Raw genomic sequence first — 144,179 nt, 5'->3', positions numbered from 1 at the left:
AATATGTATTCATAATTTTCCTTACCTCTCAATATGTCATTCAAAGAAAGATCGATGTATTTCCCATTTAAACATCAGAAGATCGAGAATTTTTCACCGCATTCGCTAGAAAAGATGGCGCATGAAAATAACAGCTGGGGGGTTACTGCGCATGCGAAATGTATGATTGTTCGTGCATTCGTGTATATCAACCCTTGTACCACGAACGATTGTTAGCTCCAATGAAGCGACCAGGGGGGCAACGAAGCCTGTGCTCAGAGGAGTCTTATCGCGGTCGTAAGGGCAACCCTCTACCGAAGTTACAACCCCAAACAACATTTCTAACTCAAGTTATCATCTGGAAACTAAGCTACCCGGACAGACGGACGCACTGACATACGGACGGACGGACACCCTAGGTGATGACAATACCCCTCGAGCCTCTCGGCTGAGGGATAAAAATCATCATGATAATATCTACAGATTGATGAATGCCAACCTTTCTGTTGTACCCAACCATCCATACCTTGGAGTTGAAATTCAAAAAGATTTGTCATGGTCTCTTCACATCCATCAAATAGCAAGCAGAGCTAATACAACACTTGGTTTTGTGAGCCCATGCCTCCAACACTGCAGAACAGTCAGCAGGGTCACTATGCTTTACCGCTCCATCCATGAAGAAATTGCCCTTAACATCCCTTATTACATCACCCCAGAAGAACGACCACAAAGAAATAGACATAATCAGCGCTACGCTTCCTTGCAATGCCGCACACAAGCGTACCACAAAAGTTTGTTCCCAAAGACGATTGAAAACTGAAACGAGCTCCCAAATGATCTTATTCATCAAACATCATCGTCCCAATGTAAATATCCCTAGGAAAACATCTTGCATCACAACCTTACTTTCACGCTTGCACGGCACCAACGAGAAGTCAAACTGCATGATGATGCCTAGCGGCGATATCCAGTCAACTTTCTGAAATTCTGTCATCACATTCTTAAATTTGTTAGAAAGTGTAATGTCATGATTCAACCATCCTTTTTTACCAGACTACCTCTCAAACTGAATTGACATTGCATGACTGGACATGGCGTCGCGTTATCATCACCTGGGGGTACAAAGACTCAGGGTCAATAGAACAGAGGATCAAGCAGAGGATATGAACCAAAAACTTTTCAATTCATTCAAGGATAACTAAGGCTACACCATGGAACAAAAGAGGAATCAAACCAAGGTCAAAGCCCATGCAGAACATAAACTTGCTACTTACTTTATCATCAATGGTGTCAATCTTAGTCAGCACAACTCCGTCAATCAGTGGAGGTTGATCCATGTCTCAATGGTGTGCTCGATTGATTGCCTGGTCCACTGCTTCGTTACCACCCAAATAACTCCCCAACTAAGAGAACTAACTCAGACTGGTTGATTTCAATCAGCTGTTTGAGCAAAAATAACAAAACAGGAATAACAGTTAATCATAAGGAAATGAAACATTTTCTATCTTTGTGCAGTTCTCTCTTGAAAGCAATAAATTGTATTCTGTTTTCTACATCGTGTTTCTACAGTGGAAGCTACGGCAACAGTTGAAAATAAGTTACAACGAGTTGCAATACGACAGCTGTTTCTTGCAGCGTGTTCTTGAAAGCGTGTTTGGCAATTAAACCGTGTAATTTGTGATTTTTTTTTTAATTTCATTTCAACCAGCAAACTAGTGCTCAAAATCTAAACAAGGATGCTTAATAACTAACCTAATGAGGTTTTGGCTCTATGAATGCTCTTTATTTCGAGAAAAATGAACAAACATAAACACAATATTCTGAATCTCAAATGCCAAAGTTGCCGAGTCATATTTTGAATTGCGCCCTCTCAGGACACATTCCCCAAATCAGCATTGGGACATGATTCTCATTCAGCCGGTTTCACATATTTGTGGATGCTCCAATTGAAAACCAAGAACAAACTGAACTGTTATACACTGCCCAGTTAAGTTAGGAATATATGTCTATGTAGAACAAAGGTTCACGAAATTAACTCCCTTCCAGTACAATCAATGATTATGTTAAAAAAATGTATCTTTAATAGTGTGATAAATTTCAGTAAACATTCTATGTGCGCAAAAAAGTTATTTCTGATTTGATGACATCATCAGTCAAAAGCCGTAAGGCAAAGTAAAAAAAAAAAAAAGTTTCTCGTCTCTGCCCGCTTCCTTTTTGGAGGCCGCCTGGATTTTTTTTATTATTTTTTATTTTTTGAAAAATGCAGTAAAAACACTGAAAAAGTCCACAAATTCATCGGAAAATAAATACTTGCGAAATATGTGAGTCGAAGTTTTCAGTATACACTCTGTCAGTCACTTTGTACACCACATAATATTGACGTGTGATCGCTACCCCTGTGACAGTGCGAGCATGGCGAGTTCACAACAACTCACCCACTTGGTTCCCAGACCAAAAGATTCTGACTACTCCTGATGAATCTACGCGCCCATGGAGTCGAGGCTGAGACGTGAGCGTCAGGAATAATTGTCAGGTCTAGGGAACCAGACTACGTACATGTATGTCTATTGATAGTTTTAGACTACAGTCGTTTGAAAATTCAACCGGAATCTGTCTGCCGTACTGTATGCGGTAAATGATGACTTCAAAGCCAGAATGCAACCGGTATGAGACTAGCTCACGCTGGAGCATGTGTTTAAAGAATTCGCTACGGCGAGCCGCTGACAGCGGCACATACAAATTGTACAGGTCGTACGGAGAGCCGCTGGCAGCGGCTCGGTTGCGTCGCAATGAATAAACATGGTATCCCCATAACGTGGGCCTTATCTACATAATTTATATCGTATAACCTCTGGCCCTAGTTTGAGCCGCTGCCAGCGGCTATCCATCTGGCCGGGGTGCGCTTGTTGTTATTGTGAGCAGTTTGTTTACGGAGATACATTCAAAGATGGTGGCGCCCACATCGACGCTCGGCGGAATTTTCAGCTTTTAATTACGTCCAGTTGGGACGAAAAAGGTAAATTAAATTCCGTAGCAAAAGAGTTAAAGAATTCGCTCGCGACTTTTGGCGGTTAAAGCAAATGCATCTAAAACTGTTCTTGGTAGACCAATACAACTCTAAAGGACACTGTAAATATGTCCAGTTCTCTTGTCCAACTTGTCTTTCATTTTAAAAGTGTCTTTGAAAAGTGGAAACACCAACAGTTGCAGGAATTTTAAAATGGTGGCCATCTTGAAAAAAATAAAAAATAAAAAATAAAAAGCCCCTCTTCCTCCTATTTTTCAAAAACCCGGACGAGAAACTTTTTTTTTTTTTACTCGGCCTAAGTGAATACTGATAAAGTTCGGAGAGGATGCATTTTCATTGTGAAGTGAAAAAAACGTATGAAAATATGGGAAAAATAATTGTTTGTATTAATAACACCTAACTTCCGATTTGATGGCGTCACAGCATTCGAGTTATCCAAACGTGAACATTGTAATGGATATCATTACTTGGACTACGAAGATATGACAGGGATCAAATGATAGAATTAAATTAAAAATATGATCCTTTTCAAATTCTAAAATTAAAGAAAGAAAACTCTATTTGATGTGCCGCTAGGGGGCGCCCTTTCGGATGATGACGTCATCACACTTTTTTTGTGTCTGGTATTCCTCACTTTCATAATATGTGTGTAGTAAAATGCTTCCACTTTTGACTTGCATTCGGTTTTTATTGCACTTCCGGTAACAGCGGAAGTGAAGGTCAAGCGGTTTTGTGTCTGGAACAAGAAATGTTTCTCACGGCATAGTCTACAACCTCACGAAAAAACGAACACGATACTCTATGTAATTCAAAAGATACAGCGCAAACTATTTTGTCAGAATTTGCCCTGAAATTGCTTGTAACTTGCTACTTGATGACGTCATGATGACGTAACAAAATTTAGAACATCTTCGTAACATGGTACAAGTTCACACTAGGTTTCCGGATCATCCTGTGACGAAAATGCCCCCAAATCCCACTTTTTACTTAAGTTTTATTACTCTAAATCTTACATATATCCTCCTAGAGATCTGGCATTTTTGTCTAGAAAATTCCTGTTGTCTTTTCAGGTACTACTTTTAGGTAGTTTTGAGTATTTTCCTGCCGAAATTCTGTGTGTACACTCACGTGTTTGTTTACACATGTCAGCTGTGCTATAAATAGCGTGATGGTAAAATCCAACATGGCTGCCATTTGAGCAGCGCTTAAAACGTTTCTGATTGGCTGAAAGTTCTAAAATTATTTCTAGCAAACTGAGACTTCTAAAAAGTAATTTATATTATTAGAACGTTTTACTAAATAATTATGTAGCTTCTTTAGATGTGAAGTTGTCTAATTTGAATCAACTTTGAAAGTTGGGCAAGTTTTGATGACTTTTCTGTCAGATTTCGTCTGGTAAGTCACAGCCTCGACTCCATGGGCGCGTGCGCGTTCCTTCACTAACCCCTGGCTGTGATGTACACATAAATGATGCTGACTGGCTTTTCAGAGAGTACTGCGCGTGCATTTCGAAGATTGATACATTCAATACAAATCTTTGCTAAATAACGCAATGTCCAAACCTTATGTTTGAAAGGATGGATTCTTTAAAATCACAATATTTAACATTTTAAAGATGGCGTCGGCACGTCAAACGGAAAAACTTCTGCCTAATTACCGTATAATGTGCCATATTTTGATAAATTTAAATTACACAATTCCAGGGGTTAAGATCGCGCAAGGCATGATGGGAAGCAACATGGCGCAGAAAGATCTCGTACCCATGGGAACAAGGTTGGGTAAGTCAGTGACTGTCTCATGATTATTCATATCTGTGACATCACTGAATTTTCTTCAATGAACTTAAAGGGAATATACATCATTTGCTTTTGCTGTAATTTTCAGAAATGAATGGAATTGGGGGGTTTGGAAATATATAGCAAATATAGTTACACTGACCTTTTGAGGTTTTGGGTTCAAAAATGCAATAAAACCCAAGAAAAACAATCATTTTTCTGTAGTCTGGTTCCCTGACTCCATATAAGAAGAAACAGAGCAGTTTACATACATTGGGTAATTGTAAGGTCAGAGAACCAGTCTAGCTGGCTTGTACCCGTTCATAGGTGTGTAATTGATTGCAAACAAGTGCGATGGTCAATTGGGGCCAGTATTTGGAAAAAAAACAGTTTTTTTCCAACGCTGGTCGGCCGACCAGCGTTTGAAATTGATACAAGAATACCGCTTTTCTTGAAAATGACAGTATACCAGGTGCCATGATTTTACAGGATGCTTTACACTGTCATACACTTACAGTCCAGCAAGGTATTTCAAAATGATTTGGTAGTTTTATTTTTTGATGTTTGCAAATGTTGTATTTTCCCTTTAAGGTTTGTTTACATTCATTCACTACTTGTAAAAGTGAGCATTTGGGGGATTCTGTATAATTTATTCACATGTTTACAACAGATTTACTGTAAGGAATGTCTTGAAGATTAATTTAAGCCTTTTTGTGTGATATTTTGCTGTATAATTTTTGGACAAATTGAGGGGAAACTATCGCTATGTGAATTCAGTATACTGTGATTTTTACAAAATGGGCGTGCCTATTTACTAGCGCGTACTTTTGATTTTCGCGCTGGGCCAATAGGGTATAAATAGGGCAGGTTTTGTTCATTCTGGGTACGGTTCTTTGATGGGTGTTGGTCTACTGCTAGCTGCGAACTCTACTGCTGATCTCTAACTGTATTTACACATAGTGCTTTGGCCAGTTTGGGGAGCTGAGATACTTAGAGAATATGTCATCTTTACAACTTGAGTTGGGGGAGCCAACTTGATGAAATTGGGGAGCTGAGCTGAGCTGGGGAGCAAAGTTTTGGGGAGCAAAGTTTTGGGGAGAAAAACTTTGGAGAGCCAGAGTCGGAGAGCGGATATCTAGACAGTTAGTAACTGTGATTTACATCAGTTGTAGCTGATATCTTTAATTATTAAGACTCTGACAGGAGTCAGGGGATCTTGAGATCAGGCTGGAGTCAGGCTGCTGAGTCGGATTTCATCGAGGAATATCAAGAGAGGCCTGGGGCCTATTAGATTTTATTGCCCGACCACTCAATTAGAACACATTTGAGGGGGGGGGGGGGGGGAATCACAGAAATTAAAAAAAATGTGTCACTTGACACATGTTTGGAAATTGATAGAATGCAAAAAGGTTGTCACCCATTTGTGCATTCCCAAAAATGTGTCACATGACACATCTTTGGAAATGATCTTTTCTTTTCTTCAAATTGACAGCATGTCAGAAAGTTGTCAACCATTCGTGGATAACAAACTAAATACAAAAATTAGAACATATGGGGGGGATTTACAGAAATTTCCATTGACACAATGGGGAAGGGGGCCAGATTCACAGAATTTTCCTTAATAACTCCTATGAACATCTATGGAAATTAACAGCATGCAAGGTTTGGACCCACTCGTGGATTCCCAAATTGCAAGCCAAGTACAAATTAGAAGCATGGGGGAGGAGCCAATTCACAGAAATTTTCAAAAATGTGTCACTTGACACGCAAGAAGGTATGCGAGAAGGTTGTCATTCATTTGTGGCTTCCCAAATTGTAACAACGCATTGGGGGATTTACAAAAATTTCCAAAACTGTGTCACATGACAAATCTTTGGAAATGATCTTCTTTTGTTTTCTTCAAATTGAGAGCATGGCAGAAAGTTGTCAACCATTCGAGGATTCCCCAATTGCAAACTAAGTACAAATTGGAACGCATTCGGGAGGTGGCAGATTCACAGAAATTTCCAAAAATGTGTCACTTGACACATCTTTGGAAAGGATCTTATTTTGTTTTCTGCAAATTGCAAGCATGCCAGAAGGTTGTCAACCATTCGTGAATTAAGTACAAATTAGAACACATAGAGGAGTAAGAGGATTCACAGAAATTTCCAAAAATGTCTCACTTGACACACGTTTGGAAGCTGATAGCATGCGAGAAGGTTGTCACTCATTTGTAAATCCCCCGAATGCAAACCAAGTACAAATTAGAGCACACGGGGGGATTTACAGAAATTCCCAAAAATGTGTCGCTTGACACATTTTTTTGGGGGGGGCATTAGAACACATGGGGGGGGGGGGCAGATAAACAGAAATGTCCACAAATGTGCCTCTTGACACATGTTTGGAAATTGACGTCATGCAAGGTTGTCACTCATTCGTGGATCCCCCAATTGCAACCAATTACAAATTAGAATGCATGGGGGAAGGGCGGACTCACAGAAATTTCCAAAAATGTGTCACTTGACAAACGTTTGGAAATTGGCAGCATGTGAGAAGGTTGTCACCCATTTGTGCATTCCCCAATAGGTCTTGTAAAATGACGTCATTTCCTACAGACCAGCCGCGTGCATCAACATACTCAGCATCCAATTGCATAATGCGTATCGGCCGCGTCGAAATTCGAAAAACATTTCAAGCAATTAAGCGCACATGTTTGGAACATTTTCAACACTGCGCAATGCATGATATATTGCATAAAATACGCAGTAATAAACATCAACTTATTTAAAACACAAAAACGTGAGGTAAACATATGAGTTTTCACAGAAGATTTAAATACGGACAATGATGATGACTGGCGAATTTCAAGGGGTAGATTGTTCCAGAGTTTGGGAGCGGCACTTGAGAAAGACCGGTCTCCCCAAGAGTGATTGGTGCAGGGAACAGTAAGCTGTAGTGCTCCGGCCGAACGAAGACTACGTAACGGCTGATATTTCGAGACAATGTCTGTTATGTAGTCCGGTGAAGTTCCTTGTAGTGACTTGAAAGCGAGAAGGAGGATCTTGAAAGGCAATGTGATCAGCGATGGGGAGCCAGTGAAGGGACTTTAAGACGGGGGTGATATGAGTGGTGCGTCTGGATAAGGTGATGAGGCGAGCAGTGGCATTTTGGAGGCATTGAAGTTTGTTGATTTGGTGTTGTGGCAGGTTATACATGAGGGAATTACAAAAATCTAAGCGCGAAGTTATAAATGCATGGACGAGTTGCTCAGTGGCCGTACGATTTAGATACTTCTGCATAAAGCCAAGATTACGGAGATGAAATCTGACTGATTTTGACACTGCTGATATCTGATCAATGTGGGACATGTGGGGGTCGAAAGTGACACCTAGGTTGCGACACTTGCTGGAAGGGTGGATGTGGCAATCTCCAGTCCTAATGCTGGTGATATTGAACTTGGCGAGTTGTTATTTTGAGCCACACAGGATAAATTCAGACTTGTTGTCATTCAATTTGAGACTGTTTGTCATCATCCATGTCTTGATCTCATCAATGCAAGCCTCAAGATTCTGCAGGGCAGACACAGCATTGGGTTGAGATGGATTGAAGGATTGATACAGCTGTATGTCATCAGCATAGCAGTGATATTGAAGCTTGTGTTTCTGGATGATCTGGCCGAGTGGTAAAATGTAGATGGTGAATAACATGGGACCGCCAACAGATCCCTGAGGAACACCACAGTCAAGGGAGGTAGGGGCAGATAATACTCCATTGAAGTTAACAGACTGTTGCCGGTCTGCAAGGTATGAGTCAAACCACTGCAAGGCTGCATCGTGTACTCCCAAAGAGTGCAAGCGACTGATCAGGATGGCGTGATCTATGGTGTCAAATGCTGATGACAGATCGAGAAGCACAAGCGCCATTACTTTGCCAACATCCATCTGTCGTAGGATGTGGTCGCGGACAGATGAACAAGTAATGTTTCTACACTATGGTTCTGATGATTTGCAGATTGGCGACTATCCAATAGATCATTATTCTGTAAATGCATCGACAGCCTGGAGATAGCAACACGCTCAAGTAACTTTGAGATGTACGGCAAGTTGGAAACTGGGCGGTAGTTTTGGAGTTCTTTAACAATGCTGGACACACGTGGGCAACTTTGAAAACAGAAGGAACAACACTGCATTGCAGGCTGCGGTTGATAATCGTGGTGATGGCAGGAACGATGGATTCAGAACATTGCTTAAGAAGCCAGGTTGGTATAGGGTTCAAGTCACATGATTTGGCTGGGGATTTGAAGATGACAGTGCAAACCTCATCTTGAGAGGCGGAACAGAGACTGGTCATGCAGTGTCTCATCTTGAGAGGCAGAACGGAGACTGGTCCAAGTGTAGTTTGTGTTGGCGGGGTGGGGGTAGAAGTATCTGTATCTGGCACAAGGGGAGGTAGTGCATCACGAATCAAAGAAATCTTGGACGTGAAAAAAACGGCTGAAATGGTCAGCCAATGACTTGTCGGAATCGTACTTGTGGTAAAGAAGATTCCTTATTCCTATGGAGAAGCTTGTTGGTGGCAGGAAACAGTTGTTTTTGATCACCGGAACACTAGGAGACTATTTCTGAGTAATGGGTTCTTTTGGCCTTACGGATCAGCGAGATCACATGCTGGCATTGTTGGTGATGTAGTTGGCGGTCAATCTCGAGTGAGGATGCATGCCACCTGTGCTCAAGCTGTCTTCGTCTGTGCTTAGCTTGCAACACCTCATCAGTGAACCAACCGGTGTCGGGCCGAAAAGAAATGACGGAACTCGTACTCAGGCAGCAAAGTACTCATACTCGAATAGCAGTACTCGGGGGAAATGGTATAGCTTGACTTTATACACCATGGCCTTATTTTATCAATACTTTCAGTTTGAAATGGTTGACTGGCTTGTGGAGAAATCAACGTTTCCTGATTTTCCTCTGTGCACGTCCAGACAAACACAACAGCTAGCCGTGATTGGGTCTGCATATCGGTCTGACTGGGTCTGGGCCAATTATTACGCACAATCAACCATTTGCCATATGGCTGTATTCGGAATACAACTACTTGTACTCGTACTCGGAAGTAAAGTACTCGTACTCGGAAGTATAAGTACTCATACTGGGAGACCTGTTCTTGTACTCGGAGGTACAAGTACTCGTACTCGGTTACTTAAGTACTCAGGGATGTGATTGGGATGTGACAAAAAACCCTGAAAATGTTATGCACGAGTACAAACTCTGGCAAGCACGAAGCCATTACGGCGTGGGGTCCGGGGCCCGCTTAAAATTTTTGGATTTTAAATGCTCTGTGCCTGTGGTGCAATCTAAGCTTTTCTGGGCCATCATTTGAGCCAAAATATTTTGCCAATTTTGTTATTTCTTTTTTCACTTTTGTTGCATTTTGTTTCAGTTCATCACCATCATCATTGATTTGTCACTTATTTGTAATTATAAATACTCCATGGTGATTAATAATAACCATTGTAAAAGCATGAAGAAATAAATAAAACAAGATTATTCTACACAAATATTTGTTTTGCTTCATCCACAACTGAATGGAACATACCATCTTTGGAAGCACCAGACTAATCAGTCTCAATGATGATGTGCTTCGGGTGTTTCACATGGGATACGAGCAATTTCTTTCCACTCAACGCGTAGTTACATTATAATAGACATCGGGTCTTTCGGCGCCACGATTGCATTTTCAACATGGTACAACTTTGAAGGTGGATTCGTCATTTAGTTATGTAAAAAAATTACAGTAAATAATTGTTGATGATAACGTTGAGAAATAGACATCGGGAATAGGTGTACGTGTATACCTCCCAGCCCGGCACGGATGCCGGCCCGCGTCGCCACCGGCGAACTACGATCAAATGTATCTCGCTTGCAATTCAAAAAGCAACACACTTGTGTTCCGTCTAGCTTGCAAGAGCATGTCTCGAGTGCTAAAACTTGCCTTTGGGCAATAACTGATGATCGTTTTTGTCCTAAGAACAAACAGATCTCTTTTATGTACCAAACTTATCAGATTTGTATTTTCTGCAACGCGTAGTAACATCAAAACCCAACTTTCTTCATTAAAAAACGTTTTATGGACGGATCAATGACCTTCAGGGGTGTTTCAATTTTTTTCAGGGTTTTACATCTCAAATAAAGTCTTTACAAAATGATATGATGACGTGACGTTGAAGAATTCAAATTTAAACAAGGACATGTTTTGGACTACGTGAAAAAGTATAATTTGTAATTCAAAAGCGCGTGGAACTGCTGGCAAATTGTTCTTACTGAAACACACCCTTGACCAATGGGGGTGGTCCAAAGAGCAGTGCACAACGTGTGTTTGTCACGCACAGCACATAAACTGCATGTTCGTAGAGAATAAATCGTGTACATTCATATGAATCGCATTCAATAACGGTATATGCAGGGTACGTACAGGGTACGTATGATGGGATCGCGGTCGAGTCGAGTACTCAATGTTTGCAGGCTCATGTTTAATATCGGTGCCGGTATTTTTGTAAGGAGGTTCCCTCCTCCTTCCCTCCTTTTCTCTCACCTCCCCCTCTTTTTCCCCCTTCTCTTCCTTTTTTTTTTTTTGGACTCCAATTTGACGGGGGGCACGTGCTCCCGCGGCCCTCCCCTGGATCCGCGCCTGCTACATCAGGAGTCCCCCAGGGCACCGTACTAGGCCCTTTGATGTTTCTACTCTACATCAATGACATTGGTGACAACATTAGCAAAGACACCAAAATCAAGTTATCTGCTGATGACTGCCTACTATTCCGACGCATTGCTAACTTCAATGACCAACAACAACTCCAAAAAGATCTGGATAGCCTTGTGAGCTGGTCTCATCAATGGCAGATGTCATTTAAGCCACAGAAATGTCACACCCTACATATGACAAGAAGCAAAAATCATCATGATAATATCTACAGATTGATGAATGCCAACCTTTCTGTTGTACCCAACCATCCATACCTTGGAGTTGAAATTCAAAAACATTTGTCATGGTCTCTTCACATCAATCAAATAGCAAGCAGAGCTAATACAACACTTGGTTTTGTGAGCCTATGCCTCCAACACTGCAGAACAGTCAGCAGGGTCACTATGCTTTACCGCTCCATCTATGAAGAAATTGCCCTTAACATCCCTTATTACATCACCCCAGTAGAACGACCACAAAGAAATAGACATAATCAGCGCTACGCTTCCTTGCAATGCCGCACACAAGCGTACCACAAAAGTTTGTTCCCAAAGACAATTGAAGACTGAAACGAGCTCCCAAATGATCTTATTTATCAAACATCATCGTCCCAATTTAAGATATCCCTAGGAAAACATCTTTCATCACAACCTTAATTTCACGCTTGCATGGCACCGGCGTGAAGTCAAACTGCATGATGATGCCTAGCAGCGATATCCAGTCAACTTTCTGAAATTCTGTCATCACATTCTTAAATTTGTTAAAAAGTGTAATGTCACGATTCAACCATCCTTTTTTTACCAGACTACCTCTCAAACTGAATTGACATTGCATGACTGGACATGGCGTCGCGTTATCGTCACCTGGGGGTACAAAGACTCAGGGTCAATAGAACAGAGGATCAAGCAGAGGATATGAACCAAAAACTTTTCAATTCATTCAAGGATAACTAAGGCTACACCATGGAACAAAAGAGGAATCAAACCAAGGTCAAAGCCCATGCAGAACATAAACTTGCTACTTACTTTATCATCAATGGTGTCAATCTTAGTCAGCACTACTCCGTCAATCAGTGGAGGTTGATCCATGTCTCAATGGTGTGCTCGATTGATTGCCTGGTCCACTGCTTCGTTACCACCCAAATAACTCCCCAACCAAGAGAACTAACTCAGACTGGTTGATTTCAAGCAGCTGTTTGAGCAAAAATAACAAAACAGGAATAACAGTTAATCATAAGGAAACGTTTCTACATTGGAAGCTACGGCAACAGGTGAAAATAAGTTACGAGTTGCAATACGACAGCTGTTTCTTGCAGCGTGTTCTTGAAAGCATGTTTGGCAATTAAACCGTGTAATTTGTGAATTTTTTTTATTTCATTTCAACCAGCAAACTAGTGTTCATCTAAACAAGGATGCTTAATAACTAACCTGATGAAATTTTGGCTCTATGAATGCTCTATATTTTGAGAAAACTGAACAAACATAACCACAATATTCTGAATCTCAAATGCCAAAGTTGCCGAGTCATATTTTGAATTGGGCCCTCTCATGACACATTCCCCAAATCAGCATTTAGGACATGATTCTCATTCAGCCGGTTTCACCCATTTGTGGATTCTCCAACTGAAAACCAAGAACAAACTGAACTGTTATACACTGCCCAGTTAAGTTAGGAATATATGTCTATGTAGAACAAAGGTTCATGAAATTAACTCCCTTCCAGTTCAATCAATGATTATGTTAAAAAATGTATCTTTAATAGTGTGATAAATTTCAGTAAACATTCTATGTGCGCAAAAAAGTTATTTCTGATTTGATGACATCATCAGTCAAATGCGGTAGGTGAATATTGATAAAGTTCGGAGAGGATACATTTTCATTGTGAAGTGAAAATTACGTATGAAAATATGGGAAATATAATTGTTTGCATTAATAACACCTAACTTCCAGTTTGATGACGTCACAGCATTAGAGTTATCCAAACGTGAACATTGTAATGGATATCATTACTTGGACTACGAAGATATGACAAGGATCAAATGATAGAATTATATTAAACATATGATCCTTTTCAAATTCTAAAATTAAAGAAAGTAAACTCTATTTAATGTGCCGCTAGGGGGCGCCCTTTCAGATGATGACGTCATCACACTTTTTTTGTGTCTGGTATTCCTCACTTTCATAATATGTGTGTAGTAAAATGTTTCCGCTTTTGACTTTCCGCATTCGGTGAAGGTCATGCGGTTTTGTGTCCGGGAACAGGAACCGTTTTTCACGGCATAGTCTACAACCTCACGAAAAACAAACACGATACTCTATGTAGTTCAAAAGATACAGCGCAAACTATTTGGTCAGAATTTGCCCTGAAATTACTTGTAATTTGATACTTGATGACGTCATGATGACGTAACAAAATTTAGAACATCTTCGTAACATGGTACAAGCTCACACTAGGTTTCTGGATCATACTGTGACCAAAATGCCCCCAAATCCCACTTTTTACCTAAGTTTTATTACTCTAAATCTTACCTATATCCTCCTAGAGATCTGGCATTTTTGTCTAGAAAATTCCTGTTGTCTTTTCAGGTATTATTTCTAGGTAGTTTTGAGTATTTTCCTGCCGAAATTCTGTGTGTACACTCACGTGTTTGTTTACACATGTCAGCTGTGCTATAAATAGCGTGATGGTAAAATCCAATATGGCTGCCATTTGAGCAGCGCTTAAAACGTTTGTTATTGGCTGAAAGTTCTCAAATTATTTCTAGCAAACTGAGACTTCTAAAAAGTAATTTATATTATTAGTATGTTTTACTAAATAATTATGTAGCTTCTTTAGATGTGAAGTTGTCTAATTTGAATCAACTTTGAAAGTTGGGCAAGTCTTGATGACTTTTCTGTCAGATTTTATCTGGTAAGTCACAGCCTCGACTCCATGGGCGCATGCGTGTTCCTTCACTAACCCCTAACTAAGCTTATTTCGTGCGCATTTCGAAGATTGATACATTTAATACAAATCTTTGCTAAATAACGCAATGTCCAAACCTTATGTTTAAAAGGATGGATTCTTCAAAATCACAATTTTTAACATTTTAAAGATGGTGTCGGCACGTAAAACGGATAAACTGCAGCCTAATTACAATGTGCCATATTTTGATACATTTAAATTACACAATTCCAGGGGTTAAGATCGCGCAAGGCATGATGGGAAGCAACATGGCGCAGCAAGATCTCGTACCCATGGGAACAAGGTTGGGTAAGTCAGTGACTGTCTCATGATTATTCATATCTGTGACATCACTGAATTTTCTTCAATGAACTTAAGGTTTGTTTACATTCACTACTTGTAAAAGTGAGCATTTTGGGGATTCAGTATAATTTACTCGCATTTTTACAACAGATTTACTGTAAGGAATGTCTTGAAGATTATTTTAAGCCTTTTTGTGTGAAATTTTGCTGTATAATTTTGGAGAAATTTAGGGGAAACTATCACTATGTGAATTCAGTATACTGAGATTTTTACAAAATGGGCGTGGCCTATTTACTAGCGCGTACTTTTGATTTTCGCGCTGGGCCAATAGGGTATAAATAGGGCAGATTTTGTTCATTCTGGGTACGGTTCTTTGATGGGTGTTGGTCTACTGCTAGCTGCGAACTCTACTGCTGATCTCTAACTGTATTTACACATAGTGCTTTGGCCAGTTTGGGGAGCTGAGATCTTTACAACTTGAGTTGGGGGAGCCAACTTGATTAAATTGGGGTGCTGAGCTGAGCTGGGCAGCAAAGTTTTGGGAAGCAAAGTTTTGGGTTGCCAACTTTTGGGGAGCCAAATTTTGGGGAGCAAAGTTTTGGGGAGAAAAACTTTGGGGAGCCAGAGTCGGAGAGCGGATATCTAGACAGTTAGTAACTGTGATTTACATCAGTTGTAGCTGATATCTTTAATTATTAAGACTCTGACAGGAGTCAGGGGATCTTAAGATATATTTGGAGTCAGGCTGCTGAGTCGGATTTCAACGAGGAATATCAAGAGAGGCCTGGGGCCTAAGTGTATTTTATTGAGAAGATTTTATTGCCGGACCACTCAATTAGAACACATTTGGGGGGGGGGGGATCACAGAAATTTAAAAAAATGTATCACTTGACACATGTTTGGAAATTGATAGAATGCGAGAAGGTTGTCATTCATTTGTGCATTCCCAAGTTGCAAACCAAGTGCAATTAGAGTGCATGGGGAGGGGGGATTATAGAAATTTCTAAAAATGTGTCACATGACACATCTTTGGAAATGATCTTTTCTTTTCTTCAAATTGACAGCATGTCAGAAAGTTGCCAACCATTCGTGGATAACAAACTAAATACAAAAATTAGAACATATATGGGGGGATTTACAGAAATTTCCATTGACACAATGGGGAAGGGGGCCAGATTCACAGAATTTTCCTTAATAACTCCTATGGACATCTATGGAAATTAACAGCATGCAAGGTTTGGACCCATTCGTGGATTCCCAAATTGCAAGCCAAGTACAAATTAGAAGCATGGGGGAGGAGCCAATTCACAGAAATTTTCAAAAGTGTGTCACTTGACACGCAAGAAGGTATGCGAGAAGGTTGTCATTCATTTGTGGCTTCCCAAGTTGTAACAACGCATTGGGGGATTTACAAAAATTTCCAAAACTGTGTCACATGACAAATCTTTGGAAATGATCTGCTTTTGTTTTCTTCAAATTAAGAGCATGGCAGAAAGTTGTCAACCATTCGAGGATTCCCCAATTGCAAACTAAGTACCGGTACCAATTGGAACGCATTCGGGAGGTGGCAGATTCACAGAAATTTCCAAAAATGTGTCACTTGACACATCTTTGGAAAGGATCTTATTTTGTTTTCTGCAAATTGACAGCATGCCAGAAGGTTGTCAACCATTCGTGAATTAAGTACAAATTAGAACACATAGGGGAGTAGGAGGATTCAAAGAAATTTCCAAAAATGTGTCACTTGACACACGTTTGGAAACTGATAGCATGCGAGAAGGTTGTCACTCATTTGTAAATCCCCCGAATGCAAACCGAGTACAAATTAGAGCACATGGGGGGATTCACGGAAATTTCCAAAAATGTGTCGCTTGACACATTTTTTGGGGGGGGGCGGGGGATTAGAACACATGGGGGGGGGGCAGATAAACAGAAATTTCCACAAATGTGCCTCTTGACACATGTTTGGAAATTGACATCATGCAAGGTTGTCACTCATTCGTGGATCCCCAAATTGCAAACCAATTACAAATTAGAATGCATGGGGGGGGGGGGGGGGACGGATTTACAGAAATTTCCAAAAATGTGTCACTTGACAAACGTTTGGAAATTGGCAGCAGACGAGAAGGTTGTCACCCATTTGTGCATTCCCAATAGGTCTTGTTCAAGTGACGTCATTTCCTACAGACCAGCCGCGTGCATCAACATACTGAGCATCCAATTGCATAACGAGTATCGGCCGCATCGAAATTCGTAAAACATTTCAAGCAATAAGTGCACATGTTTGGAACATTTCAACACTGCGCAATACATGATATATTGCGTAAAATACGCAGTTACAGCTCTCCTACAGATTTGGACGTCATTGAGCAAGCCCTATAGCAAACCAAGTACAAATAGCAAAGCAGACATTTCCAAAAATGTTTCACTTGACACATGTTTGGAAATATTAATAATAATAATAATAATGAACATTTATAAGGCTCTGATATCCGCCAAGCAAGACGCTCAGGGCGCACAATACATACAAAACAATTACAGTATAAATTAAGTTAAATTTGAATAACAGAAATTAGTGACAGAAGTAATAAACATCAACTCATTTAAAAACAACACAAAAAAGTGAGGTAAACATATGAGTTTTCACAGAAGATTTAAATACAGACAATGATGATGACTGGCGAATTTCAAGGGGCAGATTGTTCCAGAGTTCGGGAGCGGTGATTGAGAAAGACCGGTTTCCCCAAGAGTGGTTGGTGCAGGGAACAGTAAAAGCTGTAGCGCTCCGGCCGAACGAAGACTACGTGACGGCTGATATTTCGTGATAATGTCCGTTATGTAGTCCGGTGAAGTTCCTTGTAGTGACTTGAAAGCGAGAAGGAGGATCTTGAAGGCAATGTGATCAGCGATGGGGAGCCAGTGAAGGGACTTTAAGACGGGGGTGATGTGAGTGGTGCGTCTGGATAAGGTGATGAGGCAAACAGTGGCATTTTGGAGGCGTTGAAGTTTGTTATCCGGGGGTGTGGCAGGTTATACATGAGTGAATTACAAACATCTAAGCGCAAAGTTATCAATGCATGGACTAGTTGCTCAGTGCCCGTACGATTTAGATACTTCCGAATGAAGACAAGATTACGGAGATGAAATCTGACTGATTTTGACACTGCTGATATCTGATCAATATGGGACATGTGAGGGTCGAAAGGGACACCTAGGTTGCGACACTTGTTGGAAGGATGGATGTGGCAATCTCCAGTCCTAATGTTGGTGATATTGAACTTGGCAAGTTGTTATTTTGAGCCACACAGGATAAATTCAGACTTGTTGTCATTCAATTTGAGACTGTTTGTCATCATCCATGTCTTGATCTCATCAATGCAAGCCTCAAGATTCTCCGGGGCAGACACAGCATTGGTTTGAGATGGATTGAAGGATTGATACAGCTGTATGTCATCAGCATAGCAGTGATATTGAAGGTTGTGTTTCTGGATGATCTGGTCGAGTGGTAAAATGTAGATGGTGAATAACATGGGGCCGCCAACAGATCCTTGAGGAACACCACAGTCAAGGGAGGTAGGGGCAGATAATACTCCATTGAAGTTAACAGACTGTTGCCGGTCTGCAAGGTATGAGTCAAACCACTGCAAGGCTGCATCGTGCACTCCCAAAGAGTGCAAGCGACTGATCAGGATGGCGTGATCTATGGTGTCAAATGCTGATGACAGATCGAGAAGCACAAGCGCCATTACTTTGCCAACATCCATCTGTCGTAGGATGTGGTCGCAGACAGATGAACAAGTAATGTTTCTACACTATGGTTCTGACGATATGGTATAGGGTCCAAGTCACATGATTTGGCTGGGGATTTGAAGATGACAGTGCGAATCTCATCTTGAGAGGCGAAACGGAGACTGGTCAGTGTAGTTTGTGTTGGCGGGGTGGGGGTAGAAGTATCTGTATCTGGCACAAGGGGAGGTAGTGCATCACGAATCAAAGAAATCTTGGACGTGAAAAAAATGCTAAAATGGTCAGCCAGTGACTTGTCAGAATCGTACTTGTGGTAAAGAAGATTCCTTATTCCTATGGAGAAGCTTGTTGGCGAGACAAAACAGTTGTTTTTGATCACCGGAACACTTGGAGACTATTTCTGAGTAATGGGTTCTTTTGGCCTTACGGATCAGCGAGATCACATGCTGGCATTGTTGGTGATGTAGTTGGCGGTCAATCTCGAGTGAGGATGCATGCCACCTGTGCTCAAGCTGTCTTCGTCTGTGCTTAGCTTGCAACACCTCATCAGTGTACCAACCGGTGTCGGGCTGAAAAGAAATGACGGAACTCATACTCAGGCAGCAAAGTACTCGTACTCGAATAGCAGTACTCGGGGGAAATGGTATAGCTTGACTTTATACACCATGGCCTTATTTTATCAATACTTTCAGTTTGAAATGGTTGACTGGCTTGTGGAGAAATCAAAGTTTCCTGATTTTCCTCTGTGCACGTCCAGACAAACACAACAGCTAGCCGTGATTGGGTCTCCATATCGGTCTGACTGGGTCTGGGCCAATTATTACGCACAATCAACCATTTGCCATATGGCTGTATTCGGAATACAACTACTTGTACTCGTACTCGGAAGTAAAGTACTCGTACTCGGAAGTATAAGTACTCATACTTGGAGACCTGTTCTTGTACTCGAAGGTACAAGTACTCATACTCGGTTACTTAAGTACTCAGGGATGTGATTGGGATGTGACAAAAAAACCTGAAAATGTCATGCACAAGTACAAACTCTGGCAAGCGCGAAGCCATTACGGCGTCAGCGGGCCCCGAAAAATGTTGGATTTTAGATGCTCTGTGGTGCAATCTAAGCCTTTCTGGGCCATCATTTGAGCCAAAATATTTTGCCAATTTTGTTATTTCTTTTTTCACTTTTGTTGCATTTTGTTTCAGTTCATCACCATCATCATTGATTTGTCACTTATTTGTAATTATAAATACTCCATGGTGATTAATAATAACCATTGTAAAAGTATGAAGAAATAAATAAAACAAGATTATTCTACACAAATAATTGTTTTGCTTCATCCACAACTGAATAGAACATACCATCTTTGGAAGCACCAGACTAATCAGTCTCAATGATGATGTGCTTCGGGTTTTTCACATGGGATACGAGCAATTTCTTTCCACTCAACGCGTAGTTGATAGTGTTGTTGCAAACATTGCAAAAAACCTTGACAGCGGTTGCTATTTTATCGAAACACTCTTGAAATTCATGCTGATGCCCGTCAATAATAACGGAGTCCCAAAACCATTCCCACCGGAACTTATTTTTCACTTCTTTATCAAGCTCTCGCACTGATTTATCTCCGTGCGACAATATCGACTTGTTGGGTGCAGCCATGTTGGAAGCATCCGTACACGCCGCGTACACAAACACTCGACACACATGAAACAACGTGCAAAATCCACACGATTGCCCTGTACTATAAGCTGTTGTGCACGCTGAGCAATATTAGTCTGTACACCTGACCAGCGCAACACGTGCATCTTGGGTACCGACACAGGAACTAGACCTAAATAATCACAACCTCGGACCCGAGCGAAAAATCACATGATCGCGCTAACGGCAACGCATGGTCTTCAACCTCGTTCTCGCATTGGTTATTCAATATGTGTATGCGTATCGATCAACGAAGTAATGCCCGTTAGTAAATTCAGATATTTCGACAAGCAAGACTCATTATGAATAATTAATTAGCACATTCTACCCCCCTATTTTCTCAACGGATTCACTTGATTCACGTTGGTGGACTTTTGAACCCCAAAAAAAACGGATTTCCGGAAAAAAAACGGAGAAATCACATCCCTGAGTACTCGGTAGTACTCGGTACTCAGAAAAAAGTACTCGACTACAACACTGGCAACACTGCATCGGGCTGACAGATGGTTGCCTTCAATCTCAGCGCACAAGAGATTCAAATCAATGCTGTGGAGGATGCGATGGATAACCATGTCTCACAGATACCACTGGTGCTGGAGGAACATCCAATTGTTACCAGCAGAAGGTGTGATCTACTAGTCACAAAAGATACCAGACGTCTTGGTGCGCAGAAAAACTGCTAGAGCCCCAAATGCACAGGAAAGGAAGGAAAAACTCCCTTAAAATGCTCCCAAACCAGATGATGTTACATATATTCTGGCTCACCATGTTGATCAGTATGTGCTAAAGTTCAACTTGACATGAAGACATGACTGGAAACACAGCTAAGAAAGAGGAAATCAGTACATTGGTGCAGAGCATGATGAGGAGCCGCCAGTTAGTAGCGCTGCACTCTATAACATTACTCAGATCAATACAACAATCAACAGCCACACAGTAGCCACAGCTGTTTGACAATACCAGCCACTTGCAGACAATACTTGATCTGGTCAATACAACAATCAACAGCCACACAGTAGCCACAGCTGTTTGACAATGCCTGCCACTTACAGACAATACTTTATCAGGTCAATACAACAATCAACAGCCACACAGTAGCCACAGCTGTTTGACAATACCAGCCACTTGCAGACAATACTTGATCTGGTCAATACAACAATCAACAGCCACACAGTAGCCACAGCTGTTTGACAATGCCTGCCACTTACAGACAATACTTTATCAGGTCAATACAACAATCAACAGCCACACAGTAGCCACAGCTGTTTGACAATACCAGGCACTTGCATACAATTCTTTATATGGTCAATACAACAATCAACAGCCACACAGTAGCCACAGCTGTTTGACAATGCCTGCCACTTGCATACAATACTTTATATGGTCAATACAACAATCAACAGCCACACAGTAGCCACAGTTGTTTGACAATGCCAGCCACTTGCAGACAATACTTTATCAGGTCAATACAACAATCAACAGCCACACAGTAGCCACAGCTGTTTGATAATACCAGCCACTTACCAATTGCTGACAATACCAATAGGCCCCCACCCAAAAAGTTCTGCTTCCAATTACATGGTATTTGAAAACAGGGTAATAGGTAGGGGTGTTTTTTTTGGAGGGGGGGATTTTTTGACAGGGATCATGTTTCAGTCAATACCAAACACCAACTGTGGACAGCACTTTGTCAAGTCAGTCCTTCTGATTTGAGGCGTGCGATCACACCCCCACACCATCGCACACCTAAAAGCTTCCCACGAAGTGTGAACAATTGCATGCCTGAATTTCCCTGGACCACAGATCACACACCTAGAAAATCACACACCTAGAAAAAATAAACACCTAGAAAAGTCCATTGTGTGCCTTTTTCCACACGCCTGTGATTTTCAAATCAGAAGGACTGTCAAGTCAAAAACAGTCAACAGCAATTTAGCACCCACAGCTGTTTAGACAGGGATCATGTTTCAAACAGTCAATACCAGCAACTTACTGACTATGACAGTACTTTAACGAGTCAATAACAGTCAGCAAATATTCATTATTAACAACTGTTCTACGGGTCACAGTTGGTCAAGTCATTCTCATGGCCAGTTACTTAAGCAGCCAAAACGGGTCAATAATGTAGTTCTATGCATAGAATTCCATCGGGTCAAAAAACGGTCACCTGACTGATTTTGACCCGAGTAACAGCATGGCTGAGTATGCATGTTTGCATCGGAGGGTTCTAATGGGCCAAGTACATAAGTTTATGGATGTTGCATATAAAGGTAAAAGATGCTTAGGACAAATTCAGTTTCTAATAGGCACTTCCAGTTACAATATTAAGGCATTTTACATTGTTGTCAAACGAGAATATCAGTTTTCAAAATGGCTTCAAATTTTATGATGTGATTAGGGTAATGTATAAACAGGGAGAGACATTTTGTGACAAATGTCCAGTCTGTATGTACGTTTAAATCCTCATTATAAAATATCAAATAATCCTCACAATGACTCTGAGTTTTCTAGGTTTTGACTGGGTTATCATTATTAAGAAATATCTGAAAGGTAGAGCAAGAGGTGGGGGGGGGGGGCCGAAAGAAATGTTCGAATTAACCCCGGAAAGCAGTGCCCCACTACCAGCACTCTTTATTTGTGGGAGAACATAGAAGAGCGCCAGATCACCCATTTTGGTTACTTGTTTCTGCTTATTATTTAGGTACATGTAACTAAAAACTAACCTCAAGAATCAGTAATGGGTAGCCCAGCAAGCAGGTCATCCGTTCATCTGTCGGTCCTCCTCCCTGCTTCCGGTTCCTCGGGTTTCTGTTTGATGAGGCTGTCGGAGCCCGGACAATGTCTTGAGGCAGGCTCATCCTTATCTCAGTAGAGCAATTCCCTCATCAGTCAGTGGTCCTCACTTTGCTGAAAGGATTCAAATAACGAAAGGAAACATTTGAATTATTGAGCTGTATTCGTGCCAGGGCTTGAAAGGGGAAAGAAAGCATTGAATTAACTCCACAAAGCAAAGCCCTGCTACCAGAACTCAATTGTCGACGAACATAATAACAGAGTCAGATCGCCCATTTAAATTTTTGTTATGTGACTTGATTGTTCCTGTTAAGAGGAGGCCTATACACAGCCTAAAAGCAGAACAGGAAGGGGACAGACCTCATTTATCCCAGGACAAACCAATAACACCAGTAAATAAAGATGTGCTTCAAACCATGTTACAAGGCTATGATGGCAATAAGTACAAATTCTCAATTCACGGTTTTACAATTGGTTTTTAGGTTTTACAGGCAATCAAAAATTTAGGACATCAACAAATTTAAAATCTGCTCTTCAAAATCCAAAAGTGGTTTCTGAAAAACTAGGGTTAGAACTTAGACAAGGTAGGCTCGCAGGGCCGTTCCAAGACTTGCCACTTGATAATTTGTGCGTTAGCTCGATTGGTTTAGTTCCTAAAAAACAGCCTGGTTCATTTTGAATAATTCATCATTTGTCTCATCCTAAACATGGTTCCGTAAACGATGGAATACCAGATTGCAACGCAACAGTCAAGTATGCGTCAACCGATGACGCAATATATATAAAGTGTTAACCATTTATTCTGGAATAGTCCATATTCTGGATGATTTCCTAATCATTTCAACATCTAATCAACAAGGTGTGCAGGATTTGGTCGGATTTCAAACACTGAGTAATAAGCTGGGTATTCCCCTTGCACCAGAGAAAACTGAAGGGCCTACAACCCGGCTAACATTTGCCAGGATCGAACTAGATACAATACGTAGCAATGGCCGCGCGGTTACCGCCGCACAAATTACAAAAAGCCATCGTTAAAATTATCAAAATCTATTATGTACACCATTTCATACTGACATTTCAAAGACATACACAATCAGTTTTTACTGAAATTTTCGAAATGAAAAGTATAGCATTTGCGAACGAGTGCAAAGCAAACTTTGAATACATATTTTGATAGGAAATCAAGCACTGTATATTTTGCATGGGGGGGGGGGTGTTAAAATACCACCTGAGGAATCATATTTCTTCATATACAGGTCTCTTTTTGTTTCTAAAATAAAACTCACCACAAGAATTCCAAAGAGCATTCACGGTAGTGGTCACAAGGCCGCAGGTTGACGGCTCTGGTCAAATTCGTAGCTCAGCACCTTGGGTCAAGGCATGGTCGATGACTCGGGCCAGTCCGTAGGACGACACCCCGGCGCAAGGCCGTGGGCCGACGACTCGAGCAAGTCCGTGGGACGACACCCCGGCGAAAGGCCGTGAGCCGATGGACGACTCGGGCCCGTTCCGGGGGCCGGCACCTCGGGAGTTTGCCGTGGGCCGCCGACTCGGGCCAATTCCGTGGGCCGCCACTTACTCGGAGCATGGCCGTTGGCTAAAGACTCGGGCCAATTCCGTCGGTCCGCACCATTGGGTCAAGGCCTTGGGGTCATCAACTCGGGTCAAGTGTTCAAGTGTTCAAGTTGCACAAGGCCGCGGGTTGACGGCTCTGGTCAAGTCTGTAGCTTGGCACCTCGGGTCACGGCATGGTCGATGACTCGGGCCAGTCCATAGGACGACACCCCGGCGCAAGGCCATGGGCCGCCACTTACTCGGATCATTGCCGTTGGCTAAAGACTCAGGCCAATTCCGTGGGTCCGCACCATTGGGTCAAGGCCTTGGGGACATCAACTCGGGTCAAGTGTTCAAGTGTTCAAGTTGCACAAGGCCGCGGGTCGACGGCTCTGGTCAAGTCCGTAGCTTGGCACCTCGGGTCACGGCATGGTCGATGACTCGGGCCAGTCCGTGTGACGACACCCGTCAACCGCCACTTACTAGGAGCATGGCCGTGGGCCAAAGACTCAGGCCAATTCCGTGGGTCCGCACCATTGGGTCAAGGCCTTGGGGTCGTCAACTCGGGTCAAGTGTTCAAGTGTTCAAGTGCTCAATCCAATGGAGATCCAGGCCTTAGAGTCTGCTGAAAACACTGCTAATATCAACCTCTCAAGAAGCGTAGTCACGGTGGAGTCCATTCATGAGGTGGGATGACGTTCCACACGGTAAATAAAGTTGTTCGCTGTTGAAGAGTGAGAAAAAGATCCAAATGGGGGCGGTGTGGATTCAGAACATGTTTGAGTTAAAAGAAGAACGGAACCAACAAAATTCATCTGGAACACAATTTAAGTCAGTTAACGGTTGCAATGCATATGAACAGGATCCATCAAGAACACGGCAGTTTCATGCATAAAAAAGTACGCCCTCTGTTGGCGAGATGGAGTTAGTGGTAATACCACGTGACAATCTAGCGCGATGTAAATAAACAGTACGCGCAGCGATCCCTTTGTTTCGTTGGTGGATTTAAATACCCCGCGAAAGATATAAAGATTGATTGGTTTATTAAAATGAATATGCAACAGATTACCAAATAAGGCTCTACAAACCATCAATGAAGCTATGTACGGTCGACAGTTGCCATCTAGCGTGCACAAATTCTGATAATGTGTGTTTTTTATGCAGCGTGTGACTTGTGACCTGGTACGATTAAGCGTTTCCGTGCCGTCATTTCCACTTCCAGAAATCATCATTTTTAAAGTAAAATGCAGTTTTGTGACGCATACTTGGTCAATCTATCAATAAATGGGTTATCTAGGTTCACATTGATATGGACGAAAGGTTTGGGTCGACATGCTTTCGTGAGATTTTAGCCAATACTGAGGGTGAATAACACAGGAATTCGTCAAGTCGCGACGTACGAAGTGTACTTGCAGTGTCATGGCGTGACGAGTGGGGACCTTCGTGGCCATTTTTTGGCATGATTTCGGAGATTCAGATGGAAATCTCAAAGGTAAGCCTACAGATTATGTATTTACTCCGCTCAGAAGATGTAGTTTTTGTAGTTTCTCCTTGTTTTTAGCCTGCGACACAAGGATTTTGTGTACGTACGCCGCGCCATGACAGGAAGTCATTACAGTAATGTCGTACATGAAACAGTCGTAGCTAGGCGCCTTGAGCTATCCCACAGCACGCACTTTTGGACGACGCAACGACTCGTGTATGTAGAAGACTTTCATCTAAGAAATATTTCTGCCCAGTGTGCCTTGCTAGTTGCAATTACCCAGAAAATCGTATTCGTAATAAATAATCACAATGCATTCCTTAATCCTAACAGTCCTGAATCCTCCAATTTCAATATGATTTTGACATTTCATGTATAGTCAGCGTGGTCAGGATTTGCTGGCATGCATCATGCAGGAACATGATGATGGAGGAATGGAGGTCATTCTTTGTAGGCAGGAGCCTGACATTGCTCATTTAATTAATGTTCTTGAAAACTTCTCAAGGAAACTGTGTACTGTATGTTCTAAATGCGTAAACAAAGGATTTGACATGTAGGCCCTACATGTAGGTTACATTGCCAGGGCCGTCATTAGGCTTTTCTTTTTCGCCCTCAGTCATATAATTGTAGAGTATTTTTTCCATTAATTTCAATTTTGACCTGGGACTAAAATGACTTGAGACTTAGTTGACATTGGACCGACTTTATACATTTGTACCTGGGACCAAGTTGACCTGGAACTGAGTTGGCCATGCTGTCTCAGACGGTCAGACCCCGTCAGTTAGGGACCAAGTCGTTAACAGTCTTGTGGTTGTTGGGTACCGAGTTTACTCCAAACCCATGTAATGCATGCTCTTGTTCTTGTTGTGTAAAAACACAAAAGTCACGTAACTGTACAAGAACTTGAATGTGTACTTTAATTTGCCATCTAGACCTATTGGTTGTCTCTCGGACGCTGTGGAGGAGGTTGGCCTACATTTCTTCTTATGCGGAGTGTACGGCATTCCACCATGACACGCAGATGACGTACCCTGCCCTGACGAAGGATACCTTCAGAAAATTTGACAACTTTCATCGGTGAGCATCTTGATATTATTTTACTTAGAAATTGATCATGGCAATACACGTGCATGTACATACATCATGTACATGTACATGTATGTACAAGTACATGTTTACATGTATGTCTGTGCCATTACTCGGACGCTCTCGATAGAAGTGACATTTAATTGAATGTACACGAACCATCGGTACCGATGGTTCGTGTACAAACCAGAATGAGCCAATAAGACAACAGCGCCGATGGTTTGTGCACTGACAGATACAACCAATGAGAGAGCATACAATCACTGGTGGTCATCGGCCCAGTGAGATAGTTTGGGAATTTAGGAGATAACTGACATCCCCCACAGTGCGACACTTTTAGAGTGCACCCATGCATTTTCGGTTTCACGAACTGACACTGATCTTAATTTTACCAATTAAATTGCTTATAAATGAAAAATTTGTACATGTATAATCGCACAAGTACACGGATAGATGTATTGCCGCATCATGCTTGGGTGTCAGTTCGTGAAAACAAAAATGTACGGGGTGCGCTCTAAAAGTGCCGCACTGTGGCGGATGTCAGTTCGTAAAACCCAAAATATCCCGGTTCTGTAAACACGCGCGCGTACAGTGCACACACGGATGCCAGAGTGTCGTTCGTAGTAACGGTGACAATCTGTACCTGATTTCACGACACTTATTGTAACCTACGATGCATCGTTGTATCCCTAGGATGACGCATCCTGTGATTCATTTCACAAAATATGCTGTAAGTGCGACACGTCGTAGTGTATTCAAAGGACAAAAGGTGACTACATGTACATGTACATGTATTTTCATGTTATGTATTTATTCAAAGAACAGTAAATAGTCATCGAAAAGTCAACAAAGAGTCGTCGATTGTACTTGTGAAAACTTTTCTAAAATATTTAACCAAATTGACGATGTATGATGCATTCACACTGGAAAAGAACTTCACAGTGGACTGTGTTTGCATCAAATTGTGAAGTGATGTGCTTTGTAAATCTGGTGCAGGTCATCCAGGTACGTGTACACGTACGTATGTGAAATTTTAATGAAGCGAAAATTTGAAACCTGAAATTGCCATCACCACCACTCATGAAATAGTGCAGTTGAACTGCAAGCTCCATTCTCCAACAAAATATTAATAATAAATAAATATAAAAAAAAGCCTTTACTGTCTTCAGGTGTGAGGGTATGCTTAAATCCATTTGCCCTTTCATAAAGTTGAATTTTTGAATCACTTTCTTGAATCAACTGCAACTACCCTATTTAATTTTTCAGACTTTTCATAGTTTTATCACTTGCCAAACCTGATTTCACTGGTTGAGTTCATGCCTGCATTACATGTGCACTTTATTTACTTGTAAAATATGGCTGTTGTGAAGTTTCACTTCTGTAAATGAAACTGTTTTTTTTACATGATATGGATTGGTTGTGAAATAAAGAATGTGTTTATTGCCAAACAAAAACCTATTTGTTATTGTTTTGTTTAAGCTATAGATCCAATTAATTGTCAGCAACTTCCCCCAGAATATTAAGAGGATAGAGTGTCTCATACTGATGGCAAATTCATGCTTGGTTTAGGATTGTGCTGCTTTAATATGCTGTACAACACTCACTCACTCACTCACTGTACAACACTAAACATTTGTGAATTTCCGATTGTGTGTTTATTTTGTCCAAAGTGAGTGTTTTCATCTAAAGACAGATGGTTCTTTATTTCTATGTAATCTGTTTTGCATTTTATGTATTTTTAAATTTTATTCAATGTCTTGCGATTGTCCGTAAAATGCAATGGTTTTACGTACACATGTACATGTGTACGTACACGTTGTACGACGCTTTTGTGTACACAACACACCCGGCGCTAGGCCAGTTGGTACCCGCGCGCCAGTTTGCATGTATTAGTGGGATACTAGATCATGAACCAGCGATGCAGCAGCCCGAATTCTCAGCGAAGCTTTGGAATTGTAGGCTGACTTTCAACGTCTATATTTTATTTTAGAATGTCGACCCGACCAAGAAAAAGTATGATTTGGCTATTTTCATAACTGAATAATGGTATCAACATAAAGATTTCTTCTGAAAAACTGCGTTTCGCTTTTCTGAAGGGCTTTTAAAAGTCTTCGATACGCGAATAAATTCATCCCGCATTGCAAAAATGTTGGCGAAAATTCCCCTAAAACACACCTTGGCATATAAATTATAACCCTTTCTCATTTATTTCCTAAATAAAACATCATATCCCGTCATTGCCTGTCATTTATGATAATAAAAGGTATTTCTAAAGTGTCTAATTTTGACATTATTTGGGACGAAACATCGATGTTTTTTTTCTGTATGTGGACAGCGCCATGTTGTGTGACGTCACCGGCATCATTGGAGTTCACGAATACAGAACTAACACATTACAGAACCTTTGTGTGTGTGCGCGCTATGCATGTGGAACTGACGTGACCATGGAACAAAAGAGGAATCAAACCAAGGTCAAGCCCATGCAGAACATAAACTTGCTACTTACTTTATCATCAATGGTGTCAATCTTAGTCAGCACTACCCCAGCTAACACATTCACGTTGTGACAACGTTGCCAGAAGGTCAGGTTTTCGTTGCCGCAACGTGAGGAAAATGACGTTGCGGCAACGTAAAAATGTCGACTCGCGTGCGCGTTGCTACAACGTTATCACGCAACGTTACAATGACGTTTCCACAACGTAAAAGCAACATACATCACAACTTTTTTTGGTCGTGATTGCACATGATTACCACCTTGACGCCACGTTATTTGCGACCAAATTGACACATAACAGCAACTTCTACGCACGTTTCTACAACCTTTTGGCGACATGATTACCACTTGATTAGCACGTTACTGCAACCTAATTGGGGACGTCACTGCAACTTACTGGACACGTTGATGCAACTTATTGTACACGTTAAAGCAACGTATTGGACACGTTTAAGCAACTTTATGGGCACGTTTCTGCAACTTTATGGGGACGTTACTGCAACTTTATGAGGACATTGCTGCAACTTTGTGGGCACGTTGTTGCAGCTAAATGGGACGTTTCTGCAACTTTAAAGGCACGTTGCTGCAACTTTTCGGACACGTTACTACAACTTAATGGACATGTTGCTGCAACATGGTGGCCACCTTACTGCAACCTACTGGGCATTTATGGAGAAATGTTTCTGAAAACGATAACAAAATAATTAAACATACATGTAATTCATGTTTCTCTAATTTTATTACAAACAGTGTTCAGAAACAACAGCATGAAAAAACATTACTAAAATGCAATCACTAAAACGGTAAGTGTAATTAATACTCACTGCAATTATTTGGACAGATCAATATGCACATATTACTACAGTGTCCATTTCGTGAATGGTATACAATTAAAGTCTTTTACTTAAATCCACAATAAGGAATTCACGCCTTAGTGACCGGGCTGAGCTCTAACGATCGGTTCATACTTCAAGTGAAAGCAAATTTTGATATGTTGACATCGAAACCATTTGACTCAAAATTGCCCAGAGTAAAATGTGGTTCACTCTTTTTTCCCCCAATTTTTTAGCGCTGGCGTTAATGATTGCCGTAACTTCACAAAGTGAATTGCCGTAACTTCATAGAGTATGAACCGACCTTTTAACAAGACAATAACGTTGTTACTGAGCAATTAGAAGATAAAGGGTCTGGTCACCAATAATATAGCCAGAGCCGGAATGCAAGGGCTATTATCGTCGACCTAGCCACTAACCGGTTTTATACATCACCTTTAAAGGGGCTCCATATCACAATGTTACCCACACTAGAGAATACCTATTCATGTATTGGATCAATTCATGAAAAATACACAGTGCTATACGTAACGTACATTCAAGCAAAAGTATGGTTTCAAATAGTATTTGAACATTAGTATTTTCCACTGTCCGTGATGAGAAATATAGTATAGGAAGGCGACTTCCACATCGAACAAATAAAATAGATCCGACAACTTTTAATCTACTGAATCACATGCTTTTTAAATCTGTCCTCTATCTAAATCCTTCATTTTCGTTCTCTCCCATGGAACATCTTCAAAAGAAAACTCAAAGGAATTGTTTTGGTTTTTTTGTAGCTACAGAGTCTATGAAAAAGAATAACACTTGAAAGGGATACTTGAATAGCGTTTGTTGGTGAAGATATATTTGTATGCAGGGAACTTGCAAAAAACCTGCATTTTAAAATATTGACATTTCAACATGATTTTCTTTGAATACCTCCATGCACATTGGCTAATTGCCCAATCTATGTTTTAGAGTAACATTCATTTAATGGAACCTTTCATAGAAGACTATCCAGATGTAGAAGTAAGTGGATTCCTTGTTCAGCAAGGTTGTCAATATGGCACTTCTCCAAAGACACGAATCTGACAAGAAAATAAGGAAAACAAAAAACAATGTATCAATTATTTAAACATTATGAACTATTTCATGTTTGCTGCCTTAGGCTTAAAACACTCTCTGCGTGTCACGCTGGCTCACCAGATGTGAAATTTAAAACTACATGTATATCCAGATAATGTCTGTCTTCTCAATACATGTAGGCTACTTCAAACAGAGCTGTGCCTGTGTTTCTACATGTACAATCTTTAACCCACGAGAGACAGGGATAAAATAAATGAGCCGGCCTCTTGTTTCAAGCTGACCCTCGAAGTCAAGGATATTTCTCAAATTTAAAGGGTAACCAAAAACCCTGGTTGAGAGTTAAAGCGCCAGCCTGTTTTAAGCATTTGTATGTAATCTAAACAACTTCATGTTCAAATGTATGTACGTAACGATCAAAATGTTGGTTCTTTCGCAAGTTTATGGTCTTGGTGGTCGGCATTGCATTAGGTCTATGGTGCTCGTTTCAGAAGTCTATACATGTATAGAAGGTCAGTGTATGTTGAATTACTTACAGCAACAACATTGAAGAGATGTACGGGGTGGTTTTCAAAATAATTAGAAACTTCCTCCCTCGAAGACTGCTGAAGTTAAAAGTTTAAACTTGCCACATCCTGCAGCCAGTGCACTCACGTATGTACTGCCTACCTGGAGAAAGTAACGATGTTTTTTAAGGTTGAGAAATATATAAAACTAATCAAGTTTGAATAAAGTGTAAATATGATGTCCCCGTGCTCTTCAACCCACATAATGTCTTATTTTCACGAAAAAAAGTAGGCTACAAATGACCCTTTTTAGAAAAGGCTTTTATAAAATTATAGTTCGCGTATTTTTCATTGATCTTGTAACAGTGCTGACCTGGCCCTGAACCCTACTCCACACACTTTGGTCAAACTCCCTTAAATCACGCCAAACCCTGGGAGCTATACAGCCCGAAAGCCCGGATTGAAACTGTATACACTTGTTATGTACAAGCCAACGAAAGCCAGATGACCGTTTATACGTGTACAGTCCTGGTACGTGAACTTTAGGCCTGACCCTTGCGACTGAAATGCTAATGCGCGTTGCTATTAGTATTACAACCGTACACTGTGTCTTTGAGCGGGAATTTTATAACGGACTGTTTATGCTCAAATTTGCGCTAGTTTTAGTTGAGAGAAAATCAACTCAGATCTATAAATTAAGAGATACCCCAGGTAACAATTTCACGGTTGTTGGCTCGGGTATCATGGGTATCTCAATACAATATTGTTACAGTTTGATTAATTCATCAATTTGAAAAAAATACAAACATAAGCCTATACTATAGTACACAAATCAAAAGTCTTCTCGATATAATGTATACACTTCCAACATTTTGCCATTTGCTCAAACAATATCTGTTTTATCTAAAAATATAACTATCGAACAAATAACTTTCCAACCTAAAGTGTTGTTTAAAAGGTCTAACATGTCTCACATGAATTCGAGTAAATCTGATCCACATGTATATTATTTCCTTGGAATATTACCAAGATTTTATTATTAAATTGAAAACCAGATGACTTGAACGTTTCTTTCAGTGTATGATCCTCCAAAACTGTTCGCATTGACGAGCCTCCAATCTCAATTGAGGCACATATTTTCACTCTTAATTAATCTACATTTATTCTGATCGAGTCTGAAGAACTTTTTCAACATTTATAAAAAAAAAAACAAGATGATAGGCATAGGAAAATCTTCATTTTTTTACAGCGACTTTGTTCGAAAAGTTGTTTTACTTTAATTTGATCCAATTTCTTCAGATTTGTAGACAATGTGTTCGACACAAGAATGAAGCCAAGATACAGAAAATGTCATTCCTACCTTCTAAGAAATGCTGTAGTGAAAATAACTTGCTTGGTGATCATGGCTAATTCACATCAACTGGACGGCGAGTCGGCGACCGTTATACTAGTGAGCTGCTGCTGCTAGATCGCTGACTCGACTGAGCAGAGCGATTCAAATAAGCTATCACGCGGTCTGGACGTGGAATTTCTGCTGACGCGCATGCGCCATGGTAATATTTTCTTTGAGAACAGGAATCATATTTCAAGTTACGTTGGTGTGTGCAATAAATATATACATTGAGTATACAACAATGAATATGAGCGGGAAACAGTCGCGCTTTGACCACGATCTCATCCATCTTGGACCATTAGAAAAACACATGGAAACATTATATTCCTACAACGACAAAACAAACATGATGATGTTCGAAATTTCATGAGTTACATTATTAATGCAAGGCGGCACCCAAATGTTAATTATTATCAAATAAAACATCATTGATTAAAACATTATGTTCACTTCACATTCAGTAAATCGTAATCACAATGTTTTTGTCAATACCACAACAGCATGGATCATAACCCACAGCATAATTACAACTTAAATTCAGTGTCAAAACACCTTTATAAAACGTAACAGCAACGTGAGGTTCACAACATAGCAGCAACGCTGTGAAAATACCAAAATGCAATGTCACGACAACATGATATTTACAACTTAACAACGACATTATGATGAGACTTTTATGCAACGTCATCATAACGTCATGAACACAGCAACGTGGTGTAAATTTTTATCTACAACGTCATGACAACGTGAGATTGACAACATACCAACAACGTTGTGAAAGTACCCACATACAATCTTACAACGTCATGATTATTACATCACAGCAACGTTTTGAAATACCAAACTACAACGTCGTGTCAATGTAATTTTCACAACTGAAAAAAACGTTATAAAATAACGTAGATGGAACGTTAACTCAACGTCATGATTATAACCTCACAGCAACGTTGTAAACATTCTAAATTACAACGTTCTGACAACGTAACATTGACAACTTAAAAACAACGTCATGAAAACACCTACATTCAACGTAACCACAACGTCATATTTATTACTTTATTACAACGATTGTGAAACGACCACCATACAACGTCAATACAATGTCATATGATGACTTTCGTACAACGTTGTACAAATTACCGATATACAACATTTTTACAACCAACAATTATACAGTCAAACGTTGTGTCAAGGTTGCTTGAATGTCATCGTGACACGTTACCAAATGACAACATTTTCACAACTTTGCACAACGTTGTGGCAACGTGATGTGTTAGCTGGGACTCCGTCAATCAGTGGAGGTTGATCCATGTCTCAATGGTGTGCTCGATTGATTGCCTGGTCCACTGCTTCGTTACCACCCAAATAACTCCCCAACTAAGAGAACTAACTCAGACTGGTTGATTTCAATCAGCTGTTTGAGCAAAAATAACAAAACAGGAATAACAGTTAATCATAAGGAAATGAAACATTTTCTATCTTTGTGCAGTTCTCTCTTGAAGGCAATACATTGAATTCTGTTTTTTACATCATGTTTCTACAGTGGAAGCTACAGCAACAGTTGAAAATAAGTTACAACGAGTTGCAATATGACAGCTGTTTCTTGAAGCGTGTTCTTGAAAGCGTGTTTGGCAATTAAAACGTGTAATTTGTGATTTTTTTAAATTTCATTTCAACCAGCAAACTAGTGCTCAAAATCTAAACAAGGATGCTTAATAACTAACCTGATGAAGTTTTGGCTCTATGAATGCTCTATATTTCGAGAAAACTGAACAAACATAACCACAATATTCTGAATCTCAAATGCCAAAGTTGCCGAGTCATATTTTGAATTGCGCCCTCTCATGACACATTCCCCAAATCAGCATTTGGGACATGATTCTCATTCAGCCGGTTTCACCCATTTGTGGATGCTCCAATTGAAAACCAAGAACAAACTGAACTGTTATACACTGCCCAGTTAAGTTAGGAATATATGTCTATGTAGAACAAAGGTTCACGAAATTAATTCACTTCCAGTACAATCAACGATTATGTTAAAAAATGTATCTTTAATAGTGTGATAAATTTCAGTAAACATTCTATGTGCGCAAAAAAGTTATTTCTGATGTGAATACTGATAAAGTTCGGAGAGGATACATTTTCATTGTGAAGTGAAAATAATGTATGAAAATATGGGAAATATAATTGTTTGTATTAATAACACCTAACTTCCGGTTTGATGACATCACAGCATTAGAGTTATCCAAATGTGAACATTGTAATGGGTATCATTACTTGGACTACGAAGATATGACAGGGATCAAATGATAGAATTAAATTTAAAATATGATCCTTTTCAAATTCTAAAATAACAGCGTTGCTGTTGAAACCCCTCAGCCAGAGTCAAGTTATCATCCGGAAACCATTAACCTTTAACTCAACGTGGTGACCTTGACCTTTGGCCTTTGACCCCAGAACCAGTCCCAACATGGAAACCCCCTACCGAAGTTAGACACCAACATTTCATTTCTAACTCAAGTTATCATTCGGAACCATTTACATTGAACTCACCACGGTGACCTTGACCTTTGACCTTTTGACCCCAAAACCAATCCCAACTTGCCTGTACCCAAGGGCAAACCCCTACCTCAGTCAGACACCAAAATCTCATTTCTAACTCAAGTTATCATCCGGAAACCATTTACCTTTAACTCACCATGCTGACCTTGAACTTTGACCTTTTGACCCCAAAACCAATCCCAACTTGCCTTCTCCCAAGGGGAACCCTCTTCCAAAGTTAGACACCAAAATCGCATTTCTAACTCAAGTTATCATCCGGAAACCATTTACCTTTAACTCACAATGGTGACCTTGACCTTTGACCTTTTGACCCCAAAACCAATCCCAACTTGCCTACTCCCAAGGGCAACCCTCTACCAAAGTTAGACACCAAAATCGCATTTCTAACTCAAGTTATCATCCGGAAACCATTTACATTTAACTCACCACGGTGACCTTGACCTTTGACCTTTTGACCCCAAAACCAATCCCAACTTGCCTACTCCCAAGGGCAACCCCCTATCAAAGTTAGACACCAAAATCTCATTTCTAACTCAAGTTATCATCCGGAAACCATTTACCTTTATCTCACCATGCTGACCTTGACCTTTGACCTTTTGACCCCAAAACCAATCCCAACTTGCCTTCTCCCAAGGGGAACCCTCTTCCAAAGTTAGACACCAAAATCGCATTTCTAACTCAAGTTATCATCCGGAAACCATTTACCTTTAACTCACAATGGTGACCTTGACCTTTGACCTTTTGACCCCAAAACCAATCCCAACTTGCCTACTCCCAAGGGCAACCCTCTACCAAAGTTAGACACCAAAATCTCATTTCTAACTCAAGTTATCATCCTGAAACCATTTACATTTAACTCACCACGGTGACCTTGACCTTTGACCTTTTGACCCCAAAACCAATCCCAACTTGCCTACTCCCAAGGGCAACCCCCTATCAAAGTTAGACACCAAAATCTCATTTCTAACTCGTTATCATCCGGAAACCATTTACCTTTATCTCACCATGCTGACCTTGACCTTTGACCTTTTGACCCCAAAACCAATCCCAACTTGCCTACTCCCAAGGGCAACCCTCTACCAAAGTTAGACACCAAAATCTCATTTCTAACTCAAGTTATCATCCGGAAACCATTTACATTTAACTCACCACGGTGACCTTGACCTTTGACCTTTTGACCTCAAAACCAATCCCAACTTGCCTACTCCCAAGGGCAACCCCCTACCGAAGTTACAACCCCAAACAACATTTCTAACTCAAGTTATCATCCGGAAACTAAGCTGCCCGGACGGACGGACGGACGGACGGACATACATACATCCGGACGGACGGACGCCCTAGGCGATGACAATACCCCTCGAGCCTCTCGGCTGAGGGGTAAAAATTAAAGAAAGAAAACTCTATTTGATGTGCCGCTAGGGGGCGCCCTTTCGGATGATGACGTCATCACACTTTTTTTGTGTCTGGTATTCCTCACTTTCATAATATGTGTGTAGTAAAATGCTTCCACTTTTGACTTGTATTCGGTTTTTATTGCACTTCCGGTAACAGCGGAAGTGAAGGTCAAGCGGTTTTGTGTCTGGAACAAGAAATGTTTCTCACGGCATAGTCTACAACCTCACGAAAAAACGAACACGATACTCTATGTAGTTCAAAAGATACAGCGCAAACTATTTTGTCAGAATTTGCCCTGAAATTGCTTGTAACTTGATACTTGATGACGTAACAAAATTTAGAACATCTTCGTAACATGGCACAAGTTCACACTAGGTTTCTGGATCATACTGTGACGAAAATGCCCCCAAATCCCACTTTTTACGTAAGTTTTATTACTCTAAATCTTACATATATCCTCCTAGAGATCTGGCATTTTTGTCTAGAAAATTCCTGTTGTCTTTTCAGGTATTATTTCTAGGTAGTTTTGAGTATTTTCCTGCCGAAATTCTGTGTGTACACTCACGTGTTTGTTCACACATGTCAGCTGTGCTATAAATAGCGTGATGGTAAAATCCAACATGGCTGCCATTTGAGCAGCGCTTAAAATGTTTCTGATTGGCTGAAAGTTCTAAAATTATTTCTAGCAAACTGAGACTTCTAAAAAGTAATTTATATTATTAGAACGTTTTACTAAATAATTATGTAGCTTCTTTAGATGTGAAGTTGTCTAATTTGAATCAACTTTGAAAGTTTGGCAAGTTTTGATGACTTTTCTGTCAGATTTCGTCTGGTAAGTCACAGCCTCGACTCCATGGGCGCATGCGCATTCCTTCACTAACCCCTGGCCGTGATGTACACATAAATGATGCTAACTGGCTTTTCAGAGCGTACTGCGCATGCATTTCGAAGATTGATACATTTAATACAAATCTTTGTTAAATAACGCAATGTCCAAACCTTATGTTTGAAAGGATGGATTCTTTAAAATCACAATTTTTAACATTTTAAAGATGGCGTCGGCACGTCAAACGGATAAACTTCTGCCTAATTACCGTATAATGTGCCATATTTTGATAAATTTAAATTACACAATTCCAGGGGTTGAGATTGCGCAAGGCATGATGGGAAGCAACATGGCGCAGCAAGATCTCGTACCCATGGGAACAAGGTTGGGTAAGTCAGTGACTGTCTCATGATTATTCATATCTGTGACATCACTGAATTTTCTTCAATGAACTTAAAGGGAATATACATCATTTGCTTTTGCTGTAATTTTCAGAAATGAATGGAATTGGGGGGTTTGGAAATATATAGCAAATATAGTTACACTGACCTTTTGAGGTTTTGGGTTCAAAAATGCTATAAAAACCAAGATAAACAATCATTTTCCTGTAGTCTGGTTCCCTGACTCCATATAAGAAGAAACAGAGCAGTTTACATACATTGGGGAATTGTAAGGTCAGGGAACCAGTCTAGCTGGCTCGTACCCGTTCAAGGGTTTGTAATCGGTTGCAAACAAGTGCGATGGTCAATTGGGGCCAGTATTTGGAAAAAAACCAGTTGTTTCCAACGCTGGTCGGCCGACCAGCGTTGGAAATTGATACAAGAATACCACTTTTCTTGAAAATGACAGTATACCAGGTGCCATGATTTTACAGGATACTTTACACTGTCATTCACTAACAGTCCAGCAAGGTATTTCAAAATGATTTGGTAGTTTTATTTTTTGATGTTTGCAAATGTTGTATTTTCCCTTTAAGGTTTGTTTACATTCATTCACTACTTGTAAAAGTGAGCATTTGGGGGATTCTGTGTAATTTATTCACATGTTTACAACAGATTTACTGTAAGGAATGTCTTGAAGATTAATTTAAGCCTTTTTGTGTGATATTTTGCTGTATAATTTTGGAGAAATTGAGGGGAAACTATAGCTATGTGAATTCAGTATACTGTGATTTTTACAAAATGGGCGTGGCCTATTTACTAGCGCGTACTTTTGATTTTCGCGCTGGGCCAATAGGGTATAAATAGGGCAGATTTTGTTCCTTCTGGGTACGGTTCTTTGATGGGTGTTGGTCTACTGCTAGCTGCGAACTCTACTGCTGATCTCTAACTGTATTTACACATATCACTGTATCACTTGACACATGTTTGGAAATTGATGGAATGCGAAAAGGTTGTCACCCATTTGTGCATTCCCAAGTTGCAAACCAAGTGCAATTAGAGTGCATGGGGAGGGGGGATTTACAGAAATTTCCAAAAATGTGTCACATGACACATCTTTGGAAATGATCTTTTCTTTTCTTCAAATTTACATCATGTCAGAAAGTTGTCAACCATTCGTGGATAACAAACTAAATACAAAAATTAGAACATATGGGGGATATTTACAGAAATTTCCATTGACACAATGGGGAAGGGGGCCAGATTCACAGAATTTTCCTTAATAACTCCTATGAACATCTATGGAAATTAACAGCATGCAAGGTTTGGACCCATTCATGGATTCCCAAATTGCAAACCAAGTACAAATTAGAAGCATGGGGAAGGAGCCAATTCACAGACATTTTCTAAAATGTGTCACTTGACACGCAAGAAGGTATGTGAGAAGGTTGTCATTCATTTGTGGCTTCCCAAATTGTAACAAAAATTTCCAAAACTGTGTCACATGACAAATCTTTGGAAATGATCTTCTTTTGTTTTCTTCAAATTGAGAGCATGGCAGAAAGTTGTCAACCATTCGAGGATTCCCCAATTGCAAACTAAGTACAAATTGGAACGCATTCGGGAGGTGGCAGATTCACAGAAATTTCCAAAAAGGTGTCACTTGACACATCTTTGGAAAGGATCTTATTTTGTTTTCTGCAAATTGACAGCATGCCAGAAGGTTGTCAACCATTTGTGAATTAAGTACAAATTAGAACACATAGAGGAGTAGGAGGATTCACAGAAATTTCCAAAAATGTGTCACTTGACACATGTTTGGAAACTGATAGCATGCGACAAGGTTGTCACTCATTTGTAAATCCCCCGAATGCAAACCAAGTACAAATTAGAGCACATGGGGGGATTTACAGAAATTTCCAAAAATGTGTCGCTTGACATATTTTTTTTTGGGGGGGGGGATTAGAACACATGGGGGGGGGGGGCAGATAAACAGAAATGTCCACAAATGTGCCTCTTGACACGTTTGGAAATTGACATCATGCAAGGTTGTCACTCATTCGTGGATCCCCCAATTGCAACCAATTACAAATTAGAATGCATGGGGGAAGGGCGGTTTCACAGAAATTTCCAGAAATGTGTCACTTGACAAACGTTTGGAAATTGGCAGCATGTGAGAAGGTTGTCACCCATTTGTACATTCCCCAATAGGTCTTGTAAAATGACATCATTTCCTACAGACCAGCCGCATGCATCAACATACTGAGCATCCAATTGCATAATGCGTATCGGCTGCATCAAAATTCGAAAAACATTTCAAGCAATAAGCGCACATGTTTGGAACATTTTCAACACTGCGCAATGCATGATATATTGCATAAAATACGCAGTAATAAACATCAACTTATTTAAAACACAAAAACGTGAGGTAAACATATGAGTTTTCACAGAAGATTTAAATACAGACAATGATGGTGACTGGCGAATTTCAAGGGGTAGATTGTTCCAGAGTTTGGGAGCGGCGCTTGAGAAAGACCGGTCTCCCCAAGAGTGATTGGTGCGGGAAACAGTAAGCTGTAGCGCTCCGGCCGAACGAAGTCTACTTGATGGCTGATATTTCGAGATAATGTCTGTTATATAGTCCGGTGAAGTTCCTTGTAGTGACTTGAAAGCGAGATGGAGGATCTTGAAGGCAATGCGATCGGCGATGGGGAGCCAGTGAAGGGACTTTAAGACGGGGGTGATATGAGTGGTGCGTCTGGATAAGGTGATGAGGCGAGCAGTGGCATTTTGGAGGCGTTGAAGTTTGTTGATTTGGTGTTGTGGCAGGTTATACATGAGGGAATTACAAAAATCTAAGCGCGAAGTTATAAATGCATGGACGAGTTGCTCAGTGGCCGTACGATTTAGATACTTCCGAATGAAGCCAAGATTACGGAGATGAAATCTGACTGATTTTGACAGTGCTGATATCTGATCAATGTGGGACATGTGGGGGTCGAAAGTGACACCTAGGTTGCGACACTTACTGGAAGGGTGGATGTGGCAATCTCCAGTCCTAATGCTGGTGATATTGAACTTGGCGAGTTGTTGTTTTGAGCCATACAGGATAAATTCAGACTTGTTGTCATTCAATTTGAGACTGTTTGTCATCATCCATGTCTTGATCTCATCAATGCAAGCCTCAAGATTCTCCAGGGCAGACACAGCATTGGGTTGAGATGGATTGAAGGATTGATACAGCTGTATGTCATCAGCTGCCGTAGTGAGCTACTGCCTAGCGAGTCGCGTACAGTTGGGGTATATTGACAGAGGTCGTTCCTTTCCCCCCTGACCGTCTCGGCTAGCTCGGGGAGCTAGTAAGCTAGAAGTGGACGTTTTGTTGGGTATATCGACAGAGGTCGTTCCCTGCCCCTCGGCCGTCCTAGGCTATCTTGGTAGTGCGGCAATCAACGAGATAGCGGTGAGACCTTTGTGGGTAATCGCCACTGGCCGTTCCCTTCCCTCGGCCATCTTGCCTGGCGTGTAAAGAGAAAGTTGGTGGGGTATATCAACCAGCGGTCATCCCTTTCCCCTCGGCCGTTCCCAACTGCATTTATCTTGGTTGTGCGATAGTACAAAATACAAGATAGCAGTGAGTCCCACGCAGGAACATTGCCGTAGTATGTAACGGTCACCCAGTGTTACACGTTTTGGCCGTCATCAGACTTACCTCCTACATAATGGAACACCGTAATGGCACCGGGGATAAAACTCCCCGTACAAACCGCAGTTCCCCAGGTGACAAGCCGTAAGAGTCCCACAGTTAAAAAGGCCGCATCAAAGGCCACCAGTGGTCCCAAGGGTAAGACCCAAAAAGGGACCACTATTCACTCGATCACACTGCCGGTCTCCGGACCATTGGCGTTACCTAGCAACCCGGCGGCGATCTCCTGAGGTTCCACTGGAGTTTCTTTGCCTCTTCCCCCAGTCTGCTGGCTCCAGCAACCCTCGGGGACGACCAGTCACGGAGCTGTAAAAGGATTCAATCATCACCGGCCCCGTCTGTGAGTTCATCGCGCTCCGAACTTCCAGCTTCCACCCGTGCGGAATGGGCAGTCAACGTCATTCTTTGATCAATGCTCCGGAATTCCGAGTATATTGTCGGAGTTTTTACAGTCAAGTGATTCAAGTCACCCAAGTAAGAAAAGGAAACACAAGGCAGCGCCGTCTTCTTTAGGGGATTTCCGGCCATGATTGGGCGCCCCCGAGATCGCAGGTGGGAATTTCTTTACACCCATCTATGAATTTGGGTACTTCTGTTCAAGATGTTCCTGACATAGATGTCGATAGTGCTCACCCCCCTTCCACTCACTCGCAAGACGTGTGTTCTGGGGATGAAGAGGCCACTGACCCTGGTAATTTTTCTCAGCTGAGGCTGGTTCAAAGAGATATGGTTCGGGTACTGCAACTGCCAGAGAGCAGTAAGCCAGAGACCACCTGTCGTTCTATCAAATGCCGGACTGGCGTGGAGGAACCTCTGGATCCAGTGATATAGATTGTGTTTCTGGATGATCTGGCCGAGTGGTAAAATGTAGATGGTGAATAACATGGGACCGCCAACAGATCCCTGAGGAACACCACAGTCAAGGGAGGTAGGGCAGATAATACTCCATTGAAGTTAACAGACTGTTGCCGGTCTGCAAGGTATGAGTGAAACCACTGCAAGGCTGCATCGTGCACTCCCAAAGAGTGCAAGCGACTGATCAGGATGGCGTGATCTATGGTGTCAAATGCTGATGACAGATCGAGAAGCACAAGCGCCATTACTTCGCCAACATCCATCTGTCGTAGGATGTGGTCGCGGATAGATGAACAAGTAATGTTTCTACATTATGGTTCTGACGATATGGTATAGGGTCCAAGCCACATGATTTTGCTGGGGATTTGAAGATGACAGTGCGAATCTCATCTTGAGAGGCGAAACGGAGACTGGTCAGTGTAGTTTGTGTTGGCGGGTACGTGGGGGTAGAAGTATCTGTATCTGACACAAGGGGAGGTAGTGCATCACGAATCAAAGAAATCTTGGACGTGAAAAAAACGCTGAAATGGTCAGCCAGTGACTTGTCAGAATTGTACTTAGGTAAAGAAGATTCCTTATTCCTATGGAGAAGCTTGTTGGTGGCAGGAAACAGTTGTTTTTGATCACCGGAACACTTGGAAACTATTTCTGAGTAATGGGTTCTTTTGGCCTTACGGATCAGCGAGATCACATGCTGGCATTGTTGGTGATGTAGTTGGCGGTCAATCTCGAGTGAGGATGCATGCCACCTGTGCTCAAGCTGTCTTCATCTGTGCTTAGCTTGGAACAATCAGTGTACCAACCGGTGGGTTTAGATCTCACAGACAGGTCGCACTAAAAAGCGTCAACACAGCGTCAACACAGCGTCAACACATGACAGAAGCGTCAACACACTGTCAACACATCCAAAACACATTCTGAATTGACCAAAAAAGGTATAGAATGGCAAAGCATAGAATAAAACAGAATTTCCAGTGGATTGAGTTTCCATTTAGTTGTTAAAAATATAGTATTTTCACGCAAAAAAATGACCTTTAACTTGCGCGGCCGTTCTCCGCCATCTTGACTTTGCACAAAGCTTTGATTATACCATTTCAAGTAGGGGTGTGTAGGTTATGACATTACAACAGAGGGCGCCTTGATGCAGAAGGATGCACTCTGATCTGTGAGAGACTGAGGGACTGAGGTTTATTGAACGATGCTCTCACCCTTTAGCATAATGGAATGGTTCGTGCTGCCACTGAGGCAACATGGCAGCCGATCTCGGAGCGGCACGGAGAGCCAATTTTCTTGAACTGAAAATTGCAATTTTCAGACGTTTAACCTATTGATTTTAAGCCAAAATCTTGTTTCTTTCCATACTGTATGGGTTACATACTGCTTTTGTCACTTTTAATGCATTTTGGATGTGTTGACGATGTGTTGACGCTATGTTGAAGCTTTAGTATGACAGTCACAGACTGATGTGGATAAACCAAGTTTTGTGTGCATTTACATACCGGGCTGGTGAATTTTGATTGAAGTAATCAGGGTGATGGGGTCCGTCTTGACTTGATGTGCGATTTCCAATTACAATGGGTATGTCAAAGTTGAAGTAAGTCGATCGGCGCCTACGTATCCCAGCCTTGCATCCACAACGAGTGCGCCAAAAACAACAGGTTTTTGGCTGGTGGATAGATTGGACATGTTCTGGGTCCAATATCACTGCAGATTTCAGCAGCAAGAGGACATGGACGGCAAAGATCGAGTCCATTATTGAAGGAGGCCCAACGGTGTATTGGCGAATATCTGCCTCGCTGGGATGAAGCAGGAGCCCTTGAGGAGTCCATTGGCAGATGCAGTGGCATTGTTGAATTAAATGGGAGACAACATTGGTTCATTAGCATATCAAGTGCTGCACTGGTGCTGGAGGAACATCCAATTGTTACCAGCAGAAGGTGTGATCTACTAGTCACAAAAGATACCTGACGTCTTGGTGCGCAGAAAAACTGCTAGAGCCCCAAATGCACAGGAAAGAAAGGAAAAACTCCCTTAAAATGCTCCCAAACCAGATGTTACATATATTCTGGCTCACCATATTAATCAGTTTGCGCTAAAGTTCAACTTGACATGAAGACATGACTGGAAACACCGCTAAGAAAGAGGAAATCAGTACATTGGTGGAGAGCATGATGAGGAGCCGCCAGTTAGTAGCGCTGCACTCTATAACATTACTCAGGTCAATACAACAATCAACAGCCACACAGTAGCCAAGGCTGTTTGACAATGCCAGCCACTTGCAGACAATACTTTATAAGGTCAATACAACAATCAACAGCCACTCAGTAGCCACAGCTGTTTGACAATGCCTGCCACTTGCAGACAAAACTTTATAAGGTCAATGCAACAATCAACAGCCACACAGTAGCCACAGCTGTTTGACAATGCCTGCCACTTGCAGACAATACTTTATAAGGTCAATACAACAATCAACAGCCACACAGTAGCCACAGCTGTTTGACAATGCCAGCAACTTGCAGACAATACTTTATCTGGTCGATACAATAATCAACAGCCCCACAGTAGCCACAGCTGTTTGACAATACCAGCCACTTGCAGACAATACTTTATCAGGTCAATACAACAATCAACAGCCACACAGTAGCCACAGCTGTTTGATAATACCAGCCACTTACTAATTGCTGACAATACCAATAGGCCCCCACCCAAAAAGTTCTGCTTCCAATTACATGGCATTTGAAAACAGGGTAATAGGTAGGGGGTCTTTTTTGGAGGGGTGGGGGATTTTTTGACAGGGATCATGTTTCAGTCAATACCAAACACCAACTGTGGACAGCACTTTGTCAAGTCAGTCCTTCTGATTTGAGGCGTGCGATCACACCCCCACACCATCGCACACCTAAAAGCTTCCCGCGAAGTGTGAACAATTGCATGCCTGAATTTCCCTGGACCACAGATCACACACCTAAAAAGTCACACACCTAGAAAATCACACACCTAGAAAAGTCCAGGTGTGCCTTTTTCCACACGCCTGTGATTTTCAAATCAGAAGGACTGTCAAGTCAAAAACAGTCAACAGCAATTTAGCACAAACAGCTGTTTTGACAGGGATCATGTTTCAAACAGTCAATACCAGCAACTTACTGACTACGACAGTACTTTAACAAGTCAATAACAGTCAGCAAATATTCATTATCAACAACTGTTCTACGGGTCACAGTTGGTCAAGTCATTCTCATGACCAGTTACTTAAGCAGTCAAAACTTGTCAATAATGTAGTTCTATGCATAGAATTCCATCGGGTCAAAAAACGGTCACCTGACTGATTTTGACCCGAGTAACAGCATGGCTGAGTATGCATGTTTGCATCGGAGGGTTCTAATGGGCCAATCACATAAGTTTATGGATGTTGCATATAAAGGTAAAAGATGAGCTAGTATTTTATCTCTTTTTTTTCACTGCTAGGAAAAAGGTGCTTAGGACAAAATCAGTTTCTAATAGGCACTTCCAGTTACATTATTAAGCCATTTTACATTGTTGTCAAACGAGAATATCAGTTTTCAAAATGGCTTCAAATTTATGATGTGATTAGGGTAATGTATACACAGGGAGAGACATTTTGTGACAAATGTCCAGTCTGTATGTACGTTTAAATCCTCCTTATAAAATATCAAATAATTCTTCACAACGACTCTGAGTTTTCTAGGTTTTGACTGGGTTATCATTATTAAGAAATATCTGAAAGGTAGAGCAAGAGGTGGGAGGGGGGAAAGAAATGTTCGAATTAACCCCACAAGGCAGTGCCCCACTACCAGCACTCATTATTTGTGGGAGAACATAGAAGAGCGCCAGATCACTCCTTTTTGATTACTTGTTTCTGCTTATTCTTTAGGTACATGTAACTAAAAACTAACCTCAAGAATCAGTAATGGGTAGCCCAGCAAGCAGGTCATCCGTTCATCTGTCTGTCCTCCTCCCTGCTTCCGGTTCCTCGGGTTTCTGTTTGATGAGGCTGTCGGAGCCCTGACAATGTCTTGAGGCAGGCTCATCCTCATCTCAGTAGAGCAATTCCCTCATCAGTCAGTGGTCCTCACTTTGCTGAAAGGATTCAAATAACGAAAGGAAACATTTGAATTATTGAGCTGTATTCGTGCCAGGGCTCTAAAGGGGAAAGAAAGCATTGAATTAACCCCACAAAGCAAAGCCCTGCTACCAGAACTCATTTGTGGATAAACATAATAACAGAGTCAGATCGCCCATTTAAATTTGTTCTGTGACTTGATTGTTCCTGTTAAGAGGAGGCCTATACACAGCCTAAAAGCAGAACAGGAAGGGGACAGACCTCATTTATCCCAGGACAAACCAATAACACCAGTAAATAAAGATGTGCTTCAAACCATGTTACAAGGCTATGATGGCATTAAGTACAAATTCTTAATTCATGGTTTTACAATTGGTTTTTAGGTTTTACAGGCAATCAAAATTTAGGACATCAACGAATTTAAAAATCTGCTCTTCAAAATCCAAAAGTGGTTTCTGAAAAACTAGGGTTAGAGCTTAGACAAGGTAGGCTCGCAGGGCCGTTCCAAGACTTGCCACTTGATAATTTTTGCGTTAGCTCGATTGGTTTAGTTCCTAAAAGCCAGCCTGGTTCATTTTGAATAATTCATCATTTGTCTCATCCTAAACATGGTTCCGTAAACGATGGAATACCAGATTGCAACGCAACAGTCAAGTATGCGTCAACGGAGGACACAATACTAATTTTGAAGAAAGTGGGCCCAGGATGTGTGCCATCTAAACTAGATATAAAGTGTTAACCATTTATTCTGGAATAGTCCATATTCTGGATGATTTTCTAATCATTTCAACATCTCATCAACAGTGTGTGCATGATTTGGTCGGATTTCAAACACTGAGTAATAAGCTGGGTATTCCCCTTGCACCAGAGAAAACTGAAGGGCCTACAACCTGGCTAACATTTGCCAGGATCGAACTAGATACAATACGGTAACAATGGCCGCGCGGTTACCGCCGGACAAATTACAAAATCCATCGTTAAAATTATCAAAATCTATTATGTACACCATTTCATACTGACATTTCAAAGACATACACAATCAGTTTTTATTGAAATTTTCGAAATGAAAAGTATAGCATTTGAGAACGAGTTTAATGCAAACTTTGAATACATATTTTGATAGGAAATCAAGCACTGTATATTTTGCATGCGGGGGGTGTTAAAATACCACCTGAGGAATCATATTTCTTCATATACAGGTCTCTTTTTGTTTCTAAAATAAAACTCACCACAAGAATTCCAAAGAGCATTCACGGTAGTGGTCACAAGGCCGCGGGTTGACGGCTCTGGTCAAGTCCGTAGCTCGGCACCTCGGGTCAAGGCATGGTCGATGACTCGGGCCAGTCCGTAGGATGACAACCATTAATGGGGAGCGGTGTGGATTCAGAATATGTTTGAGTTGAAAGAAGAACGGAACAAACAAAATTCATCTGGAACACAATTTAAGTCAGTTAACGGTTGCAATGCATATGAACAGGATGCATCAAGAACACGGCAGTTTTACGCATAAAAAAGTACGCCCTCTGTTGGCGAGATGGAGTTAGTGGTAATACCACGTGACAATCTAGCGCGATGTAAATAAACATTACGCGCAGCGATCCCTTTGTTTCGTTGTTGGATTTAAATACCCCGCGAAAGATATAAAGATTGATTGGTTTATTAAAATGAATATGCAACAGATTACCAAATAAGGCTCTACAAACCATCAATGAAGCTATGTACGGTCGACAGTTGCCATCTAGCGTGCACAAATTCTGATAATGTGTGTTTTTTATGAAGCTTGTGACTTGTGACCTGGTACGATTAAGCGTTTTCGTGCCGTCATTTCCACTTCGAGAAAACATCATTTTTAAAGTAAAATGCAGTTTTGTGACGCATACTTGGTCAATCTATCAATAAATGGGTTATCTAGGTTCACATTGATATGGACGAAAGGTTTGGGTCGACATGCTTTCGTGAGATTTTAGCCAATACTGAGGGTGAATAAAACAGGAATTCGTCAAGTCGCGACGTACGAAGTGTACATGCAGTGTCATGGCGTGACGAGTGGCCATGTTTTGGCATGATTTCGGAGATTCAGATGGAAATCTCAAAGGTAAGCCTACAGGTTATGTATTTACTCTGCTCAGAAGATGTAGTTTTTGTAGTTTCTCCTTGTTTTTAGCCTGCGACACAAGGATTTTGTGTACGTACGCCGCGCCATGACAGGAAGTCATTACAGTAATGTCGTACATGAAACAGTCGTAGCGTAGGCGCCTTGAGCTATCCCACAGCACGCACTTTTGGACGACGCAACGACTCGTGTATGTAGAAGACTTTCATCTAAGAAATATTTCTGCCCAGTGTGCCTTGCTAGTTGCAATTACCCAGAAAATCGTATTCGTAATAAATAATCACAATGCATTCCTTAATCCTAACAGTCCTGAATCCTCCAATTTCAATATGATTTTGACATTTCATGTATAGTCAGCGTGGTCAGGATTTGCTGGCATGCATCATGCAGGAACATGATGATGGAGGAATGGAGGTCATTCTTTGCAGGCAGGAGCCTGACATTGCTCATTTAATTAATGTTCTTGAAAACTTCTCAAGGAAACTGTGTACTGTATGTTCTAAATGCGTAAACAAAGGATTTGACATGTAGGCCCTACATGTAGGTTACATTGCCAGGGCCGTCATTAGGCTTTTCTTTTTCGCCCTCAGTCATATAATTGTAGAGTATTTTTTCCATTAATTTCAAATTTGACCTGGGACTAAAATGACTTGAGACTTAGTTGACATTGGACCGACTTTATACATTTGTAAAAATCTTGAAAATAACCTGGCAATAATTTTCAACAGAGACTTTTGAGACGCTTCCTTTTACCTGTCCTTTTCATTTTTCTTACGTCACATTTAACCTAATGTGCACATGTTCAAATTGACGTCAACACCAGAAAAGGACTGGTGTATTTGCTGCCACCATGCATCTCAAAGTATCCCATTAACTTTGTTCCATTTGTTATATTCTTGTTGTGCTTTCAGGTTTTGAAGAGTTTCTTCCTATTTCTGGATTGAAGATGGCAACGACATGCATGGCCGCGTATAATGGACGAGCTTTGCATTCCTCCGCATCTGATCTGTACTACCCACCCATTGCGATTGAACTCCGTATCAGTTCCTGACCATGCCATGAAATGGCCATGTTCATTCAAACAGCCCAACCCCCACTCTGAACCTTTCTAAATAGTCCATGGTGTGGAGTACATGTACATGTATTTTTAGTGTGATCTGAATTGGGAGTGGTAGGTGTAGTCTGTTCGCTGCCTCCCTGTCCCAGATGCTTGAATAACATAGTTGACGTAAACATTTCATATATAAATGAATATCTTACTGGCGGGGGGGGGGGGGGGGGGGGGGGGGGGGGGGTTGAGAGAATTGAGATAGTTTGGGAATTTAGGAGATAACTGACATCCCCACAGTGCGACACTTTTAGAGCGCACCCATGCATTTTTGGTTTCACGAACTGACACTGATCTTAATTTTACCAATTAAATCGCTTTTTAATGAAAAATTTGTACATGTATAATCACACAAGTACACGGATAGATGTATTGCTGCATCATGCTTGGGTGTCAGTTCGTGAAAACAAAAATGTACCGGGTGCGCTCTAAAAGTGCCGCACTGTGGCGGATGTCAGTTTGTAAAACCAAAATATCCCCGTTCTGTAAACACGCGCGCGTACAGTGCACACACGGATGCGAGAGTGTCGTTCGTAGTGACGGTGACAATCTGTACCTGATTTCACGACACTTATTGTAACCTACAATGCATCGTTGTATCCCTAGGATGACGCATCCTGTGATTCATTTCACAAAATATGCTGTAAGTGCGACACGTCGTAGTGTATTCAAAGGACAAAAGGTGACTACATGTACATGTATTTTCATTTTATGTATTTATTCAAAGAACAGTAAATAGTCGTCGAAAAGTCAACAAAGAGTCGTCGATTGTACTTGTGAAAACTTTTCTAAAATATTTAACAAAATTGACGATGTATGATGCATTCACACTGGAAAAGAACTTCACAGTGGACTGTGTTTGCATCAAATTGTGAAGTGATGTGCTTTGTAAATCTGGTGCAGGTCATCCAGGTACGTGTACACGTACATATGTGAAATTTTAATGAAGCGAAAATTTGAAACCTGAAATTGCCATCACCACCACTCATGAAATAGTGCAGTTGAACTGCAAGCTCCTTTCTCCAACAAAATATTAATAATAAATAAATATAAAAAAAAGCCTTTACTGTCTTCAGGTGTGAGGGTATGCTTAAATCCATTTGCCCTTTCATAAAGTTGAATTTTTGAATCACTTTCTTGAATCAACTGCAACTACCCTATTTAATTTTTCAGACTTTTCATAGTTTTATCACTTGCCAAACCTGATTTCACTGGTGAGTTCATGCCTGCATTACATGTGCACTTTATTTACTTGTAAAATATGGCTGTTGTGAAGTTTCACTTCTGTAAATGAAACTTTTTTTTAAAAATGATATGGATCGGTTGTGAAATAAAAAATGCGATTATTGCCAAACAAAAACCTATTTGTTATTGTTTTGTTTAAGCTATAGATCCAATTAATTGTCAGCAACTATAAAGTGTCTCATACTGATGGCCAATTCATGCTTGGTTTTGGATTGTGCTGCTTTAATATGCTGTACAAACACTCACTCACTCACTCACTGTACAACACTAAACATTTGTGAATTTCGGATTGTGTGTTTATTTTGTCCAAAGTGAGTGTTTTCATCTAAAGACAGATGGTTCTTTATTTCTATGTAATCTGTTTTGCATTTTATGTATTTTTAAATTTTATTCAATGTCTTGCGATTGTCCGTAAAATGCGATGGTTTTACGTACACATATGTACATGTGTACACGTTGTACGGCGCTTTTGTGTACACAACACACGCGGCGCTAGGCCAGTTGGTACCCGCGCGCCAGTTTGCATGTATTAGTGGGATACTAGATCGTGAACCAGCGATGCAGCAGCGCGAATTCACAGCGAAGCTTTGGAATTGTAGGCTGACTTTCAACGTCTATATTTTATTTTAAAATGTCGACCTGACCAAGAAAAAGTTTGATTTGGCTATTTTCATAACTGAATAATGGTATCAACATAAAGATTTCTTCTGAAAAACTGCGTTTCGCTTTTCTTGCGAATAAATTCATCCCGCATTGCAAAAATGTTGGCGAAAATTCCCCTAAAACACACCTTGGCATATAAATTATACCCCTTTCTCATTTATTTCCTAAAGAAAACATCATATCCCGTCATTGCCTGTCATTTATGATAATAAAACGTATTTCTAAAGTGTCTAAGTTTGACATTATTTGGGACGAAACATCAATGTTTTTTTTTCTGTATGTGGACAGCGCCATGTTGTGTGACGTCACCGGCATCATTGGAGTTCACAAATACAGAACTAACGCATAACAGAACCTTTGTGTGTGTGCGCGCTATGCATGTGGAACTGCCGTGGGGGCCAGATTTACAGAATTTTCCTTAATAACTCCTATGAACATCTATGGAAATTAACAGCATGCAAGGTTTGGACCCATTCATGGATTCCCAAATTGCAAACCAAGTACAAATTAGAAGCATGGGGGAGGAGCCAATTCACAGAAATTTTCAAAAGTGTGTCACTTGTCACGCAAGAAGGTATGCGAGAAGGTTGTCATTCATTTGTGGCTTCCCAAATTGTAACAACGCATTGTGTCACTTGACACATCTTTGGAAAGGATCTTATTTTGTTTTCTGCAAATTGACAGCATGCCAGAAGGTTGTCAACCATTCGTGAATTAAGTACAAATTAGAACACATAGGGGAGTAGGAGGATTCAAAGAAATTTCCAAAAATGTGTCACTTGACACACGTTTGGAAACTGATAGCATGCGACAAGGTTGTCACTCATTTGTAAATCCCCCGAATGCAAACCGAGTACAAATTAGAGTACATGGGGGGATTTACAGAAATTTCCAAAAATGTGTCGCTTGACACATTTGGGGAGGGGGGAATTAGAACACATGGGGGGGGGGGGGGGGCAGATAAACAGAAATTTCCACAAATGTGCCTCTGGACACATGTTTGGAAATTGACGTCATGCAAGGTTGTCACTCATTCGTGGATCCCCCAATTGCAGACCAATTACAAATTAGAATGCATGGGGGAAGGGCGGATTTACAGAAATTTCCAAAACTGTGTCACTTGACAAACGTTTGGAAATTAGCAGTATGCGAGAAGGTTGTCACCCATTTGTGCATTCCCCAATAGGTCTTGTAAAATGACGTCATTTCCTACAGACCAGCCGCGTGCATCAACATACTGAGCATCCAATTGCATAACGGGCATCGGCCGCGTCGACATTCGAAAAACATTTCAAGCAATAAGCGCACATGTTTGGAACATTTTCAACACTGCGCAATGCATGATATATTGCGTAAAATACGCAGTTGCAGCTCTCCTACAGATTTGGACGTCATTGAGCAAGCCCTATTGCAAACCAAGTACAAATAGCAATGCATGGGGGGGGGGGGACCAATTCACAGACATTTCCAAAAATGTGTCACTTGACACATGTTTGGAAATAATAATAATAATAATAATAATAATGAACATTTATAAGGCGCCGATATCCGCCAAGCAAGACGCTCATGGCGCACAATACATACAAAACAATTACAGTATAAATTAAGTTCAATTTGAATAACAGAAATTAGTGACAGAAGTAATAAACATCAACTCATTAAATACAAAAACGTGAGATAAACATATGAGTTTTTACAGAAGATTTAAATACAGACAATGATGATGACTGGCGAATTTCAAGGGGTAGATTGTTCCAGAGTTCAGGAGCGGCATTTGAGAAAGACCGGTCTCCCCAAAAGTGATTGGTGCGGGGAACAGTAAGCTTTAGCGCTCCGGCCGAACGAAGACTACGTGACGGCTGATATTTCGTGATAATGTCCGTCATGTAGTCCGGTGAAGTTCCTTGTAGTGACTTGAAAGCGAGAAGGAGGATCTTGCGATCAGTGATGGGGAGCCAGTGAAGGGACTTGAAGACGGGGGTGATGTGAGTGGTGCGTCTGGATAAGGTGATGAGGCAAACAGTGGTATTTGGGAGGCGTTGAAGTTTGTTATCGGTGGTGTGGCAGAATATACATGAGGGAATTACACAAATCTAAGCGCGAAGTTATAAATGCATGGACGAGTTGCTCAGTGGTCGTACGATTTAGATACTTCCGAATGAAGCCAACATTACGGAGATGAAATCTGACTGATTTTGACACTGCTGATATCTGATCAATGTGGGACATGTGGGGGTCGAAAGTGACACCTGGGTTGCGACACTTGCTGGAAGGGTGGATGTGGCAATCTCCAGTCCTAATGTTGGTGATATTGAACTTGGCGAGTTGTTGTTTTGAGCCACACAGGATAAATTCAGACTTGTTGTCATTCAATTTGAGACTGTTTTTCATCATCCATGTCTTGATCTCATCAATGCAAGCCTCGAGATTTTCCAGGGCAGACACAGCATTGGGTTGAGATGGATTGAAGGATTGATACAGCTGTATGTCATCAGCATAGCAGTGATATTGAAGGTTGTGTTTCTGGATGATCTGGCTGAGTGGCAAAATGTAGATGGTGAATAACATGGGACCGCCAACAGATCCCTGAGGAACACCACAGTCAAGGGAGGTAGGGCAGATAATACTCCATTGAAGTTAACAGACTGTTGCCGGTCTGCAAGGTATGAGTCAAACCACTGCAAGGCTGCATCGTGCACTCCCAAAGAGTGCAAGTGACTGATCAGGATGGCGTGATCTATGGTGTCAAATGCTGATGACAGATCGAGAAGCACAAGCGCCATTACTTTGCCAACATCCATCTGTCGTAGGATGTGGTCGCGGACAGATGAACAAGTACTGTTTCTACACTATGGTTCTGACGATATGGTATAGGGTCCAAGTCACATGATTTGGCTGGGGATTTGAAGATGACAGTGCGAATCTCATCTTGAGAGGCAAAACGGAGACTGGTCAGTGTAGTTTGTGTTGGCGGGGTGGGGGTATGTTGGTGATGTAGTTGGCGGTCAATCTCGAGTGAGGATGCATGCCACCTGTGCTCAAGCTGTCTTCATCTGTGCTTAGCTTGGAACAATCAGTGTACCAACCGGTGGGTTTAGATCTCACAGACAGGTCGCACTAAAAAGCGTCAACACAGCGTCAACACATGACAGAAGCGTCAACACACTGTCAACACATCCAAAACACATTCTGAATTGACCAAAAAAGGTATAGAATGGCAAAGCATAGAATAAAACAGAATTTCCAGTGGATTGAGTTTCCATTTAGTTGTTAAAAATATAGTATTTTCACGCAAAAAAATGACCTTTAACTTGCGCGGCCGTTCTCCGCCATCTTGACTTTGCACAAAGCTTTGATTATACCATTTCAAGTAGGGGTGTGTAGGTTATGACATTACAACAGAGGGCGCCTTGATGCAGAAGGATGCACTCTGATCTGAGAGAGACTGAGGGACTGAGGTTTATTGAACGATGCTATCACCCTTTAGCATAATAGAATGGTTCGTGCTGCCACTGAGGCAACAAGGCAGCCGATCTCGTAGCGGCACGGAGAGCCAATTTTCTTGAACTAAAAATTGCAATTTTCAGACGTTTAACCTATTGATTTTAAGCCAAAATCTTGTTTCTGTCCATACTGTATGGGTTGTGTCAATTTTAATGCATTTTAGATGTGTTGACGCTGTGTTGATGCTTTGGAGTGTGTTGACGCTGTGTTGACGCTTTTTAGTATGACCGTCACAGACTGATGTGGATAAACCAACTTTTGTGTGCATTTACATACCGGGCTGGTGAATTTTGATTGAAGTATTCAGGGTGATGGGGTCCGTCTTGACTTGATGTGCGATTTCCAATTACAATGGGTATGTCAAAGTTGAAGTAAGTCGCATTAAGTGGCATTGTTGCATTAAGTGGCATTGTTGAATTTAGTGGGAGACAACATTGGTTCATTAGCATATCAAGTGCTGCACTGGTGCTGGAGGAACATCCAATTGTTACCAGCAGAAAGTGTGATCTACTAGTCACAAAAGATACCCGACGTCTTGGTGCGCAGAAAAACTGCTAAAGCCCCAAATGCACAGGAAAGGAAGGACTCCCTTAAAATGCTCCCAAACCAGATGATGTTACATATATTCTGGCTCACCATGTTGATCAGTATGCGCTAAAGTTCAACTTGACATGAAGACATGACTGGAAACACTGCTAAGAAAGAGGAAATCAGTACATTGGTGGAGAGCATGATGAGGAGCCGCCAGTTAGTGCTGCACTCTATAACATCACTCATGTCAATACAACAATCAACAGCCACACAGCAGCCACAGCTGTTTGACAATGCCTGCCACTTGCAGACAATACTTTATCTGGTCAATACAACAATCAACAGCCACACAGTAGCAACAGCTGTTTGACAATACCAGCCACTTACAGACAATACTTTATCAGGTCAATACAACAATCAACAGCCACACAGTAGCCACAGCTGTTTGACAATGCCTGCCACTTGCAGACAATACTTTATCAGGTCAATACAACAATCAACAGCCACACAGTAGCCACAGCTGTTTGACAATGCCTGCCACTTGCAGACAATACTTTATCAGGTCAATACAACAATCAACAGCCACACAGTAGCCACAGCTGTTTGATAATACCAGCCACTTACCAATTGCTGACAATACCAATAGGCCCCCACCCAAAAAGTTCTGCTTCCAATTACATGGCATTTGAAAACAGGGTAATAGGTAGGGGTTTGTTTTGGAGGGGGGGGGGGATTTTTTGACAGGGATCATGTTTCAGTCAATACCAAACACCAACTGTGGACAGCACTTTGTCAAGTCAGTCCTTCTGATTTGAGGCGTGCGATCACACCCTCACACCATCGCACACCTAAAAGCTTCCCGCGAAGTGTGAACAATTGCATGCCTGAATTTCCCTGGACCACAGATCACACACCTAGAAAATCACACACCTAGAAAAAATACACACCTAGAAAAGTCCAGATGTGCCTTTTTCCACACGCCTGTGATTTTCAAATCAGAAGGACTGTCAAGTCAAAAACAGTCAACAGCAATTTAGCACCCACAGCTGTTTTGACAGGGATCATGTTTCAAACAGTCAATACCATCAACTTACTGACTATGACAGTACTTTAACGAGACAATAACAGTCATCCAATATTCATTATCAACAACTCTTCTACGGGTCACAGTTGGTCAAGTCATTCTCATGGCCAGTTACTTAAGCAGTCAAAACGGGTCAATAATGTAGTTCTATGCATAGAATTCCATCGGGTCAAAAAACGGTCACCTGACTGATTTTGACCCGAGTAACAGCATGGCTGAGTATGCATGTTTGCATCGGAGGGTTCTAATGGGCCAATTACATAAGTTTATGGATGTTGCATATAAAGGTAAAAGATGAGCTAGTATTTTTTCTCTTTTTTTTCACTGCTAGGAAAAGGGTGCTTAGGACAAATTCAGTTTCTCATAGGCACTTCCAGTTACATTATTAAGCCATTTTACATTGTTGTCAAACCAGAATATCAGTTTTCAAAATGGCTTCAAATTTATGATGTGATTAGGGTAATGTATAAACAGGGAGAGACATTTTGTGACAAATGTCCAGTCTGTATGTACGTTTAAATCCTCATTATAAAATATCAAATAATTCTTCACAATGACTCTGAGTTTTCTAGGTTTTGACTGAAATCATTCCTCCAGAGTACATCTTCAAAATGACTCTAGAGTTTTCTAGGTTTTGACTGGGTTATCATTATTAAGAAATATCTGAAAGGTAGAGCAAGAGGGGGGGGGGAGGAAATGTTCGAATTAACCCCACAAAGCAGTGCCTCACTACCAGCACTCTTTATTTGTGGGAGAACATAGAAGAGTGCCAGATCACCCATTTTGATTACTTGTTTCTGCTTATTCTTTAGGTACATGTAACTAAAAACTAACCTCAAGAATCAGTAATGGGTAGCCCAGCAAGCAGGTCATCCGTTCATCTGTCGGTCCTCCTCCCTGCTTCCGGTTCCTCGGGTTTCTGTTTGATGAGGCTGTCGGAGCCCTGACAATGTCTTGAGGCAGGCTCATCCTCATCTCAGTAGAGCAATTCCCTCATCAGTCAGTGGTCCTCACTTTGCTGAAAGGATTCAAATAAAGAAAGGAAACATTTGAATTATTGAGCTGTATTTGTGCCAGGGCTCGAAAGGGGAAAGAAAACATTAAATTAACCCCACAAAGCAAAGCCCTGCTACCAGAACTCATTTGTGGATAAACATAATAACAGAGTCAGATCGCCCTATAGGCCTATACACAGCCTAAAAGCAGAACAGGAAGGGGACAGACCTCATTTATCCCAGGACAAACCAATAACACCAGTAAATAAAGATGTGCTTCAAACCATGTTACAAGGCTATGATGGCATTAAGTACAAATTCTTAATACATATTTTGATAGGAAATCAAGCACTGTATATTTTGCATAGGGGGGGGGGTGTTAAAATACCACCCGAGGAATCATATTTCTTCATATACAGGTCTCTTTTTGTTTCTAAAATAAAACTCACCACAAGAATTCCAAAGAGCATTCACGGTAGTTGCACAAGGCCGCGGGTTGACGGCTCTGGTCAAGTCCGTAGCTCGGCACCTCGGGTCAAGGCATGGTCGATGACTCGGGCCAGTCCGTGTGACGACAACCGTCAACCGCCACGTACTCGGAGCATGGCCGTGGGCCAAAGACTCAGGCCAATTCCGTGGGTCCGCACCATTGGGTCAAGGCCTAAGGGTCGTCAACTCGGGTCAAGTGTTCAAGTGTTCAAGCGCTCAATCCAATCGAGATCCAGGCCTTAGAGTCTGCTGAAAACACTGCTAATATCAACCTCTCAAGAAGCGTAGTCACGGTGGAGTCCATTCATGAGGTGGGATGACGTTCCACACGGTAAATAAAGTTGTTCACTGTTGAAGAGTGAGAAAAAGATCCATTAATGGGGGGCGGTGTGGATTCAGAATATGTTTGAGTTAAAAGAAGAACGGAACGAACAAAATTCATCTTGAACACAATTTAAGTCAGTTAACGGTTGCAATACATATGAACAGGATGCATCAAGAAAATGGTCATTCGAAAAACGATGGGCTAATATGTAAAGGTTAGGATCTTCAAAAATGTCAAAGTGGCCCATCTTTAGGGGTAGTTCATTTGCTTTTTAGTGATATCTTATTGACATCTCTTCGGTCACGGATGGCAGAGCATCATTGATTTCAAAATGATGGACAACATTTGCTGCATGAGTGGTGGACTCTCAGCTGTCCAAAGAAAGTGCCGTTGATGTGCAATGTGCATTGAAAAGAGCTACATTGGAGATGTTGTTGCTTTAACGTGGGTTCGTCTCACCACTGACATGTGAACTTACATGGTTGGCAATGTATGAGCAGCCATCATTGCATAACAAAATTATAACACAACTTTAAAAAAAAAATGTATGTGTCCCATGTGATGGTTGGTAAAGTTATAAACTATAGTGTAATCTGGTGACCAGAATTAGAAGCTTTTACTTCAGTGGTGTCACACTCACACGCATGCTGCACGCATTCTTAAAAGACGAGGTGTACGCGTATTCCTATCGGTATTCCTATTGGTCGAAGGAGACCGGAGTGCGTGCGTACTGCCCGAGCATGACTCGCACAAGCCTGTTGCAACCGTAGAAAATGGCTGCCGCCAGATTTGTCTATACAACCAAATCTAGATAAAGGTTCCTCCCTCTTTAGTGCAGAATCAGATGTCCTAGAAGTGTCATTTTGAGCCAAATAAAAATGAAATTTATGAAACTCATGGCCGTCAAAACAAAATGGCACCAACGATTATAAACAGAAGAAGGGTCGATAAGCAACTGCAAATGCTCCAAGACCTGGACTGGGGGTAACATTTGTACCTGGTCTGGCAAGAGGAAGGCTGGGAGGAAAGTTCCGCTTCAGTGGTCGCAATCTGCAACAAAATATGTAAACAAATAAGTCTATCAACATCCATTTCAAAGTTTATTTCAGAGCCCCTACCTTTAACAGATTTGTTCTTGTATCACCCCATAGCTCCCTGTCTGTTACTCCTTATACTGCCCCAAACTGCCCCAGTACTCTATGGTTGGATGGATTCATCATGGAGTATATACAGTGTAGTACAATGTAATACAAGTGCTAATGGGTTCATCATGGAGTATATACAGTGTAGTACAATGTAATACAAGTGCTAATGGGTTCATCATGGAGTATATACAGTGTAGTACAATGTAATACAAGTGCTAATGGGTTCATCATGGAGTATATACAGTGTAGTACAATGTAATACAAGTGCTAATGGGTTCATCATGGAGTATATACAGTGTAGTACAATGTAATACAAGTGCTAATGGGTTCATCATGGAGTATATACAGTGTAGTACAATGTAATACAAGTGCTAATGGGTTCATCATGGAGTATATACAGTGTAGTACAATGTAATACAAGTGCTAATGGGTTCATCATGGAGTATATACAGTGTAGTACAATGTAATACAAGTGCTAATGGGTTCATCATGGAGTATATACAGTGTAGTACAATGTAATACAAGAGCTAATGGATTCATCATGGAGTATATACAGTGTAGTACAATGTAATACAAGTGCTAATGGGTTCAAGTAGCTCTGGAAACTTCTGCATCACGTCCAACATCAGATCGAATTTATGACACATTCAATATGTTAGAGAGCCCATGTAATGTAATAGAGTTTGAATAGTTTGAACAACAGAAGGCAAACCCTCGTGCTCAGAATTCTTCACATTACTTCAATTGTACCAGTCCTTTTCATGCAATTCACTCTTGCATTAACTGGGTATATAAACCGCACCTTCCTCCATCATCACCATTCAAGCCAAGTGTGCACGACTGAATCCTACACAGATTCTGCTCGTCTTGCACATCCCGCCCACCCTACCCTCCAGTATAATGATAGATAAGCTTACACCCCCTCGACAAAATATGAGGGAACATGGCTGTCTCTTTTCTCAATCATTATTTCTTTTCAGGCATGTCAAATTCTGACATCTGCTTCACTTGCAGGAAACCAGGACACTGGTCCAGACAGTGTGAATGGTCCAACATCATGTCATCTAGATTCAAAGCAAGAGCCAGAACCAACCCGGCCATCGGGTACACAGATCCCCACTCCAGAAACTGGCCGATGTGGCAGCTTCCGTTCCCCAGATACGGCAGCACAAGCTGGCACTCCACCGCCAACCCAAGCATACCCGCCTCAACTGCTCCCAGACCCGTCGACACCGACACAAAACAAAGTCAAGGCTGAGAAACCACACTTAAATCTGAGGACTCTGCAACTAAAATTTCCAGATGTGATAAAGAACATTCTCAGGAACAGTTTTTGGACAGAATTCCCGAACATTGTTTCCAAAGAGAAGGTTTTCTACGAGGCAATGTCATCTAAAGCGGAAGGAACAATTATCAGTTATTTGTACAAATGCAGGGAGTTCTTCAAATGGCTTCAAGAAAACAAATGCAATGATAGCTTACCTATAAACGACAAAATTATTACTAGTTTTCTTTCACATGTATTAACAAGATCAAACACCGACAGTACCATAATCACCACTGCAGCTGCAATTAAATGGGTACACTCCATGGTTAATGCATCTCCCAACCCATTAGATTCCCCAATAGTTTAGAATGTTATCTTGGGTGGAAGGCGTCAGCTTCACAAACCACCAAACCAGAAAGATCCAATAACACACAGTCAGGTTCAGGAAATTGCCGCAAAGTTTTCCCAACCAGGAAGCAACTTGATAAAAATTAGAACAGCTTGTTTTGTATCCTTATCATTTGTATTAATGTTCAGATATGATGAAATGGCCCAAATCAAAGCTAGCCACATTAGTTTACTTCCAGAGAACAAAGGCATCAAAATTTTCATTCCTCGATCGAAGACTGATATCTTCAGAGACGGCACCTCAACATATCTCCCCTATGTAGAAGACCCTTTCTCTGCATTTAACATTTTACTTCGATACTTATCAGGTTGTAATATTCACATAGGCCAAGATAAATGTATATTCACTCCCTTGACTGTCCACTCAAGTACTAAATCGTATAAGTGTCATGTGAACAAACCACTCAGTTACTCTCGTTGCAGAGAAATCTTTTTCAGTGCTCTAAAAGAGATAGGCGTTACTAATCCCAGTTCTTACGGTCTCCATAGTTTAAGATCAGGTGGAGCCACACACCTTGCACAAAGAGGTATATCTGAAGAAGTTATCATGAACCATCGCAGGTGGAAGACAACTGTGTCTAAGAATAGATATGTAAAATATAGTGTAAATCAGAGATTGAGTGTTGGAAAAATACTTGCAAGCAAGTAAAGTAAAAAAAAAAAAAAAAAAAAAAACAGAAAAGAAGAAGAAGAAGAAGAAAATACCGGGCGAAGCCCAAAGGGTCTGAAAGACCACTACCAAAAAAAAAAAGAAGAAGAAGAAGAAGAAGAAAATACCGGGTGAAGCCTGAAGGGTCTGAAGGACCATTACAGAACGAAAGACAAAATAAATAACTAATGCCAATTCAGGACGTGTGTAATGTTTTTTCTTTAAATAACATTTATTTTCTAATTAGAAGAATTCGTTATGAGAAATAAGAATTCACTTATAAATGTGAGAAGTATAAGAATTTAATGTGTGTAAATTTAAACACGGGCGTAATAATTTAATATTATTTATTAATAAATTTCCATTCAATAATTAACTACAAAAGCTTACAATGTGCATTTAGAAAACGAAAATTAATTTCAATGTTCATGTTTAATTAAATACCACAGACAAATCGCATACTCAGTACAGCCTCTCACATTCTTATCTTGTTAGCAATTTCCCAAATGTAACAATGCTACGATGCACAGGATTCAGTTCATGTAATGTAATGATCTTTATGCTGACCTAGTAAATGCGTGTGTCCTTTGTGTCCCATTTAACCTTATTTTCAATTTTCATTTTGCCATTTCTTAAGGGCATTTTGGTGCCTTGATTTTTATGCCAATACAAATTTGCATATTTATGAGCAAAAGTGTGATGTCATTTCAGGCAGAAACCTCAATGTTACAGCTATTTCAGCATCAAAATTTGCCAGTCAATTTTTTTTTCTTTGGTGATTCGAGTTGTTTCAGTACATGGCAGTAGGCCATTGAGCAAGCTTTTCTCACAAATGTTTTTAATGAACTAATTTTGGGTTCACAGTTTGAACAAAAAATCCTTAATCTGAACAGTGTCTTCCTGAAATGACATCACAGCAACAGCGCCCTCATAAGTCAGCAAAAGCATGGAAAATTTTACATGTTTAAAGAAGTGCACTTTTCAATAAGATTAACCAAACAGGGATGTCAAGTACTTTCCATACATTTAAGAAGAGGAGAAAGTTGCACAAAATATGTTCCCAAGTGAAATTCATGTCCTAGGCCCTTGAACTGCTTTTGTACCTGGTAGTTTCTTGGCTTTGGTGATGCAGAGGATGGGCCTGATAGTGGCCAAACACCTCAAAGACAATGGGTGAAGTGCGGACGTAGTCAAGGAACACTTTGGTCACGGTCACGGAAATCTAGAAGGTGGAAATAGTATGTAATGATGCGATCAAACTGACGAGGGTCATGCTTTGGTAAAACAGGAACAAAGCAGTGTTGTGGTCAACAGCGGCGGCTGAACGTGTTTGAAACTGGGGGGGCAACCCTAACCTTTCAACATAGGGGGGCGCTCTTCAAAACCGATGATTATATGATAACTATGCATTATGTGCTCATTTTCAGTGCGTATTGTATAGGTTTGGGGGCATATCATTAGTGGGAAATTGTTAATTTTAAGAAATAGTAAGATAATTTATGATTTTTCTATTATCTCGAGGGGGCACTTTTATGCTCGAGGGGCACATTTATGGCAGCAAAAGGGGCACTTCTGGAGGGCAAATGCCCCCCCCCCCCCCCCGGTTCCGCCGCCCCTGGTGGTCAAGACTTCACTCAAGTCAATTACACGTCACTCAGCCTCAAGTCAAGTCACAAACTATTGAAATGAAATCAAGCGTTCCTTTGCCACTGTCTGCTGTAATGAAGACAACACGTGTAATTTCACTTGTCAGTTGACTTGTGATTGACTTGCGATTGACAGGACTACAAAACGTCACCCAGATTTCAGCAAATCAGAAATCCACCAAAGTGATATGAATACAAGGTCATACTTAACTGAAAAAAATGAATGCTCTAATTGAACCTATATGCTAGTTATTCAATATAAAATACAGGCTGAACTGCAGTTTTGCCGTAAGTCCAATACATACAAATAATAATGCTCAAATAGTTTAACTAAAAATGAAAAATATGCAGGAAATCTAAAAAAACGTCTTCAACCAATGCTATGCTGCACAGGAAAGATTAACACTGCCTACTACACTACTTCTATGTGTGGTTTATTCTGAAAACGGAAGGCCTTTGTCTAGACTCACTGATGTAAGTTTAATAAAATGCTATTTAGCTTTTTAGACACTTTGGCATGGCAAAAATGCCATGGGAAAACCTTCGCGGCGAACAAACTTCTAGTGAGAATCAGTTTCAGAAATATTAGTTGTATTTTAAGTTTCAATGCATTCACTTAATTCTAACTCCATTTTTTCCCAGAAAGATCATAAGAGAACACAACCTCTGGTAAAATGTACTGTTAACAAATCCATCAACATTGACTTTACAACTGAACAGCTGATGTCTAGGAAACTTAAAAAAAAATATTAAAAAAAAAAAAAAAAAATGAACATGTACAGGACGAGTAAAAAAAACAAAATTCAAATGTGTTGACCATTGTTTTAGTGAAGTTCTGCATGTAGCACTTACAAAATCTAGGATATAAAAGCCCAATTCATAAGCTTTCTTTTAGTACAAGAATCATTCAAATCATTTATGTACTTTTTAAGTACGGAGTTTTAAACACAACCACTGTTTTAAAGTTCTGTCCACGGATCACTTGAAACATGTTTGGAAATTGACAGCATGCAAGGTTGTCACCTATTTTTGTGGATTCCCCAATTGTAAACCAAGTACAAATTAGAACACATGGGGGGCTGATTCACAGAAATTTCCAATAGTGTGTCACATGGCACATCTTTGGAAACGATCTTCTTCGTTTTCTGCAAGTTGACAGCATGCCAGAAGGTTGTCAACCATTTGTGACTTAAATACAAATTAGAATGCATAGGGGAGGGGGCGGATTCACAGAAATGTCCAAAAGTGTGTCACATGACACATCTTTGGAAATTGATAGCATGCGAGAACAACCTTGTTCCCATTGGTACAAGATCTTGCTGCGCCATGTTGTTTCCCATCATGCCTTGCGCAATTTCAACCCCTGGAATTGTGTAATTCACACGTAAATGTGTCAAAATATGGCACATTATAATTAGGCTGCAGTTTATCCGCTTCACGCGCCGACGCCATCTTTAAAATGTTGAAAGCTGTGTTTTTGAAGAATCAATGTTTCAAATATAAGGTTTGGGCGTTGCGTTATTTAGCAAAGATTTGTGTTAAAGGTACGTACCCCTTTACAACCGCAGATACATGTACAGGGTTTTTTTTAGCGAAAAACGAGGCTGCCATAAACCATATCGTACAGGCATCATGCAGTTTTGAATATTCGTACGTGAGCGCATTATGGGTGCGCCCGGCGTGCAGTCTTCGAAATGCCTGCGCAGTACGCTCTGAATAGCCGGTCAGCATCGTTTACGTGTACATCACAGCCGTGTACACGCCCATGGAGTCGAGGCTGATGCGAGAAAGTTGTCACCCATTTGTGAATCCCCAATTGCAAACCAAGTACATATTAGACCACATGGGGAATTCACAGAAATTCCATAAGTGTGACTCTTGACGCATGTTTAGAAATTGATATCATGCGAGGTTGTCACCCATTCCTGGATCCCTCAATTGCAATCCAAGTACAAATTAGAATGCATTGGGGAGGGGTGGATTCACAGAAATTCCCAATACTGTAATTGTCTGGGAGGCAAGAGTATGATGACAGCAGGCACAGAGTCAGATGTTGCCTCGGTACCTGGGGTAATGCTTGTTGTGTGGAACATTGCTGGCCAACAGCTCTGGGATGAATTTTTTGAAGTTCCGCAAGTGAGACTTGCAAAATGTGGGATGATGTTGCACACCATGATGATGTGATACATCTTGTTCTTCCTTGGCATCCATACTGCTAATTATATATACTGTGATCATCCAATTTCTTTCTTTCTTCGGGCAAACGGTTACATGTCTAATGAAAAAATGGCCATAACTCCTCAACTATTCAGCCGATTTCAAACAAACTTGGTCAAATTAAACCTTGACACATGCCCTACCTAGCCATGTTCGTAAAATCCGGCCAATCATCATCCGATGGTCAGTAGAGGTCATTTAATGAATATTTACAAAATGCTTCTTCTCCCACTGTCTTGACCCAATTAATTTTGGTCAGTTATATCATTGGACCAAGCCTCACAAAAGGTGTTCACTGAATTTGGCCAGTCGTCACCTATTGGTCAGTAGGGGTCATTTTATGAAAAAAATAAAAAAGCTGTTTCACATTGCAAGTTTTTTGCAGCCCTGTTTAATGTATTTTTTTATCTCTAATTCTCAAATTTCATATTCCTGACTTATTGGGTTGTGGAGTTATTTCAAGGTTATCATTTTTTAAATGTACGTAAAAACAATATAAAAACATAGGAATTCTGGGAAGGTTTCAAACCACCATGCACAATACTGTGGATGTTGTGTGGCACTCAAAAACGATGTCATCCGTGCGTGCGCAGCCGACCACGTTGACAGTCAATTGCACGCACGGTGCCGCACTCTTTGTGCACAATCACTGAAGTGGCGTCTCGATACTGCATTCTTTCAGTTTGTTTAAGTGGCAGGACGTGCCACCAGTGTAAAGGTAGCCGCGTATTCAGCCAGATACTCCGCCACGGATTAAAAAGTACAGAGGCCAATAAACAACACTATTGCTGTGATTAATTTTTGATGGTTTATGCGGATTAATCTACAGGCATTAACTACTGTTTCATTTATTGTCTTGGCGGCTATTTTATGTAATGTTTTGGCTGGCTTATGTCAAATGTTTATAGTTGTTTCTCTTACATTCTTTTGCCAATCTCAGCCACATGTAGCAATGGTCACCTTGTGGTCAGTGTCAGTCGGTATTCAGACAAACCGTTAAAACGGCAATTTAGGCTGATATCCGTGCTTCGGGAAGCACATTACAGCTCTAGTTGGACACTGCGAATAGCAGCTCTGAAAATCATGGCACCACTCTAAAGGTAGAGTAGATCATTGACCATTTGTAATTTGTGCATTTTTTTATTTCATTTCAACCAGCAAACTAGTGCTCAAAATCTAAACAAGGATGCTGAATAACTAACCTGATGAAGTTTTGGCTCTATGAATGCTCTGTATTTCGAGAAAACTGAACAAACATAACCACAATATTCTGAATCTCAAATTCCAAAGTTGCCGAGTCATATTTTGAATTGCGCCCTCTCATGACACATTCCCCAAATCAGCATTTAGGACATGATTCTCATTCAGCCGATTTCACCCATTATTTGGTGGATTTTCCAATTGAAAACCAAGAACAATTGGAACAAATTTGTTGGGTGGGGGGGGGGGGGAGAATTCACAGAAGTTTTAAAAAAATGTATCACTTGACACATCTATGGAAATTAACAGCATGCAAGGTTTTTACCCATTTTTGGATTCCGAAATTGCAAACCAAATACAAATTAGAAGCATGGGGAGGAGCCAATTCACAGAAATTTCCAAAAATGTGTCACTTGACACATGTTTGGAAATTGGCAGCATGCGAGAAGATTGTCACCCATTTGGGCATTCGTCTTGTTCAAGTGACGTCATTTCCTACAGACCAGCCGAGTGCATCAACATACTGAACATCCAGTTGCATAACGCGCATTGGCCGCGTCGAAATTCGAACACATTTCAAGCAACAAGCGCACATGTTTGGAACATTTTCAACACTGCACAATGCATGATATATTGCATAAAATACTCAGTTACAGCTCTCCAGATTTGGACGTCATGGAGCGAGCCCTATTGCAAACCAAGTACAAACAAGAATGCAGGGGGGGGGGGGGAAGATTCACAGAAATTTCCAAAAATGTGTCACATGACACATCTTTGGAAATGATCTTTTGTTTTCTTCAAATTGACAGCATGCCAGAAGGTTGTCAACCATTTGTGAATTAAGTACAAATAAGAACGCATTGGGGAGGGGTGCAGATTCACAGAAATTTCCAAAACTGTGTCACTTGACACATGTTTGGAAATTGACATCATGCAAGGTTGTCAACGGTTCGTGAATCTCGGAAATTGCAAACCAAGTACAAATTAGAATGCATAGGGGAGGGCCGGATTCACAGACATTTCCAAAAATGTGTCACTTGACACATGTTTGGAAATTAATAGCATGCGAGAAAGGTTGTCACCCATTTGTGAATCCTCCAATTCCATACCAAGTACAAATTAGAGCACATGGGGGATATACAGATTTTTCAAAAAAGTGTCACATGACACATCTTTGGAAATGATCTTTTTTCTTCAAATTGACAGCATGCCAGCAGGTTGTCAACCATTCTTGGATTCGCCAATTGCAAACTAAGTAAAAATTAGAACGCAATTGGGAGGGGGCGGATTCACAGAAATATCCAAAAATGTGTCACTTGACACATGTTTGGAAATTGACATCATGCGAGGTTGTCAACCATTCGTGGATCCCCAAAGTGCAATCCAAGTAAATTAGAATGCATGGGGGAGGGACGGATCCCCCAAAATTCCCAAAAATGAAGTTCTTCATTTCCATGTGCAATGCCAGTGGGACTTACAAAATGTGGGATGATTTTGCACATCGTGACATCTTGTTTTTCGTTGGCATCCATACTGCTAATTGGACACTGTGAATAGCAGCTCTGAAAATCAAGGCACCACTCTTCCATGCATTTGACCGCAGCACCTATGAGACTTATTCCAAGGCATCTGTTAGACATGCTAAGTGCAGATTCGTCACTCCTGACACATCTTCAAAAGGGAATATTTGTGGCAAACATCCATGGCAATGAGAAACGCCACATAGCCTTGGATTAAAACACGAGACAAGCATCAACAAGGAAGTGAAGATGGCAACACCCAAACCAATTCCCCGAAATATGGAGCGATTGCATTGTTTTTACCAAGAGCCATGGCAGTTCAAAATCTTGTTAGGGAAGTGCTGCCTGCAGAAAATGAAGACAAATTGAAGCTGCAACATTCAGAAATGAAGAACATGGAGAAGACATGTTGTCACTTTATGACCAGACTCCAGGAGACAGACGTTGCTAGCTCTGACCCCGACACTTTGGAATTAAAGCTTACAGCACTGGATGGTTCACCAGCTGATCCTTCCAGATATCATCCTTCCAGAGACACCACTACCACAAAGCAGTTCCAAGTCCTGGCACAAGGTAATCTTGGCAAATCGTTCTTTGAAACAAAAATTTTTGTGAACTTCCTTTCTCGAGATCTACTTACTGCAGGACAGGAGTACTGGAACACAGGCCAAGTGTTTGTAACTGCTCGTGGGTATGACAGGGGAACTGCAAGACCAGGCAAGAGGAGCCACATCCACTGAGAGCAAACTGTTTCCAATGTTTGCTCAAATCATGAGGACAGTGACAGTAGGGTGTGGTATCACTGTTTGATGACAAAATGTGACAAAGTTCTTATCTTCTCCCCTGGTACCGATACATACCATGTTGGCCTTGGCATCTAGTTGGTGATGGTGGTGCATTGAAAAAGGATGCAATAGTACAGCTGTCTGACAAACCTGACAAGCATGAGTGCATTTGTATGCAGCAATTAATGGCTTGCTTGTACAAGGACCCTGACTTAGCTTAGTTAACCACAGAGATTCGTCCATGTATTATTCAGACACTCTTCATCACCAGTAAATGTGACTACACATCTTTTTTCTATGGGCGTGGAAAAGCATCCTTAGCATACGTACAGCTCCACCTTTTTCCAGTATGCTTCTTTTATAACAGGAGCAACTTATCCTGGGTCCCTATCAGGAGCATCACAGGGCGATGGACTACTCTCTTTTTATCGACTGATCGGCTCAGTGTACAAACAATTCCAGTCAGTGATGCCATCAGAACACAAGTCGCTCGAGCAGTTTTTCCAAAGTTTTGGTGAGGAAGGCAGTTGACTTGTACAACATCAGAATTGGCTTGATTGCATCCGGGACAGCTCATGGGAACAAGTGGAAAGCAAAGAGCAAGCATTAAAAGCACAAAAGCTTTACTGTTTGGGCGTACCCCAAATACGTTAGCAACCTGACCTATTCATGAGTAAGAAATCTGCGAGTCACACACAAAACATGGCGGCCTTCGATGTTCTGCCACAGAAATAAAAATTGGTAATTCATCCTCAGAACATGTTTAATCTACGTCGGTCTCAAATTTACAATAAAATCACTTGACATCTCAGCTTGTATGACAGAAATCTAAGCTCGTTCAGCACCTCACGTCACACTGGCGGAGTAATTCAAGTAATATCTTGGTCCTAGCGAAGGCATTTCTAGCTAGGAGCTGACGACAATTAACTATAGGGATCAGCAAAATATATTAGGTTTACAAGCTGACGCATCAAATGTAAAAAAGATAGCTGAATTATACAGATGTCATATTGGTTCAGACAATTTTTGGAATTTTTTAAGAATAAATTATTGTTTCACTGAAGAAGTGTCATTGCTCCTTTATATATAGTCCCATCCCTGTCCGTAGGAAATAAGGCTGCCTAGTTGTAAATTTCAACCAAACGAATCCAGGAAATATAAATTTATTGTGACTCGGCATCATTACATCTTGCAAGATGACAGAAGAAAGTCGTGAATAGCGCCCTCTACTCCACCTGGCCTGGCCGTAGAGTTACATAACAAAAACAATGAAAGATGCCAATTGGTTTTACTTAAAACATGCCTTTTATTCCATAATTGAGTGGTAGGGCACAACCCGACCACTCCTTGAAATCGTTCGTATTAATCTTGTTTAGGTCTTCTTCTTCTTTTTTCCAGACAATACTTCTCCGCGGGTTTTCTCCTAAACGGTTCATGATATGAACTTCTAACTTTCAATATCTATCGACCCTCATCTGAAGTGGTGTATATTACTGACGTCATGATAAAGTCATCAAGTGTCAAATTACAAGTGATTTTGTCCAAAAAATGACCATCTTCATTCACCTATAACTCTTCAACAGAATGATCAATCATGTTCACACCTTGTAATCAGAAAGACCATTAACTGATAAACATTTTTTCATGTATGTGAACTCATCTGACCTTTACTTCCGGGTTAACCTGAAGGTCAAAGTTAGGTGAATTTAAAATACAGACAGAAGCCTCAAAATCAAAACTAACCGAATTTCTTCCAAACGATTTACATAATTATGATAAAACCTGGTATGAACTTGAACTCCCATCCGAAGATGTAAAAACAAATTATGACATCATCATGACGTCATCAGGTATCAAATTACAAGCAATTTAAGGGCCAAATTTGTGAAAATAGTTTCAGCTATATCTTTAGAACTAAACAAAGTATCGTGTTCGTTTTTGCGTGAGGTTGTAAATGATGCCTTGGGCAACAGTTCTTACTCCTGGGCACAAAACCACTTGACCTTCACTGCTGATATTTCCAGAAGTGCAATAAAAATTGAATATACATGTAACTTGAAAGCGGAAGTTCTTTACTATAAGCAAATAAATTGTAGAAGTGTTTAGAATTGAATAAAGGACACTCAAACAGCATGTTGACGTCATCATTTGAAAGGGCGCCCTCTAGTGGTACAACAAATATGATTTCCTTTTTAATTCAAAAACTATCCGTCCAAATTTGACCAAATCGCCCATTGTTATTTTCTATCAACTATACATACAACTTTGCAATGTTTCAAAATTATGACGTCATCAGACCGGAAGTTACTATAGGGAGAATTTGAAAACGATCCTTTTTAAAAATTCTATCATTTGATCCCTGTCTTATAACTTTATTCGTAGCTCAAATATTGATATCCGTTACAATGCTGACCTTCGGATCTTTAATAGTCTGACATCATCAGACTGGAAAAAAAACTTGTACGCGTACATAAAATGTATACAGAAATTTGACACATTTTTGTTTTAAACAAAATCATTGGATGTACTGGAAAGGTTAAATTTTTTGTGATCTTTGTTCCGACATAAACTTATTTATTTCAAAACTTAACTGGGCTGTGTCTAATGAAATAGTTGTCGGCCCGACTATTCTGCATTTGTAACTCAACAAAACGCCTTGCCCTCTATTTCTTATACTATTTCCTTCAAATATAAGTAGTATGTGACATATCAAAGGTTATTCTCCATTAGGCAAAAAAAACAGTCGTACGTCGATTTTGACCATGCACGTCAATCTCTTTTGTCTTAGAAATTTTCCAAGGTAGCTACAACAACAGCACCCTTTCTTGCTGCACCGCCTCAAATTTTTGTACCAAGGGGCACCAAGGCAAATGATGTAACACCATATGAGAACACAAACAAGCAAAACAGTACCCACTTTGTCTGTACAATCCAAGCTTGGGAAAAAAAATAGCAAATAATTTTTAAAAAAATCCGCAGAACTTTGGTCTGACCAGAGACCGACAATTTTTGTAGGCCTACGGCTTGCGCCCAATTCTGTTTCTCTTTTTGCATAAATGCCCCATATATTATTTCGGTATGCAACTATTAGACCAAAGTGTGAGTTTTCACAGCCACAACAGAAATGTACATGTAGAGCTTTATAATTAAAACCCAAATGTTGGAGGGTGAGGGTAGTGTTCTCTCAAAATGAAGGTCTGAAAAAAGCAAAGTGGAAGACAATTGAAATGTTTTGGGATCGTCTGTGTTTGATAACTCACCAAGGCAAGGAGGTTGATTGTTTCTCAGCCCTCACAGTGTGCTCCTTCAACTTGTTTGACAGTGTGATCTGGAGTGACTTGAGATGAGCGTAAGGGATGCCGACTGATGCAATGATCTGATTGGCCTTCTCATCGGTAAGGTCTGCGCTCAGTAGGCAACGATGGAGTCCTCTGGTGCTGGCGCCCTGAAGAAGTAGGGTAGGAACCAGTGAAGCTGAAGTCCTACAGGAATGAACAAGGAAGGAAAGCTCGTAGTCAAATTTTGCACGACATGTAATGAAGACAATTTGACCCTCAAACATTTCATTGTGAGTTTATCACACAATCGTTCGGTATAGGGATTTTGAGCCGTCAGTAATGAAAATGGCATATTTCTATTTAAATAGTGCGCTCTTGTGTCCTACTTGAAGTGTTCCCTCTACATCTCCTTTCGAATCAGTGTTTGACAATGCCAGCCACTTGCAGACAATACTTTATCAGGTCAATACAACAATCAACAGCCACACAGTAGCCACAGCTGTTTGACATTGCCAGCCACTTGCAGACAATACTTTATCAGGTCAATACAACAATCAACAGCCACACAGTAGCCACAGCTGTTTGACAATGCCTGCCACTTGCAGACAATACTTTATCAGGTCAATACAACAATCAACAGCCACACAGTAGCCACAGCTGTTTGACATTGCCAGCCACTTGCAGACAATACTTTATCAGGTCAATACAACAATCAACAGCCACACAGTAGCCACAGCTGTTTGACAATGCCAGCCACTTGCAGACAATACTTTATCAGGTCAATACAGCAATCAACAGCCACACAGTAGCCACAGCTGTTTGACAATGCCAGCCACTTGCAGACAATACTTTATCAGGTCAATACAACAATCAACAACCACACAGTAGCCACTAGCTGTTTGACAATACCAGACAATACTTTATCAGGTCAATACAACAATCAACAACCACACAGTACACAGCGAAAAATTCCCCATTGGTAGTGTAACACGGATGGAACAGTGCCGTGGGCAGACAAGCGCGGCGCTCATTGGTCGGCGCACTCGGCTGGGCTTGTGACGTCACAGAAACCACATGTCAGGAAGTAAACACCAACTCGTTCACGCACGCACGTACGGCCATTGCGGGCACGTACCGGTGGTGCATTCCGGAGCCGCACTGTCAAGCGTGCTGACCTTGTGACCTTTGCTTTAGCTGGAAAGTGTACATGCACGTGTTTGCGCGGTATGGTACTATGTACATGTACGCGTTAATTTTCTGTCGCTGTGTGCAGTGTTTTATCGTCGTCGCAGGCTCGGCATCTACAAGAATGCAAGGACACATGCCTTTCACGTTAACTTTGTACATGTCCAAAAAAAAAATTTGTTTTATATGTATAACCCGTAACCTATAATCAAACCACAATTAGCCCAAATGTGAAAGGGAAAATGACATCGAGACTCCTGTTTAAAGCTCCTCAATTTTCCTTGGGGCACAGAAAAGTGTGGCCTATGTTCGTTTTTATTATACATGTACACATATAAAACCTTTATATCTTGTGAGCTGCATTTAAAAAATCTACTTCTGCATCCAAGCAGACTTTATATAATATCATTTATTTTTATAAAAGTTGTAACAACTTGGTTGGTTTTGGTTATTTTATACAAATTGAAAAACATATTGGTCCCTATAAACTTGTTTATATTTTTCATGTTATTATTTAATAGTGATTTCCTTGTCAATTCCCAGGGCTTCACTTTTACCACGTGCATTGTTGTAACTAAATTTGAGTTTATTTCAATAAACCTTTCAGCCCGTTCTTCGTATGTGTATCTGCCATTGTTCTTGTGGTTTTTACCGTTGACCTGAATAATTAAGACTGAAATTTAACCAACAATAAATGAGGAAAGCTAAAACGCCATCTTCCGAATCTCTACGAGGTTGATGCAATGACTTGGAGTGTATTTTAATTAGTTAGATGTTGTCCTCCAATTCATAGCCTGTCAAGATTGGAAGTACATGTGTGTTTGACAGCAACATGATTTCCTGCCTCAATAAACAGCCCCCTTCCCACCCAGCGGGATTCCGGCAAACAATGGCAGGTTCAAACCTAATTAAGATAAGGCTCAATAAACTCCCCACCGCATTACATGCAAGAAGTTTAAAAAAAATAATACTCAACCAAAACGGAAATCCCCCTTCTAAAACTTTTTTGTCTTACTCAAAAAACAACCGAGTGTCTCTTGCTCAAGTAACGACTAATCAGTATAAGAAATTCCATAGCAATCCAGCCATACTCTTTGTTTGGCCCAAAATAGTGAAATGTGTACAAATTTATGCAATTTCTGACAAATGATACTGAAAACAGTTGCACATTTGTATACATGAAAGTTGTGGTTCAAACTCACCTTGCATGCGTGCAAAAGTGCTCGTTTTGTTTGGCACAATCAGTCATAAATTGCATAATTTTGTACACATTATCACTGTTTTGGGCCAAAAAAAGAGTATGTCTGGATTGCTAAGGAATTTCTGTACTGATTAGTTGTTTTGGGGGTTTTTTTTGAGCAAGAGGCGCTCAGTAGTTATTGAGTTAGACTAAAAAGTATTGGAAGGGCCAGTTTCTTTTTTGGTTGAGTATAAAATACAATGCTGGTGAAATTTGGGGGTGCGAAAATCTGATTTAGATTGAATATTCTTGTTACCCTGATTTACAGAAAAAGTTCTTCATGCAAATACATGTACTCAAGTTCCTAAGAAAAATATTTTCCCTTTATGACAAAAAAATTGTAAATACGCTTATTAAAACTCTTGTATGCAACATTTGGTTTGCAACGTGTTATAACGAAATGATAATCAAAATTGTGAACCATGAGCAGTTGTTGAACACTTTGTCCATGTATAAAAAGTTATTGATCACAAATCAATGTGTCCAATAGATACAGATTAATATGATTTTTCCCCCTACAAAGAGAGAATCAAATTAAAATAATACGCTTGAAACTATATCAGAAGTAAAGCCGCTTATCCACTTAACCTAAAGTACATGTATTTGTGTTTTATGTTTCATATACATGTACAATGTACATGTATATGACAAAATTTGAACTGTATCACCATTACAAAATATTTAATTTGGACAACTTCTGACATTATGACCAAGCTCTTTACATTTCGAACACTGATATGTCCTGGCTTTTACATGGCTGATTCTCCTCAGCTTTGGGCTAATATACAGCCAGTAGAACCATATGATGTCTCTGAGGGCCTGAGCTTCATCATGCTTCCTGGCAAAGTGGCCACGCAGATCTCTGAACAACTTGTTCGCTGCCTCATTTCCTTCTCCGCTTAAGCTGCCAATTGTGCCAGGCCCCTCGGGATCCTCGATGATTTCCTGCACATGCTCAATTATCTTGTGAAGATAATTGGGCCACCCAGCATAAGAAAAGTTGGTCAGCAGAAGACGCCCCATCTCCACTGCACGTTGTTTGAAGGTGCTGACGTCTTCTGCTTCAGGGTGATGAGCCCGATACACTGTTCGAAGATTTCTGAAGATGCCCAAAACTTCCGCCAGGTTGTTTTTTCTGTCTTCTTCTGGCACGAGTGCAAGAAAGAAATCAACTTTTGCCAGGTTGTTTTTTCTGTCTTCTTCTGGCACGAGTGCAAGAAAGAAATCAACTTTTGCTGACGAAAACAAATCCCGGGCAAAGTTCCCTGGCATCATTACTTTTGGCACTAAGCCGATGGTTTCCGTTAGGTGGTCATTGAGGCGTTTCTCGGCAGCTTCGTACATCGGCCTTACATCTTTGGATATGTCCCAGCTTTGGACCCTGGCAACTTCACAGATGATCAACTTCTTGAAAAAGTTTCCCATGTTAATATCTGTATGGGTGGCATCGATTAGTTTGTCCTTTGGGTCCGATTGCAATATTGGATGTGATTTTACCCCCTTGATACTTCTGTGAGTTCTGCTGCTGAGAGATTGCCCGGGTTTACTTGGATATACTTTGCAGTCGAGGTTGTTTCCTCATATGATCGAGATACGCTGAAGTGAAGGTGCCCAAATCAGTTTTTGCAGATTCCTTTGTTGCATGGCACAGAGTGCACACAAAGCGTGAACCACTGCCCTGGAGACCCCCATTAGCTCGGTCTAGTTTTTCATCAATCATGGAATTGAAGAATTTCAATTTATGCCGTCTCCACACAGGACCTACATTTATAGACATCTCCTTCCCTCATAGCACCTGTCGGTCATGTTCCATGCCGTCAAGGAGGACAGTGGCCGACGCTCTATTGTCTGGAGCATCTGGCTCGTACACCATCACCTTCTCCCCGTCCCTGTTTACCTCGCACTTTATTACTGCAAAAGCTGCCCGGAAGGCCTTGTCTGGCAAGAGACGATCCCTCGCAGCTTTGGTCACGGAGATGTCCCCCATCCCGACGGCGCCATCTTTGATAGTAGTAAGAATGCAGAGATCGTCATCAGGATCAAGTCCCGCCTTCTGCAAGCCCATGACGATCTCTGCATCCAACTCTTCCAGGGTCTTGGCAAGAGCGTGTGCATAAGGCCAAGCCACGCCTTTCATGTTGGGGAAGGGGGTCTCCAATCCTGGGTGGTCCTCTCTATTCACATCCTGGAGCTCGAAGGACAGCTCCCCATACTCTACATGAGACTGTCCTGCCTTGACTGGGGTGTGATGAATGATGTCTGTGCCTCCCTCCAGCCGAAACCTTACACTACCGGGCATAAAATCCTTTTGCAACTCGGTGAGAATGTGCGGTGGCTTGAGAATGTTGGTGCCCTTCGCCTTGAACTTTCTATATTGAGCCTCATAATGTGTTTTTGATGTCTTTGTTGTGACTCTCATGGCAAGGCAATCTTCAGCCGTGAGCTACACGCTTTCCTTGCTCCAGGATGCCAAAACCTATTGGAATAAGGAAAATACACATTGAAATTAAAATTCATTTGTAGATGTAGGGTAGCAGTGAAGTGACATATGGTGGGAGCCTGACTGACTAGTCCAAGCACGCAACATGACAAATAGATTGTACACATTGTATAGCTCTAGAGAAGTACCTAACCTGAACAGTCCTGAATCCTCCAATTTCAATATGATTTTGCACACCCCCTAGGGAGTTAGGGTTTGAAGAGAGGTGGCACCTGAAAATATTTTGGGAAAGGTGTCCAACTTGCACAAGTCAGATGTGTATTATAATATCCTACTGGGTATTATTATAATAATAACCACCCCCTAAACATTTCCCAAAACACCCCTGGCATTAATCAGAGGAAACAGGATTTCAACAACTTTACATATATTTATGAAACATTTTTTTGGGGGGGGGGAATTTTAATTTTTTTGGCGGGCGGGCGGGAGGATATTTTGACGTTGGTGGCACCACTTACCCCCCTATTAAACTTCTCTAAAAATAGGCCAAATTCATATTACCAAGGTCAATTCATGGAACTTTAAAAAACACACAAAAATTGACAACCTCTTGGGGGAGGGGCGCTCAATTCCCCCCCCCCCCCACCCAGTGTGCCACTGCGTTTGAAGAACCCTGTACCAACAACAGCAAATGAATACATTCCAAATAAAATTCATAATTACCTCTTTATACCTGGAGTCACCACATTCGTTTAGATTGTCGCAAAGCAAGAAGTAGAGGAGGTCAAGCTTGTCCTCTTTCTGCCTCTCGCAAAAGTCGCTGATGAAGACATGCAGATGCCTCTTTGGTCCGCTTACGGGCATAATCCCGCCTGACATGATTCAAGCTGGCCTTGACATTCCATACACGTTTCTTTCCGTGTGATGCCATGCCGGGGTCCGGAGCTGTATCCCCAAAAAGGGTCCTAGTGGCTGTTGACAGGCTTGCCTGAGAAGATGCTGGGTCTTGTGCGCTGGTTGACGGTTGGGATTCTGGTTGGTCTGGTTGGTCGCTAGATGAGGACTGGTGTGCTGCGAACTGAGGGCGGAGTTATAATAATAAAGGACATTTATATTGCGCATAACCTATATGGATATACTCTTCTGCGCATTACAAAAAACAAACAGAAATGCAGAAAAATACAAAATACTAGAAATACTTAATAGTGAAATAAATGTGTTTTTAACCTGGACTTAAATACATTAAGTGAAGAAGATTGTCTGATACAAGGAGGGAGATTATTCCATAGTGTAGGAGCAGCGTGCACAAATGCCCGATCACCGAGGGTAGCCTTTGATGTTCTTGAAGGGTAAGCCAACAATGTGTGGTCTTGCGAACTCCTGAGACAATAGGTTGTTTGAGAGAGTGATTTCATGGTTATGAGCTCCTGAATGTACATTGGTGCTATACCATTAATGGCTTTATAAGTTGTTAAAAGAATTTTAAATGCTATTCTTTGTCGAATGGGTAACCAATGTAAATCATGTAACAATGGACTGCATCGAGAATATCTGGAGGAATTACAGATTAATCTAGCACAAGCATTCTGAACCCTTTGCAATCTGTTAATCTGAGTGTCAGGCAAACCAAAGAATAAGCTGTTACAATAATCTAACCTGCTAGTCACGAAGGCATGAATAATTTTTTCTGTACAACCACAATTTAAGTATTTACGGATATGCCGGATATTAAACAGATAGTAAAATGCATTTTTACAAACTTCAGAAATATGCTTATCAAATGTCAAGTGTGAATCCAACCAAATGCCTAAATTCCTTACTGAGGTGGAGGGTGATATTTGTGACGTAACGACCTTGATACTCTCTATTTGTAACTTTGATGTTTGCCTAGGAGTACCACATATCAGAAATTCAGTTTTCTTATCGTTCAACAAAAGATTATTCAATAACAACCAAGTATAAACATGCATTATGCATTCTTCTAATGCTAAGACAGAATTGTTTTCATTAACTTGACTTGGCGAAAATGATATATATAGTTGAGTGTCATCTGCGTAGCAATGACAGGAAATTTCAGGAGACTTCCGTTGGATTTCTTGAAACAATCTACTGGTGTACAGGGTGAACAAAAGGGGTCCCAAGCAAGAGCCTTGGGGTACACCCCATAACACTTTAAATTCCTGAGACAAAACATGAGCAGTGCCACATGAGCAGTATAAGCACTGCACACCCAGCAAGCAGCATCATGAGCAGAGAAATTCTGGATCTGCGGAAGTTTGCCCTGACACTGCTTGCCTTGCTCCATTGAACTATGTGCACGTTGCACGTTTTGCCTGTATAATAGGAAGCAATAAAAAATTTTTTTTAATTAAGTATTCATAAATACCTAAGACAGTTTACGCATTCCTATTGGTCGAGAGCCCGTCACGTGGCCGGTCTTAAACGGATGATAAAGACATGGCTAGCTGGTCTTAAACACTTTTCCAGTGTCACAATAAAATGTGGACTCCTAAAAATCCAGTGCCTCTTATCATTTCATTAGTTGAACGTTCACAATCCTCACGTAGGCATGCGCAACACTACCAGGGAGTCAGAATTTTAAAGTTCTAAATTCAAAACGCAACAAGCCAGGTGCGTTCTGCGCGACATCGCGCAGAACATGATACGCGCGCGTCAATCCCCATAAAAGGGTTGTTTACATCTTACTCGCCAGCTGAACACTCCATTATTTTGCAAGAGGGATGTTTCAAAAAGCATAAAGTGAATTTGTTGCACAAAATCGGGATGTTTTGAACGAATTATATGATTTTTTCTTACCGAAAAGGTATTAATGAATGGGAATAAATATGTGCTCCGTCGGTATTTATCACTCTGTTTAAGACCACTTAGGGTCTGGGTGCTGATAATTACCCTTGCCTCCAGCTCGGGTAATTATCAGCACCCAGATTCTAAGTGGTCTTAAACAGAGTGATAAAAACCTCCGAAGCACACATTTATTCCCTTATTTATGCCCTGCAGTGTGTCACTCATAAAAATTAATGAAAAAGTTTGGAGAATATCATCCTTGCTCATAACAGCCATATGGTTGCGAGGATGAAGCGTGGCTGGTTGTCAAGTAAAGCTATTCCGATAACGTACTAACGCTGTAACATTGCTAACAACAGTGTTCCATCTTTCAAGTATGCACATAGCCAGGCCTATTTTTCCAATTCAATGAAAAGTAAAGAACATATCACAACAAGTTTTAGCACATACGTGGATCATTATAAGGGAACTAAAGCCTGAAATTTGCATGAAAGATATGGTCTTCCAAAGGGAAAAATTAATTTTCAAGGATTTTGCCATGTGTGTACATGTAGTTTCATTCAAAATAAAGTGTTACGTAACCTTTAGAAATCGCCCTTTCGCAACCACATGACTGGTAAGGGGGAATATTTTCAAGTACTCACTATTCATTTTTTTTTAAGTTAAAGGAACTCTGGCCATGCACAACACTTCATTTTTAGGTTCCAATAATATTTTGATGTGATTAATATCTAGATTGTCTCTGCTTGCCAAGCCAAAAAGCAAGCATAAAAAAAAAATTACGTGATATTAAGACTTGAGTGATAATAATAATGTTTATGGAATTAAAAAAAATGTATAGCTAAGCTTAGAAATATATCAGCTGACAATCACCTGCATTTGTTGCACACAGATGGTGGATGGATGCCGCCCTGCTCCTCATCTAAATTGAGGTTGTACACAGCAAGGAGCTGTGTCTTGTACTTTGCCGAGCTTGACTTGTTTTTGGCTGAGGTGATGATCTGGCCGCAGATCCTACACATCATAGCCAAGGCATTGATGTGCCCCTCCATTTCCTACCTGAAAGACATATGAGGCAAATGATGTTAAGAGAAAACGTACATCTAGGCCACTGAACATTTTTGCATACATACTGAACAACGACTGGAACAATTCAAATCTTTAGATATCTTCAATTTAGCCACTTATAAAAAATACTGTAGACCTTAAAATTGGTGCATACACCCTAAAAATGTACTTTAGGAAATAAATGTTGCAACCTGACCCCGACACCACTTTTTCTTCATCATCTCAATAAAGGTCGTTCACTACCAAAATGATGATAAGACAAAAATCTGGGACTGAAAAACATTTCGAATTTTGTTCGTAGACTTGGTACACAATCCCGCAAACTTCTTCAGGTTGCAACATCTATTCAGTATTTTGTAATTCAACTGATAGTTTTCTAAAATTGTACTATTTCTGAGCTGTTCAATGGCAATCACATAAAAAGGGCCCATTGCCCAAGCGCATAATGCACCAGCAGCGGTCACTGCTTTATTATTATTAAAGTGAAAATACAACATTTGCAAACATCGAAAAATAAAACTACCAAGTTGTTCCGAAATACCTTACTAGGATTACCTTACAATGTTCTGGTATGTTTGATCCATTTCATCTTTAGTGGAGTCAGGGAACCAGACTACTTGAATATTTTTGTTTTTCTTGGTTTTTCCAGCATTTTCGAACATAAAACTTCAAACATGTCAGTGTAACAATATTTGATCTATTATACTAACCCCCCAAATAGTTCATTTCTGAAAATTACAGCAAAAGCCAATGATGTACATTCCCTTTAACAGCACTTCATAAAATAAAAAAATCATGATAAGGCATGAATCTTAATCTAGGACTTGAAAAACATTTCAAATTTGTTAGGAAATACTTGGGAAAATTTTATTGACTCTCCTTAGACGTTGAACAATCACAGAATTTAAGTGGTGTCAGGTTGCACATTTTTCTCCCAAAATGGAATACTTAAAAAAAAATACATGTATGACAAAAAAATGTTAATTATTTTTTAAGGTCCAAATCCGTTATAAAATATGATGATTTCCCATTATTGGGAAAAAAAATGTTGCAACCTGAGATGACGCCACTTCCGCGATGTGTACATGGAGAGTCACGAACATTTTTTCAGTATTTCCTTACATTATTGGATATATTTCTCAGTCCCAGATGTTTTATCATGTCGTTTTTGCCTTTATTGAGATGATGAAGAAAAAAAGGGGCGTCAGGTTACAACATTCTTTCTGTATTTCTTAACAAAATTGGAAATATTTCTCAGTCCCAGATTCATGTCTTATCATAATTTCTGCAATGAATGACCTTCATTGAGATGATATATGAAGAAAAAAGTGGCGTTAGGTTGCAACATTTTTTCCCTTTTTTGCTATCTAGCCCTACATCATACTCTAATTTATAAATTCCTTTTAAAGTTGGTGATTTCAAACAAAGTTAATGTAATTGTAATTGTTATAATTCAAAGAAGTTTCGGGCCTAAATCTGAATCACACCCAGCCAACCTACACAGTCACTCCATTACCATTCCTACATAGGCAGATTTCTTGCATTTTCAAAAATTTCATCGCCCATTTTGCATTGCAAATTGCTCAATGCTCGAACATGTCGAAAAAGCAATGCTAGCTAAACGGCCGCACGCATGCATGCCTGCGCCGCCCATCTCGGCCCCCTGCGGAAACTCGCTTTGTGGTCAGGTCGTATTCACGCGTACGTACGTCAATGACGTCATGCCATGACCACGCACGGATGGCCGTGCGACGTGCGGATCAACCTCCCAGCGAGCATGCGATTTCATGCATATTCGCGCGGCGCACTCAATACACTCATCCCACACACACAAAACACGTTGACAATGATTCTCTAATACACAACCAACACCTTCTGCCCGTGGTGCGGTTTCACACTAAACTGGTAACAAAAATATGACTTACCAAACTCAAAATACCACCCAGAGATCCGCAAGGGTTTGAGCCTCAGGTTGACATCAAAAATAGGGAATAAAATAACGAAGGAAAGTACTAATTCGAACGATTTCGGTACCAAATGAAAGGTCGTTGTCAGCTCTGTCAAAGTGGAAACGACTCGAGTTACCGACGCTACGTATGTGCGCATGCGCAACAGTTTCATTCATGAAATTTGCCTTTTATGGTCAGCGGGATGACGTCATATAATAAGGTAGCTGTGCCGCCCTCTCAAGGCCGCTCCGTGTCAATTCATGTAAGGCATTTTTCGCTGTGCAGTAGCCACAGCAGTTTGACAATACCAGCCACTTGCAGACAATACTTTATCAGGTCCATACAACAATCAACAGCCACACAGTAGCCACAGCTGTTTGACAATGCCAGCCACTTGCAGACAATACTTTATCAGGTCAATACAACAATCAACAGCCACACAGTAGCCACAGCTGTTTGACAATGCCAGCCACTTGCAGACAATACTTTATCAGGTCAATACAACAATCAACAGCCACACAGTAGCCACAGCTGTTTGACAATGCCAGCCACTTGCAGACAATACTTTATCTGGTCAATACACAGAGGCGGCAGCAAGTCATTTTTTGCAAGTCCAAGTCAAGTCACAAGTCATTGTTTGCAAGTCCAAGTCAAGTCACAAGTCATTAGGTCCAGTAACAAGTCAAGTCATAAGTCATTAGGTCCAGTCACAAGTCAAGTCACAAGTCATTTGGTCTAAACACAAGTCAAGTCACAAGTATCTTTGTCCAAGAACACGTCAAGTTGCTCATTATTTTGTCCAGCTGTAATAAGAACCTGGCGTCAACTTACGAGTTATTTTGAACATGCCTCCTTAATTCCCCTTTTTCAATGTGTTGCCATTACTATTCTTGTAGTTTATCACATATCTGTCGGTTATTAGCCCTTTGTATACTTTAATAAATTACTTTACATTGTAGAAATAAATGTTGGGATGACATGAAAAAAAGACTTCACTCACTCGATTACATGAAGTATACTAACACTTTATTGTTCAATTTTCATGTATACTAAACGCCTACCAATGGGTTAGGCTATCCGGTATTTTACATGCAATTGACAAAGGCAATGGGTTGGTAACAAGTCATTTTTTGCAATCCCAAGTCAAGTCACAAGTCATTGTTCGCAAGTCCAAGTCAAGTCACAAGTCAAAGCTGGTATGTACAAGTCAAGTCACAAGTCACAAAAATAGCGACTCGAGTCCGACTCGAGTCCAAGTCACATGACTCGAGTCAGCAACTCTGTCAATACAACAATCAACAGCCACACAGTAGCCACAGCTGTTTCACAATGCCTGCCACTTGCAGACAATACTTAATCAGGTCAATACAACAATCAACAGCCACACAGTAGCCACTTGCAGACAATACTTTATCTGGTCAATACAACAATCAACAGCCACACAGTAGCCACAGCTGTTTGACAATGCCAGCCACTTACCAATTGCTGACAATACCAATAGGCACCCACCCAAAAAGTTCTGCTTCCAATTGCTTGGCATTTGAAAACAGGGTAATAGCTGGGGGGGGGGGGGGGGTTTTCGAGGGGGGGGGATTTTTTGACAGGGATCATGTTTCAGTCAATACCAAACACCAACTGTGGACAGCACTTTGTCAAGTCAGTCCTTCTGATTTGAGGCGTGCGATCACACCCCCACACCATCGCACACCTAAAAGCTTTCCGCGAAGTGTGAACAATTGCATGCCTGAATTTCCCTGGACCACAGATCACACACCTAGAAAATCACACACCTAGAAAAAATACACACCTCGAAAAGTCCAGGTGTGCCTTTTTCCACACGCCTGTGATTTTCAAATCAGAAGGACTGTCAAGTCAAAAACAGTCAACAGCAATTTAGCACCCACAGCTGTTTTGACAGGGATCATGTTTCAAACAGTTAATACCAGCAACTAACTGACTATGACAGTACTTTAACGAGTCAATAACAGTCAGCAAATATTCATTATCAACAACTGTTCTATGGGTCACAGTTGGTCAAGTCATTCTCATGGCCAGTTACTTAAGCAGTCAAAACGGGCCAATAATGTAGTTCTATGCATAGAATTCCATCGGGTCAAAAACGGTCACCTGACTGATTTTGACCCGAGTAACAGCATGGCTGAGTATGCATGTTTGCATCGGAGGGTTCTAATGGGCCAATCACATAAGTTTATGGATGTTGCATATAAAGGTAAAAGATGAGCTAGTATTTTATCTCTTTTTTTTCACTGCTAGGAAAAAGGTGCTTAGGACAAAATCAGTTTCTAATAGGCACTTCCAGTTACATTATTAAGCCATTTTACATTGTTGTCAAACGAGAATATCAGTTTTCAAAATGGCTTCAAATTTATGATGTGATTAGGGTAATGTATAAACAGGGAGAGACATTTTGTGACAAATGTCCAGTCTGTATGTACGTTTAAATCCTCATTATAAAATATCAAATAATTCTTCACAACGACTCTGAGTTTTCTAGGTTTTGACTGATAGCATTCCTCCAGGGTACATCTTCACAATGACTCTGAGTTTTCTAGGTTTTGACTGGGTTATCATTATTAAGAAATATCTGAAAGGTAGAGCAAGAGGTGGGGGGGGAAGAAATGTTCGAATTAACCCCACAAAGCAGTGCCCCACTACCAGCACTCTTTATTTGTGGGAGAACATAGAAGAGTGGCAGATCACTCCTTTTTGATTACTTGTTTCTGCTTATTCTTTAGGTACATGTAACTAAAAACTAACCTCAAGAATCAGTAATGGGTAGCCCAGCAAGCAGGTCATCCATTCATCTGTCGGTCCTCCTCCCTGCTTCCGGTTCCTCGGGTTTCTGTTTGATGAGGATGTCGGAGCCCTGACAATGTCTTGAGGCAGGCTCATCCTCATCTCAGTAGAGCAATTCCCTCATCAGTCAGTGGTCCTCACTTTGCTGAAAGGATTCAAATAACGAAAGGAAAAATTTGAATTATTGAGCTGTATTCGTGCCAGGGCTCTAAAGGGGAAAGAAAGCATTGAATTAACCCCACAAAGCAAAGCCCTGCTACCAGAACTCATTTGTGGATAAACATAATAACAGAGTCAGATCGCCCATTTAAATTTGTTCTGTGACTTGATTGTTCCTGTTAAGAGGAGGCCTATACACAGCCTAAAAGCAGAACAGGAAGGGGACAGACCTCATTTATCCCAGGACAAACCAATAACACCAGTAAATAAAGATGTGCTTCAAACCATGTTACAAGGCTATGATGGCAATAAGTACAAATTCTCAATTCACGGTTTTACAATTGGTTTTTAGGTTTTACAGGCAATCAAAAATTTAGGACATCAACAAATTTAAAATCTGCTCCTCAAAATCCAAAAGTGGTTTCTGAAAAACTAGGGTTAGAACTTAGACAAGGTAGGCTCGCAGGGCCGTTCCAAGACTTGCCACTTGATAATTTTTGCGTTAGCTCGATTGGTTTAGTTCCTAAAAGACAGCCTGGTTCATTTTGAATAATTCATCATTTGTCTCATCCTAAACATGGTTCCGTAAACGATGGAATACCAGATTGCAACACAACAGTCAAGTATGCGTCAACGGAGGACGCAATACAAATTTTGAAGAAAGTGGGCCCAGGATGTGTGCCATCTAAACTAGATATAAAGTGTTAACCATTTATTCTGGAATAGTCCATATTCTGGATGATTTTCTAATCATTTCAACATCTCATCAACAGGGTGTGCATGATTTGGTCGGATTTCAAACACTGAGTAATAAGCTGGGTATTCCCCTTGCACCAGAGAAAACTGAAGGGCCTAAAACCTGGCTAACATTTGCCAGGATCGAACAAGATACAATAGGGTAGCAATGGCCGCGCGGTTACTGCCGGACAAATTACAAAAAGCCATCGTTAAAATAATCAAAATCTATTATGTACACCATTTCATACTAACATTTCAAAGACATACACAATCAGTTTTTACTGAAATTTTCGAAATGAAAAGTATAGCATTTGAGAACGAGTTTAATGCAAACTTTGAATACATATTTTGATAGGAAATCAAGCACTGTATATTTTGCATGGGGGGGTGTTAAAATACCACCCGAGGAATCACATTTCTTCATATACAGGTCTCTTTTTGTTTCTAAAATAAAACTCACCACAAGAATTCCAAAGAGCATTCACGGTAGTGGTCACAAGGCCGCGGGTTGACGGCTCTGGTCAAGTCCGTAGCTCGGCACCTCGGGTAAAGGCATGGTCGATGACTCGGGCCAGTCCGTAGGACGACACCCCAGCGCAAGGCCGTGGGCCGACGACTCGAGCAAGTCCGTGGGACGACACCCCGGAGAAAGGCCGTGAGCCGATGGACGACTCGGGCCCGTTCCGTGGGCCGCCACTTACTCGGAGCATGGCCGTTGGCTAAAGACTCAGGCCAATTCCGTGGGTCCGCACCATTGGGTCAAGGCCTTGGGGACATCAACTCGGGTCAAGTGTTCAAGTGTTCAAGTTGCACAAGGTCGCGAGTTGACGGCTCTGGTCAAGTCCGTAGCTTGGCACCTCGGGTCAAGGCATGGTCGATGACTCGGGCCAGTCCGTGTGACGACAACCGTCAACCGCCACATACTCGGAGCATGGCCGTGGGCCAAAGACTCAGGCCAATTCCGTGGGTCCGCACCATTGGGTCAAGGCCTTGGGGTCGTCAACTCGGGTCAAGTGTTCAAGTGTTCAAGCGCTCAATCCAATCGAGATCCAGGCCTTAGAGTCTGCTGAAAACACTGCTAATATCAACCTCTCAAGAAGCGTAGTCACGGTGGAGTCCATTCATGAGGTGGGATGACGTTCCACACGGTAAATAAAGTTGTTCACTGTTGAAGAGTGAGAAAAAGATCCATTAATGGGGGGCGGTGTGGATTCAGAATATGTTTGAGTTAAAAGAAGAACGGAACGAACAAAATTCATCTGGAACACAATTTAAGTCAGTTAACGGTTGCAATGCATATGAACAGGATGCATCAAGAACACGGCAGTTTCACGCATAAAAAAGTACGCCCTCTGTTGGCGAGATGGAGTTAGTGGTAATACCACGTGACAATCTAGCGCGATGTAAATAAACATTACGCGCAGCGATCCCTTTGTTTCGTTGGTGGATTTAAATACCCCGCGACAAATATAAAGATTGATTGGTTTATTAAAATGAATATGCAACAGATTACCAAATAAGGCTCTACAAAACATCAATGAAGCTATGTACGGTCGACAGTTGCCATATAGCGTGCACAAATTCTGATAATGTGTGTTTTTTATGCAGCGTGTGACTTGTGACCTGGTACGATTAAGCGTTTTCGTGCCGTCATTTCCACTTCGAGAAAACATCATTTTTAAAGTAAAATGCAGTTTTGTGACGCATACTTGGTCAATCTATCAATAAATGGGTTATCTAGGTTCACATTGATATGGATGAAAGGTTTGGGTCGACATGCTTTCGTGAGATTTTAGCCAATACTGAGGGTGAATAAAACAGGAATTCGTCAAGTCGCGACGTACGAAGTGTACATGCAGTGTCATGGCGTGACGAGTGGGGACCTTCGAGGCCATGTTTTGGCATAATTTCGGAGATTCAGACGGAAATCTCAAAGGTAAGCCTACAGATTATGTATTTACTCTGCTCAGAAGATGTATTTTTTGTAGTTTCTCCTTGTTTTTAGCCTGCGACACAAGGATTTTGTGTACGTACGCCGCGCCATGACAGGAAGTCATTACAGTAATGTCGTACATGAAACAGTCGTAGTGTAGGCGCCTTGAGCTATCCCACAGCACGCACTTTTGGACGACGCAATGACTCGTGTATGTAGAAGACTTTCATCTAAGAAATATTTCTGCCCAGTGTGCCTTGCTAGTTGCAGTTTCCCAGAAAATCGTATTCATAATAAATAATCACAATGCATTCCTTAATCCTAACAGTCCTGAATCCTCCAATTTCAATATGATTTTGACATTTCATGTATAGTCAGCGTGGTCAGGATTTGCTGGCATGCATCATGCAGGAACATGATGATGGAGGAATGGAGGTCATTCTTTGCAGGCAGGAGCCTGACATTGCTCATTTAATTAATGTTCTTGAAAACTTCTCAAGGAAACTGTGTACTGTATGTTCTAAATGCGTAAACAAAGGATTTGACATGTAGGCCCTACATGTAGGTTACATTGCCAGGGCCGTCATTAGGCTTTTCTTTTTCGCCCTCAGTCATATAATTGTAGAGTATTTTTTCCATTAATTTCAAATTTGACCTGGGACTAAAATGACTTCAGACTTTAATAGTTAACATTGGACCGACTTTATACATTTGTACCAGGGACCAAGTTGACCTGGAACTGAGTTGGTCATGCTGTCTCAGACGGTCAGACCCCGTCAGTTAGGGACCAAGTCGGTAACAGTCTTGTGGTTGTTGGGTACCGAGTTTACTCCAAACCCATGTAATGCATGCTCTTGTTCTTGTTGTGTAAAAACACAAAAGTCACGTAACTGTACAAGAACTTGAATGTGTACTTTAATTTGCCATCTAGACCTATTGGTTGTCTCTCGGACGCTGTGGAGGAGGTTGGCCTACATTTCTTCTTATGCGGAGTGTACGGCATTCCACCATGACAAGCAGATGACGTACCCTGCCCTGACGAAGGATACCTTCAGAAAATTTGACAACTTTCATCGGTGAGCATCTTGATATTATTTTACTTAGAAATTGATCATGGCATGTATGTACATGCATGTACATACATCATGTACATGTACAAGTACATGTTTACATGTATGTCTGTGCCTATAGAAAAAGATAAAATATGAAACTTTCTTATCTTCTATAGTTTTTAACACTCATATTCAATGCAAGAAAAATCCCAGCAAAGTTGTTTAAGATAAGGCACAGACAAAAATCTTGAAAATAACCTGGCAATAATTTTCAACAGAGACTTTTGAGACGCTTCCTTTTACCTGTCCTTTTCATTTTTTTTACGTCACATTTAAACTAATGTGCACATGTTCAAATTGACGTCAACACCAGAAAAGGACTGGTGTATTTGCTGCCACCATGCATCTCAAAGTATCCCATTAACTTTGTTCCATTTGTTATATTCTTGTTGTGCTTTCAGGTTTTGAAGAGTTTCTTCCTATTTCTGGATTGAAGATGGCAACGACATGCATGGCCGCGTATAATGGACGAGCTTTGGATTCCTCCGCATCTGATCTGTACTACCCACCCATTGCGATTGAACTCCGTATCAGTTCCTGACCATGCCATGACATGGCCATGTTCATTCAAACAGCCCAACCCCCACTCTGAACCTTTCTAAATAGTCCATGGTGTGGAGTACATGTACATGTATTTTTAGTGTGATCTGAATTGGGAGTGGTAGGTGTAGTCTGTTCGCTGCCTCCCTGTCACAGATGCTTGAATAACATAGTTGACGTAAACATTTCATATAAAAATGAAAATCTTACTGCCGGGGGGGGGGGGGGGGGGGGGGGGGGGGGGGGGGGGTGAGAGAATTGAGATAGTTTGGGAATTTAGGAGATAACTGACATCCCCCACAGTGCGACACTTTTAGAGCGCACCCATGCATTTTCGGTTTCACGAACTGACACTGATCTTAATTTTACCAATTAAATCGCTTTTTAATGAAAAATTTGTACATGTATAATCGCACAAGTACACGGATAGATGTATTGCCGCATCATGCTTGGGTGTCAGTTCGTGAAAACAAAAATGTACGGGGTGCGCTCTAAAAGTGCCGCACTGTGGCGGATGTCAGTTCGTAAAACCCAAAATATCCCGGATCTGTAAACACGCGCGCGTACAGTGCACACACGGATGCGAGAGTGTTGTTCGTAGTGACGGTGACAATCTGTACCTGATTTCACGACACTTATTGTAACCAACGATGCATCGTTGTATCCCTAGGATGACGCATCCTGTGATTCATTTCACAAAATATGCTGTAAGTGTGACACGTCGTAGTGTATTCAAAGGACAAAAGGTGACTACATGTACATGTACATGTATTTTCATGTTATGTATTTATTCAAAGAACAGTAAATAGTCGTTGAAAAGTCAACAAAGAGTCGTCAATTGTACTTGTGAAAACTTTTTTAAAATATTTAACAAAATTGACGATGTATGATGCATTCACACTGGAAAAGAACTTCACAGTGGACTGTGTTTGCATCAAATTGTGAAGTGATGTGCTTTGTAAATCTGGTGCAAGTCATCCAGGTACGTGTACACGTACGTATGTGAAATTTTAATGAAGCGAAAATTTGAAACCTGAAATTGCCATCACCACCACTTATGACATAGTGCAGTTGAACTGCAAGCTCCATTCTCCAACAAAATATTAATAATAAATAAATATTAAAAAAAGCCTTTACTGTCTTCAGGTGTGAGGGTATGCTTAAATCCATTTACCCTTTCATAAAGTTGAATTTTTGAATCACTTTCTTGAATCAACTGCAACTACCCTATTTAATTTTTCAGACTTTTCATAGTTTTATCACTTGCCAAACCTGATTTCACTGGTTGAGTCCATGCCTGCATTACATGTGCAATTTATTTACTTGTAAAATATGGCTGTTGTGAAGTTTCACTTCTGTAAATGAAACTTCTTTTTTTTAAAATGATATGGATTGGTTGTGAAATAAAGAATGCGTTTATTGCCAAACAAAAACCTATTTGTTATTGTTTTGTTTAAGCTATAGATCCAATTAATTGTCAGCAACTTCCCCCAGAATATTAAGAGGATAGAGTGTCTCATACTGATGGCAAATTCATGCTTGGTTTTGGATTGTGCTGCTTTAATATGCTGTACAACACTCACTCACTGTACAACACTAAACATTTGTGAATTTCGGATTGTGTGTTTATTTTGTCCAAAGTGAGTGTTTTCATCTAAAGACAGATGGTTCTTTATTTCTATGTAATCTGTTTTGCATTTTATGTATTTTTAAATTGTATTCAATGTCTTGCGATTGTCTGTAAAATGCGAAGGTTTTACGTACACATATGTACATGTGTACACGTTGTACGGCGCTTTTGTGTACACAACACACGCGGCACTAGGCCAGTTGGTACCCGCGCGCCAGTTTGCATGTATTAGTGGGATACTAGATCATGAACCAGCGATGCAGCAGCCCGAATTCTCAGCGAAGCTTTGGAATTGTAGTCTGACTTTCAACGTCTATATTTTATTTTAAAATGTCGACCCGACCAAGAAAAAGTATGATTTGGCTTTTTTCATAACTGAATAATCGTATCAACATAAAGATTTCTTCTGAAAAACTGCGTTTCGCTTTTCTTGAAGGGCTTTTAAAAGTCTTCGATACGCGAATAAATTCATCCCGCATTGCAAAAATGTTGGCGAATATTCCCCTAAAACACACCTTGGCATATAAATTATACCCCTTTCTCATTTATTTCCTAAAGAAAACATCATATCCCGTCATTGCCTGTCATTTATGATAATAAAACGTATTTCTAAAGTGTATAATTTTGACATTATTTGGGACGAAACATCGATGTTTTTTTAGTATGTGGACGGCGCCATGTTGTGTGACGTCACCGGCATCATTGGAGTTCACAAATACAGAACTAACGCATACAGAACCTTTGTGTGTGTGCGCGCTATGCATGTGGAACTGCCGTGTGTCCTACTTGAAGTATGCCCTCTACATCTCCTTTCGATTCGGTGTTTGACAATGCCTGCCACTTGCAGACAATACTTTATCAGGTCAATACAACAATCAACAGCCACACAGTAGCCACAGCTGTTTGACAATACCAGCCACTTGCAGACAATACTTTATCAGGTCACTACAACAATCAACAACCACACAGTAGCCACAGCTGTTTGACAATACCAGCCACTCATTGTGAATGCACTGAGAGACAGTCAATATGAGAGGTGGGTCAAAATCAGTCGTCTGGTTTTGACCCGTGGGACAGTCAATGAGAGGTACCACTCATTGTGAATGCACTGTGGGACAGTCAATGAGAGGCAGGTCAAAATCAGTCGACTGGTTTTGACCCGTGGGACAGTCAATGAGAGGTACCACTCATTGTGAATGCACTATGGGACAGTCAATGAGAGGCGGGTCAAACTCAGTCGTCTGGTTTTGACCCATGGGACAGTCAATGAGAGGTACCACTCATTGTGAATGCACTGTGGGACAGTCAATGAGAGGTGGGTCAAAACCAGTCGACTGGTTTTGACCCATGGGACAGTCAATGAGAGGTACCACTCATTGTGAATGCACTGTGGGACAGTCAATGAGAGGCGGGTCAAAATCAGTCGTCTGGTTTTGACCCGTGGGACAGTCATGAGAGGTACCACTCATTGTGAATGCACTGTGGGACAGTCAATGAGAGGCGGGTCAAAATCAGTTGACTGGTTTTGACCCATGGGACAGTCAATGACAGGTACCACTCATTGTGAATGCACTGTGGGACAGTCAATGAGAGGCGGGTCAAAATCAGTCCACTGGTTTTGACCCGTGGGACAGTCAATGAGAGGTACCACTCATTGTAAATGCACTGTGGGACAGTCAATGAGAGGCGGGTCAAAATCAGTGGACTGGTTTTGACCCGTGGGACAGTCATGAGAGGTACCACTCATTGTGAATGCACTGTGGGACAGTCAATGAGAGGTGGATCAAAATCAGTCGTCTGGTTTTGACCCGTGGGACAGTCAATGAGAGGTACCACTCATTGTAAATGCATTGTGGATTACAATATTCCCTCCATGTTTTTTTTTTGGGGGGGGGGGCTCAGATAATTCATGTCGGTATAATATCGGGTAGTTGCTGGTGTTTTGTTAGGTGTTTTTTATTTGTGGCGGGGCTCAGATAATTCATGTCAGTATAATATCGGGTAGTTGCTGGTGTTTTGTTAGGTGTTTTTTAATTGTGGCGGGGCTCAGATAATTCACAGGATAATGGTTGCTGGTGGATTTCAATACTCACTGGGTGTGTTTTAGGGAGGGGTGTGATTTTTTAGGGGGGGGGGGCTTCAGATAATTTAGGGCAGGCTTCAAAATAGACTTCGCGAACTGTTCGCGAATGTTCGCGAATATCTTAGAGCAGAGCAGTTCGCGAACTTCGCGGAGCTACTCATCCATCCGTGGTCAAGTTAATGAGGTAGCACGAAACCTGCGCCTTTGTTATGTTAATGTTCGTACTGAATAATTCACAGCACTTGGACGTCTAATAACGTGAAGTCAGCGAACATGCGTGCCCAAAATATATTGGGGTTTATTTGAGAGATTAATGTTCGCGAGCGCGAGCGGCGAAAGGTTTTGATAAGTGGCATGTGAAATAGCGATGTTTTTTTTTCAATGCAAAAGTTAATCAAAAACATTAACGGACATTGGGACAACTTCCTAATATTTTTTAGGAAGGCTAGTGCGCAAGCACTAGCCTGTTGAAAATTCAGTTGAAGGAAACACGATTGCAGGGAAAAACTGAATGTAAAAACACGAATTAAAAAATGATTAAGGATTCACACCGAATGCTGACGGCGACGTTGAAAAAAACGATTCTGTTCAGTTTAATATAATATTGTGATTAGTTTTTGACGATGATATAAATTATGCTGGAACTTAAAATCTCGTATTATGCTAATAAAACATGGTTGAAGAAATGAACTGAAACAGGTAAGTCCATTCCGCTGGTTCAAAATATTGAGTGCAGGGAAGCCATGCAGTCCGGATCACTGGAACTTCGTCCAGAAGCAGATCCAATCGGACGGCGCACGGGTACGTACGGTCTGAAAAAAAAACTGGAACCATTTTGAAAGATTTTTTTGGGCCGGAAAATGGGATCACAAATCAGGTTAAAAAGTTGCTCTTTGTTTCTAAAAAAAAACATAAAAAAAATCAACAATAACCTTTATGTGGTGATAAGGTAACGCAATCAAAATGATTGATTTTATCAAATATATCTTGACGAACGGCATAGAGTGACGTGACAAAAAAACACTGACTCATGAAATTCACGAAAGTAATTGTTTGGTGAAAGTAGGTGTTCAAAGGTACTTATCCATATTTAGTAACATTATATATTGTGAAAACAATGTTTGTTCTTTTTTAGTAGTTTATTTCATTTATACTGTCGGCCTTAATAGAAAAAAATCAACGCAGTCTGATTATATGAAGAATATAATACATGTACATTGTAAATAACGTTGTAAATAACGCGGGACTTTCCCACGTGCACGAAATTATAGCTAGCCAAAAATGATGAGAAATAGTCAGCTCCCAATACCGGGGCCGAACATTAATGCATGCATTGAGTACCTATCAATTCTGGGAACACAATGACCGCCAGCGCCACTTGCACAGTGAGCATTTTAGCCGATTTTCGGCCGATTTTCGGCTAACTTTGACAGATTTTTTGTTATAAAACGAGTTTGACAGAAAATTTGACAGAATGGATTTTTTTGGCAGATTTCTGGCAGTTTTTTGCGAATTTGGTTACCTGACAGAAAAACACAAATTTGCAAAAATATATGGTTCATTTGTTTACAACAGCTTCAATCTTTCAAACAAACCCTTGCAAAATGGGACAGGTTGTCTGATCTAGGTGCCGAGGTTCACTGGGAACCGGATTTTGTCGTGATGCAACCCGGCATGTTTTGCCTGATATTACTCAATTTCATATTTTCTTTTCTGTCGCAATATATTGTTTATAATGTAATTTGAACATTGATTAAGGCAATACTACAACATCTCCATGGGATTTAAAGTGTTTATAGTGTATTTTTAGTATTTCTGTGGAATTTGGCTGATTTTTGATAAATCTGACAGATTTTTGAAGTACATTTAGCAGAATTTAGTCATGACCTTACGGTCACCCTGGCCACTTGTTCGCGAACATACGCAGCAAAGCGGCATCGTGTCCAGTGAGAAATGACACGAATGAGGCGCAGAATTTTGCCTTCTTTGTTGAGCCTTCACATCATAAACGAGGTGGAGCTACATATCAAGAACTTGCTGATGTACTCATTTTACCGAGCAGCAGTTACAGACCAACTCTGCAGGGAAACATGACGACTTGCTATGCCTTCCGTTGCCATCACAATTATGCGAATAATGTACTTGTCTCGTCTTGTCTTGTGGTACTGCCCAACACCCCTAAATATGGGCCAACCGGGCAGGGTTGTGCTTGATGAAATTGCGGAGAGACTCAGTGACGAGTTATTTTTATTTTTTTTACTGGCTTCAATGTTCATGTATATCAATTATACATTTTAAAGTAATTGTGTATATTTTAATAATTATACTTTAGGACAGCCCTTATATTTTATTTCCCTTCATAAAATAACCTTCCCTATTCCCACAAAATTAAGCCAGCTGACATTCAACATTATCTTGGCGAACTATGACGATATACATGTACATAACAGTACATGTACTGTTCAGCCAAACGTGTAGGTCCTAAAACAAACAATTATTATAGGAGTCTATTCGTTCTCATAATGAAACAGAGTCCTTACTACACACTAATTTAAGCTTTATTTCCTAATAAGTGTACAGGAACAATTAAGCATACATGTATTAGAAATGCACAGACCCTAATGGAGATAATTATTTGACGAAAACAAATTGTAATATGCATGTATTTATAATTTATATTCAAATCCGTCCCCAACAATACACATTGCAGTTCTAAGCTGTCAGAGTTTAAATGTTAAATGCCTCGTTTTGTGATAGTGTGTGGGCAATTTCGCCATCATGCATTTTGTAATCAGTGTATTAAAGATGAAATTGTTTGCATTTTTTAACGACAGGTGTTTAATAGTGTTATATACGCCAATCAGGTCCATCAGAATGCAAATCATAGATCCCCAATTATCCTTCTGTAGAAAAATTGTAGCATACAAGCCGTGAAAATTTAAAGCATTCTCGCAGTTTCCAAAATGACCCAGACACCATGACATAATAATAAATAAAACTAGAGGTCTATGTCTGTTTGCAACAGAACATAGGGCTTTTCCGCATTATGATTTTTTTTAATCAATAATATGCCCTGAATATGCATGAACATAAAATCTGTCAAAGTTAGCCGAAAAAATCGGCTAAAACGGTCACTGTGGACAGGATTTGACCTCGGCAATACGATGTATGTGTGTGTGTACAAGGTCTTTGCTTGGACAAAGAGTGATCTAAATAAATTACTGGCAAAGAGTCGAAAACGCACTTTGAAAATCGACAATTATTTTTAAATTTTTGATGACGTCATCGTGACGTCACTTCGAACTTTGCATACTAGTATGATTAACTACCTACCCACCAAGTTTCATGACAATTGGACCTTTCCTTATATGAGTTTTGCAAAATCGCATTTTGATGACGTCATGATGACGTCACACATTTTTCAAGTTTTGTGCCAATAGCTATTACATAACAGACCAAATGCAAAAAAGAATTTTGCATTTTGCATGTTGCGTTCGGGAGATATGGCTAAAAGGTCCCAAAAACTAAATATTCATATAAAATCTCAGGATGACGTCATCATGACGTCACCTCATTTTTAATCTATAACACATCCTGGTATAGCCACATACCAAGTTTCAACCCAATCGGACTTACATTTCTGTAGATATAAGACTTCACAATATGTAAGTAAATTTTCAAAAATCAATAAAAAAATTAGGTGATGACGTCATCGTGACGTCATAGTCTTGGCATAATTTTTGTATGAGGGTCTTCCTTGGCTGTAACTTTGATGACGATTCCAGATCGCCAAGTTAACCCATTGTTCAAAGTCAATGGGTTAAAAATCCCACAGCAGAAAAGCTGCACCTTTAAATACGTGATTTGCCTTTAAACTGAAACATTTTTATAAAATATTACTTGATATTCTGACTCTTGGAAATATTTTCAATCAAATGGCAAACGTAAAAAACTACGATTTCTTTTTCCTTCTCATAGTAATTCTCGGCCGAACGTCAGAACTACTCAGTAAGATATATCAGTGTTGTATAGGAAAAGACTTGTGGAAAAAGCTGTGTACAAAGTCTATGAGAAAAATTAATTATTCATGAATCCATAATAAATCACTTGATGATGACGTCATCATGATGTCATAGTCTTGGCATAATTTTTGTATGAGGGTCTTCCTTGGCTGTAACTTTGATGATGATTCCAGATCGCCAAGTTATGAAAATGGTGGCTTAAAAAAGGGGAAAAGTCAATAGGTTAAAAATCCCACAGAAGAAAAACTGCACCTTTAAATGCGTGATTTTCCTTTAAACTGAAACATTTTTATAAAATATTACTTGCTATTCTAACTCTTGGGAATATTTTCAATTAAATGACAGGCGTAAAAAAATACGATTTCTTTTTCCTTCTCATAGTAATTCTCAGCCGAAGTTCAGAACTACTCAGTAAGATATATCAGTGTTGTATAGGGAAAGACTTGTGGAGAAAGCTGTGTACAAAGTCTATGAGAAAAATTAATTATTCATCAATCCATAATAAATCACTCGATGACGTCACCATGAAGTCACTCTTCGGGACACATCTTGGCTATAGGGACTATGCTTATGCCAACTTTCAATGATATCTGACAAAGATTAATGCCAAAAGTGCTATAATACGTCCCTGTCTATGCGCATGCATGAACATAAAATCTGACAAAGTTAGCCGAAAATCGGCTAAAACGGTCACTGTGGACAGGATTTGACCTCAGCAACACGTGCGCTACAGGCCGACTGACATACGATGTATGTGCCTATGTACAACGTACGTGCATGTACATGTACATTGTGGACGTCCTGTCCTGTGAATGTTTTGAAGCAGAGGTATTGTCAACGTGAAGTTTTAAGCGTGCGCAGGGTATGTTCGAGTTTGTTTATCGCCTCGAAACTTTGAAATGTTTTAGACCTACCCTTCAATCAACAATTAAAGTAAAAACAAATATAAAAACTGCCATGGTTGATTTTTCAGGAATTTTCAAATGAAAAAGGGTCTTTTCATTATAACTTCCGGTCTGATGACGTCATTCGCCTAAAACTTCGCACACGTCTTAAGTGGGTCAAGGTCATTATATACACCAATATTTAGGCGATTCCGACAAACTTCGCCACAGACATCTATTCAAAATACATTTTTGCTAGTTTTCAACCTGTCGCTAGAGGGCGCTCGAAGATTGCATGACGTCATCGGTAGATGATTTGAAGAATACTATCGGCCAAGAGACTAACACCGTTAAAAGCAAGTTTATTTCTATTACCACTTTCAAATAATAAGCCACTTCCGGTTTGGGCCTTTTTCGACCGGAAGCAAGGGTCACGTGATTGCACGCACACTGAATGAAATGAAGACCTAAACCTACTCTACCACTTGCCGGCAACAGAATGCTGCGGACGCGTACGGTTGATTTCTTATGCATTTTTAAATATTAAAAGTGTCACAATTTAATTGCCTATAAATAAACACAGGATGACGTCATCATGACGTCATCATTCCACAATGTTGTTTGAATTAGGGTCTTTGCTTGGACAAAGAGTGGTGTAAATGAATAACTGGCAAAGAGTCGAAAATGCCCTTTGAAAAGCGACAATATTTTTTAAATTTCTGTGTACAAAGTCTATGGGAAAAATTAAATATTCAAAAATCTATAATAAATTAGTCGATGACGTCACCATGACGTCAATCTTCGGGACACATCTTTGCTATAAGGACTATGCTTATGCAAACTTTGAATGATGTATGACAAAGATTAATGCCAAAAGTGGAGGCCAGAAAAAACATGCACAAAGTCTATGGGGTTTAGGCGACAAAAAGAAGAAGGGAAAACTAGAGGTCTATGTCTGTTTGCAACAGAACATAGGGCTTTTCCGCATTATGATTTTTTTTAATCAATAATATTCCCTGAATATGCATGAACATAAAATTTGTCAAAGTTAGCTGAAAATCGGCAAAAACGGTCACTGTGGACAGGATTTGACCTCGGCAATACGATGTATGTGCGTGTGCACAAGGTCTTTGCTTGGACAAAGAGTGATCTAAATAAATTACTGGCAAAGAGTCGAAAACGCACTTTGAAAATCGACAAATATTTTAAATTTGTTGATGACGTCATCGTGATGTCACTTCGAACTTTGCATACTAGTATGATTAACTACCTACCCACCAAGTTTCATGACAATTGGACCTTTCCTTATATGAGTTTTGCAAAATCGCATTTTGATGACGTCATGATGACGTCACACATTTTTTTTCAAGTTTTGTGCAAATAGCTATTACATAACAGACCAAGTGCAAAAAAGAATTTTGCATTTTGCATGTTGCGTTCGGGAGATATGGCTAAAAGGTCCAAACAAATAAATATTCATATAAAATCTCAGGATGACGTCATCATGACGTCACCTCATTTTTAATCTATAACACTTCCTGGTATAGCCACATACCAAGTTTCAACCCAATCGGACTTACATTTCTGTAGATATAAGACTTCACAATATGTACGTAAATTTTCAAAAATCAATAAAGAATTAGGTGATGACGTCATCGTGAGTCATAGTCTTGGCATAGTTTTTGTATGAGGGTCTTTCTTGGCTGTAACTTTGATGACGATTCCAGATCGCCAAAATACGAAAATGGTGGCTTGAAAACGTGTACAAAGTCGATAGGTTAAAAATCCCACAGCAGAAAAACTGCACCTTTAAATGCGTGATTTTCCTTTAAACTGAAACATTTTTATAAAATATTACTTGCTATTCTAACTCTTGGGAATATTTTCAATCAAATGAAAGGCGTAAAAAAATACGATTTCTTTTTCCTTCTCATAGTAATTCTCAGCCGAAGTTCAGAACTACTCAGTAAGATATATCAGTGTTGTATAGGGAAAGACTTGTGGAGAAAGCTGTGTACAAAGTCTATGAGAAAAATTAATTATTCATAAATCCATAATAAATCACTTGATGACGTCACCATGACGTCACTCTTCGGGACACGTCTTGGCTATAGGGACTATGCTTATGGCAACTTTCAATGATATCTGAAAAAGATTAATGCCAAGAGTGCTATAATACGTCCCTGTCTATGCGCATGCATGAACATAAAATATGTCAAAGTTAGCCGAAAATCGGCTAAAACGGTCACTGTGGACAGGATTTGACCTCAGCAACACGTGCGCTGCAGGCTGACTGACATACGATGTACGTAACTATGTACAACGTACGTGCATGTACATGTACATGTACATTGTGGACGTCCTGTCCTGTGCATGTTTTGAAGCAGAGGTATTGTCAACGTGAAGTTTTAAGCGTGCGCAGGGTATGTTCGAGTTTGCTTATCGCCTCGAAACTTTGAAATGTTTTAGACCTACCCTTCAATCGACAATTAAAGTAAAAACAAATATAAAAACTGCCATGGTTGATTTTTCAGGAATTTTTTAAATGAAAAAGGGTCTTTTTATTGTAACTTCCGGTCTGATGACGTCATTTGCCTAAAATTTAGCACACGTCTTAAGTGGGTCAAGGTCATCATATACACCAATATTTAGGCGATTATGACAAACTTCGCCACAGACATCTATTCAAAATACATTTTTGCTAATTTTCAACCTGTCGCTAGAGGGCGCTCGAAGATTGCATGACGTCAACGGTAGATGATTTGAAGAATACTATTGGCCAAGAGACTAACACCGTTAAAAGCAAGTTTATATCTATTACCACTTTCAAATGATAAGCCACTTCCGGTTTGGGCCTTTTTCGAACGGAAGCAAGGGTCACGTGATTTCACGCACACTGAATGAAATAAAGACCTCAACCTATTCTACCAATTGCCGGCAACAAAATGCTGCGGACGCGTACGGTTGATTTCTTATGCATTTTTGAATATTAAAAGTGTCACAATTTAATTGCCTATAAATACACACCTGATGACGTCATCATGACGTCATCATTACACAATGTTGTTTAAATTAGGGTCTTTGCTTAGACAAAGATTGGTGTAAATGAATTACTGGCAAAGAGTCAAAAATGCCCTTTGCAAATCGACAATTTTTTTTAAATTTCGGTGTACAAAGTCTATGGGAAAAATTAAATATTCAAAAATCTATAATAAATTAGTCGATGACGTCACCATGACGTCAATCTTCGGGATACATCTTTGATATAGGGACTATGCTTATGCTAACTTTGAATGATGTATGACAAAGATTAATGCCAAAAGTGGCGTTGAGAAAAAACGTGCACAAAGTCTATGGGATTTAGGCGACAAAAAGAAGAAGCCAAAAAAAAAAAAAAAATGAGAACAAAAACAAAGGCTTTTCCGCAACTTTGCGGAAAAGCCAAAAAAAATGAGAACAAAAACAAAGGCTTTTCCACACTTTGCGGAAAAGCCAAAAAATCCGGAAAAAATTAATACAAGAATAAAAAAAACTGAGCACTGATTTTTATTTTTAGTTTTTAACAATTTCCCTATCCAAAAGCAAATACAGGCCAATCTATTACTGTTGAGTTTTTTTTTTTAAATATAAAGTGCCTGGGTGAATAATAGTCAAAGGAGTGGAAATACGCAACAGAGTAGAGCTGAATGGGTCTCCATGGGTCTCCCGAAGCACTGGTGCCTTTTTAACACCAGCATTCTCTGATTTTAACCTCTCCCAACTGCACATTCTCAGTCTGTTCCAGACAGGGACTGCAGCGTTGATGAAAGTTGGCTGATTAACGACATACAAAAATGCACAATTGGACATTTTAACAAAACTAATTAATGAGCTGGCGAAATCCATCCCCCCGCAATTTGAAAACGTCGAAGGGAAGGACATTTGGTTATTTCAGCGTCATCAAATCACCTGAACACAGTGAAGAAGAAGAAAAAAAGATGAATCACAATATACCGATAACTTAGTTATGGTAAATTAATTACAAAAATACTTTAGAATTTCATGGCGAGTAGAATCCATATTATACTGAAGCAGGGATCACGACGGCAGCAGAGCTGAGCATGTAGTTCGTGAGCCCAACAGCCTGCACAGTAAACAGCCGCCGGCAACTCCAAAGATGGCTGGCGCGAAAAGGGTATTGCTGGTTTGGCTTCTAGCCAAAACAAGAGCATGGGAACTCATCTAGCACAAGACAGACAGGTAGATCGTCATGACGACGGAATGTCACCACCAATGCGATGCTGTGAATACGTTCCCGCCAAACTGGCAGGCAATAAGACCCGCCCTAACATCCCATGTATAGGTTGACTGGTGCAAGGCATAACCATAGTAACATTGTTGTCAAGGATATCTAGTGACGTGTGTCGGCTTCGTAAATGTTCATGATACAGTTTGTAAACTGCATGGTGGAAGTTGATTACTCGTCCTCTTCAGGTTATTGCTATTACATTTTCTTTCCAATTCTGTAACGAAATTTTCATATGTTCTTTTGGAGAAACGGGAAATGATTTATTCCATCCTAATTGGAGGCTTTTTAATATTCCTCTAAAATAACGGTTGATGTTTTAATTGCATTTGCGGTCATAACGCATAAAAGTGAATTATTTTTCGGCTCCAATATTTGGTCTGGGTGCAATAAAATAGAATTAATATTGAAACCTCCTTCTAAAGTGGATTTGTTTGATATTGCTATAAAAAAGGCATTTCAAAAAAGACGGAAGTATTTATTTTCGAGGAGAAACTCTGAGCTTGGCCGGGGGGATCGAGAGCAACTTGAAGTTGTTTTTAATTTGATAAACGTATTTAGGCCTGATGGATTCTTCACTAATTCTACATTACGAAAGAAAAATAGAAAGGACTACATGCAGATAACATCTCCAATAAATAAAATAGAATGCAGAAATCATAAGCCATGGATAGTACACTTTTCCGTATCACGACAATTGGTCTTAATTATATAAAAAAGAAGAAGTGCAATTCATGTACAAATAATTTAATTAGATCGTATTTTGAGGGAAAATGCTTCCTGACAATACATTTTTGCAGTCTTTGGAATTGATGAATACTGCAGGGTTAAAATATTGCCCAAGCCAGGGTCAAGAAACATGCGGTGTGGAATTTTCATTCCGATTTCACTTGTCAACATTTAACAAACGATGTGTCGGAAATTTGCCACCTATCAAAAAACAAATCTCAGGAAAATATTCGGGAACACAGCGCCTTGCTCCTAGCTGGTTTAATAACAAATACCGCCGATGCAACAAAGCCTGAATATTACTGGAGCACTGAACGGTAGCTGGTTACGCGAACTCCGCGTACGATAGGTTCGCGCGCACTTCGCGAACTCAGCGGCTGTAGCATATTAGCATAGTTTTAGCATAACAAAGGCGCATTGTCATGCAATGCAAATGACCTGGAGAGCTCGATGTTTACTCCTAACTTGGGATCAAAATTAGTTCGCGAACCTTCGCTGACCTCGCGAACAGTTAATTTTGAAGCCTGCCCTTACAGAGCAGAGTAATTGCTTGGTGGATTACAATACTTCCTTTGTGGGTTTTTTGTTTGATGGGGGGTGTTTGTTTTTGGGGTTCAGATAATTCTCAGAGGAGCCACAACTGTTTTGACAGGGATCATGATTCAGAAAACAACAGCCACTATGGGGTCGTTCAGTCACCGTTTTGAATTCCCATTAAAACACTGATTGAACTTGATTCAGTGTAACTTTCTTGCCAAAACGATGTCTGAACGCTTTTTTATTAAGACCGAATCGAGGACAACTCGAAGATAAAACGGCAACTTAAACCCCCTCGGAGGGAGGGTTTAGCAAATAACCAGAACGAGTTTATCTCTTAGTACGATGTCTGAACGATTTTAGCTAAAGCGCTGCCCGTTTTAGCCAGCGCAGTGACCCGGAGTTACTTAATGCCTTCTCCGTGGCGTGTTTTTCTATTAAGCAAACAATGTCCTAATTCTCCTACCATTAAAAAAATCCAATTTTAAGTCCAATTTCCGCAAGTTTTCAGACCACATGGTCCGGGTTTCACATCGTCCTCACTTGCACGTACTCGACTCACGATGCGATGACAAACATGTAGATGCCAACGCAACACCGCTAACCGGAGCATAATTATCATAATACACTAATATATTCAACTACCAGGAAAACCTTGGCGTTGATTGGTCAATATTGCAACGTTAATATCACGTGTATTTTCACATGACTGACATGTTGTGCGGGCAAGTTGATGCAGTAAACCTTGAGTGAAATCTGTTCAATGACGTCTTGTTTTGAACACTGGTTTTCTAACAACTTTTCAGAACTTTTTTTTTTTTTTTTTTTTGCACCACGAAAGGTACAGAAAACAGCCCCCAAAATGTAAACACAAATGGTGTATATATGTAAGGTCGATGTACAATACTTCCAAAAAATGGGGAAATCGCAGCAGTGGACAAGTGACTGTCGTCATATTTACCGGCGTGCCATGCTACATGACCGGCCGAGGCTGCGATGTCAAACACGGCATGGCAACACACATCACATGGTGAGTGGCTCAGACTACATGTAGCGAACTGTGAAAATTACTGGAACATATCTTTAATCACTTGTGTGAAACCCAACTCATAAACACCATGGAAGAAATCCATCGACACCTAGATCAAAATAACAAAGCTCAGATAGATGTGCAGGTGCTTGACTTCAGCAAAGCATTCGACACTGTAGCCCATGAGAGATTACTTCATAAAATAGAACACTACGGGACTAGAGGTAACACCTTGACATGGATCAGAACATGGTTAACCAACAGAACCCAACAAGTAGTTGTAGATGGAGAAACATCAGACCCTACATCAGGAGTCCCCCAGGGCACCGTACTAGGCCCTTTGATGTTTCTACTCTACATCAATGACAATGGTGACAACATTAGCAAAGACACCAAAATCAAGTTATTTGCTGATGACTGCCTACTATTCCGACGCATTGCTAACTTCAATGACCAACAACAACTCCAAAAAGATCTGGATAGCCTTGTGAGCTGGTCTCATCAATGGCAGATGTCATTTAAGCCACAGAAATGTCACACCCTACATATGACAAGAAGCAAAAATCATCATGATAATATCTACAGATTGATGAATGCCAACCTCTCTGTTGTACCAAACAATCCATACCTTTGAGTTGAAATTCAAAAAGATTTGTCATGGTCTCTTCACATCAATCAAATAGCAAGCAGAGCTAATACACCACTTGGTTTTGTGAGCCCATGCCTCCAACACCGCAGAACAGTCAGCAGGGTCACTATGCTTTACCGCTCCAACCATGAAGAAATTGCCCTTAACATCCCTTATTACATCACCCCAGTAGAACGGCCACAAAGAAATAGCCATAATCAGCCCTATGCTTCCTTGCAATGCCGCACACAAGCGTACCACAAAAGTTTGTTCTCAAAGATGATTGAAGACTGAAACGAGCTCCCAAATGATCTTATTCATCAAACATCATCATCCCAATTTAAGATAGCCCTAGGAAAACATCTTGCATCACAACCTTAATTTCACACTTGCACGGCACCAACGAGAAGTCAAACTGCATGATGATGCCTAGCGGCGATATCCAATCAACTTTCTGAAATTCTGTCATCACATTCTTAAATTTGTTAAAAAGTGTAATGTCACGATTCAACCATCCTTTTTAACCAGACTACCTCTCGAACTGAATTGACATTGCATGATTGGACATGGCGTCGCGTTATCGTCACCTGGGGGTACAAAGACTCAGGGTCAATAGAACAGAGGATCAAGCAGAGGATATGAACCAAAAACTTTTCAATTCATTCAAGGATAACTAAGGCTACACCATGGAACAAAAGAGGAATCAAACCAAGGTCAAAGCCCATGCAGAACATAAACTTGCTACTTACTTTATCATCAATGGTGTCAATCTTAGTCAGCACAACTCCGTCAATCAGTGGAGGTTGATCCATGTCTCAATGGTGTGCTCGATTGATTGCCTGGTCCACTGCTTCGTTACCACCCAAATAACTCCCCAACTAAGAGAACTAACTCAGACTGGTTGATTTCAATCAGCTGTTTGAGCAAAAATAACAAAACAGGAATAACAGTAATCATAAGGAAATGTTTCTACATTGGAAGCTACGGCAACAGTTGAAAATAAGTTACGAGTTGCAATACGACAGCTGTTTCTTGCAGCGTGTTCTTGAAAGCATGTTTGGCAATTAAACCGTGTAATTTGTGAATTTTTTTAAATTTCATTTCAACCAGCAAACTAGTGCTCAAAATCTAAACAAGGATGCTTAATAACTAACCTGATGAAGTTTTGGCTCTATGAATGCTCTATATTTTGAGAAAACTGAACAAACATAACCACAATATTCTGAATCTCAAATGCCAAAGTTGCCGAGTCATATTTTGAATGGCGCCCTCTCATGACACATTCCCCAAATCAGCATTGGGACATGATTCTCATTCAGCCGGTTTCACATATTTGTGGATTCTCCAACTGAAAACCAAGAACAACTGAACGGTTCACTGCCAAGTTAAGTTAGGAATATATGTCTATGTAGAACAAAGGTTCACGAAATTAACTCCCTTCCAGTACAATCAATGATTATGTTAAAAAATGTATCTTTAATAGTGTGATAAATTTCAGTAAACATTCTATGTGTGCAAAAAAGTTATTTCTGATTTGATGACATCATCAGTCAAAAGCGGTAAGTAAATACTAATAAAGTTCGGAGAGGATGCATTTTCATTGTGAAGTGAAAAAAACGTATGAAAATATAGGAAATATAACTGTTTGTATTAATAACACCTAACTTCCGGTTTGATGATGTCACAGCATTAGAGTTACCCAAACGTGAACATTGTAATGGATATCATTACTTGGACTACGAAGATATGACAGGGATGAAATGATAGAATTAAATTAAACATATGATCCTTTTCAAATTCTAAAATTAAAGAAAGCAAACTCTATTTAATGTGCCGCTAGGGGGCGCCCTTTCGGATGATGACGTCATCTCACTTTTTTGTGTCTGGTATTCCTCACTTTCATAATATGTGTGTAGTAAAATGCTTCCATTTTTGACTTGCATTCGGTGAAGGTCAAGCGGTTTTGTGTCTGAAACAAGAAATGTTTCTCACGGCATAGTCTACAACAAGTTCACACTAGGTTTCTGGATCATACTGTGACGAAAATGCCCCCAAATCCCACTTTTTACTTTAAGAGAAAATACAACATTTGCAAACATCAAAAAATAAAACTACCAAATCATTTTGAAATACCTTGCTGGACTGTTAGTGAATGACAGTGTAAAGCATCCTGTAAAATCATGGCACCTGGTATACTGTCATTTTCAAGAAAAGTGGTATTTTTGTATCAATTTCCAACGCTGGTCGGCCGACCAGCGTTGGAAAAAAACTGGCTTTTTTTCAAATACTGGCCCCAATTGACCATCGCACTTGTTTGCAATCGATTACACACCTATGAACGGGTACAAGCCAGCTAGACTGGTTCCCTGACCTAACAATTCCCCAATATATGTAAACTTCTCTGTTTCTTCTTATATGGAGTCAGGCAACCAGACTACAGGAAAATGATTGTTTTTCTTGGTTTTTATAGCATTTTCGAATCCAAAACCTCAAAAAAGTCAGTGTAACTATATTTGCTATAAATTTCCAACCCCCCAATTCCATCCATTTCTGAAAATTACAGCAAAAGCAAATGATGTATATTCCCTTTAAGTTTTATTACTCTAAATCTTACATATATCCTCCTAGAGATCTGGCATTTTTGTCTAGAAAATTCCTGTTGTCTTTTCAGGTATAATTTCTAGGTAGTTTTGAGTATTTTCCTGCCGAAATTCTGTGTGTACACTCACGTGTTTGTTTACACATGTCAGCTGTGCTATAAATAGCGTGATGGTAAAATCCAACATGGCTGCCATTTGAGCAGTGCTTAAAACGTTTCTGATTGGCTGAAAGTTCTAAAATTATTTCTAGCAAGCTGAGACTTCTAAAAAGTAATTTATATTATTAGAACGTTTTACTAAATAATTATGTAGCTTCTTTAGATGTGAAATTGTCTAATTTGAAGCAACTTTGAAAGTTGGGCAAGTTTTGATGACTTTTCTGTCAGATTTCGTCTGGTAAGTCACAGCCTCGACTCCATTGGCGCGTGCCCGTTCCTTCACTAACCCCTGGCCGTGATGTACACGTAAACGATGCTGACTGGCTATTCAGAGCGTACTGCGCGCACATTTCGAAGATTGATACATTTCATACAAATCTTTGCTAAATAACGCAATGTCCAAACCTTATGTTTGAAAGGATGGATTCTTTAAAATCACAATTTTGAACATTTTAAAGATGGCGTCAGCACCTAAAACGGTTAAACTTCTGCCTAATTTTGTGCCATATTTCGATACATCTGGGGCGTTTTCGAATCCCTGTTCTTGACAACACGCGTGTAACACGAGAACGTATTCTCGAGCTGGTTGTTACGAACGCGCGGGTGCGTGTCGCATCGATATAAAGCAATGCAAAATGGCCGACAATCGTCTGAATTTGTTCTTAGGCCTATTCCAAATGAACGAGGACGACTGTTGCAAAACCGGACATGCGGGGATGAAATTGCAGACCTGCACTATAATGGTATTCTTATTCCAATCATTAGGGTATTAGCAAAAAAAAACCCACACAAAACAATTTACGAATCTGCACAGTCCGCCATTTTGTTCAAGCTGCACCTCGCCGAACCCTCCATCAACCGGGGAGTGAAAAAATCGATCCGCGAACGCCCTCTGGGGTCTGTTCGTCACGTTCGAGACCGCTGTTCTCGTGTCGGGTTAACCCGAGTGTTGTCAAGAACAGGGATTCGAAAACGCTCCGAAATTACACAATTCCCGGGGTTAAGATCGCGCAAGGCATGATGGGAAGCAACATGGCGCAGCAAGATCTCGTACCCATGGGAACAAGGTTGGGTAAGTCAGTGACTGTCTCATGATTATTCATATCTGTGACATCACTGAATTTTCTTCAATGAACTTAAGGTTTGTTTACATTCATTCACTACTTGTAAAAGTGAGCATTTGGGGGATTCTGTATAATTTATTCACATTTTTACAACAGATTTACTGTAAGGAATGTCTTGAAGATTAATTTAAGCCTTTTTGTGTGATATTTTGCTGTATAATTTTGGAGAAATTTAGGGGAAACTATCGCTGTGTGAATTCAGTATACTATGATTTTTACAAAATGGGCGTGGCCTATTTACTAGCGCGTACTTTTGATTTTCGCGCTGGCCAGTAGGGTATAAATAGGGCAGGTTTTGTTCATTCTGGGTACGGTTCTTTGATGGGTGTTGGTCTACTGCTAGCTGCGAACTCTACTGCTGATCTCTAACTGTAGTTACACATAGTGCTTTGGCCAGTTTGGGGAGCTGAGATACTTGGAGAATATGTCATCTTTACAACTTGAGTTGGGGGAGCCAACTTGATGAAATTGGGGAGCTGAGCTGAGCAGGGGAGCAAAGTTTTGGGGAGCAAAGTTGTAGGGAGAAAAACTTTGGGGAGCCAGAGTCGCAGAGCGGATATCTACACAGTTAGTAACTGTGATTTACATTAGTTGTAGCTGATATCTTTAATTATTAAGACTCTGACAGGAGTCAGGGGTCTTGAGATCAGGCTGGAGTCAGGCTGCTGAGTCGGATTTCATCGAGGAATATCAAGAGAGGCCTGGGGCCTAAGTGTATTTTGTTGAGAAGATTTTATTGCCTGACCACTCAATAAGAGCACATTTGGGGGGGGGGGGGATCACAGAAATTTAAAAAAATGTATCACTTGCAAATGTTTGCAAATTGATAGAATGCGAGAAGGTTGTCACCCATTTGTGCATTCCCAAATTGCAAACCAAGTGCAATTAGAGTGCATGGGGAGGGGGGGGGGGGGGATTTACAGAAATTTCCAAAAATGTGTCACATGACACATCTTTGGAAATGATCTTTTCTTTTCTTCAAATTGACAGCATGCCAGAAACTTGTCAACCATTCGTGGATAACAAACTAAATACAAAAATTAGAACATATGGCGGGATTTACAGAAATTTCCATTGACACAATGGGGAAGGGGGCCAGATTCACAGAATTTCCCTTAATAACTCCTATGAACATCTATGGAAAATAACAGCATGCAAGGTTTGGACCCATTCGTGGATTCCCCAATAAGCCATTTGCAAGTGACCTATACCCTGACTTGCTCAGAATGCTTGGCACATTTTAACTATGAATTCTGCAGACCAAGGACACTGTTGCTAATCACATGATTCGGGGCAAGCTCTTGCATAGTTACGTTAGAGACGCTCAGCACCAATACATATAGTTCACAATGGGTAATAATGGCACAAAGACACCAGACCATTCCGGAGCTGGGGGTTGCTAGCTTAGGCTTGCCCCAAATCACATGTTATAGTAACAGTCTCTTTGGTCGGGAGAATGCGAATTTAACACGTGCAAAGCATTGGATTAAGTCAGCGTTCCAGATTTTATTCAAATTTAACTCGCAAATGGCTTATTGCAAACCAAGTACAAATTAGAAGCATGGGGGAGGAGCCAATTCACAGACATTTTCAAAAATGTGTCACTTGACAAATCTTTGGAAATGTTTTTCTTTTGTATTCTTCAAATTGAGAGCATGGCAGAAAGTTGTCAACCATTCGAGGATTCCCCAATTGCAAACTAAGTACAAATTGGAACGCATTCAGCAGGTGGCAGATTCACAGAAATTTCCAAAAATGTGTCACTTGACACATCTTTGGAAAGGATCTTATTTTGTTTTCTGCAAATTGACCACATGCCAGAAGGTTGTCAACCATTCGTGAATTAAGTACAAATTAGAACACATAGGGGAGTAGGAGGATTCACAGAAATTTCCAAAAATGTGTCACTTGACACACGTTTGGAAACTGATAGCATGTGACAAGGTTGTCACTCATTTGTAAATCCCCCGAATGCAAACCGAGTACAAATTAGAGCACATGGGGGGATTAACAGAAATTTCCAAAAATGTGTCGCTTGACACATCTTTGGGGGGGGGGAATTAGATCACATGGGGGGGGGCAGATAAACAGAAATTTCCACAAATGTGCCTCTTGACACATGTTTGGAAATTGACATCATGCAAGGTTGTCACTCATTCGTGGATCCCCAAATTGCAAACCAATTACAAATTAGAATGCATGGGGGAGGGGCGGATTTACAGAAATTTCCAAAAATGCGTCACTTGACAAACGTTTGGAAATTGGCAGCATGCGAGAAGGTTGTCACCCATTTGTGCATTCCCAAATAGGTCTTGTAAAATGACGTCATTTCCTACAGACCAGCCGCGTGCATCAACATGCTGAGCATCCAATTGCATAACGACTTTCGGCCGCGTCAAAATTCGAAAAACATGACACATCTTTGGAAATGATCTTTTCTTTTCTTCAAATTGACAGCATGCCAGAAACTTGTCAACCATTCGTGGATAACAAACTAAATACAAAAATTAGAACATATGGCGGGATTTACAGAAATTTCCATTGACACAATGGGGAAGGGGGCCAGATTCACAGAATTTCCCTTAATAACTCCTATGAACATCTATGGAAAATAACAGCATGCAAGGTTTGGACCCATTCGTGGATTCCCCAATAAGCCATTTGCAAGTGACCTATACCCTGACTTGCTCAGAATGCTTGGCACATTTTAACTATGAATTCTGCAGACCAAGGACACTGTTGCTAATCACATGATTCGGGGCAAGCTCTTGCATAGTTACGTTAGAGACGCTCAGCACCAATACATATAGTTCACAATGGGTAATAATGGCACAAAGACACCAGACCATTCCGGAGCTGGGGGTTGCTAGCTTAGGCTTGCCCCAAATCACATGTTATAGTAACAGTCTCTTTGGTCGGGAGAATGCGAATTTAACACGTGCAAAGCATTGGATTAAGTCAGCGTTCCAGATTTTATTCAAATTTAACTCGCAAATGGCTTATTGCAAACCAAGTACACATTAGAAGCATGGGGGAGGAGCCAATTCACAGACATTTTCAAAAATGTGTCACTTGACAAATCTTTGGAAATGTTTTTCTTTTGTATTCTTCAAATTGAGAGCATGGCAGAAAGTTGTCAACCATTCGAGGATTCCCCAATTGCAAACTAAGTACAAATTGGAACGCATTCAGCAGGTGGCAGATTCACAGAAATTTCCAAAAATGTGTCACTTGACACATCTTTGGAAAGGATCTTATTTTGTTTTCTGCAAATTGACCACATGCCAGAAGGTTGTCAACCATTCGTGAATTAAGTACAAATTAGAACACATAGGGGAGTAGGAGGATTCACAGAAATTTCCAAAAATGTGTCACTTGACACACGTTTGGAAACTGATAGCATGTGACAAGGTTGTCACTCATTTGTAAATCCCCCGAATGCAAACCGAGTACAAATTAGAGCACATGGGGGGATTAACAGAAATTTCCAAAAATGTGTCGCTTGACACATCTTTGGGGGGGGGGGGAATTAGATCACATGGGGGGGGGCAGATAAACAGAAATTTCCACAAATGTGCCTCTTGACACATGTTTGGAAATTGACATCATGCAAGGTTGTCACTCATTCGTGGATCCCCAAATTGCAAACCAATTACAAATTAGAATGCATGGGGGAGGGGCGGATTTACAGAAATTTCCAAAAATGCGTCACTTGACAAACGTTTGGAAATTGGCAGCATGCGAGAAGGTTGTCACCCATTTGTGCATTCCCAAATAGGTCTTGTAAAATGACGTCATTTCCTACAGACCAGCCGCGTGCATCAACATGCTGAGCATCCAATTGCATAACGACTTTCGGCCGCGTCAAAATTCGAAAAACATTTCAAGCAATAAGTGCACATGTTTGGAACATTTTCAACACTGCGCAATGCATGATATATTGCGTAAAATACGCAGTTGCAGCTCTCCTACAGATTTGGATGTCATTGAGCAAGCCCTATTGCAAACCAAGTACAAATAGCAATGCATGGGGGGGGGGGGAACCAATTCACAGACATTTCCAAAAATGTGTCTCTTGACACATGTTTGGAAATAATAATAATAATAATAATAATGAGCATTTATAAGGCGCCGATATCCGCCAAGCAAGACGCTCATGGCGCACAATACATACAAAACAATTACAGTATAAATTAAGTTAAATTTGAATAACAGAAATTAGTGACAGAAGTAATAAACATCAACTCATTAAACACAAAAACGTGAGGTAAACATATGAGTTTTCACAGAAGATTTAAATACAGACAATGATGATGACTGGCGAATTTCAAGGAGTAGATTGTTCCAGAGTTCGGGAGCGGTGATTGAGAAAGACCGGTCTCCCCAAGAGTGATTGGTGCAGGGAACAGTAAGCTGTAGCACTCCGGCCGAACGAAGACTACCTCAACGCTGATATTTAGTGATAATGTCCGTTATGTAGTCCGGTGAAGTTCCTTGTAGTGACTTGAAAGCGAGAAGGAGGATCTTGAAGGCAATGTGATCAGCGATGGGGAGCCAGTGAAGGGCCTTAAGACGGGGGTGATGTGAGTGGTGCGTCTGGATAAGGTGATGAGGCCAACAGTGGCATTTTGGAGGCGTTGAAGTTTGTTATCCGGTGGTGTGGCAGGTTATACATGAGGGAATTACAAACATCTAAGTGCGAAGTTATAAATGCATGGATGAGTTGCTCAGTGCCCGTATGATTTAGATACTTCCGAATGAAGACAAGATTACGGAGATGAAATCTGACTGATTTTGACACTGCTGATATCTGATCAATGTGGGACATGTGGGGGTCAAAAGTGACACCTAGGTTGCGACACTTACTGGAAGGGTGGATGTGGCAATCTCCAGTCCTAATGCTGGTGATATTGAACTTGGCGAGTTGTTGTTTTGAGCCACACAGGATAAATTCAGACTTGTTGTCATTCAATTTGAGACTGTTTGTCATCATCCATGTCTTGATCTCATCAATGCAAGCCTCAAGATTCTCCGGGGCAGACACAGCATTGGGTTGAGATGGATTGAAGGATTGATACAGCTGTATGTCATCAGCATAGCAGTGATATTGAAGGTTGTGTTTCTGGATGATCTGGCCGAGTGGTAAAATGTAGATGGTGAATAACATGGGACCGCCAACAGATCCCTGAGGAACACCACAGTCAAGGGAGGTAGGGCAGATAATACTCCATTGAAGTTAACAGACTGTTGCCGGTCTGCAAGGTATGAGTCAAACCACTGCAAGGCTGCATCGTGCACTCCCAAAGAGTGCAAGCGACTGATCAGGATGGCGTGATCTATGGTGTCAAATGCTGATGACAGATTGAAAAGCACAAGCGCCGTTACTTTGCCAACATCCATTTCACAATCGTTTTTAATTCGCTTCGTTTCTGTTATGTAATTATATTTTTTATGCGCGCTACGGCTATCATGCCACCCCTGTATTTTAAAGTAGATCACGCCAAAAGTTTTTTGCCAATCGTGTACGCACATTTTCCCGGTAGTTTCTTTTCCAGCCACTAAAAATTAAGGCATTGATTTGGTCAACCTGCTAAAACGCCGTGCGTCGGGTTACGTAATTATTATTGTCCGTGTGGCCATGGTTATTGATGTCCGTTTGTTTCTGTGAATGTGAGTATTGTGTGAAAGAATGTTGGTTGTTGTCAAGTAGCAGTTGTGTGCGTTTTCTGATCAGTGTATTCTCTGATCGAGAGAGAAGACACACCAACAAATTTGAGAGATCTGAGCTGAGTGTGACAGAGACCGGTACCATCTTGCTAGGAGACGCCTGATACAGCAGGTTTTTGTCAGCAAATCGGTGAAATCTGACACCGATCTTGCCTGATCCGCCAGTTTGGCAAAATCAGTGCCAAAACATAGTCTCGGCAAGGCTAAAAGCCACCTTCCCGGTCCTGTAGACCACGCTCATAGCAACACTCAGCCTTCACAAGCATGGTAATGAAGAAAGAACCGTAAGTGTTGTATTTAATATTATTTCTCAACTTCCAAAAATTAGAATCTGTAGTTTATACCAATTGATTGTGATTGTTAAGAATAATAATTTTCTTGGTAAAAAGTGCTTGAAATGATACCTTGAGATGAAGTGCAACCTTGACACGAAGTCTAAGTATACTTGACATCTTGAGATTTATGGATACTGTAATTTTAGAACAAAATACTGGATGGGTTTCGGTAACTGTTTTATATTGTAGATGGCCGGAAACCTCGCAGTAAGAGTTGGGTTCATGATGAATAGTAACCACTGCAGAACGACTACGATGTCAGTCTGTACATAGTGTGTCCCGTGCCGATTGACCGTGTCCTATCAGCTGGAAACGTGCCACGGAGACAAGACCCTCTACTAAGGAAAGTGCCTCAGTTAGAAATGTAAAGTTTTAAATTTGCAGAAAGCTGTGACTTTGGTTTTGGAATAATCATAACTAATATATAAGTTGATTTAGCTGTTTGAAGGAATTAAGTGTGAACAGAAGTATTGATATTTGAAATTGTCGAATTGAGCGTTCTTATCCGAAAGGTTGATTACTTTGATTTAACTAGTTTATCAGAACCGAACAGAAGTATTGATATTTGATTGAAGTGAATTTTGAATTGTGGTATAGTCACGGTGGGATTTTAGATCCAAAGTAGTTATATTTGATTGGATTGAAATCTAAATTGAATTTTGGAGCTAAGGCTGAATTTAATCAAGAGCCAACGCTGAATTGAAACAAGAGTTACGGCTGAATTTTAGAGCCATATTCTACAGTTGGATTTGATTTTTTATTGTGTCGTTGTACACTCAGTTAGAGATTTGTGATTTTTAGAAACTTTACGAGTTGAGCTGGAGAATTTGAATTTGTAGACTAAGTTGTTGGAGTAGAAAGTAAAACTCCTAACTGAAATTGATTATGAAAAGTTTGATCCAGGAGTCCGGATCTTTGTAAATATTGTAAATAGTTTGAGTTTGTGAATATAATTAATTGGTGAATTATTTCCTTGTTTCTCGTTGTCAGTACTTTCTGTCTTTGTACTTTAGTTTCTTTTTGACCGGGGTCATCACTTTAAAAGTAGAGTTTTATAGTTAGTGGTGACACACATTCTACCCCCCTATTTGCTCAACAGATTCACATGATTCACGTTGGTGGACTTTTGAACCCCCAAAAACAGATTTCCGGAAAAAAACAGAGAAATCACATCCCTGAGTACTCGGCAGTACTCGGTACTCAGAAAAAAGTACTCGACTACAACACTGGCAACACTGCATCGTGCTGACAGATGGTTGCCTTCAATCTCAGCGCACAAGAGATTCAAATCAATGCTGTGGAGATTGCCATGGATAACCATGTCTCACAGATACCACTGGTGCTGGAGGAACATCCAATTGTTACCAGCAGCAGGTGTGATCTACTAGTCACAAAAGATACCTGATGTCTTGGTGCGCAGAAAAACTGCTAAAGCCCCAAATGCACAGGAAAGGAAGGAAAAACTCCCTTAAAATGCTCCCAAACCAGATGATGTTACATATATTCTGGCTCACCATGTTGATCAGTTTACGCTAAAGTTCAACTTGACATGAAGACATGACTGGAAACACCGCTAAGAAAGAGGAAATCAGTACATTGGTGGAGAGCATGAGGAGGAGCCGCCAGTTAGTAGCGCTGCACTCTATAACATCACTCAGGTCAATACAACCATCAACAGCCACACAGTAGCCACAGCTGTTTGACAATGCCAGTCACTTGCATACAATACTTTATCAGGTCAAAACAACAATCAACAGCCACACAGTAGCCACAGCTGTTTGACAATGCCTGCCACTTGCAGACAATACTTTTTCTGGTCAATACAACAATCAACAGCCACACAGTAGCCACAGCTGTTTGACAATGTCTGCCACTTGCAGACAATACTTTATCAGGTCAATACAACAATCAACAGCCCCACAGTAGCCACAACTGTTTGACAATGCCTGCCACTTGCAGACAATACTTTATCAGGTCAATACAACAATCAACAACCACACAGTAGCCACAGCTGTTTGACAATGCCAGCCACTTGCAGACAATACTTCATCAAGTCAATACAACAATCAACAGCCACACAGTAGCCACAGCTGTTTAATACCAGCCACTTACCACTTGGAACCAAACAAAACTCTCATTGTCGCAAGAGGTCGCAATTTTGTTTCTTTATATTTTTTATTCATTAAAAATTTTTTGTCAGTGACGAGTCCCAGAAACCAAAACTATTTCTTAAGTCGAACCTGGTTTGTGACAGTCATCAAATCCTTGGATACAAAAATAGGGGCCAATCATCACCAAGCAACTACAGACCAGTTTCCCTCATGTGGGTAGCCTGCAAATTACTGGAACATATCTTTAATCACTTGTGTGAAACCCCACTCATAAACACCATGGAAGAAATCCATCAACATCTGCTTCTTAAATAATTATGATAAACGTTGCCTTCACAACTTTCCCGTAAGCGGCAGCATTCGAGAAAAAGTCACACCCTCTCTCTTCCATGCAATATCTTCTGGCTACGCAACCGGCAGTCTGGGACATCACAGGGGAGCTTCTCTAGCAACAGTATCTCCAGGCAACCAGGTTGGAATGTACAAGTGGGCATGCACCTGCAGCTCAGATAGCTAGGAATTCCAGCCATTGGCCAGCATGCCATGCGAGACATTAATGGTCCGTGAAGAAAGAAATCAATGGTGTGTTTATTTGCTGGATAAACACCTCATTTTATTGGCTGAAACTGTTCAGGGGCAAAGAACATTCCATTTACTAGTGGCACCACAAAGCCGGGCGGTGCCTTCAGCTGAACATACAATATACAATATACTTTGTAATGAACAAGATATGCATTGTATCAGTTTGAACAATGTGGCTATCAATCATCATCCTGGGAAGGCTTTTTTGGACCTGAGAATTTATTTGGGCACTTTTTTCAAAGACCATGGAAACTTTGTACGAAAAATGAGGGAAACTGAAATGAACATGAAATTTCTTCCCAGTTTTGCACATGGATGGTAAATGTTACTCCAGAATATATTTAAGAATATATTTTGAAGTTCGGTTTAAAAGTCCAAGGGTTATTTATTGATCTTATTCCTTTGAAAATAACAAAACGTATGCATAATTTGTATTAAATTTTCCCCAGGAACTGATAGGAGATTTAACAGAGAGTTCAGAATTTAATGGCTAGGATGTTGGAAATCGTTTTATTTAAAAAATAAAATAAATCGAGAGGACGAGACAAATTGTGTTACTTTTCCCCCTTGAATGTGTTCAGCGTCTCTTTCTCCCCAAGCTGAGGCTGGGAAAATAAATGGGGATGACAATTTTACTCTTTTTTTAATGGAAAAAAAACCGCATGGCCTATTATATTGCGTAAATGTTACTGTAGAATATATTCATATTATATTTTGACATTCAGTTTAAAAGTCAAAGACTATTGATAATCTTGATCTTATTCCTTTAAAAATAAGCAAAAGTAAGCATAATTTGTATACAATTTTCCCCAGGATTCCACAGGAGATTTAACTGAGGGTTTAGAATTTAATGGGCTAGGATTTTTGAAATGGTTTAATTATACATACCGTAATTTTCGGAATATAAGCCGCGACTTATACGTTGAATTTGCCCATGAAAATGTTTACTGCGGCTTATACACAGGGCGGCTTATACGCCGAGCCTTGAAGAATAAAAATAAGATTCACATGTGTATTTAATGTACTGGTACAAGAAGAGATGTGTTGCTGAAATGAATTATAAATTAAGAAAGTCATTAACAAACCGAAACCACGTCTCACGTAAAGGTACCGAGCGGTAAAAAGTACAGTGATGAAAGCTGTCTTCGAGGCACTTGCGACCAGCCGTACGATACTGGTACAGTGCAGTGCTCATGCAGCATGCTTTCCCCAGCGGACCACACCATTTGTGGTGATAAAGGGGTGTTCTTCTTGGGAACAATAATTACCAATATTTCCGCTGTTAAAAAAAAAGGAAAAAGACTACTAAAATTTGTATGGCGTTCCAAACATTTTTTTTATTACATAATCAGTTGTTCAACGTCACAATATATTTTGTTTTCTTGAAATGTATTCAAGAAACGATGTAAAACTCAAAAGAGGGACTAAATCACCCCTTACAAAATTAATGGATTTGTCTATTAAATGTCCGCTTCGTTTTGACTAAGTTACGATCGAAACTTGAATTTTTATCGCAACTACTCCTTAGTAATCGCAACAATTTGATAAGTTTTGAGGTAAAAACGGACCTATTTATTCTTAGGACAAAACAAATCAGCATCTGTTGCCACAAAGCAAGATTTGTAGCGCTCCAGTTAGACAACACACGGTGGGTTTCATACTCGCTCATGTGCTTTGGGAAAATGTTGTCATTCACCGGCGTGCGTGGCGCAGGCTGCCGGGCTATGACGGGGCAGCCGGCAGCAGTTCCCGGTGTTTATTTCTCATCAATTCCCATATTTGTTTGTAAAAGTATCGATTGTAAATGATTTGATATAACTTTTGTGGCCCTTTTTATAGCTTCGGTAGTGTAAATGGAACTGGTTCAGAGCATTTGACTAGAATCTGGAGGCCTTACAAAATTGAAACCGCAGCGGTCGGTGCTGCTTAAACTGTCCGATTCCTCCCGCCAAATATTGTCCAATTCCCCCCTGCCAAATACTGTCCAATTTTTCCTACCAAATACTGTCCGATTTGTCCTGCTAAACAGTGTCCGATTCCCCCTGCCAAATAGTGTCCGATTTCCCTGCGAAAAAAATGTCGAATTTCTCCTGCTAAATACTGTCCGATTTCCCCCTGCCAAATATTGTCTGATTCCCCCGCCACTGAATAAAAATAATAACGCGGTCGGGAGGGGCTTAAACAATTCTCGTTTAGGTTCCAATAAAAAGAATGCTGAGATACTCGGAATGAAAATAATAAGGCAGTCGCTGGGGTGGGGCGAAAAAGAAACCCTTTCTGGTCCAGGTGCCAATAAAAAAGAACGCCGAAATGGAAAGAGTTAATACTTTTTGTAGGCCGGATACTCGGAATAAATATAATAATAACGCGGTCGGACGGGCGGAAAAACACTGCGCTGCAGGTTGCAATAAAAAAATAATGCTTAGATGGGGAGGGTTTATGTACTGGATAATCGGAATACATGTAACAATAATAATGCGGTTGGTCGGACGCGGCTTTAACAAAATCCCGTCTAGGTTCAATATAAAAAGAATCTGAGACGAGAAGAGTTATTATTTTTAGATAATTATGCTGTATACTCGGAATAACGCGGTCGGAACGGGTGGGGCAAAAAAACCTGTCTGGCCCAGGTCCCCCCCCCCCCCCAAAGAAACAAGATGAGCTAGGAAGGGTTAATCGCTAGGCTGGGTACTCGGAATAAAATAATGCTGTTGGACTGGACGAACAAAAAAAACCCTTGAGTTGAAGTCGAATCCCCAAAATATATTTCTACACAATGATAGACAGCGGACCTTAAAAAATTATACAATGTGTATATCTTTGTTGATACAAGGCAGGTGCATGGAGTCACTTCTGGAATGTAGCTGCCGGCCAGTATAACAATCAGCGTTCTACTAAATTAACAAAAGAAATGCGTTAAATCGAAATTAGGTCAGGCTCAGTATTAGGGTACATCGTTACTGTTCAGCATAATAAAAACGGAGTTAGGTTTCTTGGGATTGTTCCGTGATAGATTGTGCCTGGATTAAATCTCCAAGGTTTTTACACAACAATTTTTTTTCCGATGGTGCTGCTTGCCCATGATGGTGCCAGTTTATATTAGTACATGTAACATTCCTCTGGCGAGGACTAAACACATTTTTCTTCGCATACTTTTAATGTTGCTGAGTTCTTCCTGCGTGCACGGACTGTAACTGGCCTTTTGTTGAAGAGGAACGCGTGCAGAACGGGAATGCTGTTCGCACGCGTGCGAACGGGAGGTAGCTGGAACAAAAGAATGCGTTCCTGGCGTGCGCACCCGTGCGTACGGTCAATGTATTTTTGGTGTCTCGCCTTAGAGAAAACACTCTCAACTGGATTAGCATGTTTCTGACGGGTAATCATCAATGGAGAAACTTCCAAATGGCACCCAGTAATTTCAGGAGTCCCACAGGGAACTGTATTGGGGCCATTATTGTTCTTGATATATATCAATGACATCACAGACACAATCCAGTGCAACATACGACTGTTCACTGATGATTGCATCTTATACACCACCGTAGCCAGTGATGAGGATTGTGATAAACTCCAGAAAGACCTTGGTCATGTGTGTCAATGGGCTTCCAAGTGGCAAATGACCTTTAACCCCAAAAAGTGTAACACCATGTCCGTGGGACTAAAGAGGTCCAAGATTCATCATAACTACACCATGCTTGGAGAAACCCTTGAGCAAGTTCAAGAGCACACATACCTTGGAGTGACAATATCGGATAACCTCTCCTGGGAACCAAATTATCGGCGCACCGTTAGCAAAGCAAAAAAAATCCTTGGTCTTCTTCAAAGAAATATCCACCAATGCAGCATAGAAACCAAAGCCAAAGCATACAAGGCCCTCGTTCGACCTCACCTCGAATATGCTGCCGCAGTCACCGACCCCTACCAAGCTAAATACATTCAGATGTAGGACAAAGTTCAAAGAAGGGCGGCACGTTTTGTGGTCAACGATTATCGCCGTAAATCTAGCGTCACCAAAATGATCCAAGATCTGGAGTGGGAAAGTCTGGCAGAAAGGTGCCAGAATGCCCGATTAAGCCAGTTCTACCTTATTCACATAGGGACATCTCCAGTGACATCCAACAAGCTTCAACTTAGAGACAACAATCATTCAAGCCGGCACTTCACAGCTGACGCATACAACATCATAGTATCCAGAACTGATAAATACAAGAACTCATTCTTCCCTAGAACCATCCGTGATTGGAATAGGCTACCCCTTGACATTACTACACGACCGACCCTTGTTAATTTTAAAGCTGCCCTCACGAACTAGACATCGTCTACACCCCGCAGCGTCATTGAACTTTTAGTTCTGTTGCCATGTACCAAGTGATGATGATGATGATATTTCAATTCATTAAAAGATAACTAAGGCTACACCATGGAAAAAAAGAGGAATCAAACCAAGGTCAAAGCCTATGCAGAACATAAACTTGCTACTTACTTTATCATCAATGGTGTCAATCTTAGTCAGCACTACTCCGTCAATCAGTGGAGGTTGATCCATGTCTCAATGGTGTGCTCGATTGATTGCCTGGTCCACTGCTTCGTTACCACCCAAATAACTCCCCAACTAAGAGAACTAACTCAGACTGGTTGATTTCAATCAGCTGTTGGAGCAAAAATAACAAAACAGGAATAACAGTTAATCATAAGGAAATGAAACATTTTCTATCTTTGTGAAGTTCTCTCTTGAAGGCTATCAATTGAATTCTGTTTTTTACATCGTGTTTCTACATTGGAAGCTACGGCAACAGTTGAAAATCAGTTACAACGAGTTGCAATACGACAGCTGTTTCTTGCAGCGTGTTCTTGAAAGCGTGTTTGGCAATTAAAACGTGTAATTTGTGATTTTTTTTTAAATTTCATTTCAACCAGCAAACTAGTGCTCAAAATCTAAACAAGGATGCTTAATAACTAACCTGATGAAGTTTTGGCTCTATGAATGCTCTATATTTCAAGAAAACTGAACAAACATAACCACAATATTCTGAATCTCAAATGCCAAAGTTGCCGAGTCATATTTTGAATTGCGCCCTCTCATGACACATTCCCCAAATCAGCATTTGGGACATGATTCTCATTCAGCCGGTTTCACATATTTGTGGAAGCTCCAATTGAAAACCAAGAACAAACTGAACTGTTATACACTGCCCAGTTAAGATAGGAATATATGTCTATGTAGAACAAAGGTTCACAAAATTAATTCCCTTTCCAGTACAATCAATGATTATGTTAAAAAATGTATCTTTAATAGTGTGATAAATTTCAGTAAATATTCTATGTGCGCAAAAAAGTTATTTCTGATTTGATGACATCATCGGTCAAATGCGGTAAGTGAATACTGATAAATTCGGAGAGGATACATTTTCATTGTGAAGTGAAAATAACGTATGAAAATATGGGAAATATAATTGTTTGTATTATTAATAACACCTAACTTCCGGTTTGATGACATCACAGCATTAGAGTTATTGTAATGAACATTGTAATGGATATCATTACTTGGACTACGAAGATATGACAGGGATCAAATGATAGAATTAATTTAAAATATGATCCTTTTGAAATTCTAAAATTAAAGAAAGCAAACTCTATTTGATGTGCCGCTAGGGGGCGCCCTTTCGGATGATGACGTCATCACACTTTTTTTGTGTCTGGTATTCCTCACTTTCATAATATGTGTGTATTAAAATGCTTCCACTTTTGACTTGCATTCGGTTTTTATTTCCGGTAACAGCGGAAGTGAAAGTCAAGCGGTTTTCTCCAGATCCAGAACACAATTTTGGGAGGGGCCAAAAAAAATTTTGGTCCCCCCCCCAAAAATTATGGCGTGGGGTTTGGGGCCCGCTTAAGGGCCCCGAAAAATTGTTGGATTCTAGATGCTCTGTGGTGCGATCTGAGGCAATTTCTGACCACTTTAACCAATGTTTTTTTGAGGAAAAGATGGTGGTGTACTCATTGCCTGCCTTTATTGCGATGTCACATTAAAAAAAAAAAATTGGTTTCGTTTTTGGGGGGGGGCCATGGCCCCCTTTGGCCCCCCCCCCCCCCCTGGATCCGCCCTTGCTGGAACAAGAAATGTTTGACACGGCATAGTCTACAACCTCACGAAAAAATGAACACGATACTCTATGTAGTTCAAAAGATACAGTGCAAACTATTTTGTCAAAATTTGCCCTGAAATTGCTTGTAACTTGATACTTGATGACGTCATGATGACGTAACAAAATTTAGAACATCTTCGTAACATGGTACAAGTTCACACTAGGTTTCTGGATCATACTGTGACGAAAATGCCCCCAAATCCCACTTTTTACTTAAGTTTTATTACTCTATATCTTACATATATCCTCCTAGAGATCTGGCATTTTTTTCTAGAAAATTCCTGTTGTCTTTTATAGGTATTATTTCTAGGTAGTTTTGAGTATTTTCCTGCAGAAATTCTGTGTGTACACTAACGTGTTTGTTTACACATGTCAGCTGTGCTATAAATAGCGTGATGGTAAAATCCAACATGGCTGCTCCCATGAGCAGCGCTTAAAACGTTTGTGATTGGCTGAAAGTTCTAAAATTATTTCTTTCTAGCAAACTGAGACTTCTAAAAAGTAATTTATATTATTAGAACTTTTTACTAAATAATTATGTAGTTTGTTTAGATGTGAAGTTGTCTAATTTGAATCAACTTTGAAAGTTGGGCAAGTTTTGATGACTTTTTTGTCAGATTTCGTCTGGTAAGTCACAGCCTCGACTCCATGGGCACATGCGCGTTCCTTCACTAACCCCTAACTAAGCATATTGCGTGCGCATTTCGAAGACTGATACATTTAATACAAATCTTTGCTAAATAACGCAATGTCCAAACCTTATGTTTGAAAAGGATGGATTCTTTAAAATCACAATTTTTAACATTTTAAAGATGGCGTCGGCACGTCAAATGGATAAACTTCTGCCTAGTTATGTGCCATATTTTGATACATTTAAATTACACAATTCCAGGGGTTAAGATCGCGCAAGGCATGATGGGAAGCAACATGGCGCAGCAAGATCTCGTACCCATGGGAACAAGGTTGGGTAAGTCAGTGACTGTCTCATGATTATTCATATCTGTGACATCACTGAATTTTCTTCAATGAACTTAAGGTTTGTTTACATTCACTACTTGTAAAAGTGAGCATTTTGGGGATTCAGTATAATTTATTCACATTTTTACAACAGATTTACTGTAAGGAATGTCTTGAAGATTAATTTAAGCCTTTTTGTGTGATATTTTGCTGTATAATTTTGGAGAAATTTAGGGGAAACTATCGCTATGTGAATTCAGTATACTGTGATTTTTACAAAATGGGCGTGGCCTATTTACTAGCGCGTACTTTTGATTTTCGCGCTGGGCCAATAGGGTATAAATAGGGCAGATTTTGTTCATTCTGGGTACGGTTCTTTGATGGGTGTTGGTCTACTGCTAGCTGCGAACTCTACTGCTGATCTCTAACTGTATTTAGGGGCCATTCACAATTATCAACATTTTCACGAGCGTACAAACCGTACGCTGGGGGGGGGGGGGGGAGGCGGTTAATGCCCGCCTTACTTTTTTTTTTTTTTAAATGTCGATCTGTTTTCTCGCCCGTCGCCACAGCCGACAGCCGCAACCGATGCCGATCGAGCACTTGCCAAGCCGGTCGCGCCCCGCGCCCTGCATCATGCCCCGCATTGCATCCCATGAACGTATTGTGTACAGCAGGGGCAGCATTGTCCTACACACGTACATGTACATGTACATGAAAATGTACTGTATATGTACATGTATAGTCCATATCCACTGCATGTTTTTAACGGCCGGACAATAAATATTCTAGCCGCACTGTTGACTTGGATCAATTGTTGAAATTCCTCATTCGACAAGGATGTATTGTCCACAAGAATCCGACCAACAAATACATGGATTTTTGTAAATGCTTTTGTGTTTGTGAATGATCAACGCAAACGAGCAGATGTCGTGTGTGAGGGCCAGAGATTGTGGCGAAATGCAGACCGTGAAAAGCTGTTCGACGAAGTCACATGCAAGTGTCTATATATAGACTTGTGTGAAAAAAAATCAACATTTTTTTCGTACACTTTTAGGGGGAGGGGGGTCTTGAAAAAGTGTACTCTTTGTAAACTTGTGAAAATGTTGATAATTGTGAACGGCCCCTTACACATAGTGCTTTGGCCAGTTTGGGGAGCTGAGATACTTAGAGAATGTGTCATCTTTACAACTTGAGTTGGGGGAGCCAACTTGATGAAATTGGGGTGCTGAGCTGAGCTGGGCAGCAAAGTTTTGGGAAGCAAAGTTTTGGGGAGAAAAACTTTGGGGAGCCAGAGACGGAGAGTGGATATCTAGACAGTTAGTAACTGTGATTTACATCAGTTGTAGCTGATATCTTTAATTATTTCAACGAGGAATATCAAGAGAGGCCTGGGGCCTAAGTGTATTTTGTTGAGAAGATTTTATTGCCCGACCACTCAATTAGAACACATTGGGGGAGGATCACAGAAATTTAGAAAAATGTATCACTTGACACATGTTTGGAAATTGATAGAATGCGAGAAGGTTGTCATTCATTTGTGCATTCCCAAGTTGCAAACCAAGTGCAATTAGAGTGCATGGGGAGGGGGGATTATAGAAATTTCCAAAAATGTGTCACATGACACATCTTTGGAAATGATCTTTTCTTTTCTTCAAATTGACAGCATGTCAGAAAGTTGTCAACCATTCATGGATAACAAACTAAATACAAAAATTAGAACATATGGGGGGATTTACAGAAATGTTCATTGACACGATGGGGAAGGGGGCCAGATTCACAGAATTTTCCTTAATAACTCCTATGAACATCTATGGAAATTAACAGCATGCAAGGTTTGGACCCATTCGTGGATTTCCAAATTGCAAACCAAGTACAAATTAGAAGCATGGGGGAGAAGCCAATTCACAGAAATTTTCAAAAATGTGTCACTTGTCACGTAAGAAAGTTTGCGAGAAGGTTGTCATTCATTTGTGGCTTCCCAAACTGTAACAACGCATTGGGAGATTTACAAAAATTTCCAAAACTATGTCACATGACAAATCTTTTGAAATGATCTTCTTTTGTTTTCTTCAAATTGAGAGCATGGCAGAAGGTTGTCAACCATTCGAGGATTCCCCAATTGCAAACTAAGTACAGATTGGAACGCATTTGGGAGGTGGCAGATTCACAGAAATTTCCAAAAATGTGTCACTTGACACATCTTTGGAAAGGATCTTATTTTGTTTTCTGCAAATTGACAGCATGCAAGAAGGTTGTCAACCATTCGTGAATTAAGTACAAATTAGAACACATAGGGGAGTAGGAGGATTCAAATAAATTTCCAAAAATGTGTCACTTGACACACGTTTGGAAACTGATAGCATGCGAGAAGGTTGTCACTCATTTGTAAATCCCCCGAATGCAAACCGAGTACAAATTAGAGCACTTGGGGGATTTACGAAAATTTCCAAAAATGTGTCGCTTGACACATTTTTTTTGGGGGGGGGAATAGAACACATGGGGGGGGGGCAGATAAACAGAAATTTCCACAAATGTGCCTCTTGACACATGTTTGGAAATTGACATCATGCAAGGTTGTCACTCATTCATGGATCCCCAAATTGCAAACCAATTACAAATTAGAATAGATGGGGGAGGGGCGGATTAACAGAAATTTCCAAAAATGTGTCACTTGACGAACGTTTGGAAATTGGCAGCATGCGAGAAGGTTGTCACCCACTTGTGCATTCCCAATAGGTCTTGTTCCAGTGACGTCATTTCCTACAGACCAGCCGCGTGCATCAACATACTGAGCATCCAATTGCATAAAGAGTATCGGCCGCGTCGAAATTCGAAAAACATTTCAAGCAATAAGTGTGTCACTTGACACATGTTTGGAAATATTAATAATAATAATAATAATGAACATTTATAAGGCGCCGATATCCGCCAAGCAAGACGCTCATGGCGCACAATACATACAAAACAATTACAGCATAAATTAAGTTAAATTTGAATAACAGAAATTAGTGACAGAAGTAATAAACATCAACTCATTAAACACAAAAACGTGAGGTAAACATATGAGTTTTCACAGAAGATTTAAATACAGACAATGATGATGACTGGCGAATTCAAGGGGTAGATTGTTCCAGAGTTCAGGAGCGGTGATTGAGAAAGACCGGTTTCCCCAAGAGTGATTGGTGCGGGCAACAGTAAGCTGTAGCACTCCGGCCGAACGAAGACTACGTGACGGCTGATATTTCGTGATAATGTCCGTTATGTAGTCCGGTGAAGTTCTTTGTAGTGACTTGAAAGCGAGGAGGATCTTGAAGGCAATGCAATCAGCGATGGGGAGCCAGTGAAGGGACTTAAGACAGGGGTGATGTGAGTGGTGCGTCTGGATAAGGTGATGAGGCGAGCAGTGGCATTTTGGAGGCGTTGAAGTTTGTTATCCGGTGGTGTGGCAGGTTATACATGAGTGAATTACAAACATCTAAGCGCGAAGTTATAAATGCATGGACTAGTTGCTCAGTGGCCGTACGATTTAGATACTTCCGAATGAAGCCAAGCTTACGGAGATGAAATCTGACTGATTTTGACACTGCTGATATCTGATCAATGTGGGACATGTGGGGGTCGAAAATGACACCTAGGTTGCAACACTTGCTGGAAGGGTGGATGTGGCAATCTCCAGTCCTAATGCTGGTGATATTGAACTTGGCGAGTTGTTGTTTTGAGCCACACAGGATAAATTCAGAGTTGTTGTCATTCAATTTGAGACTGTTTGTCATCATCCATGTCTTGATCTCATCAATGCAAGCCTCAAGATTCTCTGGGCAGACACAGCATTTTGTTGAGATGGATTGAAGGTTTGATACAGCTGTATGTCATCAGCATAGCAGTGATATTGAAGGTTGTGTTTCTGGATGATCTGGTCGAGTGGTAAAATGTAGATGGTGAATAACATGGGACCGCCAACAGATCCTTGAGGAACACCACAGTCAAGGGAGGCAGGGGCAGATAATACTCCATTGAAGTTAACAGACTGTTGCCGGTCTGCAAGGTGTCGTTGCAAACATTGCAAAAAACCTTGCCAGCGGTTGCTATTTTATCGAAACACTCTTGAAATTCATGCTGATGCCCGTCAATAATAACGGAGTCCCGAAACCATTCCCACCGGAACTTATTTTTCACTTCTTTATCAAGCACTCGCACTGATTTATCTCCATGAAACAATATCGACTTGTTGGGCGCAGCCATGTTGGAAGCATCCGTACACGCCACGTACACAAACACTCGACGCACATGAAACAGCGTGCATAATCCACACGATTGCCCTGTACTGTAAGCTGTTGTGCACGCTGAGCAATATTAGTCTGTACACCTGACCAGCGCAACACGTGCATCTTGGGTACCAACACAGGAACTAGACCTAAATAATCACAACCTCGGACCCGATCGAAAAATCACATGATCGCGCTAACGGCAACGCATGGTCTTCAACCTCGTTCTCGCATTGGTTATTCAATATGTGCGTGCGTATCGATCAACGAAGTAATGCCCGTTAGTAAATTCGGATATTTCGGCAAGCAAAACTCATTATGAATAATTAGTTAGCACATTCTACCCCCCTATTTTCTCAACGGATTCACATGATTCACGTTGGTGGACTTTTGAACCCCAAAAAAACGGATTTCCGAAAAAAAAACAGAGAAATCACATCCCTGAGTACTCGTCAGTACTCGGTACTCAGAAAAAAGTACTCGACTACAACACTGGCAACACTGCATCGGGCTGACAGATGGTTGCCTTCAATCTCAGCGCACAAGAGATTCAAATCAATGCTGTGGAGGATGCGATGGATAACCATGTCTCACAGATACCACTGGTGCTGGAGGAACATCCAATTGTTACCAGCAGAAGGTGTGATCTACTAGTCACAAAAGATACCTGATGTCTTGGTGCGCAGAAAAACTGCTAAAGCCCCAAATGCACAGGAAAGGAAGGAAAAACTCCCTTAAAATGCTCCCAAACCAGATGATGTTACATATATTCTGGCTCACTTGATCAGTTTCCGCTAAAGTTCAACTTGACATGAAGACATGACTGGAAACACTGCTAAGAAAGAGGAAATCAGTACATTGGTGAAGAGCATGATGAGGAGCCGCCAGTTAGTAGCGCTGCACTCTATAACATTACTCAGGTCAATACAACAATCAACAACCACACAGTAGCCACGGCTGTTTGATAATACCAGCCACTTACAGACAATAATTTATCAAGTCAATACAACAATCAACAGCCACACAGTAGCCACAGCTGTTTGACAATGCCTGCCACTTGCAGACAATGCTTTATCAGGTCAATACAACACTCAACAGCCACACAGTGGCCACTAGCTGTTTGACAATACCAGCCACTTGCAGACAATACTTTATCAGGTCAATACAACAATCAACAGCCACACAGTGGCCACTAGCTGTTTGACAATACCAGCCACTTGCAGACAATGCTTTATCAGGTCAATACAACAATCAACAGCCACACAGTGGCCACTAGCTGTTTGACAATACCAGCCACTTGCAGACAATGCTTTATCAGGTCAATACAACAATCAACAGCCACACAGTGGCCACTAGCTGTTTGACAATACCAGCCACTTGCAGACAATGCTTTATCAGGTCAATACAACAATCAACAGCCACACAGTAGCCACAGCTGTTTCACAATGCCTGCCACTTGCAGACAATACTTGATCAGGTCAATACAACAATCAACAGCCACACAGTAGCCACAGCTGTTTCACAATGCCTGCCACTTGCAGACAATACTTTATCAGGTCAATACAACAATCAACAGCCACACAGTAGCCACAGCTGTTTCACAATGCCTGCCACTTGCAGACAATACTTGATCAGGTCAATACAACAATCAACAGCCACACAGTAGCCACAGCTGTTTGAAAATACCAGCCACTTGCAGGACTTGTTTAGGTCGTTGATGATGTAACTCGTCCTTCAAACAACTTGACCTCAACTGGATCCACAATCGACCTCATATTCACAAATCGGCCTGAGAAATTCTCTACAGTGGGGTCCTTTGCCAATCCCGTCAGCAGTGACCATCATGCTGTTTCCTTTACATTTAGTGCCCCCAAATCTCTCCCGCAACCTGCCGTCATTCGCTCATTTTTGCAATTAAGGAGAGCCGACATGACACATCTGGAGACACTTCTGCACCTTGCACCATGGTCTGCATTTATGGACGATGCTGATCCTGATGCATCATGGGAGGGGTTTCTGGATATCCTCGAGGCTGCTATTCATGACAGCATACCCAAAAAACAACGGCGACGGACTAAATGTTCCCCATGGATCACATCCGAACTGAAGAAATTAATTCACCTGAAACATAAACTGTTTAATAAAGCTAAGCACTCCAGTTCCAGTTCAGCATGGCTCCAGTATAAACAGATACGCAACAAGGTGAAATACACAACCAAAGCAGCCTACTGGAAATACGTAAACTGTCTATTTGCAGCCAGAGACAATAAGCGCAGTTTTTGGTGTTTCGTCAGAGATCAACGTAAATCAAAGTGCCCATCAGCATTTCAATATGCTGACAAACTGCTCCAGAAACCTAATGATATTGCCCAAGCGTTTAACGAGCTCTTCACGTCGGTTCAATCTCCGGCAGAAACTTGTCCAGCCACACCGCCACCCTGCACATTTCATATTCCTGAACTTCCCGCAATTCAAATCGAGCTAGGATGGCTGACAAAGTATCTTCATAATCTGACCCCCCACAAGGCACCCGGCCCCGATGGAATCTCACCAACCATTTTACGATCCACAGCTTCCTCAATCGCTCCACCATTGTTACGCTTGATGAACTCGTCACTTGCTCATGGCACCCTCCCTACAGACTGGAAGTTATCAAATGTCTCACCCGTATTCAAATCCGCCAAGCGACATGACATTCAAAACTATCGGCCGATTGCTTTAACTTCCATTGTTTGTAAAGTCTTAGAAAGAGCAGTCGCTGACCGCATCAATGCTCATGTCTCGTCTTACTGCCTTGGCAACGTAGATCAACACGGCTTTACAGCACGCAAATCATGCGTCACCCAGCTGACCAATGTCATTTATGATTGGGCCTCAATCATGGACAAGCCACGCCCACCTCGTATCGACATCGCCTTCTTAGACTTTAGTAAAGCCTTTGACATTATGCCCCATCATACTCTGCTTAATAAGCTTGCACGGAATTTCAACATACGGGGACAGACCTGGTCATGGTTGAAATCATTTCTTACTGGCTGGCACCAGCGAGTGATGTATCATGGAGCATTTTCATCTTGGTCCCCTGTTACGTCAGGCGTCCCCCAAGGAAGTGTCCTAGGCCCTCTAATGTTCAACTTGTTCATCAGCGATATATCAGAAACAATAGCCACCAAATGCTTACTCTTCGCTGATGATACGCTCATATATCAACCCATCAGATCCCATGAAGATGAACTCCTCCTGCAAGCAGACCTTGATGCCCTCGGCCGGTGGAGCGTGTCAAATGGAATGAAACTTAACATCAACAAATCCAAGATCATGCATATGACCCGATCAACAAAGACACTAGCCCTCCCACAGTACTCCATTCATGGTTCTTCACTAACCGTTGCTACCACCTACAAGTACCTAGGCGTCACAGTGAACAGTACACTAACTTGGAATGACCATGTGGACAACGTGGTTGCTAAGGCAAACAAGACACTCGGTTTCATCTGGCATATTGCTGGAGGAACTTCTACCAAGGCACTGATGTCTCTATACCGATCACTTGTAATACCAGTGCTCGAGTACGGGTTGCCCGCCTGGTGTCCGTACACAGCAGCATTATCGTCCAAGCTTGAACGAGTCCAAAGGAGAGCAACAAGGATGTTTCTCAAGCAGCCGAAAGGAGCAATGTTGTATGAGGACAGACTTCAGAAACTGAACTGGCAAAGCCTAGAATCTAGACGTCAAAGACTAGTAATTCAGTTCACCACTAAATGTTTATTCGGCATAATTGACTGTAACACAATCAACTCAAATACTTCTGTTAATACCCGTCACATGGAAACACTTACTTTTAATCACCTCTATGCAAGAACTCTTAGCCTGAAGAACACCGCTATTCATTTATTTCCACGTATTTGGAGTAGTTTGCCTACCAATATTAAGAATTCACTAATCTGTGATTCGTTTAAGTGTTTTAACGTTTATCTGTGCAATCACTTTCTAGATGACTAGAACTCGTCGGGTGCCCGGCAGAAGGGCATATGAGCGTTCTGACGCAAAAATCATTTTCAAAAAAATTGCATTGAAAGGTTCCATTGTTCCCTCGAGCGCATTATGTATCCAATGTTCTCCCACACGTAATATAAATCATACGAATTTGAAATTTGTCACACGTATGAATCATAAGTATTGGATCAACTTGTATTAATTTCTGGTGAAAATGTTAAAATGTTATTCAAATGGAGGCAGTTTTCTGCATATACGCCCTTTTGCTGGGAACATTTTGGTCATTACGCGCTATTGCATAAGGGCATATGCACATATGCCCTTCTGCCGGGCACACGACGAACTCCAAGTGCTTGATATTGCCAGTTTTTGCCAGCATAATGTCTGTCGATCGCCTCCCTCATTGTTTGCAGTCACTCGGTTTTTGCTCGCCTAATTTAGGTTTACTTGTTGCAGATATTCTTATGCTTACATGTACATGTAGTTGTCAGTTTTATATCTTCTGTTTTTAATATATTTATCAGTTTTGGTTTTTTATGTGTTATCATTCCCCAATATGTTTATGCCAATTGTTTTTGTTTTGTTTTCTTTTGGTTATTTATTTATTTTGTTTGTTTGTTGGGTGGGGTGTTTGCTCGTTTGTTTGTTGTGCTGTTTGGTTGTTTGCTTGTTTTGTTTTATATTTATGTTTGGGTGTCTGCTGGGGTGTTTGTTTGTTTGTTTTGCTTTGTTTTTGTTTAATGCTGTTTAGTGGTTGATTTTCGCCACTGCTAAATTTGCCATTTGTTGGTTATTTATGTCCTCAGTATTTCATTTAATCCATCAGTTTTTTCATTTTAATTCTTTTGTTGGCATCCATGTATGTTATCTCCCCATTTTTTTTTTTTTTTTTTTTTTTTTTTGAGCTTTTTGTTCCATGATTTTAAGTGGTTAATTTTGCCACTGCCAAACTTGCCCTAAATTTGTTAGTTTTGTATTTTTATGTTTTTATGAATGTGTGTTGTTTTTATTAACTATTGCTCTGTTCACAGATTTCATAATATTTATTCCGTGTTCCCTTTTAGGATTGGATTGATAGACTTTCGAGTCATAGTGTTTAAGTTCACTTTTATTAATCCTGGCCATCTTAATTTGGGTTTTGTTCTGTTCTTGTTTTGTCTTATTCTGTAACAACCTTGCCTTTTATCATTGCTGCCTTTATTCATACATGTAGCTCCTTGCTTTTGTTTACACTTATTTGTATTGTTTCATGATTTCTTATACTTGTAATCTTGTCTCCTCTGGAGTTACATTGTCATATTCTCTGTATATGTTTGTTGCAAATCTTGGCCGAATAAATAATAATAATAATAATAATAATACTTTATTTGGTCAATACAACAATAAACAACCACACAGTAGCCACAGCTGTTTGACAATGCCTGCCACTTACAGACAATACTTTATCAGGTCAATACAACAATCAACAGCCACACAGTAGCCACAGCTGTTTGACAATACCAGCCACTTGCAGACAATACTTTATCAGGTCAATACAGCAATCAACAGCCACACAGTAGCCACAGCTGTTTGCCAATACCAGCCACTTGCAGACAATACTTTATCAGGTCAATACAACAATCAACAGCCACACAGTAGCCAAAGCTGTTTGCCAATACCAGCCACTTGCAGACAATACTTTATCAGGTCAATACAACAATCAACAGCCACACAGTAGCCAAAGCTGTTTGGCAATGCCAGCCACTTGCAGACAATACTTTATCAGGTCAATACAACAATCAACAGCCACACAGTAGCCACAGCTGTTTGACAATGCCGGCCACTTGCAGACAATACTTTATCAGGTCAATACAACAATCAACAGCCACACAGTAGCCACAGCTGTTTGACAATACCAGCCACTCATCGTGAATGCACTAAGTGCGAGAGACAGTCAATGAGAGGTGGGTCAAAATCAGTCGACTGGTTTTGACCCGTGGGACAGTCATGAGAGGTACCACTCATTGTGAATGCACTGTGGGACAGTCAATGAGAGGCGGGTCAAATCAGTCATCTGGTTTTGACCCGTGGGACAGTCATGAGAGGTACCACTCATTGTGAATGCACTGTGGGACAGTCAATGAGAGGCGGGTCAAAATCAGTCGTCTGGTTTTGACCCGTGGGACAATCAATGAGAGGTACCACTCATTGTGAATGCACTGTGGGACAGTCAATGAGAGGCGGGTCAAATTCAGTCATCTGGTTTTGACCCGTGGGACAGTCATGAGAGGTACCACTCATTGTGAATGCACTGTGGGACAGTCAATGAGAGGCGGGTCAAAATCAGTCGACTGGTTTTGACCCGTGGGACAGTCATGAGAGGTACCACTCATTGTGAATGCACTGTGGGACAGTCAATGAGAGGTGGGTCAAAATCAGTCGTCTGGTTTTGACCCGTGGGACAGTCATGAGAGGTACCACTCATTGTGAATGCACTGTGGGACAGTCAATGAGAGGCGGGTCAAAATCAGTCGACTGGTTTTGACCCGTGGGACAGTCATGAGAGGTACCACTCATTGTGAATGCACTGTGGGACAGTCAATGAGAGGTGGGTCAAATTCAGTCGACTGGTTTTGACCTGTGGGACAGTCATGAGAGGTACCACTCATTGTGAATGCACTACGTGGGACAGTCAACGAGAGGTACCACTCATTGTGAATGCACTGTGGGACAGTCAATGAGAGGTGGGTCAAATTCAGTCGACTGGTTTTGACCCGTGGGACAGTCATGAGAGGTACCACTCATTGTGAATGCACTGTGGGACAGTCAATGAGAGGTGGGTCAAATTCAGTCGACTGGTTTTGACCTGTGGGACAGTCATGAGAGGTACCACTCATTGTGAATGCACTGTGGGACAGTCAATGAGAGGTGGGTCAAAATCAGTCGTCTGGTTTTGACCCGTGGGACAGTCATGAGAGGTACCACTCATTGTGAATGCACAGTGGGACAGTCAATGAGAGGCGGATCAAAATCAGTCGACTGGTTTTGACCCGTGGGACAGTCACCCTTACAAAATATCTTATAAGAATCTTATACGAATCTTGTAAGAATCTTATAAGAACCTGAGATCATTCTTATAAGAATATTATAAGAATCTTATAAGATTCTTATAAGTATTTTATATGAAAATTAGCAAGATCTTTCAAGATTCTTATAAGATTCTTATAAGAATCTTATAAGACTCCCAGCGCACAGCCTACGATTTTTCTTATAAGAATCTTATAAGAATCTTGTCAGAATCTTATAAGAATCATATAGAATCCCAACTTAAAGTTTGCTACAGTATAATGAAATATTCTTATAAGAATCTTATAAGAATCTTATAAGAATCTTATAAGAATCTAGTGTAATCTTCATTACAAATGTGCAAAAGATTGTGGGCAAAATCTTGATCGAAAGCAGAATTGGTGGAGTCTAAAGTTGAGCAGGTAAAATTTCTCTGTTGCTTTACATGAAGATTTATTTGCATCTTTACCACATATAAACACCGGTTACTCTTGTTGTTTAAATAAGTTACTTTAATACCTGAGTTGCAGCATTGAAATAAAAGGTGATCATTACAAACACGGCTAATCATACTGATGAATACAAAGTTTAAAAGAAATACTTTGTCGTATAAATATTGCTTCCCTGTCATACAAACAGAATCATGTTTTGTGTATAAAAACATTACATTTTTTGGTTTTTCTTACCTTGACAATCTTTGGCATACAGTTAAAATGGCAATAACACATGTAATCTAATGAAATGATAAAAGTTATTGGCATAAAAAATAAAACAATACAAACACTTGCATTAAAACAATGTTCAAAATCATTGAAAAAAAATCAATACTAACGCTAAATAAGACGAATGAACAGCATGCAGTAACTAACAAATTTTAAACAAAAAGCTCTGTATATGAAGCACTTTTCTAATTCTAACTTAAACTTGAAATAAAACTAAAAACTAACTTAAAATTGAGATGCACTACCCGTGACTGATTTTGAAGATTGCTCACTCTGAGAAAGGCATAGTCCCTATGATTTGAGTCTTAACATGTAAAAAAAAAAAGAAATCTGTGTTTTGGCACATTTAAAAAAAAATTGTTTATTGTTTAGAGATAAAATAGCAACAGTTTTTAAGAGCATAAATGTACAAAAATTGCGATGCCCTCACACACTTGTCTAACTGAAACTGCAATGTAATACTATAGAAGGATTGGCAAATATTGAAGTTGGCAAGACAAAAAAATAAAAATAGCAAATGGCATTTTGGTTGTGGCACAAAATAGTTAAGCGTAAGCAGGCATGTAATTCACTTTGATACATGCACCTATTAAAATACATTTCAAACAATACATTGTAGAGATCTATAGAAATATATTTTTGCAATGGACGGAAAGGTGTAATTTGCTTGAGAACTGAAATGAAACGGACAATTCTGGAGTAGGTGGGCCTGGTAATCTGTTTGAAAATCTAAGAATCTGTTACTATACAAATAATGAATGTTTGTGAGTGCAATGGTAAGAATAATTTCATGAGGTGTACAGATGAAATGTTCCATTCCACGAGGCGAAGCCTTGTGGAATGGAACATTTCATCTGTCACCTCATGAAATTATTCTTTCTATTGCATGAACGTGAAACATTCATTATTTGTTTTATATAACAACTGAAAAAATCCTCGTCATCTGATTGGATGACTTTTAATAGCCAATTTATTCAAGTTAGAAATTGTTTACAAGTTTGACAAGTTCAGAGTTATCATATTTAATTTATGCAAACTGTTCAACAGGTTGAGAACTATCATATTCAATTTATCTCAATTTAAAACTTTTCCATAAATTCGAACTTAAACAGTTCAATAGGTTCAGAACTTTTTTTGCCAATTTAAACACCACAGTGCCACCTTCAGCAACATGTGCAGTGACAGTGCAATGGTACTTCTAATCACAGTGCAATAGTACTTCCATTGCACTGTGCGCTGCGACCCACGCGCGCGCCGTGCATTGGTACGAATAATTCAATGACATGTGATCAACGATCCACCAATCAGATGACGGGGATTTATTCAGGTGTTGTATAATAGTACATAATTACAATAAAAAACAATCACAGGTATTACAAACCAATCCTACTCCCCCTGAACAATCAAGGAACCTTTTACTTGTGTTGAGACACTCCACCTGAAACAGAAAACAGATACATAATTAAGATTAAAAATATTTCACCTTGATTTTGTCATAGCTGCTTTCAGCTGAAAAAGTCTGACCTGCTGACTTGTAAACTGTATTCAATTACAAGATGGCTCAGCATGCCATCTGGACAATTAAAAATACATTGTACAATTCTTACTTTTTGCAATATTTTGCAAGTTCTTCTGGAACCAAATGAGAGGATTGTTCTCTTATTGTACACTTGATTTAGTACTGATAATGGATTACCATGTTCGTCTTGCAAATAAACATGAGATTCTATATAAAAAAAACAGTGAACCACCTCTATCCAGTTCATAAGTGATTTCATCATACGGCTTGTATGCACTTGTGATTACTAACACCCATTGGCCTACATAGCTTTTTCAGGGTGTGTCTGTCCTTGTTTTGCAGTCAATCTAATACAATTACCTGCTAATTTTGCCTTATTTCTCAGCTTCTTCCGAACATCCGAGCATTGGCAGTTGATCACCTGGATGATCTCTCTTTCGGAGTACTTGGGGCATTTGTCACGAACAAACTCTGTTGTGGGGCAATACAAAGCAGATACAAAAGAATGTTAACATTTTGAACAATGAAATGTTACTGAAGCTATGATAAAGTTCCAGGTTATTATTGGGTAAAAAATGTACAATTGACTCTCGTTAATACAAACCATATTATTACCTATTTACAGCATACATCAGGCATGCAACTGGGAATTTAGAAAAAAATGAGGACATTTCAATAAAGGGTTTTACTTTTTGTAACGGCATTTATTATAGGTAAAAATTGAGTAAATCTGCGGATCCAAGGAAACATGCCTGAAAAATGGTCCTGACTGTAAAATTATGCATGAATTTTTTGAGGACTCAGACACTCCACTCAATTCAAAATTCTGATGTGTCAAACAGTTTGGCTAAGTTCAGTCGACTTTGTATTAATGAGAGTCTACTGTTCATTTACATTTACATGTTCTTCTCACCTTTGATGGCCTTGATAATATGAACAGGGAGACCAGGCCGCTCCCTGCTACCTTCTGCACAGCTGCTTGCCAGCTTATCTTCAGAGAAGAGGGCCTGAAGCAGGTTTCTGACCAGTTTTGCGGGTGCTCCCTTTGCTGAGGAGATGCAAGAATCCCGAGTGACCTTCTTCAAGAGCACTCCTCCAACATCGACCATCTCATGGCCACTGGCTGAATCTTGGCCTGGAGCAGGGCCTGGAGCAGGGGCTGGAGCAGGGGCTGCAGGGGCATGGGCTGGTGCAGGGGTGGGGGCCGGGGCGGGGACCAGAGCAGGGGCCACTGGTGCCTTAGGGGCTGGAGCTTTAACCCCAACACACGACGATAAGTACTTGATAAATTGCCTCGTTGATGGCACAGTTAGGTGCTCTTCCAGTTTTTGGCAATTGCATTTCTGCAGGTGTCCTTGCTGGAGTTGCTTTATCAAGTCCTCTTGTTCTTGAAGCTTACATCTCAGATCTTCGTTCACACGAACCTGTTCTTCGAATGCCTCTTGGAGGGAGGAGTCTGCATGATCTTTCTCATCGAACTCCGACACATTTTGCATTTCTACATCGCTGTCTAGATCGAGTAGCGATCTCATGTGAAAAATCCATACACATCAGACACTGGTGTGGCTGTGCCACTACCATCACTTGTTGATGGCACATCTGGCGTAGCTAGTGGCTTTGAAAAGCTACTTGTTGAGGGCTGGTCCGATTCAAATTGGTCCTTCAGTAGTCTAGCCACCATCATTTCCTGAGCTGCGATTTCAGCAGCCTTCGCCTTGGCATCTTCTGTCTTCTGCTTCTTGACTTTAAAAGATGAGGCTTTTGGTGTAGCCTTTATGGTGTCTTTATTCTGAAAGCATAATGATAAGTCATAAATTTCATGACATTGATCAGTTAAAAATCATTTATCATTATTCTCTTTTTATGAAATTGTGCACAAACTTATATGCCTTTGGCCTCATTTGTTTATTAATCTGATTCACCAAAAAGTGAAAAATTCACATCAATCCGGAAAATTGAGAAAAAAGGAAAACAATAAATCTAAAAGCTATGATAGCAATTCAGTCAATTGAGGCCACCATTCAGACCTCCTTCACAAAGTCCATGGGCCATGACAGAAAAAGTTCAAGTTTCATCAAATTATTTTTCCACTCCATGTATGGAATTCTTTCCATGGGGGCTTTCAATTTTCAAAAGTTGCTAACTTTACCCGGGCAAATTTGGAAAAGTTTGCATTTACATTGAGCAATTTCATATCCGAAACCATGTCCCAATACTGGACGGGCGCACCATTACGTGTACTGTAAAAGACACCCCAAACTGTTTTCCCCACTTACATGTATTGCCTGACAAGGGGAGCAAAATTAAGAAAATATTTCTCTTGCATTTTATCAGAAAATCACTCATAATGTGTACAAGTAGGCCATCAGCCTCGGTCCAAAATTTTGGTCACCGATATCAAATGAGGGGAATAATCGTCATAACGATTTTTGACAAGGTAAACACCTCCAAAATTAGAAATACATGTATGTGATAGCATTGCAGAGGTGGCATTTTTTTGGGGTGTTATCACCCATTTTTTTTCTTTTCAAAACGTCCATCAAAATGCTTGTAACCACTCCAGGGGTGGTATACCTTGCGAATGCGCACTGCAATTATTTATGCCCTGATTTGATACTGCACAAACCCCCAGGCTGATGACCTAAAATTACCTGCTGTTACTACAAAAGTACAATGCACTTACCTGTTTGTGAACGTTCTTCCTTTTGGAGGGGCTCTTATGAGGACTGGTTTGATTGTGCACTTTTCTCAATTGGCTGAGTTGCTTTGATGCATCATCTTTGTTTGCTAAAAGGAAAAACAATACATGTAGGTAGAAACCATTGTTAAGCATCCTAGAACAAATATTTTGTCGTGACTGCACTTGCTGCATTGACAGTGGTGCTTTTCAGGTACATGTAAATGGGCCTTAAAGATAACTTTTTATAAAACATTGTTTTACAATGTTACGACTAATAGCCCAAAAGACTTTCAGTTCTTGGCAGCTGTAGAGTATTTTTTAAGACAATCAGAACACAGTGTAAAACAATGTGCTTTCATAACTTGCTGTAAAGTGTAGTATACTGTAATACTGTAGTATTAATGCACAATTTAGGGTGACTGCAAACCTTAGAGAACAGATTATAAAGCAACACAAGTTAAAAATAATTGAACTTCATCACATCATGAAGTATGATGTAGTACTATGTACGTCTATAGATATATTTGCAGCACTGAGACTGCATGAATGAGTGGACAGGTCTGTACTGTGCATCATAGTACACATGACCTGTATAACATTGTATATTTACCTGCAATGACAACAACCTTTCCTTCATACATCCTCCCATCTGTCCATTTTGCCATGCAACTGTCGCCCTCTTCTATCGCTGATTCTTGCAGAGATTCGCCACTAGCCTCATGCTCCACTTCCGTGCCTTTTAAGACTCCGCTAAGTTGACCGTCAAAATATTTGACTACTACCCACTTAACTGAAAAAAAGTTTTATTGTATATTGGTAAAATATATACATTTTGTATAAAATGATATTGATGAGGATGTGATGAGGAAAAGAACAAAGAGGTGACCATACTTTACTCTAGAGAAAAGGGTAAAGCCACATTTTTACACTTCTGTCAGATTTTTCCTAGCCTTAACATAAAACAGCACATGATACCTGAAAAAAATTTGCAACCTAACAAAATTGAACATGTTGAACCTG

General features: G+C 40.5%; 2 protein-coding genes and 4 long non-coding RNA genes across 6 annotated transcripts in view; 1 reads left to right on the top strand and 5 right to left on the bottom strand.

The window, feature by feature from the left end:
* Positions 1–65, bottom strand: part of LOC119732787 — a 1,970-nt gene extending 1,905 nt beyond the window's left edge. The window contains exon 1 of the mRNA XM_038206391.1: positions 26–65. The gene's annotated coding sequence lies outside the window, so the exon portion shown is untranslated. The remainder of the gene's footprint in view (positions 1–25) is intronic.
* Positions 66–30,327: 30,262 nt separating this feature from the next.
* LOC119732871 lies at positions 30,328–34,185 on the bottom strand. The gene is made up of 3 exons (XR_005271615.1): positions 33,366–34,185; positions 32,036–32,168; positions 30,328–31,504 (listed from the first exon to the last, which is right to left on the bottom strand). It is a non-coding gene; the product is annotated as an uncharacterized LOC119732871 (long non-coding RNA).
* A 505-nt stretch (positions 34,186–34,690) lies between these two features.
* Positions 34,691–47,085, bottom strand: LOC119732869. Its single transcript, XR_005271613.1, has 2 exons — positions 47,037–47,085; positions 34,691–34,812 (listed from the first exon to the last, which is right to left on the bottom strand). It is a non-coding gene; the product is annotated as an uncharacterized LOC119732869 (long non-coding RNA).
* A 30,501-nt stretch (positions 47,086–77,586) lies between these two features.
* On the bottom strand, positions 77,587–79,057 carry LOC119732786. Its single transcript, XM_038206390.1, has 2 exons — positions 78,964–79,057; positions 77,587–78,276 (listed from the first exon to the last, which is right to left on the bottom strand). The coding sequence occupies exon 2, from the start codon at positions 78,217–78,219 to the stop codon at positions 77,587–77,589; it is 633 nt and encodes a 210-aa protein (XP_038062318.1). The 5' UTR covers positions 78,220–78,276; positions 78,964–79,057.
* A 9,829-nt stretch (positions 79,058–88,886) lies between these two features.
* On the bottom strand, positions 88,887–124,476 carry LOC119733166. The gene is made up of 3 exons (XR_005271680.1): positions 124,310–124,476; positions 107,939–108,104; positions 88,887–88,941 (listed from the first exon to the last, which is right to left on the bottom strand). It is a non-coding gene; the product is annotated as an uncharacterized LOC119733166 (long non-coding RNA).
* LOC119733165 lies at positions 89,312–91,511 on the top strand. The gene is made up of 3 exons (XR_005271679.1): positions 89,312–89,712; positions 90,641–90,785; positions 91,223–91,511. It is a non-coding gene; the product is annotated as an uncharacterized LOC119733165 (long non-coding RNA).
* Positions 124,477–144,179: the final 19,703 nt, after the last annotated feature.

The sequence above is a fragment of the Patiria miniata genome, unplaced genomic scaffold, assembly GCF_015706575.1.
Source record: "Patiria miniata isolate m_02_andy unplaced genomic scaffold, ASM1570657v1 HiC_scaffold_25, whole genome shotgun sequence".
Lineage (NCBI taxonomy): Eukaryota > Metazoa > Echinodermata > Asteroidea > Valvatida > Asterinidae > Patiria > Patiria miniata.
The sequence above is the reverse complement of the archived record's forward strand: the minus strand, read 5'-3'. Positions and strand labels throughout refer to the sequence as shown.

Bases quoted from the DNA above. Each gene is read 5' to 3' on its own strand.
- LOC119732786 (XM_038206390.1), bottom strand. From the start codon at position 78,219: ATGAGAGTCACAACAAAGACATCAAAAACACATTATGAGGCTCAATAT.